The sequence below is a fragment of the Balaenoptera acutorostrata genome, chromosome 3, assembly GCF_949987535.1.
Source record: "Balaenoptera acutorostrata chromosome 3, mBalAcu1.1, whole genome shotgun sequence".
In the NCBI taxonomy this organism is placed as follows: domain Eukaryota; kingdom Metazoa; phylum Chordata; class Mammalia; order Artiodactyla; family Balaenopteridae; genus Balaenoptera; species Balaenoptera acutorostrata.
The window spans coordinates 332,144-476,322 of record NC_080066.1 but is presented as its reverse complement, the minus strand read 5'-3'; the positions used below and the strand labels follow the sequence as shown (position 1 = coordinate 476,322).

The window sequence follows — 144,179 nt, the reverse complement described above, 5'->3', positions numbered from 1 at the left end:
TTAGTACATACGATACTATGTATTTGGAAGAATGAAGTCAATTTTATGTACCAATGAAAAGTAGGGGAGAAAAGCTTGTTAAAGATCCATGTGTGTACAAATGCACCTGTAAAACTATACACCAAAGTGTTAAACAGTTACCAGGGAGATCTGAATATTTCATATGTACCTCTGAGTTATTTGAAATTTTTCAATGAGAAAGATTTGTTTTAAATTAATTTTTGTTGGAGTCTAGTTGCTTTACAATGTTGTATTAGTTTCTACTGTACAGCAAAGTGAAGCAGCTCTACATATAAATATATCCCATCTTTTTTGGATTTCCTTCCTGTTTAGGTCACCACAGAGCACTGAGTAGAGTTCCCTGTGCTATACAGTAGGTTCTCATTAGTTATCTATTTTATACATAGTAGTGTATGTGTGTCAATCCCAATCTCCCAGTTCACCCCCCCTTCCCTCCCTGCTATCCATATGTCTGTGCCTCTGTTTCTGCTTTGCAAATAAGTTCATCTGTATCATTTTTCTAGATTCCACATATAAGTGATATTATATGATTTTGTTTTTTCCTTTGACTTTCTTCACTCTGTATCATGGTCTCTAGGTCCATCCACATCTCTGCAAATGACACAATTTCACTCCTTTTTATGGCTGAGTAATATTCCATTGTATATATGTACCACATCTTCGTTATCCATTCCTCTGTTGATGGACGTTTAGGTGGTTTCCATGTCCTGGCTATTGTAAATAGTGCTGCAAAGAACACTGGGGTGCAGGCATCTTTTTAAATTATGGTTTCCTCCAGTTATATGCCCAGGAGTGGGATTGCTGGGTCATGTGGTAGTTCTATTTTTAGTTTTTTAAGCAAGCTCCATACTGTTCTCCATCATGGCTGCACCAATTTACATTCCCACCAACAGAGCAGGAGGGTTCCCTTTTCTCCACACCCTCTCCAGCATGTATTGTTCGTAGATATTTTGATGATGGCCATTCTGACTAGTGTGAGGTGATACCTCATTGTAGTTTTGATTTGCATTTCTCTAGTAATTAGTGATGTTGAGCAGCTTTTCTTGTGCTTTTTGGCCATCTGTATGTCTTCTTTGGAGAAATGTCTATTTAAGTCTTCTGCCCATTTTCTGATTGCATTGTTTGTTTTTTAGATATTGAGCTGCATGAGCTGTTTGTATATTTTGGAGATTAATCCCCTGTCAGTTGCTTCATTTGCAAACATTTTCTCCCATTCTGACGGTTGCCTTTTCATCTTGTTTATGGTTTCCTTTGCTGTGCAAAAGCTTTTAAGTTTCATTAGGTCCCATTTGTTTATTTGTGTTTTTATTTTCATTACTTTAGAAGGTGGGTCACAAAAGATCTTGCTGCAATTTATGACAAAAATTGTTCTGCCTATGTTTTCCTCTAAGAGTTTTATAGTGTCCAGACTTACATTTATGTCTTTAATCCATTTTGAGTTTATTTTTGTGTATGGTGTTAGGTAGTGTTCTAATTTCATTCTTTTACATGGAGCTGTCCAGTTTTCCCAACACTACTTATTGAAGAGACTGTCTTTTCTCCACTGTATATTCTTGCTTTCTTTGTCATAGATTAGGTGACCATAGGTGTCTGGGTTTATCTCTGGGCTTTCTATCCTGCTCCATTGATCTACATTTCTGTTTTTGTGCCAGTACCATACTGTCTTGATTACTGTACCTTTGCAGTATAGTCTGAAGTTAGGGAGTCTGATTCCCCCAGCTCCATTTTTCTTTCTGAAGATTGCTTTGGCTATTTGGGGTCTTTTGTGTTTCCATACAAATTGTAAAATGTTTTGTTCTAATTCTGTGAAAAATGCCATTGGTAGTTTGATAGGGATTGCATTGAATCTGTAGATTGCTTTGGGTAGTATAGTCATTTTCACAATATTGATTCTTCCAGTCCAAGAACATGGTATATCTCTCCATCTGTTTGTGTAGTAATTGATTTCCTTCATCAGTATCTTATAGTTTTCTGAATACAGGTCGTTTGCCTCCTTAGGTAGGTTTATTCCTAAATATTTTATTCTTTTTGTTGCAATGGTAAATGGGATTGTTTAGTTAATTCTCTTTCTGATTTTTTGTTGTTAGTGTATAGGAATGCAAGAGATTTCTGTGTATTAATTTTGTATCCTGCAACTTTGCCGAATTCACTGATTACCTCTAGTAGTTTTCTGGTGGCAACTTTAGGATTTTCTGTGTATAGTAGCACGTCATCTGCAAACAGTGACAGTTTTACTTTTTCTTTTCCAAGTTGGATTCCTTTTATTTCTTTTTCTTCGCTGACTGTGGTGGCTAGGACTTCCAAAACTATGTTGAATGAAAGTGGTGAGAGTGGACATCCTTGTCTTCTTTCTGATCTTAGAGGAAATCCTTTCAGTTTTTCACCACTGAGAATAATGTTTGTTGTGGGTTTGTCATATATGGCCTTTATCATGTTGAGGTAGCTTCCCTCTATGCCCATTTTCTGGAGAGTTTTTACCACAAATTGGTGTTGAATTTTGTCAAAAGCTTTTTCTGCATCTATGGAGATGATCATATGGTTTTTATTCTTCCATTTGTTAATATGGTGTATCACATTGATTGATTTGCATATATTGAAGAATCCTTGCATCCCTGGCATAAATCCCACTTGATCATGGTGTATGATCCTTTTAATGTGCTGTCAGAGTCAGTTTGCTAGTATTTTGTTGAGGATTTTTGCGTCTGTGTTCATCAGTGATATTGGCCTGTAATTTTCTTTTTTTGTGATATCTTTGTCTGGTTTTGGTATCAGGGTGATGGTGGGCTTGGAGAATGAGCTTGGGAGTGTTCCTCCCTCTGCATTTTTTTGGAAGAGTTTGAGAAGAATAAGTGTTAGCTCTTCTCTAAATGTTTGATAGAATTCACCTGTGAAGCCATCTGGTCCTGGACTTTTGTTTGTTGGAAGATTTTTAATCACAGTTTCAATTTCATTACTTGTGATTGGTCTTCTCGTATTTTCTATTTCTTCCTGGTTCAGTCTTGGAAGGTTGTACCTTTCTAAGAATTTGTCCATTTCTTCCAGGTTGCCAATTTTATTGGGATATAGTTGCTTCTAGTAGTCTCTTACGATCCTTTCCATTTCTGCGGTGTCATTTGTAACTTCTCCTTTTTCATTTCTAATTTTATTGATTTGAACCCTCTCCCTTTTTCTCTTGATAGTCTGGCTAAAGATTTATCAATTTTGTTTATCTTCTCAAAGAACCAGCTTTTAGTTTCATTGATCTTTGCTATTGTTTTCTTCATTTCCATTTCATTTATTTCTGCTCTGATCTTTATGATTTCTTTTCTTCTACTAACTTCGGGTTTTATTTGTTCTTCTTTCTCTAGTTGTTTTAGGTGTAAGGTTAGGTTGTTTATTTAAGATTTTTCTTATTTCTTGAGGTGAGTTTGAATTGCTATAAATTCAAACTCTTAGAACTGCTTTTGCTGAATCCCATAGGTTTTGGGTCTTCGTGTTTTCGTTGTCATTTGTTTCTAGGTATTTTTTGATTTCCTCTTTGATTTCTTCAGTGTTCCATTGGTTATTTGGTAGCATTTTGTTTAGCCTCCATGTGTTTGTGTTTTTTACAGTTTTTTCCCCTGTAATTGATTTCTAATCTTATAGTGTTGTGGTTGGAAAAGATGCTTGATACAATTTCAATTTTCTTAAATTTAGCAAGGCTTGATTTGGGACCCAAGATGGGATGTAGCCTGGGGAATGTTCCATGTACACTTGAGAAGAAAGTGTATTTGCTGCTTTCAGGTGGAATGTCCTATAAATATCAATTAAATCTATGTGGTCTAATGTGTAATCTAAGGTTTCTCTTTCCTTATTTTCTGTTTGGATGATCTGTCCACTGGTGTAAGTGGGGTGTTAAAGTCCCCTACTAATATTGTGTTATTGTCGATTTCCCCTTTTATAGCTGTTAGCATTTGCCTTACGTATTGAGGTACTTGCATGTTGGGTGCATAAATATTTACAATTGTTTTATCTTTTTCTTGGATTGATCCCTTGATCATTATGTAGTGTCCTTCCTTGTCTCTTGTAATAGTCTTTATTTTAAAGTCTACTTTGTCTAATATGAGTATTGTTACTCCAGCTTTCTTTTGATTTCCATTTGTATGGAGTATCTTTTTCCATCCCCTCACTTTCAGTCTGAATGTGTCCCTAGGTCTGAAGTGGGTCTCTTGTAGACAGCATATATATGGGTCTTGTTTTTGTATCCATTCAGTCAGTCTGTGTCTTGGTTGGAGCATTTAACCCATTTACATTTAAGGTAATTATTGATATGTATGTTCCTATTACCATTTTCTTTATTGTTTTGGGTTTGTTTTTTGCAGGTCTTTTTCTTCTCTGTGTTACTGGCCTAGAAAAGTTCCTTTAGCATTTGTTAAAAAGCTGGTTTGGTTGGTGCTGAATCCTCTTAACTTTTGCTTGTCTGTAAAGCTTTTGATTTCTCTGTCGAATCTGAATGATATCCTTGCTGGGTAGAGTAATCTTGTTTGTAGGTTTTTCCCTTTTATCACTTTAAATATATCCTGTTACTCCCTTCTGACCTGCAGTGTTTCTGCTGAAAAATCAGCTGATAACCTTATGGGTATTCCCTTGTATGTTATTTGTTGCTTTTCCCTTGCTGCTTTTTAATATTTTTTCTTTGTATTTAATTTTTGTTATTTTGATTAATGTGTGTCTTGGCGTGTTTCTCCTTGGGTTATCCTGAAGCGCACACTCTCTGCACTTCCTGGACTTGGGTGACTATTTCCTTTCCCATATTAGGGAAATTTTCAACTATAATCTCTTACAATATTCTCTGAGACCCTTTCTTTTTCTCTTGTTATTCTGGGACCCCAAAATTCAAATGTTAGTGCATTTAATGTTGTCCCAGAGGTCTCTGAGACTGTCCTCATTTCTTTTCATTCTTTTCTCTTTATCCTGCTCCTTGGCAGTTATTTCCACCATTCTATCTTCCAGCTCACTTATCTGTTCTTCTGCCTCAGTTATTCTGCTAATGATTCCTTCTAGTGTATTTTTCATTTCAGTTATTGTGTTATTCATCACTGTTTGTTTGTTCTTTAGTTCTTCTAGGTCCCTGTTAAACATTTCTTGTATCTTCTTGATCCGTGCCTCCATTCTATTTCTGAGATCTTGGATCATCTTTACTATCATTACTCTGAATTGTTTTTCAGGTAGGTTGCCTATTTCCTCTTCATTTATTTGGTCTTGTGGGTTTTTACCTTGCTCCTTCGTCAGCAACATATTTCTCTGTCTTCTCATTTTGTTTAACTTACTGTGCTTGTAGTTTTCTTTCAGCAGGCTGCAGGGTCATAGTTCCTCTTGCTTCTGGTGTCTGCCCCCTGGTGGGTGAGGTTGCTCCAGGGGCTTGCGTAGGCTTCCTGGTGGGAGGGACTGGTGCCTATACTCTGGTGGGTGGAGCTGAGTCTTGTCCCTTTGATGGGCAGGGCTGTGTCAGGTGGTGTGTTTTGGGGTATCTTTGAGCTTATTATGACTTTAGGCAGCCTGTCTGCTGATGGGTGGAGCTGTGTGTCTGTCTTGCTGGTTGTTTGGCATGAGGTGTCCAGCACTGGGGCCTGCAGGCAGTTGGGTGGAGCTAGGTCTTGGTGTTGAGATGGATATCTCCAGGAGAGCTCATGCCAATTAATATTCCCTGCACCCAGGAATTCTCTGGTGGTCTAGTGTCTCAGACTTGGTGTTTTTACCCCAGAGGCTCAGGCCCGACCCCTAGCTAGGGAGCCAAGATCCTACAAGCTGTGTGGCCACTAAATAAAAAAGAGAGAGAGAGAGAGGAAAAAAAAAATCAAACCAACAAACAAAACCCAAGGCAAATGATAAAAGCAAAACCAAACAAAAACAACAACAAAAAAGAAATAAAGAAAACAAAAAACAAGAGAACAACCAAACAAAAGAATCCAAAAACAAAAACAAACAATAAAAACAAAAGTAACAAAAACAAAACAATAATAGGCAGCAAACTAAAAAAAGCAAAGAAAGCGTAAAACAAATACACAGAAATGATCAAAAACAAACAAAAAGCAAAACAAAGAACAAAAACAAAAACAAGAAAAAAAACACAAAATCATAAAGTAAAAATAGAAAAATAAAAATATATTATAATTAAAAATAATAATAATAATAATAAAAACCTCCAAAACAACAACAGAACAAAATGAAACAAAAAACAACCAAAAAATTGTAATAATAATATTTTCCTGGTGCCTCCTCTGTCAGTGTTCTTGCTCCCACAGTGAGCCACAGTCAATCCCCACCTGCCCAGGAGGCCCTCCAACACCTCTAGGCTGGTCTCTGGACCCACTGCGGGCACTGTGGCGGCAGCTCCGGCTCTGGCCTGGCCCAACTCCTGCATGTACCTGCCCCCAGCGTCCACTGCTGCTAAAGCTAGGCCGGTTTCAGTTGTGGGAACACTCGTCCGTTCAGATATTCCACAAGCGCAGGATTTACCAAGCCGACCACGGGGATTTAATCCACGGCTTGTGCAGCTGCACAGAGAGATTTCCGTTCCTCTTCCCTAGGCGCACAGCCCCTGGGGCTCAGCTTTAGTTTTGCCCCTCTTCTTCGTGTGGGCCACCCTCAGGAGAGAGGGGGTGAAAGCAGCGGCTGATTGGGGCATGCAGTCGCTCAGGCAGGGGAGGGATAAGGCGGCCACGACTGGGGTGCATGCAAAGTGCCTGCAGCGGCAGAGCCCGGCAGGAAGCTGCCGCAGACTGGGACCTGCTCGCTCTGGTGGGATCCCCTCCAGTGCCCGTGGAGGCAGGGGCCAGCGTGCTGGCAGGGGTTTGCTACAGCCACCCCGCTCCTTGCGCACCTCTCAACAATGGCGCCTTGGTTCTGTGGTCCCGGGCTTCTTCCAAGAACTTTCCCGGTCATGGGGCTCCTTACTCCTCAGGCTGTCTCTTCACACCAGCAGCTGTGCCCTCCCTGGGCTCGCTCTCCAAACCCCACCTTGCAGCACCCGGCCCCCTCTGCACAAGGAGACACACGACTCAGGCCGGGGGGCCCAGGGCTGCGGCAGGGACCTTGCGTGCAGCCCTTACTCTGTCCTGCCTTCCACAGACCGCCTGCTGTGTTCTCCTCTGATTCCCCAAAGGCCCTTTTCTGCCCCAGCTGATCTCCACACCGAGAGGGGCTTCTCTGAGTGCGGAGACCTCTCCTTCCCTTCAGCTCCCCACCTGGGGTGCTGGTCCCTTCCTGTTTCCTCTTTTCTTCTTCTTTCTTTCTTTCATCCTACCTGGTTGTGTGGGGAATTTTCTTGTCCTTTTTTTGAAGAAGTTTTATTTTTAATAAAAATAAATTAGTTAAAATACTTGGTAAAGAATAATTTTGAAAGAATTTTAAAACAAAAAGAACCTAATGTATCTACCCAAAATGAATTACTAAAGACAAAGATTTGTACAGTGTCCTACGTAAGACATAACTATATCCGGTTTCAGTGTTAATTTCAGATTTATGCCTCAGAAACACGCCACATTTTGTCAAGTATCTAACAGTTATTATAATCACTTCACAACTAACTTTAGATCAGAGAAAACAAAGGCTAATTCAATAAAAAATATTAGACATGTATTTTGAAGCTTTTGAGAATATTGTATCTTTTGAGAATATTGAGACGCTTATTGAGAATATTGATATTTCACTCAAATATGTTTTAAAATTGTCAAAATGCGTGTTTGCATCCATTTTGCTCCTATCAGTTTGTTTCAAACATCTTAGAAGCTCAACGTGACGTGGGTTTTAAAGAAAGTCTACTGCAAAAACTACACTGAGAAGACGATTGATACCTCCCTCCTTCCAAAACTCCCAGCGGCCCTCCTTTTCTGTGTCTCTATTCCCATGACGCGAAGAACTGAACTAGCACTCGGAGGAAGGAGTGGGGGAAGGTAGAAGAGGCAGAGATGGACACGCAGTGGCCCCATCTACACTCGTGGAAAGAGCAATCGATCCACTAATCAATAATTAAAGTATCTGTGGGAGTCTCAGTTTTGTCAAAAAAAAAAATCCTTGATTTTTATCGATGCTGGTTGGAGTGACTGAAGTGTTATTTTCCTGAGGATGTTGCAGAACAAAGCCTGCCCTTGCTCTCTGTCCCAGAGGCCATCGGTGACAAAGGGCCGGGACAGGGGACTCGCGGAGAGAAACTCCAAACTTCAGAGGGACCTTCCCAGGACAGTGAGTGAGCTGCAAAGGGCGGCCTTTGTAAGGAGTTTCACCTCCCAAGCCTGAACCACGGTGCTAGTGCTTTTCGTCCTGAAAGAGACCCCCAATCCATGGGGTACCTGTCCTTCTGACTGAAAACTGCTTCCAGAGCCACTGTGTCCCAGGGTGTCCTACGAAAGTGGGGATTCCTTTTTCCAAGAGATGATCAGTAAATTAAGAAGTGGGCATCTTTTGAGATGTTTCAGAAATAAAGAAGGAGTTTTCTAAAGTGAAGGAAATTGGGTATCAGTGGTTGGGGGAGAGATTTAACCTCCCCCTTTTCTTATGAGTTTTCCCGTTTCTTCTTTTCACCGCTGAGCACGCCCCCAGCTTTCCTTGAGGAAGCAATGCTCATCAACAACACATTCTTGTTATCAACTCACCTCCGTGTACTCACCACAGGTCCCCCAAGGCAGACAGGGCGGACCTGGGGCTGCTGACACACCTGTGGCGTTGAGGGTCTCTCCTCACCCAAAGAGGCAATGATTTAAGGAAGCAAAGACTCTCACCACGGCCTGACTGACAACAGGGTTCCAGACAGACAGTGTGTGAAAAACTATCCCAAGGAGCTTATGAGTTTCTTCCACGTTTAAAAGGGCCTGTTAACACCAAGCCACGTGAAAAAATAATACTCTAGAGGGGTTTCCCCCCCTTCCTGATGCGATTCACATCTGAAACTACTCAAATTATGCTCCAATGAGGAAAACTTAAACAAGAAAATCTCTCCTGAACGTTAAAAGGACCTGCTTGTTTTGGAGTCTGCCCTTTGGTTTCCAGGCCTCGCTCCACACTGCCCGCAGCGCGGCCTTTCTCAGGCTGCACACCGGGATATAAGCGTCGAAACTGGTGAGTGGTCACAGGTTTTGAAGTATTTTGAAAGCAGTTCTTAGCTGCTAAGGGTCGAGACACATGAGACACAGTCCTCTGATGGTGAAAAGATCTGACAGGATTTGGATAACTCTAGGTTTTGCTTATAGCTATTCTGCCAGGTCTCATCATTTGAATCTGGCAGTTTATCTTTGTCCTTTCTATCCTTCCTTTTGGAAAACATTTTTTTGTCTTTCCTTTGATCTCTGTATGCTCTTATGTCAAATTTTAATTTAATAATCACCTAAACAAAAGGGAAGTTACCTAATGCTAATAAAAAGCAGCAGTAAGGCGTAAAGTAGAAAAATCTTTGGGACTTCCCTGGTGGTGCAGTGGTTAAGAATCCGCCTGCTAATGCAGGGGACGTGGGTTCGAGCCCTGGTCCGGGAAGATCCCACATGCCAAGGAGCAGCTAAGTTCGTGCACCACAGCTACTGAGCCAGTGCTCTAGAGCCCACGAGCCACAACTACTGAGCCTGTGAGCCACAACTACTGAAGCCCGCGCACCTAGAGCCCGTGCTCTGCAACAAGAGAAGCTACCACAATGAGAAGCCCGCGCACCACAACGAAGAGTAGCCCCTGCTTGCCGCAACTAGACAAAGCCCGCGCACAGCAACAAAGACCCAATGCAGCCAAAAATAAATAAATAAATTTATAAAAGAAAAAAAAAAAGAAAGAAAAATCTTCATGATGAAGTCAGGCAGGCCCTGGTCAGACCCTGTGACCTCTTTGAGTTGCCTCAGTTTCCTCATCCATAAAATGGGGTTAAACAGGACTCTCCAATGCAGGGTTTCTAAGACTTGATTAATATATGGAGACCTTTTAAAACATAGAACCTTAGTGTTGATTCAAAATGTTTTCCAACTTAATGCTACTGAGTTATGCGTAAATATAAAACAAGGTATGAAGTTTTTTATGCTTCTTATGCCGTTTGTGTCGGTCGACTGTAACAATGCAGCAGAGCTGACAACCCCCAAGTCTCAGCAACTGATGAATGAGCTTGTTTTCAATTCACAGTAGGCTTGGGCTCATCTCAGCTGGACTGGAAAAGGATTCTGCTCCCCACACCCGCGTCTTCATTCTGACACCAGAGGCAACACGGGGCATGGGTTTTAGGGTTTGTTTGGTTGGTTTGGCTTTGAGTGTTTCTTTTAATGATGTATCATGGGACTGCAAAGACCAAACCAAATCCTGCATACATATTTAAAGCCTCATCCTGTGTCATGTTCATTAACATTCCCCCCAAGTTCAGCTTCCACGGGGCAGTGGAACACACTCTGTGTACTCTCTCAGAGGCACTGCACGGCCCCACGGTCTCGCTCACGGTAATTATTCACTTTGCATCCGTATGCAGTGTACTCTTCCCCACCCCTCAAAACACGCTGCAAGCCTCATCCAATCATGGCATCAGGCTCAAAGTTCAGAATCTGTGCTCTACACTGGGGCCAGATGTGGCTCTTCTTAATCCAGATATTGATCAAGAGCACTTAGCCACTTTCCTCAAAGTTGTTTTGTCCAGGTAAAAGTATCTACTGTCGGACATTGCCCTGAGGTTTGTCTTAATGGGGTTATACCTGGATTTTGTCATTTCCCTGAGGCTATTTTAGTAGGTCTTTCAAATACAAGGCATTTAAAAATTTTATCTTCTACTGATTGGAAAGAAGGAACAATTTTACTTATTGACCCTACAGCTGCTGGAACTTCTGGCCTCCCTACATTCCCTCTCAATTTTGCTTACAAACTGGCCAGTTCTTTTCTGAGTGCATCACTGTCTTGGTGAACCTTACCAAACGCAGCGAACCGCAGCCGCCCGGACGGTCCACATTCCGATTCAGAACCTCCTTGTCCGGTGCTATAAGTTCATTAGGTACATGGGTTTTTGGCTTTACGTTATTGAAAGTGACAGTTTTGGAACTTCCCTGGTGGCGCAGTGGTTAAGAATCCATCTGCCAATGCAGGGGACACGAGTTCGAGCCCTGGTCCGGGAAGATCCCACATGCCGCGGAGCAACTAAGCCCGTGCGCCACAACTACTGAGCTTGCGCTCTAGAGCCGAGCCACAACTACTGAAGCCCACGTGCCACAACTACTGAACCTGTGCACCTAGAGCCCGTGCTCTGCAACAAGAGAAGCCACTACAATGAGAAGCCTGTGCACTGCAACGAAGAGTAGCCCCCGCTTGCCGCAACTAGAGAAAGCCACGTGCAGCAACAAAGACCCAACACAGCCAAAAAAAAAAAAAAAGATATAACAGTTATAAACTCTTATGCCCTACTATATAGCATTAAACTATATAAATAAAAACTATGAACAAAAGATCTCATTTTAAAAAACATCTAAAAAAAATAAGAAAGTGACAGTTTTGCCAATGTTTCACTGCCACATAATATAGGTTGCTTTTTTCCCAGCTTCCTATAACATTCTGTCCTCTGTGGTGGAAGGCACTGCAAAGGCACAGGACACAAGCTTGGCTGTATAATAATATAATAGAGAAGGACTGAAAAATTGGGAAGAATAATCCAATTTACCACACTGATATAAATCAACACAAAACTGTAAATTTGTTACAATACTCATAAAAACAACAAAACTCAAAGAAACAGCATGAACAGTGCGATGATATTGTCTTGCTCGTACCCAGTTACTAACATGATACTGCCATGATGCGATGCATGTCCTTTAGAATATGACTTTGCTACCACATGCCAGGTGATGACTCAAATCTCTTAGCCCTGTTCTGAATCTAAACTCCTGAAAAGCCATCATTCATTTCATACAATATGAGATCTTTGGGCCTTTACTTGGCATACTTGTGTCATTTATTAAGTCTGCCTTTGTGCCTTTCTCATTAGTCTAACTCAATTAAAGTAGTGCTCTGAGATACTGTGTGACTCTTTGGCTATAAGTATTTGATGATAAAATAAATCCTCCTGATGATCCACAATATGCTCATGGGTTTTGTGTTGGTCTCATCCTATTGACAGTTATGCTATTCCCAGGAATGCCAGAGGGCATTCACCAGGGCCCATGTTACCTATGGCAAGGTCCCCAGACATTTCCCAATGAGAGCCAATGTAGTGACTGGACCAGCCCTTGTCATCCTTATTATGATTACAAGATGCACCTCAGCAACAAGCATCAGGGCACTGGAATAAACAAGGTTTATTACTCACAGGTTCTGGTGGGTACAGAACCACACAGCAAGGTCACGGGTAGAGAGAGACAGAGGAGCATGCACCTGGGGCTCTGCCTTTACTGGGGTCTCAGGGTGGGTGCCTAGGGTGTCTTATGGGTTCACTCTTTATTGGCAAATATAAAATATGAGGTGGGAATTAGGGTGCAGGAGGGAAAAGTGGGATCACTCCAGCAGTCAGTTATCAAGATTACCCAGGACTTTCTAAAAGGGGAACTTCATGGGAAGGGGGTCAGCTTTGTTCCTTATCTAGCTGTTTAGCTACTAACCGTGTCATGCAGCTGGCAGTCTATGTACAGGAGATGATGTCTCTGAAATGGATGCTTCTGTGATCAAAAGCTTAATGTCAGGCACTTACGTTCAAAGAGCTTATGGTCAGGCATTTACACTACATCGTGTTAGACATTTTAATATTATTTTTGACGTGAACACACAAGCATTTTAAAATCTCACCACTCATGGACTAGCAAGAATATGGTCTGTAGATCTCCAAGCTGAGAACATTGATCCGAAGGGTTAACGGGGGTTTTAAATGACATGACATTGTTTAAAGGGTTAACGGGGGTTTTAAAAGACATGACATTGTTTAAAGAGCTTAACACAATACTTGAGTAAGTGCTCAATAATTCTTAGTTCCCTTCCCTTCCCTTTGCACTTTACAGATTAGAGTTTCGCAGTCCACTGTGAGCATTAATTTGTTCAGCTCTGCCTTCAGGTGGGACACCTGTATAAACCCAGCTTTGAGACTATTTTTAAACTGAGAGACTTTCCATCTGTTTTGGAGTTATAGCAGTCCACAGTATCCTCACGAGAGCTCTTAATGACACATGTAGGGTGGAAACAAGGCGTTTTAACGCGTAAGCGTTCACAGCCTGCTTGTTCCGTCTGCGCAGACTTCCCCTCCCCCACCCCATCTCAGGCACCCTTTCTGTGCCAGTCTAGTTCTCGGTATTTTCTGCGATGCAAAATTAGGAGACAGGGAGATGCATGAAGAACAGGGAGGGGGTTTTGCTTCCTGGCTTAGCCCTGGGTTCTTTCTTGAGGACAGTCCAGGTGATGAGCAAAGCAGAAATGAAACTATGAAAATTCTTAACTGATCTAAATAACAAGGAGCCAGATGTGCGGGCAGGAGGTAGAAGACAGAAGCCATAAAAGGTGGACGTCGGGAACATGCGGAGAACGAAAGAAGTGTGGAAGACAGATAATATCTTAAAAATAATTGTGTGGGTTATAACACAGATCTCCTTAACATTTCTTTAGAAATGCACATAAAATATTAAAATTCCTTTTAAGTTACTTTGGGCCACTGCAGTATATATTTCTTCAGATGGAACACTATGTTAAAACTGATTCATCTGAAACCATGCCCCCAACACACACACACACACACACTTTACATTTCGATCACATGCAGTATCTCCTAACTAAACAGCAAGCATCCAGATTACATACTGATTAGTCTTTGAAACTCCACAAAATCACTAAAGTGCATTTTCCAGAGTGTCTTCTGTGTATTTAGTGGAAGATTTTCATTTGAACATACTTTTAAGAAGAGAAAGTTACTAATATTGATATCACCTATAAACACAGGTACTTTTGTTGGACTTCAAAATGCATTTTAAAACTTCTAAGCAAGGCTATGTTCTCCACACGCACAGACTCACGCAGTGTTAGAGAAGATCGCTAATTGGTCCTCAGTCCATCCTCCCGATATCTAGCCACACAGCCAGAGACTACATTTCCCAGCCTCCCTCACAGTTAGTTGGCCACTGGACTAAGTTTGCGCCAGCAGAGGTGAGCAGAGGTGATTGTGCAAGTTCTGCATCACTTACAAGAAGGTTGCCTGTTCTCTAGATTTTCTCTTTCTTGAGGCTGAAGTGTGGACAAGTGAGGCTGAAGTGTGGGCTGAAGTGAGCCCATTTCAAGCACTTGGACAGAACAACACTGCAGCAGCCAAACACAGGAGGAACCCAGGTCTCTGCAGGCTCTTTTGCCATCCGTACTGGTCAAGTGCCTCCTCCCAAACCATTCCCGTGAGAGAGGAGTACACCTCTAATATGTAAGAAGCATTTGTCACTGTAGCTTAGCCATACCATGATCAATACATGTAGAATATGTCGCTTTTAGTTTAGGGAGTTATGGACTAAACTGGGTGATATAACTTACACATGCTGCTTTCTGTATTATGCAAACAATCTGGTGTAGTAAAAGAGTCAATCATAGGGGATCATCATCATGTTTAAGAAGCACCTTTCGCTGGTATCAAAGTGCATCTCTTCCTGTACAATTACGTTGTGATTGATTAAAATACAGTTCAGATTTGCAAAACTAGAGCAAAGTGTAGTGAAGCAACCAATAGTTGTCCATTCCTACAGCATTTATTCAACTCATTTGTAAAAAAATATCGAAGGATTTCCAGTTTCCATCCCAGCATGTAAGGAGCTTGGAAGTCATCTCTCCCATTGACTCAAAAGAGAAAAGCTGAACAAACAGAATCTATCAGAGAACTGAGGTCACGGGGCAAACCTCCAAAATTGCAGACAGATGGGTGGATCCCACCAGGGGAAATGTCCTTGGGAACCAGTGCAATGGCAGGAAACCTAAACTGTAACTGACAAATTGCTGTTGGCTCCATGTGGACAAGACTGAAAATTAAAAACTCTGGGGGTTACGGGGCGAAGGGGGCGGGGTCCTGCGTTGTGGGGTTGGGCCTTGGGTTTTACCTACAGGTTCTCACAATAAATACCAGAGGGAGTTCCCCTCCTGTTTCTGGCAGGGGGAGGAGAGAAGAGCCATTCTAATTATGCCCAGCACATCTGTCCTGCCCTCAAGAGAAACTACTTTGCAAGAGCCTAATCTACGGAGGTTATATCGGAGCCTGACTGACCCGGAGAAAGGGAAACACCCAACTCTCTTCCATTCTAGAACTCCTGTCCCCTAAGGCAGGGAGACGTGGTCTGGGGAGGGCACGGAGCAGCACAAGCGGAGGTCACAGCCCAGGGGCACAGGCTACTGAAGGCTGAGACCTGACCCCAGAAGGTCAAGGATGCTTCCCTCCACACCTCCCCGCCCATCAGTAGGGCCCCTGTGAAATAACTGAGGAATACCACTGAGAGAACTGTGCGTCTCAGATGATATTTGAGAACGAGTCTCCAGGGAAACCTAAACAATACCGAGTGCCTTACTAGGTACCAGGCCATGTATCTGTTGGAAACATACTTATGTTAAGTGAAAGCTCTCCGTCCTGGAGCTCACACGCTCCCAGAAAAGTAGGACAAAGACAACCTAATTTCAGTCAGTGATAAGTGATATGAAGAAAATAAGGTACAGCGGGGCCTGGGAAGTGCGGGGGAGAAGGGCATAGTGTTTCGGCCCAGGTGATCAGGGAGGATCTCCCTGAGGTGGCCTCCGAGCTGAGGCCTGAACGGATCAGAAGCTCGCACTCTTACAGCAGAGAGAGCTGCACTCGGTCCACTCACGCTTTTGCTCCTGACCCTCCGGGCGTGCAAGACCACCACGAGTCCCCAAGAAGCGGACGGAGACATAGTCCGACCTCTGATGTATCAGGAAGATCAACTGCTTGATCTCTGATGCCTAAGATTATTACCGGGTTATGTTTGATGAGGAGAAGAAAGTCATCAGATCCCTGGATGAGTCATGTAGAGGGTCTGTGACCTAAGCTTCCAATCCAAAGGTCTGTCAGTCTCTCAGAGAAGCCCTTCTGACTCTTGCGACCTATTTGCTGAGATTGTTTTTCATGGGCTGATGGGTTAGTTCCAGAATCATGCTCCTTATTAAATAAAATGTGCTGTGATTTGGCTAATACATCTTCCCATTTATTTGAATAATATGACTTTATTTTGATACGCTAATCAATTATACTATTTCTATCTGGTTAAACACTGTATCTGTAGTAATTTTTATTTCAGAAATTAGGCTTTTACTCAGCAACCTTAGTCTCTATATTAACATTGTTTCTATGGAAAAGTCAGATTCAAATGAGAGCAAATTATATCACGTTGACAAACAATGTTCTTCCCAGAAAAAGAAACTAGATTCCATATATAATACATTAAAAATCTGAAAACAATGGTTTTTACACTCTTTCTGAGCAGTGGAAGTTCTATATGTAAAACATAAATTCTCTACAAAGTGCAATAGTGAATCAGAACCTGCCCTCCCCACCCCCCTTCTGTTGTTCCAGGATTTATCTCTACTTGTAATATTCATTTTTTATAGCTTTTAACATCCCAAAACCAGAAGAGAGGGCATGTTGAAAGCCTATGGTTGGGACTTCCCTGGTGGCCCAGTGGTTAAGAATCCACCTGCCGGGCTTCCCTGGTGGCGCAGTGGTTGAGAATCTGCCTGCTAATGCAGGGGACACGGGTTCGAGCCCTGGTCTGGGAAGATCCCACATGCCACGGAGCAGCTGGGCCCGTGAGCCACAGCTACTGAGCCTGCGCGTCTGGAGCCTGTGCCCCGCAACGGGAGGGGCCGCGATAGTGAAAGGCCCGCGCACCGCGATGAAGAGCGGTCCCCGCACCGCGATGAAGAGTGGCCCCCACTTGCCGTAACCAGAGAAAGCCCTCGCACGAACCGAAGACCCAACACAGCCAAAAATAAATAAATAAATAAAAATAAAGTAGCTATAAAAAAAAAAAAAAAAAAAAAAAAAAAAGAATCCACCTGCCAAGGCAGGGGACACGGGTTCGAGCCCTGGTCTGGGAAGATCCCACATGCCGCGGAGCAACTAAGCCCGTGTGCCACAACTACTGAGCCTGCGCTCTACAGCCTGCGCTCCGCAACAAGAGAAGTCACCGCAATGAGAAGCCCATGCACCGCAACGAAGAGTAGCCCCCGTTCGCCACAACTAGAGAAAGCAGCAACAAAGACCCAATGCAGCCAAAAATAAATAAATAAATAATAAAATAATTTTATATAAAAAAAAAAAGCCTATGGTTTACAAACTGTGCTTTCCAGAAACAGCTGTGTGGAGTTGCCTTAGGAGTTGGGTAGGACCAGGCAGAGAAGCAGCAGAGACCGGCGGTGGCTGCAGGACCCCAGGCCCACTGTGTCAAGACAGAGAGGCTCTGCTGTGACAACACAGGGTCTCAGCAGCGTCATACGACAGACATTTACTTCTCATCCCACAAACTACCAGTGCAGTCACATGGTCCCAATCTAACTGCAAGGAGATCTGGGAGACATAAGCAAGCATCTGGAATATACGAGGAACACAAAATACTTCTGCGGCAAGGCCCTGTGGCTGCCTCAATGAGAGTAGCTATTTATCTATTTACTTGTACACAATGTTTCCAAGGGATATTTTATATGAAGAAAGTTCTCTGGCTAAAAAAGAAAATGTTTGAAGGCACCAATTCAATGATAAAAATGACTATGTCAAATCTAAGATCACCTGATTTTGGTATACTTCTGAAAATATAAAACTTTCATGGTTTGATCAAGTTGAGGGAGATTGTTGACAGATTAACATACTGACTTGTCAGAATCAAGAAAAAAGGACACCGTCCCATATAAATGTTGAGTTTCTGTTCTAGTTCCAGAACAAGCATGAAGTATTGGTGCCCAACATCCATTCCACCCTTTCTCTAGTCGGCCTTCACATGCTACAGAAACTGGAAAACTAAGATCTACATTTCCCAGACTGCCTTGCAGCTTGAATTCTCTAAATGCTTCCCTGGTGGCACAGTGGTTAAGAATCCACCTGCCAATGCAGGGGACATGGGTTCGAGCCCTGGTCCGGGAAGATCCCACATGCCGCAGAGCGGCTAAGCCCGTGCGTCACAACTGCTGAGCCTGCGCTCTAGAGCCCGCGAGCCACAACTACTGAGCCCGCGTGCCACAACTGCTGAAGCCCGCGTGCCTAGAGCCTGTGCTCTGCAGGGAGAGAAGCCACTGCAATGAGAAGCCCGCGTACCGCAACAAAGAGTAGCCCCTGCTCACCACAACTAGAGGAAGCCCGCGCGCAGCAACAAAGACCCAACGCAGCCAAAAATAAATAAATAAATAAATTTTAAAAAAATAAATAAATAAATGCAATTTAGATTTGACAAATTAGATGCATCCTGTGTGAGATTTGGCATTCGGAAGTAAGGCAGAGGCCCTGCCTGTGCAGTTTTGCTGTCTCTTCTAGCAGACCTCCTCCCAGAGACATCTGAAGTTTTTTGTGCCAGCGCCAGCAGATGCTCCAGGGCCCACGCACAAGGTCCACGGGTGTCAGAGGCACCGGGAAGGCCACTCATGCTCCCTGTGTGGGTCTTAGCTGTGGAGGCAGCAGAAGTGGTGGCTTGTAGTCACGGCGTTTCCTGACTGTGCCACAGAAGTGCTGGTGGATCAGGGACAGGAGAGAAGCCCTTCTGGGGGTCCTGCTCTGTGGTGTACTAGCGTCATTTCTGAAAAATCTACCTAGAGTTTACTTACTTGGCACCTCCCTTCTCGCCACTCTAAGCTCTTAGTGATTTCGTGTGTCATTTAATGTCCTGTAATAAATCCCTTCCTGGTTATCCTAGCTAAAGTGGATTCTGTTTGCATCAATTTTGGCCAGACTGATACAAGACCCAAATGTCGAACAATTATAAATCTTACCTTGATAAAATAAAGAAAAAGACAGTAATATGGGGGAACATCTTGGTACCTTACTCCTAACATCCGGTACCATGGTAAGTGCAACTCCTGCTCAGACCCTACTTCTTAGCACTTTGTAAAGGCTGCTGGATTTTATAAATGAGCTAAACTTGGCTAAAGATGAGAGAAGAGAGGGCAATCGCCTAAGAAATGTAACAGGGGCTACAACATGTCCCTCCTTTTCTCTCACAGCAGGGATCAGCAAACATTTTATGTAAAGGGCCAGACAGAAAAGATTTAGACTTTGTAGCCCATATGATCTCTTTCTCAACTACTCAGCTCCACCACTGCACAGAGAGATCAACAGGGGACATTATGTAAATGAATGGGCGTGGTAATGTCCTAATCAAACGTTATTCACAAGATTCAGCCTGCGGATCCCTCAATCCCTCGTCCTCCTCGTTTTGTAGATGGACACATGGCCGCCTGGAATAAAGACCACAGTTCCCAGCCTTCCTCACCTAAGTATGGCCATGCAATTATACACCACCTATGGGAGCCAAAGAAAGGTAGTGTGGGAGTGGAAGAAGCAGGCATTTTTATCTCCTGTTCTCCCTGCCCTCTGGATGGGATGTGGTGGTGATGGGTGAGACACCAGCAGCCATTCTGGACCAGATAATAATCTCAGGACCGAAAGCCATGCATTGGGAAGCAACAAGGCAGAAGGTTACTAGACCCTTGACATCTTGGAATGCCGGGTGGACTCCTGGATATAAGAAAGACGTAAACTACTATCTTGTCTAAACTATTTTGATTTGTTTTTTTTCTGTCACTCACAACCAAACAATCCTAACAGATCAGGAAAAAATTCCAAAAGTATAATAAATGAATAAAGAGCTGCTCAGTAAATAAGTTTTGCTGAATTAATAAATGACCATGAATTGAAGTAAGCACTACATGAAATAAGGCTATTGGGGCTTGGCTCAAAAGATCTAAATGCCAACTCTGGGTATAAAATATATAATTTTATGTGGTTTACAGTATTTGCAATACCAAATTTCTGTGTATGAAGTTTCTTTGTAGAAAGTGATTTGGTATTTTCATGATAGAAAATAGAGAAAAATACATTTCCTTAAAGGGGAATAAAACAAGTCTAACTCTACTTATAAAGTGTGGATTAAAAATTCAAACTAAAACACTAAGCAATTATGGGCTAAGCCGCCATTATAGATAGTGTTCAGATTTACATCCACATTCTAGTCACCGTGCTACAGAAAGAGCTTTCTTAATTAGTTTTACAAGTTCTGTTCATTAGTTTACCAGCAGCCTTATTAATTAGGTTTAATTAGAAATTCAAATATTTCACTACACCAACAGTACTATAAAGGTATTTCTTCTCACCCCTACCCATGTCCACACCTCTCTCTATAATGAGAGTATCTCATCGTATGCTATTTGCTTTTCTAGGTTAAGAAAAGAAAGGCTGAATTAGGCTGTAGGTAAATTCTTTACAATCTTGCCATTCAAAGTGTAGTCCTTGGACCATCAGCACCACCTAGGAGTCTGTTAGGAATACAGAACTTGGGCAACCTTGCACCAGAATTGGATTTTAATAAGATCCTCCAGGTGATTTTGCATGCATGTTAAAGTTCGGGAACACTGGTTTTCAATTCTTCTACACTAACATCAAGTGGCAAATACCCTTTAACTTCAGTTAGCGCTTTCAATCTCAAAATTACTAACCACCTAAATAAAATACTTCTAATCCCTAAACTACCCATGAAATGCAATAGCTCAGGTCAAAGATCTGGAAACCAGAAAAGGGACTTAAATTAAAACGTATGTCTCATAGCATCATATTCTTTCCCTTTTATGGGCTCAAAGCACTTTAAAAAAAAATTTTTTTTTACTAGAAAGCATCCAGGATTGGGCTCCTCTCTGGTCCTGAGATGAAGAATGGGATTTTAGCGATAAATCCTAAGAATCAGATGTCCTACCTGTAGAACCATTTGGAGATCCCACAAAATCTATTAAACTCTGATAAATTAAACTAATAGTTTTATTCCTTGAGACATGAATTTATTGAGGGTTTTCAACAATAGGCTATTATATAATACTTTGTTCATTATAAATATGTCAGTTTCATGAGTGCTATAATTCAAATATAAAAACTTGTATTACAAAGTAGAAATTGTTTTCTCCCAAAGAAAAACCTCTGCTTGCAGCCCTGCTTGATTAATACACCCACATCTATGCTTCAGGAATTTACAGGAGAGCCACAAGTGTAACTAAGGGTTTGAAAATACACTTTGAAAAAATATTAAAAACTTCTAGAATTAAAATACTGAAAGAAAATTTAAAAATAATCTCTAAACTTTTGTTAAAGAATGATGCCCTACTGTTCACAATTACTAGCATCAACCAGAGAAAAAGATTAGTCTCCTGTAAAGCATGAGAATTTTAGGTAAGATATAAAATTAAAAAAAGAATATTCTCTTCTTTGAAGGTATTTAAAAAATATATTGGGTAGAATCCCATCATGGTCTAATTGTGGCCTTGACTAGATATGGAAAACAGACTCTATAACTTCTCAAGGTCCCTTTCAATCTAACATTCAATGAATAGTCTCTATAGAAATAGTACTTACAGATTACTCTACCCAGCAAGGATCTCATTCAGATTTGATGGAGAAATTAAAACCTTTACAGACAAGCAAAAGCTGAGAGAGTTCAGCACCACCAAACCAGCTTTACAACAAATGCTAAAGGAAATTCTCTAGGCAAGAAACACAAGAGAAGGAAAACACCTACAATAACAAACCCAATACATTTAAGAAAATGGGAATAGGAACATACATATCGATAATTACCTTGAATGTAAATGGATTAAATGCTCCCACCAAAAGACACAGGCTGGCTGAATGGATACAAAAACAAGACCCATATATATGCTGTCTACAAGAGACCCACTTCAGACCTAGGGACACATACAGACTGAAAGTGAGGGGATGGAAAAAGATATTCCATGCAAATGGAAATCAAAAGAAAGCTGGAGTAGCAATTCTCATATCAGACAAAATAGACTTTAAAATAAAGACTATTACAAGAGACAAAGAAGGACACTATATAATGATCAAGGGATCGATCCAAGAGGAAGGTATAACAATTGTAAATATTTATGCACCCAACATAGGAGCACCTCAATACATAAGGCAAATACTAACAGCCATAAAAGGGGAAATTGACAGCAACACAATCATAGTAGGGGACTTTAACACCCCACTTTCACCAATGGACAGATCATCCAAAATGAAAATAAATAAGGAAACACAAGCTTTAAATGATACATTAAACAATATGGACTTAATTGATATTTATAGGACATTCCACCCAAAAACAACAGAATACACATTTTTCTCAAGCGCTCATGGAACATTCTCCAGGATAGATCATATCTTGGGTCACAAATCAAGCCTTGGTAAATTTAAGAAAATTGAAATCATATCAAGTATCTTTTCCGACCACAACGCTATGAGACTAGATATCAATTACAGGAAAAGATCTGTAAAAAATACAAACACATGGAGGCTACACAATACATTACTTAATAACGAAGTGATTACTGAAGAAATCAAAGGGGAAATCAAAAAATACCTAGAAACAAATGACAACGGAGACACGACGACCCAAAACCTATGGGACACAGCAAAAGCAGTGCTAAGAGGGAAGTTTATAGCAATACAAGCCTACCTCAAGAAACAGGCAACAACATCTCGAATAAACAACCTAACCTTGCACCTAAAGCAATTAGAGAAAGAAGAACAAAAAAACCCCAAAGCCAGCAGAAGGAACGAAATTATAAAGATCAGGTCAGAAATAAATGAAAAAGAAATGAAGGAAACAATAGCAAAAATCAATGAAACTAAAAGCTGGTTCTTTGAGAAGATAAACAAAATTGATAAACCATTAGCCAGACTCATCAAGAGAAAAAGGGAGAAGACTCAGATCAATAGAATTAGAAATGAAAAAGGAGAAGTAACCACTGACACTGCAGAAATACAAAAGATCATGAGAGATTACTACAAGCAACTATATGCCAATAAAATGGACAACCTGGAAGAAATGGACAGATTCTTAGAAATGCACAAACTGCCGAGACTGAACCAGGAAGAAATAGAAAATATGAACAGACCAATCACAAGCACTGAAATTGAAACTGTGATTAAAAACCTTCCAACAAACAAAAGCCCAGGACCAGATGGCTTCACAGGCGAATTCTATCAAACATTTAGAGAAGAGCTAACACCTATCCTTCTCAAACTCTTCCAAAATATTGCAGAGGGAGGAACACTCCCAAACTCATTCTACGAGGCCACCATCACCCTGATACCAAAACCAGACAAAGATGTCACAAAGAAAGAAAACTACAGGCCAATATCACTGATGAACATAGATGCAAAAATCCTCAACAAAATACTAGCAAACAGAATCCAACAGCACATTAAAAGGATCATACACCATGATCAAGTGGGGTTTATCCCAGGAATGCAAGGATTCTTCAATATACGCAAATCAATCAATGTGATACACCATATTAACAAATTGAAGGAGAAAAACCATATGATCATCTCAATAGATGCAGAGAAAGCTTTTGACAAAATTCAACACCCATTTATGATAAAAGCCCTGCAGAAAGTAGGCATAGAGGGAACTTTCCTCAACATAATAAAGGCCATATATGACAAACCCACAGCCAACATTGTCCTCAATGGTGAAAAACTGAAACCATTTCCACTAAGATCAGGAACAAGACAAGGTTGCCCACTCTCACCACTATTATTCAACATAGTTTTGGAAGTGTTAGCCACAGCAATCAGAGAAGACAAAGAAATAAAAGGAATCCAAATCGGAAAAGAAGAAGTAAAGCTGTCACTATTTGCAGATGACATGATAGTATACGTAGAGAATCCTAAAGATGCTACCAGAAAACTCCTAGAGCTAATCAATGAATTTGGTAAAGTAGCAGGATACAAAATTAATGCACAGAAATCTCTTGCATTTCTATACACTAATGACGAAAAATCTGAAAGTGAAATTAAGAAAACACTCCCATTTACCATTGCAACAAAAAGAATAAAATATCTAGGAATAAACCTACCTAAGGAGACAAAAGACCTGTATGCAGAAAATTATAAGACACTGATGAAAGAAATTAAAGATGATACAAATAGATGGAGAGATATACCATGTTCCTGGATTGGAAGAATCAACATTGTGAAAATGTCTCTACTACCCAAAGCAATCTACAGATTCAATGCAATCCCTATCAAACTACCACTGGCATTTTTCACAGAACTAGAACAAAAAATTTCACAATTTGTATGGAAACACAAAAGACCCCGAATAGCCAAAGCAATCTTGAGAACGAAAAATGGAGCTGGGGGAATCAGGCTCCCTGACTTCAGACTATATTACAAAGCTTCAGTAATCAAGACAGTTTGGTATTGGCACAAAAACAGAAATATAGATCAATGGAACAGGATAGAAAGCCCAGAGATAAACCCACACACATATGGTCAACTTATCTTTGATAAAGGAGGCAAGCATATACAGTGGAGAAAAGACAGCCTCTTCAATAAGTGGTGCTGGGAAAATTGGACAGGAACATGTAAAAGTATGAAATTAGAACACTCCCTGACACCATGCACAAAAATAAACTCAAAATGGATTAAAGACCTAAGTGTAAGGGCAGATACTATCAAACTCTTAGAGGAAAACATAGGCAGAACACTCTATGACATACATCACAGCAAGATTCTTTTTGACCCAGCTCCCAGAGAAATGGAAATAAGAACACAAATAAACAAATGGGACCTAATGAAACTTAAAAGCTTTTGCACAGCAAAGGAAACCATAAACAAGACCAAAAGACAACCCTCAGAATGGGAGAAAATATTTGCAAATGAAGCAACTGACAAAGGATTAATCTCCAAGATTTACAAGCAGCTCATGCAGCTCAATAACAAAAAAACGAACAACCCAATCCAAAAATGGGCAGAAGATCTAAATAGACATTTCTCCAAAGAAGATATACAGATGGCCTACAGACACATGAAAGAATGCTCAACATCATTAATCATTAGAGAAATGCAAATCAAAACTACAATGAGATATCATCTCACACCGGTCAGAATGGCCATCATCAAAAAATCTAGAAACAATAAATGCTGGAGAGGGTGTGGAGGAAAGGGAACACTCTTGCACTGTTGGTGGGAATGTAAATTGATACAGCCACTATGGAGAACAGTATGGAGGTTCCTTAAAAAACTACAAATAGAACTACCATACGACCCAGCAATCCCACTACTGGGCATATACCCTGAGAAAACCATAGGTCAAAAAGAGTCATGTACCAAAATGTTCATTGCAGCTCTATTTACAATAGCCAGGACATGGAAGCAACCTATGTGTCCATCGACAGATGAATGGATAAAGAAGATGTGGCACATATATACAATGGAATATTACTCAGCCATAAAAAGAAATGAAATTGAGTTATTTGTAGTGAGGTGGATGGAGTTAGAGTCTGTCATACAGAGTGAAGTAAGTCAGAAAGAGAAAAACAAATACAGTATGCTAACACATATATATGGAATCTAAGGGAAAAAAAAAAAAAAAGGCCATGAAGAACCTAGTGGCAAGACGGGAATAAAGACACAGACCTACCAGAGAATGGACTTGAGGATATGGGGAGGGGGTGGGGTGAGATGTGACAGGGTGAGAGAGTGTCATGGACATATATACACTACCAAATGTAAAATAGATAGCTAGTGGGAAGCAGCCGCATAGCACAGGGAGATCAGCTCGGTGCTTTGTGACCACCTAGAGGGGTGGGATGGGGAGGGTGGGAGGGAGGGAGATGCAAGAGGGAAGAGAAATGGGAACATATTGTATATGTATAACTGATTCACTTTGTTATAAAGCGGATGCTAACGCACTATTGTAAGGCAATTATACTTCAATAAAGATGTTTAAAAAAAAAATTAATAAAAAAAAAAAAAAAAAGAAATAGTACTTACTATAAATAAAATTCCATAGTGAAAATCAACTCAAGCACATTTTTACCTCACACCATTCCATTTTCTAAGCTTTGGCTGAAATATTCAAAATATTGGCAACTATATTACCTCTTCTAAAGTAGTTAGATACTTGGACCCTTTTATACTGGCAGTTTTAGACACTTTTAGTGTATTCCTGATATTTCTAACAATTCATATGTACTTAAAAGGTAATTTTCCTGCCAGTTTGACATATCAATTTGTTTTTGAATTAAAGACTTCATTAAACATTTGAGTCAAGACCAGGAAGATCCATCAGAGATCTGTTGCTTGAATGCCAGGCTGTTTCTCATTCTGACAACTTTAGGGTGACCAACCATCCCATTTTGCCTGGGGCTGGAGGGTTTACTGGGACATGTGACTTTCAGCGCTAAAACCGAGACAACTGGTCACTCTGTAATTTAGTAATACACCCCTCGATGCGCGTGTGTGTCTGTCTGTGTCTGTGTGCATACTCACACATGTTTATCATTATCATTTTCTTCTGGGTTTAACGTCACTTTAGAGAGCAGAATAATAGCCAAATATAAAGCTCTTTTCAACGGATGTGCTAGGTAATGAACTGTGCAATTAAGCCAGCAGTTGGCTATTCAGCAACTCATTTTATAAAAAAGGAAAGAAAAAAGTATAAAGTTCAATAGCCGCCCCGAATAGAAACATCTCGTCTGGACTGTGGTACAGGTGAACAGTTCTTGAAATGGTGCTTCTCTTTTAAGTCTCACTGAACCCATTTTCCAAGAGTAAATTCATTTCAATCACTTGAGGCTGACAGACTGAACATTGGACACCACACCTGGTGGAGGGCATTTTCTGGGCTGAGTGACCCGTCACGTGTAATGAAAGCGGTTTTCACCGTTTGGTCGATCTCATTTTTTCAAAATGTTCATAAAATTGTAGATTAGGCTGTATCTGAATTACACTAAAGAGTAAAACAACTGATACTGAGTTATTCAACTTACAACTTCTTAGACCAAAAATGTTACAGGGATGTAGGGGCATTGATTGAATCACTGAAAATCCATGAATAGATAATGATACTCAAAAAAAAGAAAGCAGCCTCCAACTTATATGTCATCATTTGAAGCAGTTATTAGGTCACCTCCTTCCTTTGATAACATGTATCTGGTGGGAAAAATTAAACATTTATCCTACGTTTCCAGTAAGACTATATTTCATAGTAACCAAAAAAAAAAAGAAAAACTTCACGTGATGAGAGAAAGCTTTATTTTACAGAAGTATGCCCCTTATTAAGAGAAAAGGAAGGATTAAATTAGAGTTTAATCATTGTCAATCCCTAATGAAATTATTGACCCAGGCAAGGGTAGTCAACTAGTGTTAAAAGCATTAAGTGCATGGTTTATGGGGAATCTGACATTCCCAGGGTGCCAAAGTAGCCCCACAAAGATTTCCTTCTAGCCACAGGAGTAAAACCTAAGTGTACATTCATGGAGGGATCAGACTGCCATCATCCTAATGCAGTGGCCAAAGTCAGCCCCGTGAATGGTGGGACCGACAGCTGCTATGCCTACCGATGGCCGCACCTGCTGTGCTACACAATAAAGTACAAACCATCGGCTGTGGCATAGTCTAGTCAAAATGTTTAACATGAGTCCAGCAAGCGTTTAGACTTAATTTTCACCATAAGAAAACAGAGAGAATAGGGAAAGTTCAATGACAGCACCAGAAGGTACCCAAGACAAATGAAGATGGTGAATCATCCTTTGGGATCCTTGGTCTGGTCTATCCACCAAGTCAAGTGTGTAATGGGAAGAAAAATTAGGGATGATTCTACATTAGAAGAAAACCGAGGGACATGACAACTAGGTTCAATATGTGGGCCTGAATTAGACTCAAATTTGGGCAAACTAGCTCTAAAGGGTATTTTGGGGTTAATTGAGGAAATTTAAACATGGATAGACTATTAGACAAACAAAAATTTTGAATTATAGAGGTAAAGATCATTAACCTATAAAATCAGGATATAAAACAACTTGCAAAGTATTATCTCATCTTAAAAAATACATACACACACACATATGTGTGGTACCTGAAAATGTAATCAAAAAGATATTAAAGATAATCTCCAGTAGCAGGAATCCAGTGCTTTTATTTTCTTATTTTTATCTTATTTTCTAGCTTTCTCAAGGCACATATATAGCTTTTGTAACAATAACACATATTTCTTTATTAAAAATAAACAAAGAACAAAAACATTGTGTGCTGAGGGTAGGAGTGCCTTGATTCAATGGCCTTAAAGTTTTAGACCTTTCTGTTACTTGGCACTGATTACTGTAGTAAATTTAGATGAATTTAAACACAGAACTTTTCATCCTAGGTAAGGACTGTTGGTGAAGATTTGCTCCTCCCCATCCTGTTTACTGCTAATAATACATCTTCTGATGATAAGAAAGGAATTCTGTTTTACTGAAAGGAAGAAAAAAAATAAACAGAAGTGTGGATAGGAGGAAATTTGTGAAGAGGAAATGGGGAAGGAAAGTGGGGAGTGAAAGAGAGAGCACTTGATATCCATTTTCAGGTACTGTGATAAACAAATGAAAGAAGGCCACCACTCCACCCAGCTGACTGCAAACCATTCCTTCTGCAAGCCTTCTCTGTCTTCCCAAGTCTGTGCACAGCCATTTGTCCCTATAAACAATCTCAACATGCTATATGAACTACATACCCGCTTACCTGTTTCTCTCTAGACTGTAATTTTCCTGAGAGTAAGGGACAGATCTTTGAAACCGCTATATCTCAAGACTCAACACAACGCCCGGAACAGAACGGATGCTTACACATGGACTCATTTGGAGGAAGCGGTCCAAGAAAATACAAACTAATATTTATAACAATCAAAGAAAATGCTCCCATCACTAATATTACATCTCTATATATGTCACAGAAATTAAAGAAACACATTCTGAAGCAAACGATATCCAAAACAACCAGACAGAGAATTCTTGCCGAGAAGTTTGTAGACCTCAGGAAATCCATGCCCCACAAGCTCAGCTGATGGTTTCAGATACTCCAGCCTCTGCTCTGTTTGCAGACTGAAGACCGCAGAGGGCACCTTCAGCGAGAGCGAGGTCTGCTTCCTGAGTGTGTAGCATTCAGCCCCCAGGTACCCTCAAGTACCCCTTCCCTCTGACTGGGAAGGCAGAGTTGAATCGTAATGAGTAGGTCCAAGGCCAGACAGCACGGTAACTCCTCATACCCACGACTGCCATCCCCAGACTTGCTGGACTCCTGAATCCCTTACTCAGCAGCTGCCTGACCTTGACCTCAGAGTCCTCATCCATAAAAAGGCCGATACATTGGTGTGAGTATTGAATGCAGTGCTGCAACACATGAAAGCCCTAGAACCGTGCCTGCCCCTAAGGGCCCAGTTACGATTAGCTCTGGTCACTGTTACTATTCTCTCTCACAGCGAGGATTCCACCATCTACCCACTTAGGGCTGAGAAACATCCCACAGGCCCTGTTCCCCTCCCACAGTGAATGGGGTGTCCATGATTGGCATTTATGATTGCTCCGTTTTTCTAGGATAGAAATGAAAGTCCTGGGCATAAAATACAGGCCTCACATTATCTAGCCTTTGCCCATTTCTTGGCAGTCTCATGATTTTCACTATTTCCTTAATATCTTCCTCAACTTCAGCCTTAAACCACAGTAATTTGTTCATCTTTTTGAAAATGTGACTTTCTATGAGCATATACTTGATTTAAAAACAAAAACCATAAAACACTCTTTATCTGCCCCCTTCAGGTAAAGATGACATTTAACAACAATGAGAAAGTTACTGCTTTCCAAAACACACATGATTAAAAATATACCCATCACCGTGTGATTTTGTTCCTGAAAATGACTGTATTGCCTATTGAAACTCACCACATTTTAAAAACTTGGAAACAGAATTTTCAAATCTATTTTAAAATCTCTCAAAGAGTTTCAGCAAATTATTAAAGTCAATTTTTGAAAGTAAAAATGTAATACTTTGTGAAAAATTTATAAGAACTGACGGATCTCAAGGAAGACTTATAAAGACAAACCCTTTATATAATTTTGTGGATAAGACTGAAAACAGGTACAAATACAGTCAGAAAACCACCTCTGCTGTGTGAACCTGGCTTGTCCTGAAGCATCTCTTTTAAAGATGACATTAAAAACAAGTCTCTAATTCACCTGAACTTGAATCCCAATCTTTATATCATTACTAAATCAAGATTTTTTAAAGTATAAAGCAATTCAAATTACATTGCTTTCACTAAAAATAGCCTGTTCATCATATTATTAATTATTTATTCATTAACAGTGACATTTTGGTGGGAGCAAAAAATATTTTGTATCATTGAGAGATAAAAACAAAATTAAAAATATTGTTTATTTCATTTTTGCCTTTTAGAAAACTTTGTTTTGTGTGTTTTACTATTTACATGATATGTTAGCATAATAGTACATGTATACTGCTTATACATAAATGACTATATATTAGATCCGCCTGCCCAAAATATTTTAATGATAAGGGAGTATAATAAAAAAAAAAAGCTTAAGGGTCATTGATTTAGACTAATTTTTCTCAAATCCTGGTTTGAGAAGCATCTGTGTCAGTATCGCTATAGGGCCTAAGCTCAGAAAATCTCACTTGGAGCATGTATAGTTAAGAGCTGGAACATGTATTTTTAACAAGCACTCCTACTTAAGGTGGTTCATAGACTACGTGCTGAAAAAAATGGCCCTGAAGGAAATAAAAAGCCTTCTGTGGGGACCACAGTGCCTGTGAGCGCGGTGGTTTAGTAGCCACGTGCCACAGGCAGTGCCCACAACCAGCTGTCTCCTTGTTCGTCCTGCTGAAAGTTGAAGGAAAGACTTTGCAAAACTGACCTCTCCCAAGTGTATAAACCTCTGACCCTCAGTGAAGACATTACTTCCTAAAGGATGATTCTGAAACAACTGCCCCTGTTAAAAATATATGTCGCCCCCAGAAGGGCTTTAAAAATAACTCTGCTTTCTGCAACTTCAGAAAGTTGTGATTTGTACTTACGACTGCAGGATCGTCAGAGTAAAAACTCATGGAAAGGCTCCCATAAGAGTGATTTCATTTTGTTGCATCAGAGGGTCCAAGTTGAACACTTTAAAAAAAAATAAGTAAAAAGTATGTCAATAAATAATACTTATTTTAAAACATTCCCCAAACCAGTACTACTCTTAGACCAAGGCAAAGGGCCACTGCCCTGAGCCCCTCTTTTAAAGGCCCTACATCACACACGCGCGTGCGCGCCCGCGCACACACACGGAACTTAAAGAACGTACGACGTGTCTGTCATTTGGGATTTAGGGCTCAAAAGGATGCAGCACAACTTTAAACTCAAACATCTGCTCTTGTGACCAGCACCGCTGAGGACCCACGGAAATGCTTCCACACATCACTCGCCGTATGTCCTCAAAGTCAAAGGTGATCACACCCAAATGGCATAAAGGCTCGGGCTGTGCTGATGAGAAAACTGCTTCCAAGAGCGGGCAGAAAAGACCATTAATCAACCTGGCAGATCACGCGAATGCAATGTAGCCTTTCCTCATGCACTATCGTTTCCCAGGAGGCCTGGCATTGTTTTCTTGCTTCTCTAGTGCGTGGCTCTGCAGGTATTGAATATGTAGCGACTCTTTGCAACAGCTGCACCTGGCAGCAGAGGGACATTTTGCAATATCCAACAATTCATATCACTCCTAGGTTGGTAAGTCTATGGATCTACACAAATAATTCACGAATCTAACACCAATACTTCACCTTGAAAACCAGCTGCATTAGCAAATACTTTTATTTGCATAAAATATTTCAAATTTATTTTCCAAGAAACTAAATAAAATTTCAGATTTAAAATCTTATATTCGTTACTTATAATTTTTCTTTTCTATTTGTATGTGTAACTTTGAGTATTTTAGAATAAAAATAGCATTTTATAAATAATATGTATTAAATAAATTTAACGTTAAATTTTTCTATATTTATATTAATGTACATTATTGATAAAAATATATTCAAATTTTGGACACTTTTAGTAGAATTACATTTTATTTCTAATCCTTCAGAACACGAATTGTGATGGAATATTGATTATAATGACATATTAGTGATTTCTGCTCAAGTGAAGACAGAAAAATCAATTTAATGGAATATATAGTAAATTATGAATTATGTCTCTTTCATTTTATTACTCTTCTAAACATTTCCAGTCCAACAACAAAACAGCGGGACATGCAATAAAAATTACACTGATTTCTCTTTGATATTTTCCCACCAAAACCCGTAACTACGTAGTTTCCCGTTCTTCCTTCTGATGGTATATTTGTCAAGGTAGAAGGATGGAACATATTTTATTTAACTGTGCTTTAGCTGATTTTATAACTTTTAAATATTTAGACATATGGTATGTGGGCGTTCACTTGCACTCTTGCCTTGGGCTATGCAAATGTAAGAGGCAGGCCTGACAAAGGAAAACAAGAGGAAACAAAACATAACAGAGACAAAGCAGCAAGACAGGATTAGGAAGTCGCTGGGACCACTGCCGTCTTAATCAAAGCTGCTGCTTTTTACTGCACTCGAGATACACGGCTTAAACCATGCTGTGTCCACTCCTGCAACAGAACAACTACTTCAGCCTGCCTTGGCTGTTCTACAGCCTGCTGTTTTCCATTGCTGAACCACTTCATTCCCAGTGGGAAGGACGCTCTCCAGATTTAGAGAACCCACAGAAGATTCAGAAGTCACTGGCTTTTGAGTGTGAGCTCACACAGGAAGGTCCACGTGAAGTCTAGCTTTTTCACCACGATGTCAGAGCCAAGGGACGTCATTTTCCAGGTGACCCTAAGAGTCCACTTTCTCCCCACCCAGGATGAAGGGCACATACGGAAGGGAAATGAACACATTGGCACTGAATGCCCTGCTCTTAAGTGAGAAGCCAAAAGGTGCAGCTACACAGTCAGCTGTGCCCACAATTATGCCGGCACGCGTTTAAAGTTCTCTCTCTCCGTCCTTCCTACGCACCTGCAAAGAGGCAGTTAGTCAGGCAACTTAGCAAACAAGCTCTGGCATCTGCCTGATTCCATTCAGATCCCCGCTCCAGAGTTACCAACCTGTGACTCGGGGCAATTCTATGCCTAGGTGTCCTCTTCTACAAAATGGTTTCTAAGGGGTACTTACCCCAAAGGGTGGCTGCGAGGATTATATGGGCTAAGTTCCTAGAATAGTGTGTGGGCCTGCAGTAACTGCTACGTGTGTATCATGCAGATAAAAGTATCCTTAATTATGCCCCCATTTATAAGAGTCTGCAAGAGTAGTATTAGGACATATGTCTTTTTTTAAATTAAAGTATAGTTGATTTACAATATTATATTAGGTTCAGGTGTACAACACAGTGATTTGATATTTTTATAGACTATACTCCCTCTAAAGTTATTATATAGTTATATTCCCTGTGCTGTACATTACATTCTTGTGTCTTATCTATTTTATACATGGTAGTTTGTCCCTCTTTTAAGGCCCTACCCCTGTCTCGCCCCTCTCCCCATGGTAACCACTCGTTTGTTCTCTATATCTGTGAGTCTGTTTCTGTTTTGTTATTTTCATTCATTCGTTTTATTTTTTAGATTCCACATATACGTGAAAACATACAGTACTGGTCTTTCTCTGTGTGACTTATTTCACTCAGCATAATGCCCTCCAAGTCCATCCATGTTGTTGCAAAATGAGGTCGTTTGTTTTGAGCTGACCACTACTGCAGGTCCAAGGAAAAAGTATTTGTGCTACTTGGCTATTGTATGGCTCCTGTTACCCTAGACTCTGGGCCATTTAAATGGAACAATTAAGCAGCACAGCACCTTTCTCCTTTTCCCGTTCTCATAGTCCAAGCTCCCCTCTAAACAATATTTGTGGTGCCCTACGACACCAAAGCCCACTTCACAAAGTTCAATGCATACCAAAACAAAGAGGCGGTGAATTACTTAGGATCACAATGTAGTCCAAGGTGCAGCTGCCTGCCCGTGGCTCTGTGGCCCAGATACACGGGCCAGAGTTACCCACAACTTCTCCCCTCCACCCCTCTCTCCTTTCAACACTTTTCCAAAAAGTGTAAAAGTGGAGGAAGGTTCGAGGAGGCCTGCACAAGGGAAGAAAGAAAGATGGTGCACTAACCTCAGGATATTTATTTACTCTTACCGTATTTTTTTCCAACAGAAGCTCTAAAAATCTCTCTTGAAACCCAGAGGTTTGGGGCATAAAACTGGAAAAAGTCTGATGTAAGAGGTGAAGATGCTGTTTTTCAATCAGGCTCAAATTTCTGAAATAATGATCTCTTTTTGCATGTTTTGGGGAAGGACTGTCTGTAATACGGTTACAAAATTTTTAGCAGACACACCAAATGGCCCTTCTATCATTTTCAAGGTCCTCGTGTGTTTCTACGGATGATTTGCAGGTTACTGGATTCAAGCAATCTTTATATCAGACACCCTAAAACTTTTTAGGTGAGGTATATTTGTTTCCCTGTGTTTTCTTAACCAGTCTGTAAACTAGACAAGGCTCATGTCTTTTAAATCAAATTTGATGCAGTTCTTGGCAGGATTTTGCATGCAGTTGCCCCATAAATATTTATTGTTGATTATGAAAAAAGAAAACAATGAAAAAACGGTTCAAATTTCGTGGGTTTTTTTTTGGAGGGGGGGGGAGGCTAAGCCAGAAAATAGCAATTCTTATCAAGTAATCACTATTTTCCATGACTACAAAAAAACGCAGGTATCAAAACCCAAATATCAATACTGGGTCTAAAGGTATACCAATACCTTAAAAACATGTGGTTAAAATTTGAAAAGTACCTGGCGTAAACTATTGTGAAAATAGTCAGACCGATTCTCTGAACACACACAGCACGCTCGAAGGAGACGAGAGGGGAAGGCAGTTTGTAGCTCCATCTCCTTCCCGTTCTTGCTTACGGCAGCCTTGAGCCGTGTAAAAAGCACTTATCCAAGTCCACCCACGGTGACTACGACCATCTTTGCACAGGTGTGTATTACATAGGGTACCGGCTAAGTTCCTTTAGCCAGAAACTCCAGAATACACTGACTTAAAGAAAAGGAAGTTTACTTGTCTCCCATTAGAGTATTACAGTCCAGGGCTCAGTAGCCTAGGTCAGTGCAGGGGGTGTGGGTAGGAGACAACAACACAGCCTGGGGTCAAATCTAGCTTGCTGCCTGTTTCTAAGGTAAGAGTAGTTTCTACATCTTTAAATGGCTGAAAAAAGATCGAAGGTAGCATATCCTGTGGCACATGAAAACTTCATAAAATTCAATCTTCAGTGTCCATTAAATAAAATTTTACTGGAACTTACCCACAACTCATAGTCAAGTATTATCTACAGCTACTTTTCACTACAAATGGCAGAGCTGAACAGAGACTTTATGACGTGCAAAGCCTAAAGCATTTACCACCTGGCGCTTTACAGAAATAATCTGCTGAGCCCAGGCCAAGGAGCTCTCACTCAAGTGGTCCATCCAAGGCCCCAGGTTCTTTTCATCCTGTGCTGGCTCTGCTGTTCTCCAGGTTGCTATCTGATTGGCAGATTTGGGCCACTCCCACATCCATGTTCCAGCCCTCTGTCACAGGGTAACAGGGAGCGGCTAAACAGAAGGGCAAGCAATTGCTTTTTAAGTATGGTAAGCAGAAGTTGCACACATCACTTTTGTTCACATGCATTCTTTTGGTGAACTTATTCAAATATCCTACACAGTTTGCTGTACAGCAGAAACTAACACAGCATTGTAAATCAACTATACTCCAATAAACATTTTTTAAAAAATCTTACACAGAGATGAAGGCAATGAGGCTGAAAATGAAAGCAGGGAGGATGGAGAGAGGAGGGGGGTGAGGTCCAACCAAAAGCCTGATACAGCATGGAGTACATACAGTAACTAAATCTCAAAAATCTGTTGAGTACCTTAAGTCCATTAGGTTCCAAATACAGAGTCATGCTAGCGTATGATGAAAAGTCTTCACTATATTTATTAAAATGGCCACTTTTTGATGTGAAGGCAAATTGATTTTCAAGCGCTAGAATAAACTTCTGCAAGAAATTCTTGTATTTCAATGCACATGTTGAGGACAAAATGTTGTCCAGGTTCCCCTCAGGACCCATGTAGTGAAGACTCAGTATTCGTTGGCAGTTACTGAAGATATTTTGGAATCAACAGAAAAGATGGAATCTTAGTTAGGGCTGCAGGGTTACTTCAGGCCCTGTCTCAAGCTCTCTGAAGTAGAAAAAGACATTAACCCACCTGGATCTCAGCTCTGCTGACTGCTTATTACCTGTATTTTCTGCACTTATACGTAGCTAATGTTTTCCAGAAATTTCAGTGATAAAGTTTTTGCATTTTTGTCCAGAGTGAGTTTGCCTAATTTGCAATCATATCGAAGGTTCTCATCTTGACTGGCTGCTTTGTGAAAAAAAATTAATTCACATTCCATAAGGAATTGAGCAGGAAGAAAGATGAATTTCCCTTTTCAAATCACGGATGGCAGGGAATCATCCCTTCTACAAATAACCTTATGTTACTGGTGGTTGGTTGTCACTTGGTTACATGGTGTGTTTGAAGAGCTCTAATCGGCGCACTCTATTCTGGAGAACACGGCTGCCTGAAGCTACTCTCCTGTTTCTGAGCAGGACCACGACAGAAAAAAAGGCACCTTCATCCTGGAACAGACTGAATTAGCCTTCGAAATTGGAAACATAACCAGGCCACGCACATTACTACTCCGATACTTGACATGTTCTGAAATTAGAAACAGAATAATATTGGAAGTCTTTGGAACGCAAGATGGTTTTAAAAATGTGAAGATTAAATTTATTACAGTCTATTGGGTGCAACGTCTCTCAAAGCCTTGTTAGACCAACCGACATATGGAAAGGAATTCACCACATATATGAGGAAAGTTATTTCAAATTGATGGGGGAAGGAAACTCTTTAATAAATTCCATAGGAATAATTGACCATTCAATTGGAGAAGAAAAAAATCAAATTCGACTTCTCCCTTACAACATACACAAATTCATTCCAAAAGGATTAAGGAGCTGAGTGAAAACAATTTTTTAAAGTATTAGAAGAAAATATAGAAAAAAGCCTTTGTGAGGAAGGCACAAAACCCAGACTCCATACAGAAAAAGACAGATCTATTGACCTTTACTCATGTTTAAACCTTCTGTAAGGCAAAAGACAAACTAGGTAAAAGGCAGTCTTCTCAATGCATATTGTCAATACATAAAGTATATATTTCATGGAAAAGTGTTTTTTAAAGAAACTTTTATAAATGAATAAGGCATCTAATAAGGATATAAGCAAAGGATATAAGCCAATTTCTTCAATTAAGAAATGCAAATGCTTATAAATAAATGAAAAGTTTCTCAAACAATGAGACATTACTTTACTCATCATATAGGGAAACATAACGAAGACCAAACACATGAAATGCTACGCAGCATGTGAGGAAACGGGGACTTTGTGGGGCTGGAGGTTGGGGGGAAGTTTGTAAGGACCTATCCAAATTTTAAAATCCTGTTTCCTTCAGTTGAGCAATTCTACTTCTATGTAGTTATGCCTTGAGAAATACTTACACACGTACAGAAAGAATCATATACAAGAGTATTTCATGTTTATAATAGTGAAAACTGAAAAGACAGAAACATTCACAGGAGGATGGATAAACAGATTACGGAGCATTATGTACCAGTTAAAAAGATCGCGTTCCATTTATATGGACCAATATGAAAGTGCTCTATGAAATAACGGAGTGAAAAAGCAAGCTCCAGTTTAATATTGTGTGTGTGTGTACACGTATGTAAAGTACGGTCTCATTGATTTCAAAAACTCATACAACAAAACGATAACGATTTGTTTGTATTCATGTCCGTGACTATGTGGAAAAAAGTTGAAAGGATGCCCACCTCTTGGTCGTTGCCTCTCAGGAATGTGATTGGGTGGAACTGGCTGAAGAGGAACTTTCACTTGTACTCTGTTCTTTGATGTTTGAGAGTGCATTTATGGAGAAGGCCCTCTCTGAGAGAATTTATTCTGTACTATGTACGCAATTAAAGTTAAATTATAAACAAAGCAAAAATGAGATACTTTGGGGCCATCCATCTTCCTAGTTCACTCAGGATGTTTCTGCAGCTGAGTCTCTCACTGCTTCTTCTGTTGGTCTACTTACACACTCCAGTGTGTAGCTTTACAAGGCAAACTGGCCGAGTGTGAGGTGGAACGGCTATTTGTTCATAAATTTACTACTTTATACCATTTGGAGGGGAAGCAACACTCATTCCCTGGCTTTGTAATTCATTTCATTGCTTATAAGTAATAACTGGAAAACAGAGTTTAAAAGCAATCATTATTTTCAAAAACTTTGACCCATATTTGTTCTGAAATGTCAGGTTCCTTGGTAAAATATCAAAAGGCTTAAAATGCAGGCTTCTTATTTTCTTCTTTATTAGAAAGTTAACATTACTTACATTTATAACTACACTCAAAGTCCAATAGACTGGATTAAGATTTCTGCCAAATGCTCTTACTTAACATTTTTCGAGCTTTAGCAATAGCAATTGTTACTTTCACATTAAAAAAAAATATCTTAGTAGCGTAAGGCAAGTTTGTGTAAAACTAAATATCTTCATTTTACACTTCAGTAGATTCAGCCTAAACCAACATCAAATTAATCAGAATTAAGATTAGGGCTCAAGTCTTGTGACTTGTAGGCTAAGTTTTGGGTTTTTTCTCCCATATGTGGCCAATGCCCACAAACTACATACACTTTCTTAAATCTTCTGATAGTGCTTTCTAAAACTGAAAGCTTTACTTCTGAGGCTTATAATACAGTATTCCACATACTGAGATTGGAATATAGCATAAGAAGCTGAGTAAAATCCATTTTAGGAAGAGATGAAATTTAAGATAATGATAAATGGAGCTGTATTGTGCATTAAAAGGAAGAAGGAATTTCTCTCTTGCATAGAGGGTGACACTTGCAAAAATAAAATTCTGGTCTGTCACGCAATAGATGCTCATTTGTATATTAGAGAGGGATTCTCCACACTATTTCATTTTAAAATGGACCCTCCATTGTTCTTTCATTTTTAAAAATGGACTCTAATTATTAAACTATAGTCTAAATGAATTAAAATGTATTAATTTTTCAGTGACTTAATTTGAAACTAAGGTGTATGTTATTCCTATAACAAATTTAAAATATTTTGCAGAAAGACTTTTTGCTGTATATATCAGATTTGTAATGATATTACATGTAAAAATGCCTTAAATCAAAGTCCTCAACATGCATTTTAAAGTTGAGTAAATACAGTTAAGACTAAAACAACAAAATTCACTTGTCCTCTACTGGCCTATATACAACAGCAAACAGCTAGGTAAGCCAGTAGAACGCTGCGAATATTGCTAGCAACGGCATACATGCCTGGTGATTTATCCAGCACAGCTGAGCAAAATAAATGTCAGAGGGGCGTGTTACAGTTGGTTTCATTATAACGTCTGGTGACCACCATCAGTCACAGAGTCTTTAGAACAGAACCAATCTCTTTCCTCCTCTGAATTATAAATTGGATCTGCTTTTGTTGTGAAACTTATTCGCTGCAAGTCGGTGGCTGAAATTTTACGATGTATCCCTGACTTTAAGTCCCCACGGCGAGGTCTGTAGACGCACGTCTGCACTGAACCCACCCTGCAGAAGTCAAGTGCAGCGCCAAGGGCAAGATGCGGCAGCGCCACAACCGCAAACTGTACGATAGAATAGAACCAAGGACATCTGGAAACAGGATCAAACGACAATATTTATCTGCCAGATGCGCAAAAATTTAAACCCACGCCTCTTTCTGCTTTAGACTGTGCCCCTGCCCGGTGTACAGTCACGTTTTTGGGGTATAACATAATGGAAAATTCGGGGGCGATTAGTGTTGGAAATAACAGATTTACTGTACATTTTAACCACTTCCAGGCCAAATAAAAGGAAGCGGCTTAGGTGGGCCACCGCGCCAGGATGGCCAGCCACCCTTAGGGGAGAAAAGAACAAATGATGTCATAACTTTCAGGTTTGGGGGAAATCTACTTTTGCCCTTTAAAAAGAGATGAAAGGTGTCGCTGCCGCAGTGAGGCCCGCGGCGAGAACGCGGGCGGCTTGGTGCGGTCGGCGCCGCGAGGATCACCTAGGCTGCGAGAAGCTCCGAGCCTCCAGTGACACCTAAACCACAGCTTTCGCTACTCTCATATCGGGGTGATAGTGGGAAGGCAAGTATCACCTCTAAGAGAATCTGATAGGATTCTCTCTCCTTGCACTGTATCCAGGCTCAGGATTCTTCCAAGTTCCCTCCCCTTTGCTCCATACAGATCCTGGCCCTGCCTGCACTCCCCGTCTCTCCCACACCTGGGTCGCCGTGGGTTGAGTACCTGGGCCCGCCTCGACCCCGCCTTGCCTCCCTCCTCTCCAGCGCTGGCTCTGGAAGGTGACTGCGTGCCTGGCTTGGAGACACCCAGGACCGCAGAAGCCCAGTGACACGAGAAAAGGGGCGCAAGCACCTTCCGCAACCCGTTCTCACGCGTTACGGGCACAAACCGAACTCTTAACTAACCTCCCTCCAGCTAACCGCGAGGGGGAAAAAGGGCGCGTCGCAGTGCCCCCTCCAGCCTAGCCACGCGTGCTGAAATTTCCGGCGCTCGGGGCGGCCAAGACACGGGATCCGCACCGCAGCCGCTCAGCTCCCAGAGCCCGCACCGGGCGCTGCTGCGGCTTCTCCAGTCGCTCCCCGGAGTGCGAAGGCCATCGCCCCTTTTGCTGCGCGCCTGCGAGGCCGGCGGCTCTGGGAGCCGCGCCCGGCTGCGGAGCACTCGGCGGGCCGGGGACTGCCCGGCGGCGCCGGCGGCGGCGGCTCCTCCGCGAGGGTTAACAGCGGTCCCCGCGGAGGCTTCCTCTCCCCGGCCCGGGAACGTGGATACCGCGACCGCAGGATGTTCGTCGGCTGGGCCGGGCAGTCAGGAAACATGAGAAGGCCTAGCTATTCCTGTTCCCGGGCCGCGCGCGCCCGTCTGGGTAAATAAAGCCGCGACGCCGGCGGTGGCGGCGGTGAGCGCGCTGGAGCCCGCGCGGAGAACATGCGGCGGGGATGGGAGCGCGCCTAGCCTCGACGCGGGAGAGCCAGCCGCCCTGCCGCCGGCCGCGGGCCCCCCCGCCACCGGTACAGCCCGCGGTCGCCGCGTGCCGGCGCGGGGCCGCGGGAAGGGAGGCGCGCTACGGCTCCCGAGCCGCTCCTTCCCCCTGCTCCGCGCGCCTGGGCTCTCCCCGCCCTTCCCCCACCTCCCTCCGAGGCCCTTGGGGACGCGCCCGAGGGGGGGTGGGGGCGGCGGCCGAGGCTGGCCCGAGGGTCTGCGAGGAGCCGGGGAGCCCACCTGGTTCGTGGGCGTGGGGCGGGGCGGTTCCGCAGGGAGGGAGCTCCCCAAGGCACAGTGTGGAGTGAATCCGGGTAAGTGGGGAGCACGGGAGCCGAGAGGCGGCGTTGGGGACCGCGCGGGTACCCAGCTCCCGGCCCTTGGCCGCGCCTGCCGCCTGCAGACGCAGCCGCGCCGGGGTCTGCGGTTGCGACCTCGGCGTGGGCTTGGGACAGCGGGGAGGGTCCGCGTGGCAGCTTCGCGGCGCAATGGCCGGGAAAACACGCCGTCGCCGACAGGAGAACAGGGCTGAGGTGGGGGCAGACAGCGGGGCTGGGAACGGGTTGCTTCACAAACAGAACAGCCTGAGCGCAAATCACCGAGCGCACGGAGTTAATAGGAAAAACAAGGCGCCTCCTGACGCCTCGAACGAGGGCTGCGAGCACGGACCGTTGCTCTCACGCCGCGGAGGCTGCACGGACGGCCCAGACACGTACCTGTCTGCGCGGGGCAGCTGGCAGAGGTCTGACTTCACCTCCCCGTGAGCACTGACGGGGGCCGTCGTTTAATCTCTGCGGTCACAGCTCTACACGTCGCGCGTGGCCGCTGCTGCGATGGCCGGAGGGCGGGGCGGGGGGCCTCGGCGAGCGTGGGCACCCGGCGTGGGTGCGGGGGGGTGGCGGCCCTCGCCGGGGCGGGGCGCGGGGAGGGGGCGCCGGCCGTGAGGCGGGGGCAGCTCGGAAGCAAAGCGAGCTGTCCCCCAGGCGCGAGGCGGGGAGGTAGGGCGGGTTGGGGCTGCTGCGCGCCTCCGGGTGGTCATCGGCTGCTCCGCGGCGGCGCGGACCGGCCCCCGACGCTCACGCGCGGCGGGCAGAGGCTCCGGGCCGTTGCGACCCGGGAGGTGAGCTGGCGGCTTTTCCCGACGGGGGCAGCCGCAGGCCCGGCGGTGCGCGGACCGCGGCGCCTCTTCCCGCTTCTTAACGCCTTTGCAACTTCTGAAATGGTTCTCCGAGACCCCAGAGAGGGGTGGGTGCGGAAGGAGTTCGAGCTCGCGGCTCGCACCCGCGCTGCGGAAGAGGACAGCACTGGCCACCGGCTCCGGGGGCGAGGGGGGGCGGGGGGCCGGACCCAGCGCGTCCGGAGCGGGCTGCGGGGTGGTAGGAGACTCGGAGGGAGGGGAGAGCATGGTGCATTTGTCCCTGAGGCCACTTCACTTTCTAGCTCTGGAATCTGCTAACTTTCCTGCGCTCACCCCCACCCCAGGGGCTGTAGCCGGAAAAGGGACGCAGGGGTTTCAGCCAAACCATCCAGAAAGCATGCAAATCCCCGAAATCCGGGTGCGGCCTGGGACTCATTGACTGGGGCTTGCGAAAGCGGTTGTTCATATTCGCCCCAGTTGTTCCTTTCTTCCAACCCCTCCTTACGACCCCGAGTGGGAGCTCTGAGAGGCTTTAGTCTTCCGTTTTGATTGAAGAACCCCGCGCGGCCCCGCGCCTGCCCTCCGCTTTCCGGAGCGGGCTTCATCCAGATTAAAACCAACTCAGGCAAAGCTCCTTGAGGAGTCACTTTGCTTCGCCCCCGCGGGTTAACTGTTGCCGGCTGAGATTCTTTGGGGGCTGGGTGGCCGGGGCTAAGAGGAGGGTGGGTACCTGCCCCGGGAGCGTGCGGGGGCGGGTGACGGGCGTTGCGGCGGAGCGGTGAAACGAGCCAGCGGGAGGCGGGGGTTCCCGCGTTCAGGTGCGGCGGCGCCGCTCCTCCCCTGGGCTCCGCAGCCCCGCGCCGCGGCCAGGTTCGGGGCTCGGGACGCTCAGGAGGGTGAGCGCTCTCGGCGAGTAATGTGCTGCATCTTTATCTCCTAGAACCCGAGCCCTGCGGAGCTCCCGGCGGCCCGGCCCCAAGGCGCTGCGGCCGCGCCGCGCGGCCCTGCCTGCGCGCGCCATGAACACCATCGTCTTCAACAAGCTCAGCGGCGCCGTGCTTTTTGAGGACCGCGGGGCTCCGGAGCGGGAGCGGGGCGGCAGGCCCTACGGCGGCGTCCTGGACAGTACGCACGCTCGCCCCGAGGTGGGCATTACGGACGGCGCGCCCCTCAAGGACGACCTGGGCCTGAGACACCGGAGGACCGGGTATGCGCACCCTCCCGGGGCCCCCGCCCGCTCCGGGAGAGGTGGGGGCGGTGAGAGGCGCGGGCGTGCTGGTGACAACCGGGGCCTGCGCCTTAGGGCCCCCGACTTTTCCGGGAGGAGCGGTCTCCGCCTCCTGGGTTCGCGCATTCTCATTTTAAGGGAGTAGTTGCTCAAAGCGTGGGGGGTCCATTCGTCAGAAGAGCTCCAAAGAAGCTCGTTGGAAACTGAGGACACCTGAAACCGCCTCTTAATCCTCAGATGCCCGGACCTGGGGGCGGGGGTTTCGTGCCTCTCTCCCGAACGCGGGTGCGGACGCGCGGCCGCTGGGGAGGCAGAAAGGGCTGAGCGGGATGCACGGGCGCAGAGCAGGGCCAAGCAGTCGGGGCTCCCCCGGGGCTCCCCCCCCGCCCCCCAGGTCAGGCCAGCCCCGTGGGCTTCCCCCCTTGTGTCACGACAGGGCCTTGCATCGGCCAAGGTGTTGGGAAGGTCGGCCCTCCGCAGGATGCCCCGGACGCGCGCGCGCGGCTTGGCGGGGCCCGCCGCGAGCCCGGAGGGGGGGCGGGTGCCGCGGGCCTGCCGGGCCGGGTTTCGGTTTAGCGGCCTGAGGGGCTGCGGGGGTGGGGGTGGGGTGGGCGGAGGCGAGAGCTCGCGGGCCACCAGCGGCTCCGGCTGCGGAGGAGGGCCGTCTGTAGCCCGGTCACGTCCCGCGGCTCCGGGAGCGCCCGCGGGGGGAGGGGCGGCCGTCCTGGCCGGTCCACCTGAAAGATTGCATCAGCTGCTTGTTGTGCGGCGTTGCTGGTTAGGGAAATAGAGATTAGGTTTCGTCAAAATGTTACTACCAGTCCTCACGGATGGAATTGCATTTCAAAGTGTTTAAAGAGGCAGAAGCCCCGGAGGCTGCGGCGCAGGCGCGCGAGCCTCGCGGAGTGGCTGGGCGCGCGGGCGGCGGCGCGGCGACACCTCGCGGAGCCGCTGGGGAGCGCAGCGCCGAGGCCCGGCTCCCGGCTGCTTCCCGCTCTTCCTCCTTGGAATATGCTTTTCCCGAGGTCTTTTTACTTTACCCGGTGGGACAGACCTTCCATACTTTGAAGCTCGCCCTTTTGTCCTGAAAAGCCCCCTACAGTGTTTTGGGTTTTGTCTTTTTTCTTTTTCGTGTGTGTTTTTGTTTTCGGTTCTGCATCTTTCCTCCACAAACCCCTTCTTGGGAAGCTTCCCCTTTACCCGAGGATCAAAGGGTACAGGGGAGAGCTTGAAGAGAACCAGGGCAGCGGGGCGGCCATCACCCCTTGCTTTGTTCCCAACGTCCAGTGGGCGACGGGAAGCCCCGAGCGGCGGGCATGAGTCCCTGAAAGAACATTCGAGAGCCGGCCCCAGCCACTACTCATCCCATGAGGCCAGGGCCCCTGGAGGGCGCGGTGCAGGCGGGCGAGGGACGGTGCCGGCCTTGCTGCGCAGGTCTGTGGCTTGAATAACAAAAGAGCTTCCTTCAGATCACCTAAACCTCTAACCTCTGGCTTCAGGATTTCCCCCTTTTCCGTATAAACCTGGCGGCCTTCGCCGCCCCACGCCCCTCCTGTGCCACCCGGGCCGCCCCCGCGCGCCCCGACCCTGTGCGGCTCTCACCCCTGCCTGGCCTCCGCGTCCGGGCGCACGGGGCCGCGGTCGACGCGGGCTGAAGCGCGTGCGGACCCGGGGCCCCGGCGGGCGGCGCTCGGCCGGCGCGGCTCACCGGGAACCCCTCCTCTCCCGGTGTCCCAGGGCCCGGCAGAATGGCGGGAAGGTGAGGCACAAGCGGCAGGCCCTGCAGGACATGGCGCGGCCCCTCAAGCAGTGGCTGTACAAGCACCGCGACAATCCGTACCCCACCAAGACGGAGAAGATTCTCCTGGCGCTCGGCTCGCAGATGACGCTAGTGCAGGTAATCGGGGCCCACGAGCCCCGGCCCTCCCTCGGCGAGGCTGAGCGGGGCGGCTCTGCTCCTCCGGCCGCCGGGCACGGGTGGGCCCGAGACCGGCCGTCCGGACGCTGCCGCCGCTCTGCCTGAGGCTGGTGCGGGGCGGGCCCAGGGCCGGAGCGGTGGTCTGGGGAGTTTCTGCGTCTCCGACCGTCTTCCGGAGGGGGCCGTGTGGCGCTCGCGAAGGAGGGCCGGGCAAAGGCGAGCGCGGAGCTCTGAGAAGCGGTGCGGGCCATGCACGCGGCGGCGGCTCCGGCGGGCGCTGCCCCGCAGTGATTTGCGTCAGGGTCGCCCGAGGGCTCGTTACAACACACGCTGCCGCCGCCCCCCACCCAGCCCGGAGTTCGCAGGAGGTCCTGGCCGGGGACGGTGCTTTGTGTTTCTAACACGTTCTTGGGGTGACGCGTAAGCTGCTGGCCGCGCACCACACTGTGAAAACCAGGCAGAAGGGCGCCCCGCATTGGGGCCCCATGTTAAAGGTCAAGCTACAGGGTCCCTTTCAAGTTGACGGCTCCTGACAGAGCTAGTAGGTGGGCTGGGAGGGCCAGAAGCGGGTTTGGGAGGTTTTTCTCTCTTAATTGGAGGCACCCTGGGCCTTAGCTAGACTCCACGCGGCTTTGCTGGCGGCATCTTTGTCCTTGGGTTAAGGGGCAGATCTCAGGTGGCGGGTACCTGGTCAAGTGCAGAGGGGCGGCCTAAGCGTGCTGCATCTCTAGCGAGCAGGGCTGCTGTGCACAGGTTTCCCTCCGTGGCTGCATCGGATGCTGCAAAACCCGCTGAGGTCGAGCACGTGCTGTCAGCCTTTCGCAGGTGATGTAACCGAGGCAGGAGAAGGCTGTGTTGAGGGGTAGAGGTGGGTCTGGAGACGCCGCGGGTCCATACCACGTGCTCTGGCCGCCACACCAGTTTCCTTTCATAAATGCAGTGATGTGAACTTTCATGCGCGCAGGCAGAGCAGATTCACTCAGAGGAGAGGAGGAGCTACCTGAGCTGAGAAACCTCCTCCGTTGTAGTAGCGCCGCATCACTGCCTTGGTGAAACTTTGGTCATTCCATGAAAGGGGTATAGTAAGTGAGAACCCCGAAGTAACAGGGAACGTTTAACTACTAGATAACATAAAAATTGCTTTCCGGAGTATTTAAGGTTGTCATTTTAGGAATTACTAGAAAGTTGGACGAAGCATGAAAATTGACTTGTACTCAGACTTATTAAAACTATAATATGCATTTTTCTGCTTATTTTCAGAATACAGTTGTAGAGAAAAACAGACATCTCTTCTGCTTTATATTAACAGGCAATAGTATTAATAGTGATTTGCTGCAGCACTGGAGGGGAAAATTAATTTAGTGTTCTTGGCTTAATATCTGTTTAACACAAAACTCTGAACTTCCAGTGATTTTCAAAAGTAGTTTTTAAATAAATAATTCCAGCCAGAAAAACTTAAGAAAATAAATGCATACATTCAAATTTCACTTTAAACTGGTATGCTATTTATTTTCAAAAGACACTGATTTATAGACCTATTTGAATAGTTCACTCTGATGTCAACAGTAAAATATTAACTTATTGATTACGTATTTCCATGTTTAATACTTGCCATTCTTTCAGACAGAAAGCAACAAACGTTTATGACATATTTAGGACATTTTTAGCTATGAAAAGTATTATTTGTCATTAGCAGAGACATTTAAATTTTCACCTGCGGTAGTTTTTCTGAGTTGCAATACAAGTAGCTGTCATTCTAATACAGAATCAAATTATTCTCTGCCTGTAATGACAGTTCAAATACAAATAATTCTTTTTGCTTTAAGATCTTGGTAAGACTATTGCATTTTTCTAATTTACATGAAGTTTTTGTTCATGTAATGAACATCTTTCCCATTATATTTTCTCTCACACTAGTCTTCAGCAAATAAAAATGCACACAAACATGTAAGTTTTAAATGGGACAAAGAAAGGTAATTATTTATAATTATAATTGATACCTATTTAATGATTTCCAAGTTTTATAATAAATGAAGTTGGTTTCTGGAACTTTAAAGTGATAAATGGAAAAAATCAAACGTATAGAATAACCAAGGGACCCTTATATACCATTCAGGTTGGGTCCACCTCTTCTCCATTAGGCACAATGGAATGTCTATGTAAGAAAATATATATATATTTATGAATATAAGGGGTTTGTATAGGTCAGACATTTATTAAACATCCAAAGCAAATTCTGACTCTGTGGAAACCAAATAAATTATGTCAATACATTTCACTTCTGGGGGAAAAATATCAAGCTGTGATCTGAATAAAGCTTTTGAGCCCTGCAAATTAGACCCCTGTTTCATGAATCAGGTTCTCCCAGTGAATAAATTTCTCCTGTGGAGTCAGCCTTCTTGAGAAGAGTGATCATGTCTTATTCATCTTCATCCTTCCATTTCACCCCAGCCCAGTACTTTCCATATAGTAAACTCTTCATACATGTTTGCAGACTGAATAGGTTCTCACTGGGGAATACTACTGTAATCACCATGTGACTTCCCCAAACATATTGTGGAAAACTGGAGAATGTCTTGAAATCAGACTAAGATATTCTAGTTTTAAAATCCATCTCATTGTAGGGAATACACAGAGGGCAGCTCGTTAACTTTAATGGTACATGTTCTACAGAACAAGCATATAACTCGCCACATTATTTTTAGCATATCTGGAAATATGTCATTTTATGTCAATAGACAAATATGGAGTGTTCCCCTTATTTCTAGCTCCAGTCTCTATTTCTTGTTTATTATAATACCTCCTGTCTCTGCTTCTCATAATTTATGTTAATAAGTTGTCAGCATAATTATTTTATTCCTTAACTACAGAAGTGTCTTTTATTTTTGAACATTTCTTTTACCCTTCATATTTCCCTTTTGGTTGTGTGTCAAGCTATCAAACCTTTTATAAGCAGTACTTCTGCCTTATTTTGCTACTCTGAAGGGTGTAAAATTTGGTCAGCAATCTCCATTAAGCCTGGAAACAGAATGCTGAAACTTTAATAAGGGAATTTTTTTAGGACCACAGAAGTTACTTTTTGTGATAAACAGAAGCTCTAAGGACGTTAATCAACACTGCATTTTGTTCATTCCTGAAAGATGAGGCAGAGAGAGGTATTTATGCAGCTTTCATTTTTTTTCTACTCACTAGACTTAGCAACTTGTCTTAATTTACTATAACTGTTTGCATTATTAATCTGCCATCTTCCTACTAAGATATAAGCATTTTTTTTTTTTATTTTTTATTTTTGGCTGTGTTGGGTCTTCGGTTCGTGCGAGGGCTTTCTCCAGTTGCGGCAAGCGGGGGCCACTCTTCATCGCGGTGCGGGGACCGCTCTTCATCGCGGTGCGCGGGCCTTTCTCTATCGCGGCCCCTCCCGTTGCGGGGCACAGGCTCCAGACACGCAGGCTCAGCAGCTGTGGCTCACGGGCCCAGCTGCTCCGCGGCATGTGGGATCTTCCCAGACCAGGGCTCGAACCCGTGTCCCCTGCATTAGCAGGCAGACTCTCAACCACTGCGCCACCAGGGAAGCCCGCATTTTTATAAAATTAACAGGAAGATGATTTGTGTGTGTGTGTTTTCACTTTAACCAACCGAAATACTCCATTGTGCTTGGTTCCTATGACTGACCGTTGTTCAAACATTATAAAAATATACTCTCTACTCTCAAAATATAACCAGCTTCATTGTGGAATAACAGATATGCGATTGGGGTTTTGTATTCCTGTGGAATATGGAGCTTACCCAGGGAATAATTGCCCCTGAAGAAGTTTTTTAAAAGAAGGGTAGATGGGGGCTGTACCTGGTTTCAGTATTTCCCATTGTTTATGCGTATGTATTTAAAATATATTTGTTTTTTTCTGGATTATAATAGTGAAATGATGATTTTTTTTTCATGATCACATTACGGAGTGCAATGCAAGTGGAGTTTGAGACTACATTTTTAGTGATTGGGTGTTAATGCTCCCTTTTCTTACAGTAGAAGTTTCCAATTCCTGTGCTACAGCCATGTACCATTTGGTTAAGTCTGCTGTGTTGCAAGATTTTGCCCCTGTGTTGACATAGCTTTTGCTTGGTATGGAGTGCTTCTACTGAGACGTGTGTGTACTTATCAACTGCAAGGATTACGGCTACTGTTAAATATTCAACAAAATCTCAAGATTGGTCCTTCTACGTTATTCTCAGTGTCAGACTACATGGTGTAGAAGTGAGGTGTTTGATATTTCAGTTGAATGACTGAATCTGCGTTGTTAATTCTGTGTGTTCAAAGGTGGACAGATGCCAGAGTATCCCCTTGGGTTTACTATAAAGATTGCTCTGCCAATGTGATGAATGTAAACACTGCTGCGTAGGATGAAAGCTACTTAGCTTTCTCTTCCAGCTTCTAGATATTTGGTTCTCTAAGCTTTCGCTATAAAATGCAGTGTTTTTAAAGCTCTGAGTTTGACGTTAAAGTGCTGTTGCAGAACCTATCCTTGGTAAGGAGGCCTGTTTCATGTAAAATAGAATTTCAGAAGAATTCGAATGATAACCTGAAGGAATCCACATAGTAAGTTAAAGGTAGAAAATTTGAACTGGTGCTTTTACCTTCAGTGAAACAGATGGCGTTTGCATCAGTTCATCAGGAAAAAACTTGTGAGATGCTAGTCGTGCAGATTTGTTCACCAACTATTGTCTGCTGTTTGCATGACTTAACACAAGAAGATATTCAACACCCCAGACTATATCCAGCCCTTAGGTTGTACTGTAAATTGCGGATAATAAAACACTGGCAGAGTAAATGTATTAGTAGATTGGGTGCCGGTCAAACTTATGAAATCAGTTTAGAAATAGCCTGTTAGACACCACCAACCCTTTATGGAAAATCTTCTGATGTATAATTAATATACTCTGGTAAGAACTATGAGTATACAAAACATAAAAAACGATACGACTCCTATATATGAAAAGCTAGTTAATGCCACCATGACATTTAAAGGTCCCTATTTTTGTATGTTAGAATTATAAGTATATTGATTTTTTTTTTTAAATTTGAAGTCCATCGCGTTTTAATAAAAATATGAAGAGTTTCATAAGAATTGGATTTTACACTATGCGGTACTGTGTGTTGGTTGTATTAAGAGTTAAGGTCAGGGACTTCCCTGGCGGTCCAGTGATTAAGACTTCGCCTTCCAATGCAGGGGGTGCGGGTTCGATACCTGGTGGCGGAGCTAAGATCCCACAGGCCTCACGGCCACAAAACCGAAACATAAAACAGAAGCAGTATTGTAACAAATTCAATAAAGACTTTAAAAAAAAGTGTTAAGGTCAGTTAAGATTTAAGATTAGCCTCTGAATTATATGATGTTTAGTAAAGAAAGTAACCAAAAAAGTTTGGGAGTTGGAGTCTAATAAATATAAGTAACATAGGCATGGGGGAAGTTGTCCTCTGTGTGCAAAAGGAACAGAGAAGGACATAAAACACCTCTCTGATTGCTGAAGAGAGTAGTGGTCAAGAGCAGAAGATAGGTTGGTACCAACTATAAAGGAGATGAATGAACACTTTTATAGGAGAGCGTGGACGACATTCACAGGTCTTTATCTTCAGAGTTGGCAAGGATGTCAGGAACCATGAAGTTCTGAAAAGATGAATGACTTATCTAAACTCACACAGCCTGTTTTTGGCTAAGTCGGAACAGGAAACCAGGTCTCTTTCCGTTATACCACAGTTAGAGGATGACAGGACATGCATGAGGATGTGAAGACATTAAGTAAGTAATTAAATCATAACGGTGCGTCAACACTTGAGTTTGATGGTGGTTGTTAAGATCCAGTCAACTGGATAGAATGGAAGATAGGGAAGTTCGAGAAAACACTGTTCTAAAATTCCCAGTTGGTACTAATGAGGACATGGACGAACATTTTGGCCATGACGTGGAGAATAGAGGGAGGTTTGAGAGGAAATGGACCAGGCATTTCATGCTTCCGTAGTGCAGGTTCACCCGTGTATCATAGTTAATCACGTATAGCTCTTCACTTCTAGTCCTTCGGTGTGTGCAGGGGACAGAGTTTATTCATTCCTAGCACTTAATGCCATGGCCAAAGCACAGGAGCTCCTCAGTATGTGTTTGTTGAATGGATAGTCCCAGAAGTCGTCTGTTTGTAGAGGTTGGAGGAGACTGAGAATTTAAAGTCAGACTAAACCATAGTAAGAATAGCACAGCTTGGCAGGAAGAGGGGTTGGTGGAGTCTCAGGCTTCTGAAATGCCGTGCTAAGATATTACACCACTGCACGTAAATTTGAGGACAGTTATCATTGCTTAAGACACAAAGGGAGGTAACACTGAATGTATATTATATATGATATGGTTTGTGCATATATAACCTGGAGAACACTACCATGTTTTACCCATGGGGAAAAAAAGAAAAAAATTATAGTTTTTTTTTTTTAATGTAGGATTCACCACAGGTTCATTCAATAATTAAGGCTTGAGTAATGTGCAAAAGTTATGTATTCACAGTATAAATTTAAAAGAGAAAAGAAAAAAAGAAATTTCAGTGCAAGCATCACCACACAAACCATTAATATACTGCGGAGTCATGTTATGGAACAAATTGGTAGAGAAACGTAATCCTCTTTCCACTTTTCATCCTTTTAAAGGCAAATATTGGCCTTTCATGTTTTTAATATATATATTCTGATGATAGGTTGATGTTTAAAAAGAAATGTCAAGTGCCATTTTAGCCTCTAGAAATCCAGTAGCACCTTAAACAAAAACAATGGAACTAACCTTGTTTTGCAGTGTTCATTTCTTTGCCATCACCTGTTTGGAAGCACTAGATTTTTAGCTTAAAGCTGGGCATTATTTGGCTTTTTTCTCTCTCTCTGCTTGTCTGATTGCTCTGTCTCTGACTGTTTTGCCAGCTCCTACCTCCTTAATCGCTGGAGGTTTCCAGGGTTTGGTCCTTGACCGTCTTTTCATTCTGTCTGCTCTCACAGCTTCAGCTCTAACCTCTGTGCATTTGACCCAAATCTGATCTTCCTTGCCCTTAGATCTCAGATGCCATTTTTATTTTCTTGCTGCACATTTCACCTGTATGCTTTTCTAGTACCTCAAACTAAACATTCCCAAACCAAACGCATCATTTCACCCTCAAACAATTCTACTTTCTTTCTCAAATTGGCACTATCTTCTCTTCTTACACAAGTTTGATAACTCAAGGGTATCTCTTTCTTCCTTCTTCATTACCTACCACAGTGTCTCTGGAATTTGACTTATATTTGTTCCCTTATCTTCTTTGTTGGAAACACACTTCCCTACCCATTATCCCTGACATATTCCTTCAAAATCTAGCTTAAATTCTTCATGAAGTCTTGAGTCACATCAAAGTAACCCCTCCTTCCGTTGCACTCCTGTAACATTATGTTTTAATGCGTCTTAAGCCATTTATCACATTCTTTCCTATATTAGTTATTTGTTTTTTTATTGAAGTAAGTTGGTTTACAATGTGTTAATTACTGCTGTACAGCAGTGATTCAGTTATACATATGTATATATACAAACATATATTCTTTTTTCTTATATTCTTATATTCTTTCTTATTTCTTATATTCTTTTCCATTACGGTTTATCACAGGATATTGCATATGGTTCCCTGTGCTCTACAGTAGGACCTTGTTGTTTATCCATCCTGTATATAAAAGCTCACATCTGCTAATCCCAAACTCCCACTCTATCCCTCCCCCAAACCCCTCCCCCTTGGCAACCACCAGTCTGTTCCCCATGTCTGTGATTCTGTTTCTGTTTCATAGTTAGGTTCATTTGTGTCATATTTTGGATTCCACATATAAGTGATATCATATGGTATTTGTCTTTCTTTTTCTGACGTACTTCACTTAGTATGATCATCTCTAGGTCCATCATGTTGCTGCAAATGGCATTATTTGGTTCTTTTTTATGGCTGAGTAATATTCCATTGTATATATGTACCACATCTTCTTTATCCATTCATCTGTTGATGGACATTTAGGTTACTATCATGTCTTGGCTGTTGTGAATAGATACTAGAGTTATTTGTGTACTCTCCTACCTTTCTTACTAGACTGAAAATTTTATGGCAGAGCCCTTCAATATTTTTTATATTCCCAGAATACAGTTAGTGCTCATTCTGTGTAGTAAGTGCTCAGCACATTTGTTGAATGAATGAATGAATGAATGGATATAAATGTCCAATACTGTTATGTCATGAGAATATGTAATGATCAGAGATTATGAGAGAGGCTTAGGTCCTTTCTGGGAAAGTAATTGTATGATGGGTAATTTTTTTATGTTGTGTTAATTGAGAAATAAAACTTTTTCAGGTGTCAAATTGGTTTGCTAATGCAAGACGTCGGCTTAAGAATACTGTTCGACAGCCAGATTTAAGCTGGGCCTTAAGAATAAAGTTGTACAATAAGTATGTTCAAGGGAACGCTGAGCGGCTGAGTGTAAGCAGTGACGACTCGTGTTCTGAAGGTTTGTTAGTATTTTTATCTTGCTTTCTTTGCTCTGCCTTTGTAAGGGGACATTCACTTCAGTTGCCGTTTTTGAGGTTGATCCCACAAAACACGATGGTGCTATAATGGTTCTCTTTTATTGCATGTGAGGTACCTTTACTTTTACGATACTGTAAATGACCAGCCAAATTATGGCTGCTTCCTCTTGTTCATAGATTCATCATGTGTCAGAATAACATTTTTTGTGAAGTTCATTAAAATTAACATACCGAAGGGAGAGATTATATAGATTCCTGCTTTCCTTTGCCTAAAAATTAGTCTTAAATATCAAAGATAATTTTACGCACTTTAAATATTCTTCCTGTATATATTTTAAATCATTAAATGTAACAATTGGGTGGCTGGGGAAAAGTATGTGTAAGTACTACCTGCTGATATTTTCCCCCCTTAGATGGAGAAAATCCTCCACGAAACCACATGAATGAAGAAGGCTATAATAATCCAGTTCACCATCCTGTGATTAAAAGTGAGAGCTCAGTCATAAAAGCTGGAGTGAGGCCAGAGTCACGGGCCAATGAGGACTACGTATCACCCCCAAAATACAAGAGCAGCTTGTTGAATCGTTACCTTAACGACTCTTTGAGACACGTCATGGTCACAAATGCTGCCATGATGGGAAAGACAAGGCAGAGAAACCATTCAGGATCTTTTAGTTCCAATGAATTTGAGGAGGAATTGGTATCTCCCTCATCGTCAGAAACCGAAGGCAATTTCGTCTATCGCACAGGTAAGTCTGTGCTTTTTTGTGATACCTTGTTTAAAACAGAATTAAAGCTGCAGCACAGGGCTTTCTTTTGACAGGTGTAAAGGCATAATTTTTATTGCTTGTGCATCAGATTATGTACATATGGCTCATAATTCAGTTTGAAAGCTTTCATTTTGTTCTTAATTAGCAGATACGCTTGTTAGCAGATGATGGTTTACTGGGAAGTTTTCATCCTTAATAAAAATTTTTAATCTTAGTGATAAACATTCTTAGAGGAGATATGTATTGGCTTTATGAATAAATTATAATGGAGGAATATCCCAGATTATAACCAGCCATGCGAATACTCTGTACTCCATCTTTTCTCTTAAGTTCTTTGATTGCTTATAGTGATGGAAAATGAACACAAACTAGCATGGGTGCCAAGACATTCGTGAAGGAAACGTGGCTTAAATTGCTTTGGAAAGTTTACTTTTATTCCTGAAACGCACAAGTAGGGCTATAAATAGCTTTGAAATTTTTGCTTTTAGTCTGGAAATAGTGAATCAATTTCTGCCTGTCCACAACATTCAGATGGAGTGGCAAGTTTGGTAAAATTTTCTGTCTTGACTTCAGTGCTTCATTACAAAGGATTGTGTGCCCTACAGCTGGTGTAGGTAGACTCCAGGTCCTGAAAATGCCAGGCAGTGAGATTTAGAAACGTTACCCCTGGAATTAATAACTCCAGGGAGCATGCAGCCCAGCCACGTTATGTCACAGATAAGAAAGCCCCGACCAAGGACACACAGTGAGCTACTCTTCTTCAGATCAGTGGTGTAGCTGAGCCTGCACAAGAGGCTGGAGGAGTGTAGCTACTGCTAGACGACTGTTACCGCTATTATTACACGTATCGCCACCAGTCATTTGTTGAATAGTTGTGATACGCTAGGTTCTATGCTAAATACTACACAAGTACTACTACATTTAGTCCTTGTAACATCAAGGAGCTTGATATGTGAACAATAGAGCTTTATAAAGAAATTTAAAGTTGGTCTGTTTAATATATCCTTAAGGTTATTTAGCCAGATATCTGATTTTTAAGTGTCTACAAATATGTACAAGATCTATGAGGATTCAGAGGAAATCTCAGTACATTTTTGACTTAATCTCATTTTCTGTTTGTATCTCCAACTCCAACAATGAAAACAACTCCAAACACTCAGAAATACATAGCCTTGTAAATAATAAATTGGGTCTAGGAAGAAGTAAAAGGTGCAATAAAAGATAATTTAGCCAATAATGAAAAATTTAAAACTATCTACTAATACCTAACTGAAAGAACTTGTAATTCAGAATGTTTGAGAAAAAGGAAAATAAACCAAGTCATTCAAGTACAGATAATTGAAAAAGAATAAACAGAAAACAAAAAATGGTAAAATGGAAGGCTGAAAAATAGATAAATAAATCAAGAGCTGGCTCTTTGAAGTCAGTAGTAAAAAAACTCAAGCAAAAAATGGACACAAATTAAAGTTGGAAATAAGAAAGGATATAGCAATCATTATATAGTTATTAAACAAAAAATATTTTTAAAAATTATGATAAAGTACTATGCACAATTGTTTGACAGTATTACTGTATACAAATGTATGGATGAAGTGAATTGCTATTATCCACACAAATTAAATTATTAATTCATAATAAGAAAAGGTTTAAATGACCGCTAATGCAGGAAAAATTAAGGTTTTTAGTAAACTCAGTTCCCAAAACACTTGATAGATAACTTGATAGATCCATTGGATTTTTTTCAAACTTTGAAGAAATAATTAATTCCTATGCTTTATACATTTTTCTGGAACATATAAAAACATGGGAAGTATCTCAGCTTTTAAAAATGTAAATGTTATCCTAATCCCAAACCAGATTAAGATAGCATACAAGTCAAAATTTTTGTTTGTGATACTGATACTGACTATGAAACAACATGGGAAATAGTGTAATGTTAAGTGAAAAAATTTTAATTTTGGATACACTGAGTATAATTATGACAAGTGTGTATGGACAAAAACAAGAAAGATAAAAACAATGAAAATTACAGTTTGATGAGGGGGTGTAATTGAAGGACCGTTGTTTAAAATTTTTTTTCTTGTAAATTTATGTTGCCCAGTAAAAACAAGGTCATGTGCCTATGAAATTTCCCCAGTGTGTTGGGTCTTCTGAAAATCCATGCTCTTTTCGAAGGTGACAAAATGTAAAGTCAGAGAGGGACTAGCATTAGCATGCCCGTATAGCTGATGCTTTTCGAAGTGAAGTAGCTTGGCCATGTATTTTTATATTAAAGCATTCCAAATGCACTTGGCCCGTGTCATGGACTATTCATTTGCCAAATTCTATTTTTAAATCAAACCTATCTTTTAGTTATGCAAGCAATGAGATGGCAGCCTAGACACGTAAACTTCTGGGTTTTCGTGCATATGTATAAGCTTAAAAAGAACAGAACACAATTTTGGGGTTTGTGGATGGAGAATGAGGGAAGACTGGTTGGTCTCAAACTGGTCTACTAAATTTCAGACGAAGACAGTAAACGGCTGTCTTCTGTGCGAATTGAGTGACATTGCTGCTGCAATTGTATCTGGGTTAGCAGTCATGCATAAGCGGTGGAACAGAGAATTTCAGTAAATGCTTTCTGAACAACTGCTTTGGTTTTCTCTGGCATACAGGCTATTCTGAATCCCTTCAGTTCCTTCTGGTTGTATCTTTCCTTCCTCATCCAAACAGCAACCTTCAAAGTCTGCTCTCAAACACCATCCCCTCCACCACCCTAGTTCTACAGTAGTACGAAGATTTCGGCTTTTAAATTTTTTTTTTCAGAAGAGATCACCTTTAAATACGATTTATTGGTTTATCTGTGCTGAGAAATCGTATCCGTTTTTCCACCCATTTTTGTAAGACAGCTGCTATCTCATGATGCATTTCACTAAATATAGGGAGTCAAAAAGCCAAGTGAAAGAAAGAGTTGGTGTTTGGAAGGGTACTGTATCACTGAATTTCATTTCACTTGTTAAACTCTAGCAGGGAGAAGCCTGGTAGATTATAAAGCAGTAATCCTAATTGAAGATATTATTAGACACCATCCAAGTAGATACAAACATGTTTTTATTGATTTTATGTAGACATTAAATATTTCTCTCTAATCTGCAGTCTCCCACAACATGCAGGAAAAAAAGAATAGATGTTCTTTTTTCAGGGGCATGGTAGGCTCTCAATAAGTATTCTGACAGCAGCAATTATAACATTAGAATTGATCAGAATTACTAAGGTTATTGCTTCTAAATACAGTTAAGTAATACACAAGAAAATCTAGTCACTCAGTGTCATCTGTTGAATGAAGTCACCTAAATTAAAATTACAATCCTCTTCGTCAAGTTAGGTTAATGGATGGTAATTTTCAGATATTCGATGGAGTGGGTCTGCTCTCTGAGGTGTCAGGATAAGGACTCTAGCATCATACGTACCTCCACTCCTGTTGACTCAGTGCTCATGTTCGCCAGATGGGACCATCCATGAAGGAGCCAGCCGCCATCTGCAGCGTCTTCCAGAGTGCGTCCTCACTAGAGGCTTTCCTAACTTGGATTTGAGTTTAATTTACCCTAAACCAAGCCTATTAAATTTCCTTCTTCAGTGAGGGAGAAAGGAGACATTTCAAAGAAGTATACTCGGTGAGGGGACTGTCAGGCAAATCTTGAAATAAAACGTGTGAACTTTCCTGCTCTGTTGCTGGCACGAGGACAAGTTCCTATTCTGTTCTTTCTTTTTGCCGCTCACAAATGACCAACTTATAAACGGCTGGTACACTCTAATGGTTACTCTCTGAGCCCCACTGCTTCCCCACTGCTTTATGAATTTATGTAATTCATAAATTTACTCTGCTCCCACAAGGCTGCATGTTTCAACTTCATCTTGTTAAACTGCCTAAAATCCCTCTTAATTATACACATCTGGTATAGCAAAAACATTGGCGGATAGAACTCTTTTCTATGTTAGTGTGAATTAATCAGATTAGCTTCCCCTCCACTTGACTGAGGTGAATATCCCTGAAGAAATGGAGATTTTGATGGACAGAAAAAAGAAGTCATTTATTTGGTGCACAGGACTCTTTGGGAGGTGGAGTCCATTTGAATGGCCTGCAAAATGGGGCAAAATGAGGGAACCTAGGGATTTTGGTTACTGGGGAAAGACAAACAAGGCAGTAGAAAGTAAATCTGGGAGAATGACAAAAAGCTAAATGCCGTTTCCAAATGTTTTTTTCTTGGCTAATGATGACCCCGGTGGGTGGTGGAGATGTTCTTTTTTCGTTCTCTTCCTGCACACTTGTGTACTTGAGAATTTAAGCTGGTACTATCAGTAGTAAAAGCCAGGGATGCTCATGGTCAATAAACCATTGGATTAGCCTGGGATTTAACCCTAATTTATAGCACGGTTTCTTTGGCGAAATGGTGCTCTCCATTCTAAACTGCTGACTTCACAGTAAACTTCTGGGGCACAAGTCCTTCATGGACGAGGTGCCCTTTCATGCCTTCATACCGCAAACGAAAACGTTCTAGGCTCGCTGGATGGAGGCCTGGGCCTTACTCATCAAAGAAATCGTAGTTTAAGTGAAGCAGAGGAAAGATTTAAAGAACTGCCTTGTCAGATCCTTTTGAACAGTGAATAATCATTCCCAATTTGTTTCATCCATTTTAGGTGTTTGGGGGTAGCTTGAAGAAAGCCTCATGGTAGTTGACAGAAGGCTTTGTCAAGAGCCAGCTATTAAGGATAGCATGGGTTTCTGTGTACATGCTAGTTTCTCTTTGGAATTTTGTTGACCAGTAAGTCGACTTTGGATACTTTCATCTTCTTTTATTTCCCTTTTTGTGCTTGTCACTTCCTTGTTTTTAGTGAAAGATTAAGCTTAGCTCTGTTGGATGACTCCAGACATTCTTTTCCTGGCATGCAAATGACTGTTGATGTACTCCAGCAGAGAATAATAAAACCCTCTATCACCAGCCCAGTTTGTGACATTTAAAGAATACTTGAAAGGTTATCCAACTTTTTGTCCTGTGTCTTTACTGCAATAATACCTCACCTATCAGATACCATCTGGAAATGAGGTTTTCCACCTAAGTGAAATTTCCAGATAGAAATTTAAGGACCGATTTTAAAAAGACAGAGTTTTCTGCTCTCCTAGACTGACAGTATGAAACACAGCATGTGAGGTGTGCCTCAGCGTCCTTCCTCTTCTCTAAGCTCCCTCCTCCTGTTGCTTTCTGTATGTTTCCACCCTTCAAATCAGTAATTCTAGGATTAACCACAACTCTAAACTTGCTCCTGATGCCTTTGAATAAAGAACGATGTCTTTCTGATAGCCTTATTAAAAAGGGATCTTTCCTAATTACTTATTCCAAAGCAGTAACCTTCGAAATGAGACTTATAGAAATTCTGAGCTTTGGGGAGGCTTGGGGTAGAATTATAAAAATGTAAGCATGATATTCTGAACACTACAGATTATTAAATGTTTATCAGTGATGATGATGGCAAAACACATTCACATGGATTATTTCTGAAATGCACATTAGCTTGATCTTTGAAAGTGAATTTTCTTTATGGATTCACTTGCAAAATTTAAATGAGACTGTGTAAGTATAAGTGTTCCACCTGCTGTTAAAAACTGAGAGATTCATGGCAGACAGAAATAGAAAAAGAGAACACATGTTGGCATAAGCAGTTTGCTGGCTCCTTCAGGGGTTAGTTTTTCATTCACTTTTCTTTGTTTGTTATTTGGTATCACGTGAGAGCCTGAGAAAGTCTATACATAGAAGCTGAGACTTAGCAGCCCCATTCAACAACCTGGCTTACAAACAAATCAAAAATACACGGCAGCCTAGCTTAGAAAAAGTACGCATTTATAGGGCTGTGTTTGATCCTGAGTTTTTTGTCCCTTTATATTGTGTTCCCTCCCTGTGGTGCCTTAGAATGACAGCAACACGTTTCAAATTTGTGTGAATATAGACAGATTGCGTCTGAAATGCAGCTGCATCTTATCTCTTCTTTCGTGCTGATACTCACTGCCTTGTGTGTATTAAAAGCTCTCCGCGGCCCTGAAATGGTATTTTATTCATTTTTATAGTCCTCCTAGCACCTACTAGTGTCTTTCACATATTTGCTCCGGAACTGTTTCTCAAGTCAACGAGTTAGTGTTTTTGTGATTTAGTCTGCCTCTTAAATCATGAAAGACATTTTAATGTACATATGTGTATGTTGATCTGTGCCTGCGAACATGACAAGGGGAAGAAAATGGTCCTGAATAAGTCTAAATGGGTGAAAAAAACAAAAAAAAAGACAAATGCAAAAAAAGTTAAAACCGGTAGAAAAAAGTAAACAGAATGAAGCTTAAAACTGAGATGTTTAAGAGAGTTGAAATAAAAACTTAGAAAGTATAAAATGAAACTAAACCAATTTTCAAGTTAAAAGAGTGACTTTCAGGAAAATGCAAGGATGATAAATGGAAAAGTTTAGTTGTTTTAAAGAAAATCCACTGAAGAATAAAAAGTATAGCAGACAGGCAAATAAAAAGAAGGGGAACTTTTATGAATTTGACTTCACTAAGTAATGATACCTATTGTCTACTTACCTAGGTCACTGCCTTGTGGGTGAGATTTAAGAAACGAAGCACAGATTTAGATCCAATGATTTAAACTCTTCTGCCCCATTCACTCTCGGGGTTGACGTGACTACTTTGGCTTTTTAAGAATGACTATTTTTAATCCTATGATAGACTTGGAGAACATCGATGCAGAAATTTTACATTTTCTCTCTCCTCCACGTGTAAGAGTAAAGATCCCATACATTTTACCTGTTTTTCTGTTCAAAACAAGTTTATCAACATGACATTTTGATTCTGCAGGGGTATCCCCTATATTTTGGCAGGACCGTCTCCTGGCATTCAGTCTGTTGTAACTGGTTTTCCGACACTGCATTTCGACTGGCTGGGGTGGTCAGTCACACCTGGTGCAGTTTCGTAGAAGTGCTGGTTCATGTCACTGTATTGAAGACTGTGTCAGTATTTCCATTAAGAGACTTTTTTCATTCCCTAGCGCTTCTAAATAAGTCATAAAAACTCAAGCCAAACTCAAAGCTGGCATAAAAGGACCTTTTCCCCCCTTCTCCTGTGTATAAGGAGTATAAGTGCCTAACTCCCACTAACTCTAACTTCAGTCAGGTTTGTAAACTCTTTACACACTGAAAAAACCAAATAAGACCTGTTGACACCTCTCCAGCCTGGGCCTGAAATGGATGTCAAAAAGTTGTTACTGTCTGTGAAAATAACAAGACATTCTATTTAATGTGTGTGGAAGTGGTTTCTTTTCTTTCTTTCTTTTTTGGTGAGTCACAGTTAGTTTTTCCCTTCTGCCTCCCAACTTTGTTTCTAAAATTAAACAGGTATTTTTCTATGTCAAAATTCGTCTTGTTGATGTAAAAGAGTTTTTACTCAGAATAAATATGTGTTTTCTTCCAGTCCTGAATTTTGGTACTTTTAAATTTTGGAAGCTTGTGTTCTTGTTTTCTATTAGAAATTATATCATTTATAATTGTGAGTTTTGAGGAAGCAAAATAATAATAATTTTCACTTTGTTCGGTTTTTTTCACATTTGAATTTTTTCATGGTTTTCAGTTTAAATGCAGGGTGGCATGTTTAAATAGCAGCTGCATAATGAACCTTTCCTCTCTGTGTTACCTAATTTATCTTATTTTCATTGTACTAAAGAGGAAAACAGGCAAGGATTTTGATAAATTCAGCATTAAACATTAAAGGATCTTCCAGTTCAATCCCTTAATTTGCAGATTAGGAAATTGCTTTGGGCTCTACACTAGGCATTGAAATTGTTGGGGTTTTTGTATGCAAGTTGCTGGGTTGCTTGGAAATGCTATCCTGATCATTGGTACAGTAAGTCTACGGCTTTTGGCAATTTCAGGTACTTAATTGACTTTTATTTTAAAAAGCTTGTCATCAGTGTTGAACTTTTCAGAATTTAGGATAGGTGTGTGTGTGCATTTTTTAAAAAAACTAATCTATTTTAATGGCTGCAGTGGGAAAGTCTTCACACATGTTGGTAGATTATAGATTGTAATAGACATCTGGTATTACCTGTGTCACTAAGGGAAAGAGGAATGGTTTGCAGAAGATCGCTAACAGTTACTGCTGCTGGGCAAAAGTCTCTTGGTGTGTGTGTGTGTGTCTGTGTGTAGCAGTAGTAGTAGTAGAATTGAACATAGTTGGGAAAAGAAAGTGGCTTTTGAAAATGACCGGCGGTATCTTCCCCCTGCCGTGGGTCTACCCTGGAGACCTTGAGTCATTACCTGAAAGTGGTCTGAAAAAATGTGAGTGATACAAGTGGTTTGGGGAAGATAGATTGGACTCAGCTTTAAGCACCGACATCACTCATCACCTTCTCACAGTGTTGAGTCTTTTTCTCAGGCCAGTAAGGTGCTGCAGTGCAAGATACCACTGAGGTGCTTCGGGGTCAGATTCACCTGTAGCATTTCCTCAGATCAGACGCTTCACTAAATTTCACGCAGGAAAAGCTACATTGCACTGGAGATGTCACCGTGCCACAGATGGGGCAGCACCTTGCTGTGTGGCCAGATGGCACTGTGGGTCTGTGTGGTGTCTGCCACAGTCACTGGACTGCGGATGGGGTTAGAAACAGCCTCTTGCCCACTGACTCAGTGCTTTGATATAGTGACCAGGATGGACATCTTTGACAGAAAGACTGTCTTCCCTTTTTGGTATCATTATATAAAGCAATTTTGCCTTTGATCAGGCTTCATTTAAATGAAGAACGTTTTTTAGAATAGTGGTTTTGAGATGACCAGTTTGGTGAGATGAAATTAAAATGGAAAAACAACGCAAATGAAAAGGAAACCTTTTAAAGTGCTGAAAAGTAGTCGGAGACAACCATTCACGACGTGGGATTTCCTAGAAACCGTTGCTGTTTAAGCTTTCACATCGTTGCCCCTGTATTTAAAACTTAGAACTGATAGTCCCTTGATCGAGCCAGGCTCAGGTTACGATGGAGAGAGCTCTCAGTATGGCAGAGACATTCGAAGTAAGAATGCCCTGTTCTGCCAGGACTGTCATTATGACACTAAAACGTACCCTTTTGCTGAGGCCAGAATTCAGAGTCGCTGCTTCCAGCTTCTGCACTGATTTAGACAGCAGATGTGTAAAAGGCAGAGCGGTATTCAGGGTCGCTTGTCACATGGCTTCGGGGCAAGAGGATGGGTATCTGGCAAGAACAAGAACCCTTAAATGTGACTGGGTCTTACATTTCTAAACGTAAAATCCCTGACCAGAAGCCGCTTGCTGCCAAGTGCCTTTGCTGTGATGTCTTCGCCCAGCACAGAGCTAAATGGCTGCTTGAGAATCCACCAGCCTTCTCTAGTCTGCAGCCGAGGCTGAGTGTTATCATTGTTTTGCATTTTCTTTTATCGTCTTGGTTGCATTTAGTCTCGCTGTATTTTTTCCTTCTTTACTCCTCTTCTGGGCTGCTAACTCTATCCAGATGGATCAAGGAGTATTTTTACAACTTTGTCAGTAGTGCAGTTGGTCTTTGGTTTTTACTGTGTCTCCTGGGTTCCTTTACTTTAGACCTATTCAGAAATCATGGTACCAATTCAGATTTACTCCCAACCCATGGGGCCTCCAGTTTATCTAACCTGTGTACTTTTTTCTTCCAGAAGATTTTTTTTTTTTTAATTTATATTTTGTTCTTAAAATGTCCTTTAAAAAGTATAAACATAAATCATCTGGAATAGTAATTCTCAACTATCTCGAAAGGTGTTTGAGGACTATTTCACGGTTGCTATGATTGAAGCAGTAAAATTTTAGTTTATAGTTACAATAACTTTCATTAGAAAAAAATATTAAAAAGCTCAACTTTATGATTTCATGACATATTACCAACCCCCAAATACCGTTCCTAATCCCTACCCCATTACACACGCTCGGTGAAATGCTAATAGGAAGCTCAGAGAAGACCCAGAAAAGTGAATGATCTATATTTGACCCCATTCTCTCAGGTGCTTTAATTAAAATGATAGTATAAAGGTCTGGGTGGAGGCCCAGTGAAAGCATGACAAGTTTAATGTATATTTTACTATAGTTAAACATCTGCTGCTTCATCTGTGGTTTGGAAAAGGACTTTCTGTATCCAGATTTTCTCTCCATCCTCCCTCCTTAGCTGACCTGAAATTACCCACTTGTAGATTAAGCCCCAGGAAGTTGTAACGTGGAAAGAGCAGAGAGCATTGCCTTGTAAATCAGGAGCTCTGTATTCAGCCAGAACTGCTAGCAATTGGGTATGTGTTCTAAGGCAAGTGCCTTTATTAACCAGGGCCTTGGCTCTATTAACCATCACATGAGGGCTGTGATAAGATGATCCATGAGTACCTTATTACCTCTGGTAATCTGAGATTCTGTGAAATTTCTAGGGAGAGAAGGAAGCCCACAGTGTACTGAACGTCACAGTTAAATACAGACCGTGTTATCTCCAATAGAAGCAGAACTTGGGGTCTGAGGAACATCTCTCAGGAGTGTTAGGGAGCCCTTGGTGGCAGGTAGGGGACCGGCCTGGGGTGCTGGGCCCTGAGGTGGGGAAGGAGGCCAGGAAGGGAGGGGACCTTGGGTTAAATCTTCATGGGGTCTTTCTGTCCTGTGTCATGCTTCTGCATTTCCTTCTACTGCTCTTATTATTTTAATTGTGCACTTATATGCTCAGAATCTACCTGAAATGTTTTTATAAATGGTATGAGGTAGTGATCTGATTTTTTTTCCAGATTGGTAGCCAGCTGTCCTCACACAACGTCCTGAGTGCTTCCACCTTTCCTTACTGATTTGAAATGCTTCCCTTCGTGTGTGTGTCTATTTCTAGACTGTACTGTATACCATCCAACTTAAAAAACACTCCTCTGTCAGTAGCACGCTGTTTTCAGGACTGTAGCTTTGTTGTGCTGGTTGACATCTGGCAGGCTATGTCTACTTTATTTTCACTTTTTTCAAAATAGTCACATCTAGACTATTGAGTGTACTTCTCTAGTTGGACTTTGGAATAAGTTTGACAAATACTATTTTAAAAATTCCATTGGAAATTAATTTAGGATAGCACTGAATTTAACATCCGTATTATATCAGATCTTCCCACTCAGGAACAACGTTTATTTCTCCATTTATTATGATCACCTCTCATGATATTCAACAAATTTTTGTAGTTTTTCTTTACATAGGGTCTGCGTATTTCTCATAAGTTAATTACATCTTTTATTCTGTTGTTCTTATTGTTTCTATTGTGGATGACTTGTCTATTACATTTTGTAACAGCCATCACTAATATATAGAAATCTGTTGGGTTTTGTGTATTTTCCTTACATCCGGTTGGATTGTCAAAGGACGCACAAGCATGTTAACTTCAAATAGTAACTGTTTTACGCATTTATTCTCCTCTCTCTTTCCCTCCCTCTTTGTTTCCAGCTATTGCACTGCACTGACCGAGTTTTCCAAAACAATGTTGAGCGATAGCAGTGATGGCAGACATTAAAGGGAATTTTCCTCATATTTTACCATCAAGTATAATTTTCACGGAAAGCTTCTGGTATAAACACTTTGTCGAGTTAAGGGATTCTCTTTCCATTCCTAGATCATTTAATAAGGGGTCCCTCCACCCCCAAACACACATAACTAAATAGAGTTATTGCATTTATCAAATGCTGTTTCCACAGTTTTTAAGAGCATCATCTAGTTGTCCTCTTTTAATCTATCTAGAGTAAATTTCTTAGTGTTCAGCTGGCCTTGAATTCTTGGGAAAAGTTCTATTCCATCATGATATGTCATTCTTTTTAAGAAATTTCTGGATTCAGTTTATTGGCATTTTATTTAGTAATTGTATATCAAAATTCTCAAGCGAGATTTTATTTTTTCTCATGCTCTCTCCTTGCACGGTTTTGATGTTAAAGTTATACTGGTCTTGTGGAATGAGCTGGAAAGTATTTCATCTTTTTCTGCTCTAGAAAAGTTTAAATGAAGTATGGATCAGCTCTTCCTGATACCCGAAGGTTTGAAAGAATTCACATGTAAAATGATCTTGGCCTGGGGTTCCCTGGTCCTCTCCTTTTCCTCTCACATTTTTCATCTTTCTTCTTTATTTTATGAACGGTTTCCTCAACTTTTTCTCCCGGGTCACCAACTTAGTCTTCAACTGTGCCACTTCCGTTCTGTTAATCAACCTTTCTGTTGCAGTTTTAATTGTGGTGTCTTGTTTTTTTTCTTACTGCTCCTTTTTCGTAGCAGCCAATGACGCCTGTGGAGATCAGAAGTTACCTGAATCTCTGCTCTGCACGTCTTCGTGGCCTTCATGCTAGGAGCCCTCTTCAGGGAGGTTTCCTAAATTGTTTAAAGAACATTTGCAGAAGCTGTGTCCTGGGGCCAGATGACCCAGAGACACCCTATTGACTCAGGAAGGAAGCGTGGCCTAGCTCTTCCGGTGTCTGTCCCTTGACTGGTAACCTTCAGGAGTCCCCTGCTGGCCCACTTGTTCTCCAACTTGGAATATCTTCTGTGCCTGCTGAGAGCAGCAGCTCGCTCTGTGCCGCGCTCTTGCCCTCCGCCTGTTTTGAGTTGTGGTTCTCTGTTTGGATTTCCCCACCAACTTGATGCTATATGCATTTCATCTTCCATGAATTTCTCAACTCTTCTGATTTGGTGATGGTACCCTTTATTGTTTTCGAGGACTGCTAGGCATTCATTTGTTTTTAAATTTACAGTCTGTGATTTTAATGGTATTTTGAGAGAGAAGTAAATAAAGCTTATTCAGTATACCATCTTAAAGGGTACTCTGTAGTACAGACTTTCGGCAAATGATTTTATCATAAAAGATGTTTCCTTTGTTTCTGGCCGTTTTCACAGGGAATTTGCACACATTCAGAATTAGGCATAGATTCTGAGTATCAAAGGAATAATAAAAATAGAGCTATTGTGTACAGAGTGGGATGTGGGAACTCCTGGAAAATTTCTGATGGGTGTCGTGTACATAAACATGACACGTTATGATGGGTAAGACTTTCCAAACAGTAGTGCTTGAAATAGACAGCTAAATATAATTTAGTTAAATAAAAAATGCCTCTAATTGTACCGCTATGATATAGTGGTACTTGGCAGCCATGCACCTAATAAATACAACACTTTTGAAATGTGATTAGAATCCAAGTGGGTTTTACTCTGCAGTGAGGCATGTGGCAGGACACGCTAGCACTGACTTTTCTTTTTGTCTTTCCAGTGGAAAACTGAACTTCTTTGTTTGAGTGAGTACTGTTGGGAATTTTTAAGTAAAAACAAGAAGTTAAGAATTCCATTCCTTTTTGCCAGTCTTTCCTTCTAGCGTAATTATCAATTAATGGAGCATTCAATAATCATTTGCTTCATATTATTATTCTTACCCTTTCATACCTGGATTATTTTAATAATTTTTAGCTAGTGCTACAAATGTATTTAATTAAAGTTACGCATCAAAATAAAATAATGACATGGGAAGGAAAGGGTTATTATGTTTCAAAAATATATTAATAAAGTACATATTAAAATTTGAACATTCAAGTTATTTTGAAAATGTCAAAATATCTTGTCTTCCCCCTAATATCTTTCTTTCCTTTCTTCCTTCTTTCTCTCTCTTTCTTCTTTCTTCTTTCTTCTTTCCTTCCTTCCATCCTCCCTCTCTCCCTCCTTCCCTTTTTCTGTCTCTTAACAATAAAGTCCCTTGTCTTTGTTCAGGGCTCTGCTGTCCAGATTCTTCCTCGGTTTGTTAGACTGTGGCTCAACTGACTGATATTTCACCATACTTCTGTCTCTGGGCAGTGGTAGACTGACCACAGAATACTTTTCTATGAGTTTTCTTTCTTCCCTCAGGGATATGCTTGATTGTCTAGCTGTCAGCATGTGGACACTGTGCTGATTAAACATTAATGAATTTAAAATGGGCCACTGTTCCCATTATCATTCCTAGAGCAGCACCCTCTCTTGCTGGAGCACCTAACGTTCCCAGAGTCCTCTGCTTACAGCGACGTCATCTGGTATCTATAACAGACATCAGTGTCTGTTAACCTGGGGAGGAGGGGCTCTTTCCCTGGATCACGTAGCTAATGCCCTGGCATATCCTTTGAGGCACTAGAGCCCTTCTGATGAGGATGAGGTCCAGAGCCTCACATGGTATCGCTAGTTGATCTCGCCATCGGGCAGCTGCATAAGCAGGAAATATCCAAACACAGTTCTTAGCTAGGCATGACATCATACCCCTTCACAAGGCTTTTCCTGGAATATAGGGATTTGAAGGGTTTTCTCTCCCAGTGATCCTGCACACCCTCTGTTAGAGATGCTAAATGAGCAGCAACAGATCCAAGCGCTTATTTTAAGAAAATAATAAGCGAAGCCCCTGAAACTAAGACAGAGAGGTGCTAGAAGACTAGCTTGTGATCATGGCATATCCACTGCCAGGAACGGCAGCTTGTACGTCACAGTCAGGAGTGGAGTATGCTGTTTTTTTAATTAATTAACCATGACAGGTTCAAAAGTGATGACTGTGGTTATAAGTCAAAGACTGGTTTTCTGCTTATATTTTGGTTTTCTGTTGCTGCATAACAAATCACCACAAACTTAGCAACTGAAAACAATAGTCAATATTACCAATATTATCTCAGGTCAGCAGTCTGACACAGCATAGCTGGACGCCCTGCTCAGGGTCTCCCCAGGCTGACATCAAGGCGTTGGTCACACTGGGTTCTCACCTGGTGGCACCGGGAAAGAACCCACTCACAAGCATATTTAGGCTGTTGGCAGAAGTCATTTCCTTGTGGTTGTAGGACTGAGGTCCCCCTCCCCTTACGTCTCAGCTTCTAGTAGCTGCCCCATTCCTTCTCTCCGGTCCAGCAACAGCATGTTCAGTCCTCCTAGGCTTGAACTTCTCTGCCTTCTCCCTGTGGCCCCAACCTGGAAAAAGCTCTGTGTTTAAGGGGCTCACGTGATTATATTGAGCCCACCCTTCATTTAAGGTCAACTGATGGGTAATCTTAGTTCCATCTGCAAAGTCATGTAACATAACATGTAACATAACACGTTCACAGATGTGACACTAGGGGGGAAAGTTACGGGGGCAGAATTCTGCTTATCCCAGCAGAGATCACACAGCAGGAGGATTTGGATGAGGTTTTGCCCGTTCAACCTCAAATGTTTAGACGATAAGCGTCGTTGTTAGTGTGATCTGTCAGTTATAAAGTATAAGAAAGATAACTGCTGTAAATGCTTTGGGTATGGATAATCTGTAAACTGAGTAATCAAATCTTCTCTAAGTAAATTAGTTGAAAGTCACATAATTACTTACATGTGAGCACACACAAAAAACCCCACACACATTTATTCTCTTTATACATTTGGTTAGTCCTGCTTCCCTGAAGGGCAAGTACCTTTTATCTGTAACATGCAGGCAGGCATCAGGCAGCTGACAGTGTATTTCTAAGGTAGCTGGCTAGACAGTGGTCTGATGGATGTTTACTGCACTTAATAACAGCAGCTGCTATTTACTGAGCACTCCCTATATGCCTGCATTGTCCTGTACCTACATGTGTTATTTATTTAGTCCCTGCAGTGATTCCGTGGTATGTGTGTTTGAGGATGAGAGAACACACTTAAATAGCAGAATTTGCCCACATGTGTTGCAGAGCCCGGATTCAGACTCAGATCTGTTTGACTCTAAAACTTTGCTCTTGACCACCGTCTTTTACCTTTTCCCAAACCTGGGGAAAGTTACACGGTTGGTGGTTTACCTTTGAGAGGTCTTCCACCTCTGTTTCTCACTCTTCTGCCTCCTGGCTCCTTTTCACCTCTCTCCAAAGGAGCCTGTGTCCTTTTGCTGTTCTCAAGCCCCAGCCCATCGTGTAGGTACTCTGCTGCCCCTTCAGTCCTCCAGAGTTAGTGGGTATCCGTGTCTCCATCAAGCACTGCAGGCCTTCATCTCAGGACAGCTGATACCTGTGACGCTATGAAAAGAGCATGGTCAAAATAGCTTACACCAGGGCACAATAAAGACAGTAATAATAATAATAATGATAACAATAGCTGGTGATTATTGAGCATTTATCAGTAAGGCACTGCCCTGAGCCCTCGGCCTGCATTTTCTTACTTGAGCCTCAGAACCACCTCGTGAGGCAGATACCATTATTATTCCCATTTCCCGCAGGGTATTTTGCCTGCAGAACTTGTAAATCACCAAGTGACTGAATGTGTGAGAGAGTTTCAAGGGAGCCTCCTTGGCTACTCTGGGCCATCCTCATGCTTTCTCCTCTCCAAAGCGTAGGGGCTCCTTCGTCTTCGGTTACAACTCTCAGTCCAGAATTTATCTCACCTCTTCCTTTGTCTTACCGCAGATTGTTTCTTTCCTGGTCCCACTATGGGCCTCTGAGGCTGTGGATGGTACCATTAGGACGGAGCCATCTCTGTAGGGCAGGCGATGCCATTCCGGCCTTAGAATCCCAGGAAGGCGCGTAGACCGTCTCTGTAGAGAGGAGAGGGACTCCAGGGACGTAAAAGTGGCCAGAGGGAGACAAGCGTCTGCCTGAAGCAACCCTCCTGAGAGCTGTGGAGTCCAAAACTGTGGTGAGACGAGACGAAACAATCACACAGAGCAAGGTTGATGGGGTAGGGGGAGCTGTTACTTTGGAAGGGGCAGCAAATCTGTTGAGAAAACAAGCAGACTGCAGTCAGCTTCCTTCCTGCGGCATCCTGAGTGGTCCCGGAGTGCCGAGGGCACGAGCGCAGCCCTTGCCGAGAGCCTGGGGTCTCAGCCTTTGCTGACTGCTCGAGCTGGTGCACTTGACTTAAAGTTTCTATTTTAGGCCACTCTGTATAAATCCACAGAATATCATAAACCTGTGCGTTGAATTTTTAAGTAGATACATTCTAAAAATAGTAGATTTAAATTGAATCAAGTTTTAAGGAGAGCACAGACACTTGGTATTTTACAACAATCCTGCAGTGAATCCTTTTGTTGTATGAACAATAGAACTCAACTTCCGTGTTTCATAAATTTAGATTCCATGAGGCTTTTCTAACATTTAAGGGTAAACAACACTATCAACTGCCTTTTATTAGGTCTGTCATTGTTTCAGCAGTAGTGCCTGTTAAAACATTGCATCCTGGTCATAAAATACAACTGAAATCACTGGAAAATATAATACGGAGTAGATGAACTTTGACTGTCATAGTTTAAAAACCACAAAAACGTTGTCTTTATGGGTGAGAGTACGCTCTCAGTTTTTGATCTTCCTATATTAATAAAGATTGTTACTTTAGGAGAACTAATTTTCTTTATTTCAAATGCTTTCTCCAGAATTGGGACTCAATAGCATTCCTTAAAAAAAAAAAAAAACCTTTCACTTTTAATCTATAATTAAAGCCAAAGTTTTCTTTTAATTTTAAAAGCTTGTCCTTGAACTAAAATAACATGGAACATTTTAAAACATGGCTCCAAGTTACTGTAGATACATTTTATTTAAACCACAGAGACTGCAGTTAAATTTCTCAGTGCCAGACAGACTGCAAATTATAACTGTAGCAGAAGTGACTATGAATTTCTGGATGTTGTAGTACCAGCAAGGCTGGTTGTTATTTTGGAGCTGTTCCTCCCTTTGGGCTCTGCTCATGAATGACTTAATCCCTATGTAAGATCAAATGTCATGCGTGTTGCCATGCACAGAAAAAACCAGGAAAGCTTCCTTTGCGACTGCACAAGTTCAGAGCACCTGCAGAGGGAGCTGGCAGGAGGAAGGAAGAGTCACAAAACAAGTTGGAAAGTGAGGCTAGGACACGGTGAAACTCCCAAAGTTGGGTCAATGATAAAAATATCCTTTAAAGCTGAATGCCATTATTTATCATGGCAAGAAAAGGGGATAATATCCATGATGGAATTGTAAAAATATTTTCACTAAGGTCACTTTTGTACTTGCTATTCTGGTATTTGGTTAGCAAATCTAATGCCAGATTAGATCTAATAATATAGTGTGTTGCTCTGTGTACTGTAGCAAGTGCACGGGCATCTGTCATTTTACTGGGTCCTCACTACAACACTGTGAGGTACAAATAAGGATGATTATCTCGGCTTTCTCGCAGGATGGGAGGGAGGGACCCACTGGTGCACAGCTACCTAATGGCAGAGCCAGAAAGAGAAGCTGAGTCTCTCAGCTTCTCGTTCAGACTCTTTCCACTCGAGTTTACGGTGTTTTCCATCCTCGTTAAGTGTACTCAGATTTTTTAAAAAATAATCATTTATGGAGTTGGCCTCTCCAAAACAGTGACTCTTAACTTATTTGGAGCTGTTCCTCCTTTTGCACATGGACTTCTTTGACAATTGGATAAAAAGCCTTGGATCCTTCTCCAGAGAAACAAACAAGCACTTCCCCACCCCACACTTCTCTGTAACTGGGACGGCAGCAGGGGTAACTCTGATCCTTTGGATCTAAATAGGATTCTCTTGGACACGATTCCTGCTGTGGAAGCTCAGACCCTTCTGAAGATTTCTGATGATGCCTAAGAGTTCTGTCTTTGAAGCATGTCGGGAACATTTACTCTCCAAAGTGCGTTCAGCTTGTGGTCACATTGCCATCCCACACGTGTGGTCCCTGTTCTGTATCACGTTGATTCAGATGTGCAATGTGCTCCCTTCCTCAAATGCCAGAAGATCCCCCCGCTCTCAGAAGGCGTGTGCGTGTACTGGGCTGTATGGAGAATTTGGAGGGAATGAAGGAGGGCTTTACATCCCGGCAGCGCACACCGCTTCCTACAGAGCGCTGCGTGTCCTTGTCCTTAAGCGTCCCTGGGCCATTTCGCGTGGGACTCTTCCCTGCCCGCTCTGTCCCACGTGGTCCCCACAGCAGCACAGAATCTCCCAGCTCCACGCTTCCCCCTACCATCCTTTCCTGCTTACCACCTAATTCCCCAGTTGCTCCAAAATCTCCACGTTCTTCCCATGTAGTGTTGTGTCATCCAGCTGTCTCCTGCTTCAGCTACAAAACTCTGTCCCAGGCCTACTTCGTGCGCTCGACCCACTCCCGAGGTTCTGAGCAAATCAGAAGGGCCTCCTAGTTCATAACCTTCACTTTATAAGACATTTGTGATATTAAAGGGCAACTTACTTTCTTCAGTTATACCTGTTATTTTAGGGGTTCCAAAGATTTCCTGAAACCCCCCTAGGCTTGGAACCCCGTTTGGAGGTAGCTCTGGGTTTCTGGTTTTCTTGGGGCCATGTGAGTTTAGGACCTAATCGGGGCTGCTCTCTGGGCAGAGGGAGTGATTGGGCACAGAGCACTTTCACGACCGCCGCAGGGTCGTATCTAGTTGGGGAGACGGTGTGGAGCCCTCGCAGGAAAAGTGAAGAACATGGTATAGGAATAGAAACTGGCATAAAATTGCATAATAAAGTACAGTGATTTTAGGAAAGGAGTCTTTTAGAGCGTTTCTTTCATTTGATTTAAATTTGAGACTGTGTTATTCTGAGAGATGAATTCTTTTCCCTAGTGACGGAGCTCCCCTCCTTGGTCTGTGATTTCAAAGTACCGCTGCTTGAGGTCTCCCTCTATTTCAGGGTATTCTGGCCTGTATGGTCTTGTTCTTAGTTGTGATTGAGCAGTCCCAAAAGATTTTCATCCGACTTGAAAGCAGTGATATGATTGGGCTAGAATTTATCATGTTTCTGAAGGAAACTCCCTCTTCAGTACCGTGATATGACTTGGAAATATCACTGGTGAACACAAATGTTAAGAAACTGACAAGAGATCTGGAGCTAGGGATAGGCCAGAGATGTTGTTGTACCCACTGCAATTCTGAAGTTGCACTGCAGAGGTGGAAACCCTAAAACCGGACATGGTGCCCCGTCTGTGCTTCCTTCCAGCAGTGGGCGCCGCCTGTGGTCCCTGCTGCCTCAGTCCACTCCCTGATCAATCAGAGGAAGCCTGGGAGGAAGCAGCATGAGCGTTAAACCAAAGCAGCAGCTTCAGACACGTTTTGTCTTGTCTAACCAGCTTATCACGATTCGACTGGCCTCTGCAAGTCCTTCCTGCCTTCATAAAAAGACTCAGCCAGGGTTAAAAGGCACTGGGTCCACCGCTTTGTTTTAACCACTGACCATTTAAATTTGGGTACTTGGGACAATTTATATATAAATTTCTTTCCTGGGAAGGAAGGGCTATCTTAATATTTGACTACGTATCAGATAAATATATTTTGATAAAGAGTTAGAGAATCCGATTTTGAGAAAGAATAATCCAGAACAATGATATTAAGTATAAATATGATTACATGCCAGGTATAAGAAATAATGATGTCAGAGATAGAAAGATAAAAGAAACAATGAACAATAGCAAAGAAAATCGAGAGGAGAAAGATACAAGAGAACGTCATAGTGCTGTGGGGATTAAGAATAGGAAGCAAAATACATGGTCACAAATCAAGCCCTACCTTATCTTCAACTTTTTCATCGTAGGACGATTCTAGGAATCTCTGCTTTCACAGGAGTTCTATAGGAAACTGCGGACATTTCTGTACTTTTGAAGATTCCTCAGAATTCACTCTATCCCTATGAGATTTAGGGACTAGCTCAGGTGTCCATTCTATGTAGAGTCGCTTAGAACTGTGCTGTCCGATAAGACAGCCACTGGCCGCGTGAGGTGACAGAGCCCTTGAAATGTGACTAGTCCAAAGTAAGATGTGTCAACACGTATGGCGGGAAAAGCATGGGAAATATCTCATTGGTAATTTTTATATTGTTTCCATGCTGAAATGATAATATTTTGGCTGAATTGAGTTAAAGAAGATATTTTATTAAATCTGTGTTTTCTTTTTCCTTTCACTTTTTCAAGCATGTCTACTAGACAGTTTAACATTGCTTATGCGGTTTGCATGTGTGGCGTGCAGTATAATCCTGTTGGAAAACAGTGCCTTAGTGGTGGCAGGAGGCAAGTGGTTGAAAGGCCTCCTCGTTACAGCTCGAAGGTGTGGAGTTGACCTTCAGGAAACCCTGCTGTCTTCAGGGTCCTTCATGCATGTGGCCTAGAGCCATATTCATATGCCAGCTCACCTTTGTTTTATTATTGTTACCAGACCTCAGAAATCAGTGTGAAGAACAGAAGTAGTTTGCTACTCTCCTTAGATTCTGACTTCCCTACAATATAGATTCTGTCTCATTCATCTCCAGCTCCCAACATATCTGGTGTAGAGTTGGTTTCATGTGTGTGTTAAAGAAGTACAGAAATGCATAGCTGAAGGGTGCACAAGAAAAATATAGGTTCTATAGGTTCAGGTAGATAATCGAAGACCTTGTGATGGTCAGTGAACTGAGTCAGGGGAGAAAGCATGTGAAGTTGGGAGCAAAGCTTTTCCTACAGCAGGTGTTAAGTATTCGACAGTGCGCACCAGTGTCCCCGTCTTTACAGGCAACATGTCTTCGAATTGGTTGGTGTACCTGCCATACCAGCTGTTAAATTCTTTAATATTCTCTGGTTGGAAGTATTTCTTAAGCTTTAAAAAAATTTTTCTTTAAATCAATGAAGAGAGGTAAAAGTTTCCCTCTTCAGGGAAAGAATGTAGGAAAACATTATTTAAAAATTTCATCATCCACTTTCCCATTTTTTTAAGGGCACAAAGTTGCCATTGGTTTAACCTGCTCATTTCTGATAGAATGATGCAGAGGCCAGTTTAATTTAATCTGTACACATATGACATGAGTCACTGTACTTTCAAACGAATTTTAAAAAAATAGGATATAAGCTTTCATTTAGAAAAACATGGTTTTTAAAAAAATTAATTTCCCTTGAAAAACAAGTGGATTAACTAGAGGAACATTTAGGGTAGGGCGGGAAGAAAGTTCTGTTTTCTTTTTTTTTGAAATTCAAAACCTAAGTTAGTTTTGCAGGTCTAGCCCGTATTTAACGCGGTGGTCGTCAGGTTGCTGCGGCGTAATTGTCAGAGAGGGCAGAGCAACGTGGTGCGGAAGCGGGGAGGTGAGCTCCAGACGGCTGGGTCTCTGTGCTCCTTCTGTGTCTCTTCACGCGTGCTGGGCTCCTGCCTCTTCACGTTGCCTTCTCATCCCCAGGACCACAGCCTTGGGCATCCTAGGCCTGCTTTCTTCGAGGAATCCCTCCCATTCCTCTACTCTTTCCTCATCCAGGAAAGAGTAGCTGCACGCAGTAGCGCAGCCCACTTTAATTTAATGCTTCCATTTTCATTTCTTTTAAAATCAAAAGAAAAATGAGTATAATAACGGTGAACGTATGATAGGTTTTTTAGGGAGGAAGGAGTCCACAAAGGCAGAAGTCGCTAGAGCCCACAAGTCATAACGCAGCCCTGAGCCCACCCCTTAACTCACCAGGATCTTTCTTCCTGCTTTCCAGTGGGACTGCTATTATGTTCTGACAGTTTAGCATCCTAATAACCTGATGTATTCTGATGTGATACATTCCTCTCTCTCCATCAGTTAGTCAGTCTGTTTGCAAAAAATCATTGAGAACCCTTTCTGCTACATATTGGACGTAAAACAGTGAACATCACAGACAGCATATTGTGGAAGGCAAGTATTGAACAAAGAAGTGTGGCAGATGCTACGAAGAAATACAGGATACCATATAGTATATAACAGAGGGATTTTGTCCAAGTACATTGTTAAAGTATTTTTTCAATGTATCCTTACAGAGAATCTTTATATATTTAAGAGCAAATATGAAAGTAAATTCTTTCTTTCCCCCATTTTTATATAAAATATAGACTATTCAACTCAACAAGAAAAAACAAACTCAATTAAAAAATGGAAAAAGGTATCTTTAGGATTTTTTTTTTTAAAGAATTCCAAGATACTCTTTTTTTTTTTTTTAAAGACACCAACTGTACTTGAACATTTGTTACTTTTTTAAAAAAATTAATTAATTAATTTATTTATTTTTGGCTGTGTTGGGTCTTCGTTTCTGTGCGAGGGCTTTCTCTAGTTGTGGCAAGCGGGGGCCACTCTTCATCGCGGTGCGCGGGCCTCTCATTATCGCGGCCTCTCTTGTTGCAGAGCACAGGCTCCAGACGCGCAGGCTCAGTAGTTGTGGCTCACGGGCCTCGTTGCTCCGCGGCATGTGGGATCTTCCCAGACCAGGGCTCGAACCCGTGTCACCTGCATTAGCAGGCAGATTCTCAACCACTGCGCCACCAGGGAAGCCCCCCTTTAGAATTTTTTATGTATAGTATTATGCTGTCTGCAAACAGTGACAGCTTTACTTCTTCTTTTCCGATTTGGATTCCTTTTATTTCTTTTTCTTCTCTGATTGCGGTGGCTAAAACTTCCAAAACTATGTTGAATAATAGTGGTGAGAGTGGGCATCCTTGTCTTGTTCCTGATCTTAGAGGAAATGCTTTCAGCTTTTCACCGTTGAGTATGATGTGAGCTGTGGGTTTGTCATATATGGCCTTTATTATGTTGAGGTAGTTCCTTCTGTGCCCACTTTCTGGAGAGTTTTTATCATAAATGGATGTTGAATTTTATCAAAAGCTTTTTCTGCATCTACTGAGATGATCATATGGCTTTTATTCTTCATCAAAAAGAACACAAATAACAAATGTCGGTGAGGATGTGGAGAAAGGGGAATCCTTTGACAGTGTTGGTGGGAATGTAAATTGGTGCAGCCACTGTGGAAAACAGTATGGAGGTTTCTCAAAAAAACTAAAACTAGAACTACCATATAAGCCAACAATTCCATCCCTGGGTATATACCCCAAAAAACCAAAAACACTAATTGGAAAAGATACATGCACCCCAATGTTCATAGCAGCATTATTTACAATTGCCAAGATATGGAAGCAAGTGTCCATCAACAGATGAGTGGATAAAGAAGATGTACATGTATACAATGGAATATTACTCAGCCATAAAAAAGAATGGAATTTGGCACTTGTAGCACGTGGATGGACTTGGGGGGTATTATGCGATGTAAATAAGCTAGACAGAGAAACACAGATACTGTATGATATCACTTATATGTGGAATCTAAAAAATACAACACACTGATGAATATAACAGAAAAGAAGCAGAGTCACATATATAGAGAACAAACTAGTGGTTACCAGTGGGGAGAAGGGAGGGGGGAGGGGCAGTAGAGGGGGGGCGGGCAAACTATTAAGTGTAAGGCTCAAGTGTATATTATACAACACAGGGAATAGAGCCAATATTTTGTAATAACTATTAATAAGTAACCTTTGAAAATTGTTTAAAAATTTAAAAAATAAAAAATAAAAATAAAATGTTTTTAAAAATGGAAAAAAGACTTACTAATTAGACATTTCTCCAAAGAAGATATACAAATGGCCAATAAGAACATGAAAAGATGCTCAACATCACTAATTATTAGAGAAATGCAAATCAAAACTAGGTTGAGGTACCACCTCAAACCAGTCAGAATGCTATTATTAAAAAGTCTACAAATAACAAATGCTGGAAAGGGTGTGGAGAAAAGGGAACCTTCCTACACTGTTGGTGGGAATGTAAGTTGTTGCAACCACTATGGAGAATGGTATGGAGGTTCCTTAAAAATCTAAAAATAGTGTTGCCATACGATCCTGGCAATCCCACTCCTGGGATTATATCTGGAGAAAACTCTAATTTGAAAAGATACATGCACCCCTATGTTCATAGCAGCACTATTCACAATAGCCAAGACATGGAAGTAACCTAAATGTCCATCGACAGATGAATAGATAAAGAAGATGTGGTATGTATATATACACAATATATAATTTTACTCAGCCATAAAAAAGAAGGCAATCATGCCATTTGCAGCAACATGGATGGACCTAGAGATTATGATACTAAGTGAAGTAAATCAGAAAGAGAAAGACAAATATCATATATCACTTATATGTGGAATCTAAAATATGACACAGATGAACTTATTTATGAAACAAAAGCAGACTCACAGACACAGAAAACAAACTTATGGCTACCAGTGGGAAAGGGGGTGGGGGAGGGATAAATGAGGAGTTTGGGATTAGCAGACACAAACTACTGTATATAAAATAGATAAACAACAGGGTCCTACTGTATAGCCCAGGGAACTATATTCAATATCCTGTAATACACCATAATGGAAAATAATATGAAAAAAAAATCTATATATGTGTATAACAGAATCACTTTGCTGTACATCAGAAACTAACACAACATTATAAATCAACTATACTTCAATTAAAAAAAAAAAACCCAAGAAGAGATGCCACTTCCCACCAATTAAGATGCCTGTTGTCAACAAACAGAAATTAATATGTTGGTGAGGATGTGGAAAAACTGATTCTCCTTCTGATTTTTCCCCATGTAGCCTTTGATAAAAATGTAATTACATTTATTGATATTTCTTTGGCTGCTAGATTTTAAGTGATAGAACTTCCTCACTTCAGAACCCTAAAGGGAGTATCCCAGGTTTTCTTCTGGTATTTCTGTGAGTCTCAATTTGTACCTTAAATATTTTATTTCTTTGGAATGTATCTTAGCTTGAGAAATGGTATAATATAGTGTGAAGAAAATGTCCAATTTTATTTTTTTCCGTAGAGCTACCCAGTTATTCTAATACTGTTTATTGATCTGTCTTTCTCCTCCTTCCCTGGTTGGAAATACTACATTTTAAGTTGAGTCTCTCTTATCTTTCTGGTCTCGATTTTTGTTTCTCCTCATGCTCCAATCCCACACTGTTTTAACTATTGAGGCTTTAGAATATGTTTAAAATCTGGCTATGCTTATTCTCCCTCCGTCTTCTTTTTTCATAGTTTTTCTAGCTATTGTTGCTTGTTTGTTTTCCACTATTAACTTTAGGATCAACTTGTCTCGTCAAAAAAAAGTTTTGTTATTTTTATTGGGATTGTGTTATATTTATGAATTAATTATAGAAAATTTGATTTTTTTAAGATATAGACTCATCTTATCCAGAAGCTTAGTATGTCTGTCCGTGTCTCCTTTCGTGGCCATTAGTCGTGTTTAAAATGTTCCAAATAGGTCTTGAACATTTCTTGTTAAATTTAGTCCTAGACCCTAATTAGGGTCCTTTTTCTTCCATCACTTTTTTTAACTGTTGTTTTTACATGAGAAAGCCATTCCTTTCTGTATGTTAATATTGTACTCTGCTACCACCATGAATTTGCTTATCATTTTTGGTAGCTTTTTCAGTTGACTTTCTTGTGTTTTCCAGTAATACAATTATATTATTTTCAAAGAGTAATGATTCTACCTGCTTTCTGAAATTTTTGCCATGAATTTTTTCTCTGGCTTATTGCTTGAATTGTGTATCACAAGTAATGGTGGTGGACATTCTTGTCTTGTTTCTGACCTTCCTGGCAATACTTCTAGTGTTTTCCCATTACTTGTGATGCTGGCTTTTGGGCTTCAATTATAGTACCTTCAGATTATGGTTTGAGACTTTAAAGATCTGGGTTCAGATTTTCTTCTCTACCAGTAACTAAGAAACACCAGGTAAATCATCTAACTTATCTGATTTATATCAGTATCTATAAAATGAGGGAAAGAAGAAATCCCTACCTCACAAAGCTGTTGATAATAATTGTGAAAGCACTTGATAAATTGTGGGGATAAATGTCCCTTGTTATTCCTGTTTTCTCCTGTACAGAATGCTTCCCTACAGAACACTTGAGAATTGTAGAACTGGATTTCCCATTGTGGCTCTGAGCTGTTTTGTAATTCCATTCACAACACAGTTCCTACATATACTCCAAGGTTGGAAAGAAATAGTGCTGTTTGAGTGATGAGCAAATTCCTTTGCTGACATTTAACCAAAATGTATTCCAAACCTGAAGCTTTTTGGAAGGCTAAGAAAATGTTGGTCACCGTCTTGTAAAAAAGTGAAATAAAAAATGTTTATGTACCTCAGCACTTCCTGACTGAGCTGGAAGTGAGTGCACTGAGGTGGTGTTATTTTGTGGTGTTTCAGTTCTGGGAAAAATGAAACCAAAAAATATAGGAAATTTTTCAAGATTTTTGGTTGTGAAAGCTTTCCTTTTTTTTCTACTTTGGTTAACATTGAGAGGGCCGTATAAATTTGATTCAACTGCAGCTCTTCTGCAAACTGATTGCGGCCAGTGATCCGTAACTATAAATGTTGCTTCTGTGTGGAAGTCTGCGTTTTAGAGCATGAACTGAGTGTCCAGAGATACTGATGGCTGCGCTCCTTTGTCAGACGTAACGCCGTCTCCCCATAGCCTTGCGCACATGTACAGTAACTGGCTGTGAAGGAGTTTTGTATCCTTTTAAAATGAGCTTCCGGATTAGTTTCTGTGCGGAGTTGTGTCTTGGTCCAATCTGATAAGATTTGCAAATGTACTTTTCCTTTGTAGGAAGCCACCCACAAGTAGCTCCCTTCCTCAAAGGGTTTTTGTTACTTGAAGTGTATCAACTTGCTCCTTCCCTTCATGCTTGCAAAGTAAAATGTGTGCTCATTTGAATGTCCCTTTTGTTCTCTAACACCACTTACCTTCCTCTTTTAGACAGCTCTCAGAGGACCTAGGTATTAAGGTGGTAAAGTTACTTTTTCAAGCTGCAGCAGCCTTCTTCACCTGGTTTGCTGGTACATCTGTGGCTTTGGAGATGCCTCTGGCTTTGTCACGTGGCTGGGCTTCGGAAGAGAGCTCCGTACTCCCTCATTTTCCTGGATTCCCTTCTCTGACTATATGTCGAATTTGAGGAACCTGCCCTTTCTAGAATGATTGTGGATGCAGTTTTGCATTAAAAGCTAATGAGGCCTTAATGTATTCTCTCACAAATACTAGTCTGAAGACACTCCCGTCTCCAGCACGTGTTCTGGATTTGTTAGATGATCTTTAAAGGCATGCACATTTGAAAACATATTCCTTCTTTATTTATACATGCAAAATCATCCTTTGTGACCCGACAGAGCTGACGCATCATGAGAGAAAACCATGGGCGAATGTGCCGTAAGGTCCATCAGTGGATTCTGTCCTTTCAGGGGAGTTTGGAAACCCTTGCTTATTAGGCGTGAGTGGCAGCTGCTCCAAGAGCAGCAGTACCGTCGTTTACATTATTTCACCTCACAAAGTGCTTATCAAAGCAAATTTAGTACATTAGAATAAAAGCCAAAATAGAGAGCATTAAATGAATCACTCAGAAACTAGCCCCATTACAGACAGAGCCAGAACTGCTAGAAGGGAGCTGGCAGAGCAGAGTATCTGAGGCTCCCTTAACACACCCACCAATTCCACATGAAGGACCCCATCCCTAGGTTGATTCAATAGTAAGACAGGAGTCGGGAAAAATGTGTTAGTTTCCGTGCGGGAGCATGCTTCCTAATTGTATAAAGTAAAATGAACAACCTAGAAAATGACAGGTATGTGTTCAACGTATCATTTTTCTCATTAGACAAACTTCAGAGGACAGAAAGCATCTCCTTCTTGCTCACTACTGTATTACCGGCTGTTAGCAAAATGCAGTAAAGATCTGTTGATTGATTGGTTCATTGATTGATCGCTGGGGGATATAATGAGTACTTCCACCTTTGAAACAATCCTGGTTTGGAGAGGAAAGTATGTCTATCTTTTGTTATGTAAATATAACAGCAAGCAAAGTAAATAAGATGGGCCAGAATCAATTCTTAGGTAATCGGGAACAGACTTTCTGCCATGGAAATGGTTTACATTACTCCAAAAGCAAAATTTTGCATTTAGTGTAAGAAATAGTGGTAAAACACTGAGCTTTTGCTTTCTACCAATAGTGTAAACATTACTCTAACATGCAGTCTCTGGAAATAATTTAGTTAACTCTTATTTTTATACGCATGTTCTGTTCTGGAGACTTGATGCAGAAATACTGATGGAAAGTTTTTTCTTTAAGTGACAGTTTGTTTACAGAAGTCCCTTGAAATCTTGATGTTACTGAAAAGTCTGAAATAAATGTTGCCTCGAAATCGCCTGTTACAGAGCAGCTCCACACCTCCCAGAGCAGTTCCCCACTTCGTTAGTAAATCACCTAAAATCCATGAAGGTCACGGAGACCGCTCCCTCTGTGAAATGAAATATTTATGTTCCGATCCCCCAAACATATTGCGGATCGTTTTGGTGTTTTAAGTTGAGGGTACGTAGTAAATTATTCCAAAATTATGGAGGCCAAATGTCATTCCCTCCAGAAGTTTGTGTAATATCTATTTATCTGTGGGCAGATGACTGCTCAGGATAATCAGACGCAGACTTTGTCAAGTTTAGTCTAAGTAAACACAGCTGAACATAAGCAAGTTGGACTATAAGGGTTTTTTGAGCTTTGCCAACAGCATATGACCTTGGAGAATGCTGCTTTTTTTTTTTTTTTTTTTTTTTTTTAGTACAGTCTGCTTTCAATGGAAAAGAAGAATTCTTTTTGTTTCAAATTAACAAGTGATGATTAGAAGCTTGTTATGTTCTAATTTTTAGAGGCAAGACACATGAACATCATGCACATACCCAACAAAAAGCTGCCTTCCTGAGGGAGTTATTCCCCCCTCAAGGAGCTGAATTTAAACCAGGAGAGTGGAAGCCAATTAAATGGAGTTTCTTTCTAAAAGAAAACGTTTCTTTGTTGTTGTTTATTTGTATTTTGGTTTTTGTCTCTGTGCCATTTCAACAGATTAAAGTCGTGGCTCCAAATAACGCCACTAGAAAGTGGACTTTACTGAGTTTTCCATTCTTTAAGGAGCGCGTGTCCTCAACAGGAAAGGAACTTTGCATTGTCATTAACGTTCGGTCTTCAGTGGAAATCCTCATTAACTGCTTCATGCTTTTCACAAGTCTTTTATTTCTTCTTTTTTTTTTTTAAATACATGTTTCTTTTCACTTACCTAATAACGTTCTTCTTTTAGCCTAGTGTGGAATCCGATGTTACTTTTTTTTAAGGGCACTTCGTGGTTAAAATAAAGTTCCTATTAAATATTTCATGTCAAAAGGTGGACTTTAAGTGAGAACTTCGGTAAAAGGTGGATTAGTAGAGATTTGCCGTGAAACTCCTAGCTTTTCCGTGCTCTCTGACTGGCAGAGAGCCAGCTACATGCTCTGCTCTTTTCCATTCCTTCACTTAAGGAAACTCTTTCCTTGTCACCCTTCGGGTGTACATTTCCTTCTGAGAGCAAATGCAGTATGGATAAAGGGTGTGACTAATAAAGTTTTAAAAATAATTCATCTTTCAAGACTTTGGTATTTGACACTCTTTTTAATCACGTGCTGGATAATATTAGCCAGCATATGGGAAAATATTTAGGTCTGTGTGCTGAAACATCATTCGTGTAAGACCCATCCGTATTTATTTATTTGTATACCTCTTTCACCTATGTGCTGGTCGATTTCCACGTTACCATGAGTACTCTGACGAGGTAGGACCACCGTGTTTCTAAATCTGTTGCTACGTAATGCGGCCACGCTGAGGCCCCTTCTTGTGCAGGGCGGCGGCCTGCGACCCTGAGCTCGTCGGCATCCACGTTCGAAGGCCCTCAAAGCGCTTCCTGCTCTCAGCAGGTCACAGCCAGACTCGGCCGTGCCCTCCAAGCTGAGACGTGCTCTCCCTCCTCCCTTCCGGACTCAGAGCATCACCACCCACCCAGTCACGGGAGGCAGAGCCGGAGGCGGCAGAGGCTCCTGCCTCGTGCTCCCAGGCCCCATCTCCCCTTCAGCAGGGCTGCCCCCGAGCGAGCGTCCCCGCTGCTGCGCCCTCCATCCCCACCCCTCTCCTGTCCTGAGTTCCTGCCGCGATCTCACCTTCCACGAAGGCAAGGGGGATCGTTCTGAAATCCAGGTCCAATCATGTCACATCGTTTCGGGATGGAGTTCACCTTCCTTCTCCTGGCACCCAAACCCAGGGACCCCTCAGCACCCGGCCTTGGCTCATCTCTCACCTGCCCCTTCGCACGCCTCATTCGTTTCAGCTGCACAGAAAGATCTGACACGGGGGTCAAGGTGCCGGCATCGCCCTGCCCTTTCACACAGCTGCCCCTTCACCTGGAACACTGCTCCCCATCTTCGCCTCAGTGGCCCCCGCTCATCTTTACCTTGGCCGGTGCTTTCCCGTCTTGACTGCGTCCTGGTGCTCAGGCGGTGATGACGCCGGCCGGGCGCCGGCGTGAGTGGAGGAGGGTGCTTGCTGGACGCCCTGGCCCACGGCCTCTTCTCTGCCGCCCCAGAGGGTGCTATCTCACTCAGAGCCCCACTCGGGGCCCCCGGAGCGCGAGTCACACCGAGCTCTTGTCGTTTACTCAGAGAGTTGCTTGGGGTGAGACCCATCTGTAATTCGTACAGTACGTCCCCTGCATACGAACCTTCAAGTCACGAGCTTTCAAAGATGCGAACATGTGTTCGCGTGTCCGGTCACGTGAGTGAGTTGTCACATGCGTGCATCCTCTGCAAGTGGTTGTGCTTTTGTGTACTTCACTGTACAGGACTGTGTAGACCACAGTAGTGCAGTATCTTTATTTCAAGCCCAGGTTGGCTGGAAGCAAGTGTAAAAGCAGTGGTGATGTAGCTGGTACTGCTAAGATGTAGCAGCGGTGACGTAGCTGGTGTCTCCTGTTGCTGACGATCTGCTTCAGCTCCACCATCTCCCACCTGCTCTCCCTCCTCCAGTCAGTAACTCTTCTGGCCTGTTCACTCGATGCCAGCCCCTGCATGCCAGCTGTTGTACTGGACTACTGTCCTTTTCAAGGGGCTGTACTGTAAGATTTAAAATGTTTTCTTTCTTTGTTTGGTTTTTATGTGTTATTTGTGTGAAAAGTATTATAAACCTATCACAGCACAGTACTGTAGAGCCGACTGTTAGTTGGGTACCTAGGCTAACTTCGTTGGACTTAACAAACGTGCTCTCGGAACAGAACTTTTTCGTGTGTAGGGGACTTGCTGTATTTCTAGGGCCTATCACAGTGCCTGACATTTAGGGTGCGTTCAGTAAATGTTTGCTGAACCAACCAATGAACCTGTAAAGCAGTAAATGAAGACACCATGGAGAAGAGCCCATTCTATTGCACTTAAAATTAAAAGATTGGGCTTCTAGTACTAGCCCTATTGTTTACTGAGTTTAGCCTCGGACCTGTCAGTCAGCTTTTCTGAGTCTCAGTTGTAAAATGGGGAAAATGATATAAGTGTGCACAAACAGGAAATGAGATTAATTGCACATTTATGACTTGCAAAATGCTTGATAAATATTGTTGTCACCACTGTGAATTGTGTTAAGTTGACCCGGACCTTAATTATGCCCCCAAAAGGGGGGGGGGAGGGTAAAATGCTGTGTACAAAGTGTAATTTTCCATTTGATACTCAAAAAAATTTGGTGTTTACTTGGATAAGTTCAGCTTTACTGTAGTGGTGTTACCCGTTCTCCACGAAAGCAGCAGGCATCCAAAGGTGGCACAAAAATTCCAAGGGAAATTGCGTATCTCTCCCATTCTGCTGTGCAGTGGGAAGAACTTTTTAATAAATGTTGGTCTCTTTGTAAGATATCAGGAGTACTGAAATAACCTATATATTCTTACTCCAATTTAAGGATACCAAGTACAGCTGTTTAGGATAAAGCAGTGATACAATTAAGGTCTTTTAGGTAACATATGTTTTAAGTAGTTATTTTTTTCCTTGTGGAATTGTATCAGTCAGTGAACTCTTCATAGAGATTTTTTAATAACAAAGATTAGAGACCTGTCTTTTAAGAACTGGGCATTTCCAAAGCTGTTCCCCCAGATCCAAATGCCATATTCTATCTTGAGTAAAGATCTTCACAATTTAAAACTTTTTCCGAGCAATTAAGAGTAAACACGCTAGCATACCTATATGATTGCGTGGATAACACATGCAAGCTGCCAGCCTAATAACAGCTACGTGCGCCAACCCCAGAAATGAACAGCAAAAGACCAGTTGCTGACATAATCCTGGAATTTGCCTTGGTATGCGCATTCTCACTCTCCTCGAAGACACCATTCTAATGTTTTGCATATTATGGCTACTAAGCAACTTAAGTGACCTTCTCCAAGCCGTTGCAAAACTGAAGTCTCCATAATATGCAGTCTTGCCCTTTGGGGAATTTTCCACACTAGAGTGTCAGAGACATAACATGCCTGCCCGTGACCCAGGGGAGACAATTCAAATGAAAAAACTATTTTGAATTGTTGTGTTATTCATCATCTGTTCCATTTCAGGGTAAATCTTCAACATTGCGTCCTAGTTTGCTGCCACTACAAAAAGAGTATTTGCCATTGTGGAATAATTATAGCGGCTCTTTATTGAGAATTCCTGGCTGCCTGGTGTTTTGCAGTGATTATTACTAACTTCTGCAACAGTTTTCATTGTTCCGTATTTTGTATCTATTTTACAGATGAGAAAAAAAATGAGATGCAGAGATATTAACTGACTTTCCCCAAACCACATGCTAACAAGCAGCAGCACGAGGACTCAGGCCCCGAGCTCTGGCTCCAGGTCTGCTCTCTCCCCGTTGCACGTCGCCGCTGGAGGGGTACAGTGTGATTAAGTGAATCCCACCCTTCGCAGTTCACACTGATTAGCGGTGAACAGGTGCACTCAATTTCTCAATTCAAGATAAACCAAAAACGGCACTAATCCCATTAAAAGCAGCTGTAGGAATTTGAGTAACTAATTGGGTTATTCTCTTTCTCTGTCTTAAAGACTGCTAACGTTAGCATGGAATTTCCATTTGAATAATTTTTCAATTAATCGTAAACTGGGACTCCCATTTCTCAAGCAGCCTTTTGACAGATGCTTTCAGCACTTGCCCCACACAACTCCCATTACCTCCTTTTTTTCCTCCGGTATAAAAATAATCATCTTTTTTTCATTTCTGGACCCACTTTCTGCTTTTCCTAGCCCTGCTAATTATTTTTATGATGATAATTACTCGTGAATAATTAATTCAGTGCATTTTCATCATTACACATCCTTCATTTCTTTATGCTTCTCCAGGGGGTCCTATAAATTAGCACAGATACAGATTCATTTGCCTTTCACTTTGAAAGAAAGGATTTTTGTGCATCCTTTTGTCCAAATAAGAATCTATTATGTGTTATCCGATAAGCTATCTAATAAAATAACTTTTATTTTTGATTTTTTTTCAATTAATCTCATGATTTTATTATTTTTTTCTAAGAAGATCATTCAATTTTAAAAATTGAAGTATAGTTGATTTACAATATTTATGTTAGTTTCAGGTGCACAGCATAGTGAGTCAGTATTTGTACAGATTGCACTCCGTTAAAAGTTATTACAAGATAATGGCCACATTCCCTGAGCTGTACAATAGACCCTTGCTGCTTATCTATTTTATACACAGCAGTTTCCCCTGCCCCTCCCTCTCCCCACTGGTAACCACTAGTTTGTTCTCTCTGTCTGTGAGTCTGCTTCTGTCTTGCTGTACCCATTTGTTTGTTTTATTTTTTAGATTCCACATATAAGTGATATCATTCAGTATTTGTCTCCTAAAGTAGGCTGAAAATCAGTTGGATAATATATCCAGTTACTTAGAGTTTGGAAAATAAGAGAAATATATTTTCTAAAAAGCCCGACCGACTAACTCCTCTTCCCATCTTGTGCTGAGGGCTGTGTGATTAAATGCTGCCCGAGGCCTGAATGGAACAACGGCTCACTTCTTCCTGCGTGTTTGTAACGTCCTGTGTTCAGCTCCCATCGTGGTGGCCTGGGAAGGATGGTTTCTCCTCCCTTGTTCAATAGATGCTTTTGGCTCCCCTGGCTTTGGACCCGTGTGCAAACCGTATGCGTAACGAGGGGCTCACTCCTGCTGGCTTTAACCGGGTGTGCGTCCAGCAGGACAGGCCTCTAAAACAGCAGAGGATACAGGGAGCAGCGCTGTAGCACGTCTGTAGCTCCAGGAGCCTTCCCAGCGCTTTAGTTTTTGTGAGTGACTGTTCTGCCCCTTCTGCGTCCCCCTTCTGAGTATGGAGAGTCACCACTAGGGAGGGGAGAGGCCACATGCCTGCGAGAGCTTGGGAATCTTGCAAGGAATTATGATTTTCCTGGCTGTCATTACCCAAAGAAGGGGGCAATTTTTGGTGCTTTCATGATGAAAGTATGTAGTTTGTTTACCCTCGAGTATGAGAGCCAGGCTCTTTTGTGTAGTCCTTTGATTCAAAGCACTGACTATGACCTTCTTCACAGTGCTCATTCATCACCTATTTCTGGTTGTCTAGAGAGAATGTAATATTTACATCACTTTTGACTATGTATAGTATATCCCATCACCAAACCCAAAAGTGTGACTAAGTGGATCTGGTTGGTCCTAGAAATGTACGTTTTGATTCTTTTCTCTTTTTTTTGCACAGCTTTCTGCTTTTCCCTGTCTCTCTTTTGTTTATTTTAAAATTAGTGTACACAACTGGTTGTTAAAATATATTTCTCTGTAAGGTCATCAGAAAGTATGTGAAAGGGTAGAAAATAGCAGGAATTACAGAGGATTGCTTTTAGTCCAAAAATAATATTGGATTCATCGTCCATTTCTCTAAATCAGTCATTTTTAATGATTAAAACAACTATGTTTTCTCTTTTATTTTTGAGGTGTCTTATTTACTTTTAAAACAGGCTATGACATTTACAGGACATTATGTATGGCAGCTGCTTGGCATTTAAATATATTTAAGTCATGCGAACATGCCATTCTTCTGCATTTAAATTTCCCTGAAATGGCTTTACGAGAACTTTTCTGTATGCTATACTCATTCTTCTTTCTGATAGTCATCAAGCTCTGGTATTTTTTCTTTTTATCGAAGACCCTAAGAGTGTTTGCTCTCTCTTTCTTTATGGTTTCTTTGCTTCATGTTTATGTACTGTATTTTTACTATCTTGTGATAGAAACACCCCTCCTGAAGATTGCATTGCTTAAGGCTGTAGTGTGGAGCCTATGTGTCTAATTTGGGTCGTCGGTGGCAGGTGCTGGTCCCAGCACAGGAGGGACCCACGTGCTCTGCAGAAAGAAGGGGCTCAGCTCACCCTCCAGCAGACACCCGGCCGAGGGTCGTTCCTAGTTCTCAGCCTGTCCCTGGACCTCTGGGTGGCTTCGAGGTGATGACCATTAGCACTTTGATCCTCTTCAGCCCTTTGGTCCCAGATGCTCTGCCATTTCTGCTCTTGTTCAAAAGCAAAGCCACCAGCAGGCCTAGACAGGACCCGTCACTGCTCAGTTCAGCATCCTGACCACTGAGCTCTACTGTAGTGATTCTGGTCCCGGGGGTGACCACGTTGTTTGCATGGTGGTTCTGTTCCCCTGTCCCTGTTCCTCTTTAGATATCATACAGCTCCCGTTACCTCTCAGGCTGCTTTAAAAATAACAGATTAAAAATAACCAAAAACTGTTTGTAACCCTCATCCCAATGTGTAATAACGCCATGCTCTGTTCTTTTTGAGGCAGGCCTGAACAAAATACTCTTCTAAGGGCAGCAGAAACTAAGTTTACTTGAGTTTATAAAAGCTTTTTATCCTACCCTAGAAAGAAAAAAAAAATCTACATTAGGTTGAATAATTACTTTTTGATGACCCCCATCTGGATTACTATTTCCCAAAGGGAAATTTAAAAAAATATAAGACTCCCAAAAGTAAAAGTCCCCACCATCACAGCAGTATAGAGCTGGGCCTACGTGTTTATTTTCAAAACAGAAAACACAGATCTTGTAACAGTCTGTTATTACCATAGCTGTTCCAGTTAGAAGAATGAGGGTGATTTGATTATTCTGAACTATTGTGTAATATATTACAAGGAAAATCTTGGGTCCCTTTGTCCTCAATTTTGTGTTTGTAATGACTCTCCCTGAACTATACATTCCAGCAAAGCAAAAACTGTAATACCTGGGGAAAGTAATGCAAGTAAACATTTATTACACCATCCCCCCCCCCAAAAAAAGGCATTTTTAAGTGGTATTATATTCACGTTTAAGCAAAAATAGACAAAAGCATTTTGAACCTAGAGTCACCCATTTCTGAACGGCATTTTCCTAATACAAATGTTATATCTGCTACTGATAACGAAGGTAGAATCAGGAACTTGGTTCATTAAACGCAGCCCCGACGGATCCTACTGAGCCATCGGACCCTCGGCACCCCCAAGGGACGTGGGCTGGCCCCCTCAGCTGGTAACGGTCGGCTGACAGCTTCACTTCGCTCAGGGAGTTGTGACGCCGAAGCCCTTCCTGTGCACCAGGCTCTGTTCCGCGAGCTTCACGCTGGGCACCTCTTTTAATCCTCACCGCAAGCCCGGGAAGGAGGGGTTATTTTTTTTTTTTAATTAATTAATTAATTTATTTTTGGCTGTGTTGGGTCTTCGTTTCTGTGCGAGGGCTTTCTCTAGTTGTGGCGAGTGGGGGCCACTCTTCATCGCGGTGCGCTGGCCTCTCACTATTGCGGCCTCTCTTGTTGCGGAGCACAGGTTCCAGACGCGCAGGCTCAGTAGTTGTGGCTCACGGGCCTAGTTGCTCCGCGGCATGTGGGATCTTCCCAGACCAGGGCTCGAACCCGTGTCCCCTGCATTGGCAGGCAGATTCTCAACCACTGCGCCACCAGGGAAGCCCCAAGGAGGGGTTATTTTATCCCCACTTTATAGGCGAACCTGAGATGCAGTGCACGTAAATGACTCACCCAACGTCCTGTTCCTAGTGAACCCGCCAACTGTTTTCTCATGGTCCTAAGATACATCCTGCGCCTCAGAGAAATTATTGTACAAAAAGGTGGGTTTGATCTATGAAATGTTTTTGTTTTCTCCCCAAATAGATCAACTTGTTAGGTGAAAGCAACTTATCCCCGACTCTCTTCTAGAAATTTCTTGCATCCTACATTTAGGTGATAGCAGGGAAATAGGATCTATATGCCACTGGAATTTAATGAATGGTTTGGGGTGTAGATTCCTAGTGATTATCTGGTCTTCTCTTGGTCAGATCGGGTCATCAGAAGACTTCTAGACTAGGGACACTGGGACCCATAGCCATAGCCCAGGCCTGCAAGGCCTTCTTCCTCATCTTTACGCCTTTCCCTGCCTTTCAGCTTCTCCCACCTTCAACACCATCAACAAAAATCTTCCCAATTTTCATTTGAAAGTCCTTCCCCACCCTAGTTTAGACTTTAAATGACTGTTTCTGAAATTAAAAGCAGAAAATCACAGAACCTTTAAATGTAGAAATGTGTGAACATAGAACACTGACATGCCAAGTGTAATTTTAACATTTTAAGTGTATTAGGAGCATCAAAATGTATTTGAAATGTAGGAGAAGGACTGGTAATACTGTTCATCTTATGTCAAAAATATGCTTCTTTTCTATTAATAAGCACAGCAGACGAACTGTGAGTAGAGAACTGTCACTTGCACCTCTTCTGAAAGATCCAAGGGGTTGGCGAACGTCACCTCTCTTGTTGTGTCATTTCTGGTGTTAATGCATTCAGACAGGTTTAACAGCAAGATCTCCTAGTCTGAAGTGTCATTTCTGGTAATTTAAGGAATTTGAAAAGCGTGGCCATAATGTGAGCCAACTCAAAGATACACTTCAGTTCATATATCAAAGCAAAAGTGCTTTTTGATGATTTTTCAGAGATACTGAAGAGCCTGAAAATACGTGGATGGGGCCAGACTTTCCAGCCAGTTTCTAGATTACAGCAAATGCACATTTTTCCATTTAAAAGGCCTTTTTTTTTTGCTGAAGAAAGTCGTATTAGTACGTTGTAACCTAACACTACTCAGCTACATATTTATTAAACATCAGCCTCCTAGAACTGTGGTGTGGCAGCTATCACGTAGCCCTTGTGCTGTCGCAGAACTCAGAGGATGAACGTCATTGTTGGGACATTGAGACAAAATTACAGTGTAGCTACGAATCGGAGTAAGACCACCCTGTTCTCAGAACTAGTAGCCCAACTTGCATGTAGAAGGGAGCACTTTTATAAACAATTAATGCTCTTTGCAACATACAGACACACACAGAAGTTATTCATGTATAGTTAGGAAGTCATTTTCTGAGACTTTGGCTAGAAACCTAGCTTTCATGGATGAAACATTCGGGGTAACATCTCCAGTATTCCCCTTGAGAAAATGAAGTAACAAAACCCATTAGACACTTAAAGTTAGTGGATATTCTTTAATGTGGGCTCCAGTGTTCTTCGTCTTGGCATGTTATAGCACTCTGGCACAAAACAGCATCAGAAAAGCCATTTTGTCTTTGAAGATGATAGATTCTGCACAATTAATGCATTAATCTGAGCTCATGGGCTTTGGCCAGAGTTAAAATATTTTATCCTTACATAATGGTTTTCATATTAAATCTCTGAACAATACTACTTTTTCTGATGACTACATTCAGCCCCAGATTCTAGACGTAAAAAATACAGTGAGAGGAGAGGTTAATTTTTAGAAATTTTTACAAGGATTTATGTAGTTCTTGGTATACATGCTTAAGCTTTCTTCTAAGTGTTTTAGAAAATATGGACTCCTCATAACCTGCGTCTAGTGCGATTAGCCCTGCTTTCTCGGTGAGAAAGTCAGAGCACAGAGAGGTCATGCAGATGGCCGGCTGTCACACAGTCAGGGGTGGAGCAGGGGTCCAACTCCTGCTGTCTGGCTCCAGGGTCTGGGCTCCACCCACTGTCCCACGCTGCCTCTGTACCTCACACCAGGCCACCCTCGTAGTTAGTCATGACGTGCTAAGAACAGAAATGAGAATATTTAACATTTCCAGACCCCCTTTCTGGTTCCGCACTAACAGTTCCCTCCTCGTAGGCTGCATTCTAATCTTCAAAGTGAAGTTTCAGATGGAAAGTTTTCAACGTTGGGAAGGTGGAGCCTTTGAGATCACAGAGGAGTGACCTTGGTAGTGGGACTGCACAGAGTCACTTAGCATTGAGGCCCTTTAATGTCTTTAGAGGAGAAGATGGAAGGTGGAGTGGAGACGTTCTCACTGGGTGGTTCTCTGCTTATTTGAAAAGTTACTTTCAAGTTACAGGTCCCACGCCCTGTGCCTTTCGTCCTCCGGTCCAGACTGATGAGGCCAGAATAACTGCGCGTTTTACCAGAACAAAGGTTCAGCTGGGAATTAATAAGGAACCACCAGCCTCAAGTTGCTTTCCTCGGCATAATCAGAAAAGCCGAAGGAAGGCTCTGTAGCTCCCGAACTGATAGGGAGCCCATCGACGCTTAGAGGTGTAGCCGTGGTCATGGGTGCTCCCGGAACAATAAAGATGTCCTGCTGTTGCTAACGGAACTATAACCTATCCTGAAGGCTTTGAGATGTCAGCTACCCCAGCCTTCACTATTGGTCCAGAACAGAGGGGTGTGGTTTCTGATTTCTTTCTTTTCTGGGAGGAGACAGAGAGGAGGATGCGTTGACAGAAAGGCAGCTGAAGGTGGGGACCCTGCGGATCCAGGACATCTGGGCACTATTAGCTATAGAGAGAGGCCAGCCCACGTGAGAGGTAGCAGGAAGGAAAAGAATCTTTCTCCAGATGGTGGAAGTCATGGCTGGAGGAAACACTGGCTTAATTTTTGGAAAAGATTTTCTGTAAACTCTGAAATAATTTTGGAAGCCACTCATTCTTTAAGGCCTCAGGATAAATAATTTAACTAGTATATTGCAAAGGGAAAAGAAATACCAGCTCCATCCATGCAGATGAGGCGGGTTTCATTTTATAATTTTCACTATTCCGAAAGGCTCCACTAATCCTTCCATGAGCTATAGCCTTGATATTCACCAAGTTTTGGTGCAGTCTCTTCCTGTCATGCTGAAGCTTTAAAGCGTAATTCACTTTTGGTCCATGGCACTGGAAAAAGCAGTTTAATCATCAACAGATAAATGTTACAGGTTGTTGGGTAGGTTTTTTTCCTTCCTTTTTGAGCAAAATCACTTGGGATGATTTATCTTTACTCATTCAAAAGCTCTAACTACCCCGGAGAGGATAACACAAACATTTCCCCTGAAGTGATGCAGCAACAGCTGTCTAAGAGCAGTCACTTAGCGGTAATTCAGTCCTGGCGATGCAAGAGTGATTTCAGGGATATCACATCTATTAAAATGTCTCTCTAATTTAAAGTCTGAGGATGAGCTCAACGGAGCTTTAGATTTCCTATTCTGTGATTTGGACTGATTTTTTGATGTTACAGATTAAATAATAAGGAGGAAAAAAAGTCATTTTTTTGTATCTCTATGGTCTAAAATACTAGCAAAAGGTATAGAAAAGGTGTTTAATAGGTTTTTAATAGGCTTTCTATGTAAATAATGCATTAGACCTTGCCATGGTCTTTGAAGGTGGCTTTATCAACTGAGATTGCTTAAATGATGAAATCCTAGTAATTGTTGTTTTAAAGATAACCCCTTCTTGTAACATTCGAGACTCTCAAAATTCAAGTTTAAACTGGGCGAAGCTGGATTTTGAATTCTTTCAAGTCGTTTCTTTTTCACAGGCGAAAAAACAAGAAACAAACAAAACAAAACAAAAAAAAACCATTGCCACATCAGGGGAAGCCAAATGATAGATTATTATCTTATTTGTTAACAAAAGGGTAAGGAAGAAGTAGAAGTTCAGTGAAAAAACAAGTTCTAAAACGCATACAGGGACTTCCCCGGCGGTCCAGTGGTTAAGACTTCGCCTTGCAATGCAGGGGGTGCGGGTTCGATCCCTGGTGGCGGAGCTAAGATCCCACAGGCCTCGCGGCCAAAAAACCAAAACATAAAACAGAAGCAGTATTGTAACAAATTCAATAAAGACTTTAAAAAATGGTCCGCATCAAAAAAATCTTAAAGCACGTACAAAATGACTCCTTTTTAAAAAATGTATATAAACTTGCTTTGGGAGTCGATACATCCAAATATTAATCTGAGTTATCCATCAATGCCCTCTATTTTCTCTTTTACACTTTTTCCTGGATTTTCTGCAGTGAACCTGCATGCCTTTCTTATTAGAGAACAACAACAGATGCTATTTTTAAAAGTAAAGAAATGTCGAGCTGCGGTGGAACCAGACTGTAAGGGTGTGTGAGCCCAGCCCAGCCCAGCGTGTGGGGAAGTAGAGAGGGACGGGGTAGATGCTATGCTGTCTGGTGTGAGGGCCTGCAAAGCTGGAGCGATCGGTATTTCAGAATCTTCAGTGAGGCTTTGTATCTACCCGACTCACCACAGTCTCGTGCTTTATCTCAGTTGTTCCAAGTATGTAAATAGCTCCAGAAACTGGTCTTGTGTGCCAGGGTCTCTCGGGACCCCTGAGACCAGAAACACTAAAGCCTGGCTGTCCACATCTGCTCTCTCCAGCAGTGGCTCCAAAACCGACCAAGTGTGAGAAGGCACATTTGTCAAGCGTCTGGAGCTCTCTTTCCATTTTAATTTAGGGAAACAGATAATATATGATTTTTAGATTATTTAATTAAAAATACTTGTTTTCTTAATCTTAATTTTATTTACCTTTCAGTGGTGTGAGTAGTATTTTGTGGAACATTTTAAAACAGGACTTACTGATTAAATTTGAAAAAAAATCTCAGTGCAAAAGATTTGGCCATATTTTTGTCTCTTTTTATGACTAGAATTATTACCTCAGGAATATATATCAGAATGAATATTTCTAAACTGCATTTCTCAAACTTGAATGGACACTTTGCCCACAGGGCTTTGTGCTTGCACATCTCGAGTTGCAGTAGAACTGAATTTTCTTTATAATGTTCTTTATAATGTTTCTCTACTTAACTTTATAAGGAAACACATGTCCAAACTGAGGATAGCCCCATTTTAAGTTTCAACATGGTTTGGGTTTTACAGCATCCAAGATTTTCCTAACGACGCATCTCTTTTTTTCATTCCTTTTCTTTTTTGGTCTTAAAACACGCTCTTTTGGCTGGTTCAGTAAGTTGTTCCTGCCAACCAGTTGCTTTTATGATAATTGACAGCGTAGCTGATTTTTGGAACCTTAGGATCTAAAAAGGCATTTTAGCTCAGACGTGGGACCGGCAGAGCCAAGCTACTTGCAGAGTGAGAGACGCAGCTGAGCTGGCCTCGGACCCGGGTCTGTGCATGGGCAGTGACGGCGGGCGGGCGTCCGCTCTGGCTCAGCAGCGTTCAGAACCCTCTCCTGCTCCTGTCACATCCTCTCTTGAGCTACTGGGTGCCGCTTCTGGAGGGGGTCTGGTGAGAGAACTCCTGTCTGCTGAAGTGGCGTTGAGTGGTGGTCCAGAAACCCACCACTGCTTAAATGCTGAAGACGGGCTGAAGAGACACAAAGTACTTGAACCAGATAAGTGCCGGTGAGTTTATACTTCAAAGGAAAAGAGCACATGAAAAAGAACATTTCACATTTAGCACATTTAATAGAATGAGCGGACTGCGAATTGTCCGAGTCCCCCTCGAACGACCTCTGTTCTCTAAAGCCGCTGGGGCGTCTCCCCAGATTTCACCTCAGCATAAGGAAGAGAAAACCGTCTCCCCAGATTGCCAGATGCTTATCGTCCTTCGCTGTCCTACGAAAGTACAGATGTTTCAGAGTAAAAGGGCCCCTGTTTGCTGTCTTCTGCCGGTGCTTCTGGGAACCGCTGCTCGGCGGGAGGTGGCTCTCGGATGCACAGAAGAACCCCAGTGATGCGGGCAGCTCGCCAGCAGCAGCAGCAGGAGAAGCACGCCCTTCCAGCACCAATTTACGCTGTGCACCAAAACCACCCTCGGCACAGAGATGCCCCCAAAGCAGCTTTTGACCCCCCAGTAGTCAGCTTTTGCTTGTTGGTTCGAAGTCTTTGACATCGAACTTTGTTACATGCTGTTTTAACATGGACTACTGATAGAGAAGCAAAGTGTGTCTTCTCTTCATTCCTTTTTATGAAGCCTTTTCTTCTGTTGCTGGGAAAGGAACCTGAATCCATACCAAGGGACATTGAACTAAGTGCCCTCTGCCTTAGAAATAAATTAGAGGATTCATCTTTGCTGCGAGGACATTGTTGAAATTCGTGAAACTAATTAAGAATGCCCAAACGGGGATCGGGGTCTCTGTGTTTACACTTCAGAGGTATTTTCGTAGGCACCCAACTGTAAAACACATACACCCCAAGAGTAAGCAGAGTTTTATAATTTCACGGTTGGCCGTAGTAAACTTGTTTCCTGGTGGCAGCACTCTGGCCGGCAGCCACGGGGGGCTGGTGCTCGCAGCGTCTGGCTGGCCGCAGGGCTGCGGGACATCCTGGTTCACACTTCACCTTGCACAAGCTCTCGTGGACCTTCCCAGGGACCTGCGTGTCCTCCTTCCACCTACAGAGTCGGCAGCCACGGGCTTCCTTCCTGTTGCCCGCACCCTGTTGACCATCCAGGTGGGGAATCGGATGCTGGTCCCCTGTGTACATGCGAGACAGCTTCGTTCGTAAGCCAGAGCATCAGTTACATGGTCTTTTCTAAATTATGTTTTGTTATTTCCCTAATGTTATTTAACCTTCATGGAACTTATTCTGCTTTTGCCAAGTCTTTCCATTGGATAAATATCTCCATAACCTATTGCTTCACTTTGGCAACAGAATTGTTGCAATTTGTGGGCAAAATTGAGCAAAGGCCTAACTTGTTTTTTTTTTCTCTCTGTAAAATGTCCAATGTTGTTAGCTTTTCTTGTCCTAAACAAAGGCACTGACTTATTCTCTGTTCTGGTAGTGCCTTGTATCTGTCATTATTGAGCAAAGATTTGCAGTTAATAGCACCAAACGGAGAAAGACTTGACAGACAGCAGAGACACGAATGCTGAATAAGCTAAGACACAAAGTGCTTGGAATCGTGCCCACATGGAGGACGTGATGTGTAAACTAGGGTTATGAGGGTTCTGTGAATTCAAAGTTGTCATTCTTTTTCTTCTGTTTACATAAGCAGTATTATAATTCCAAAATTATCAAGCAGCAGAGGTGTAGCTAGCCATCCAGGCCTACCTCGTAGGGGCCAAAAGATCCAGGGCTAACAGGGCTCCAGAGGGTGACCAACTTCTCAGGAATCCAGTTATTTTTCCAAAGATCCCTAAAGTGAAAGGAGACCAAAGGGACTAACGTTTATTGTTCCATTTGGGGCCAGACACACTTAATCTCATTTACTTTTCGTAACAACCTTGCCATTTATTCAGGACACGCTTTTGTTGTGTTTGCTTGTCTTCCTTTTCGGCGGGGTAGGTAGGGTGGCCCTGAGTGAAAGGCTGTGCAAAGAGCTCACAGTGACCGTTACTATCTCCCGGTCTACACTGCGTGGCCTGACTCAGGATGTGTTAACAGCTTTCCCCGATTCTTTCGTCCATCGAGGGCATCAAGGTTTAGCTGCCTTGTCGACACGGTCACGTCCCTGGGAAATGTCGCCCTGGTTGGACTATATTATGATCATGTTCCTGATCTGCCCCCCTCCCCAGGTCTCTCCGAGTTCCACGACTCTCTGGGAGCCCAGGGCTGGAGATGAGGTTGCACCGCGGCAAACTAGCTCTGAGCACTGCCGGGGAGTTAGGGGAGGAGGGCAAAGGGAGAGAACTGAGGGCAGGAAAAGCCAGCTTTCCAGAGGCCGTGGAGCTCAAAGACGCTGTGAGCAGACTCGCTGTTCCTCGTGCTTCTTGCGTGGGGTGCAGGGCTTCGTTCTGGAGGTTCCTGATGGTGCTTGTCGCTGTTGGTGGTGGTGCTGGTGGCGGAGGTTTAACCGCTGTGTTTCTGGCGTCTCTAAGGCTGCTGGGAGCTCCAGCCCCACTCTTTGTTCTAACCTCCCGTGCCATGCTGCTGCCCCTCTTTACCCTCTGGAATCTTTCCCTCCAGCATGTCTACTTTTGTGTTCCTGATACCTTGTTCTTTTGGCCAGAGGAGCTCCCCCAGAGAGGTTTAATCCGGATCAAGAACCCATTTCGTCCTCCTTTATAAGGTGTGGTTTTGATAGACATTAGTGCTCTGAGTGAAGCAGCAAGCCTGACTTTCACGTCCTGCAGGATGAGGGGTCCGTGTGGAGCTCACAGACCAGTGCCTGCTTATTCCAACCTGCCAGGAATCCTGCGTTGCTGTCAGCACTGGGTCTGTTATTCATCGGCTAACTCGCCAGAGGGGCCTATCTGCCAGTCCTTTTTCTGAGATGAAGGTTTGATTTCCGTGAAATCATACACTGCCGAGCCACAGGCACCCTGAAGATCATCTAGGAACCCCTTTATTTTATAGTTCAGGAAGCTGTACCCCAGACATCACGCGGCATCACGATCTGCCCAAAGGCACACGGCCGGCGAGTAGTGGGGTGAGACCAGGATCTGCCCCGGAACAGTCAGCACTCTTTCCCTGTGCCATCGCCCTTCTCACCAAAATGCCCAATCAGTGTCTCAGAACAAATTGACCTCAGATGTTTGTATGTTTATGAGAGCCACTTTTTATTCTTTATTACCTCTTCTCATCTTATTCCTGCTTCTTTGCAAAGAGATTTTTTTTTCACATCTTCTTTGTAAAAAAAAAAAAAAAAAGTGTAATCAATTTTCAACATGTTTCCTGACGAACTTTCATTCCTCGTAATTAATGATGAAAGGCCTGAGATTTAAAAAGATAGCAAAAAAGAAAAGTAATCAAATTTTTGCTTTTCTTTACAGACACTCTGGAAAACAGATCCAATAAGGGTGACAGGTGAGCGGTATCTTTTTATTTGCCATCTGTGCTTTTCAGTGATGGTCTTCTCTACGTACCCTGCCGTGAGTTTGATCATTTTCTTTCTGTTCTGCTTAAATGTAGTGCAGCTAATAGAAAGGGACCGAGCAAGGACGACACGTACTGGAAGGAGATCAATGCAGCCATGGCCTTAACAAATCTCGCACAGGGAAAAGACAAGCTGCAGGGGACCACCAGCTGCATTATCCAGAAGTCGTCCCACATTGCAGAAGTGAAGACAGTCAAAGTGCCCCTGGTTCAGCAGTTTTAAGAGTTTGTCACTTTTCAGATCGATGGCTGTTCTTCGCATCAGTGTTTTTTCATAAACCCTCATCCTAGGAGCTGGAGCAGGAGTGAAAATGACTCCTTTTCAAACCTCTTCTTATTTTTAATCGCCCTAAATATATCATTTAGTTGCTTCTATAAAAGACGTATAAATTATAAGACCTCACTTTAATCAAAAATATTAACTTATTTTATGTTACTCCAAGTATGCATAAAATGTCTGCATTGCTAGTACAGTAAGTGCCTTGCTTTCCCGAAAATAAGCTGCAACGTGGGCATAGTAGAGCAGCTGTGCCTCAAAATGACAACACCACAATGCTCATTAGACTGTGAGTGCCATTCCAGATGGACCTACCCACGCCAGGACTGAAACCGTAATTGCTGAAAGCCCTTGAAATGTATCCACTAATTCACATGTTAAAACCTGGAAATCTGTTCAGCCCAAATGAAATGTTCCTTTAAAAAAAAAAATTCTGAAGTATTTAAAATTGTTCAGTGTGCTTTGCAGAGGGACAGTGAGAATTTTATGCATGTATCTTGCCTGCATATCTGGTTGGTTACAAAGTTCCAAAATAAAAGGTTCGGGGATCACATAATGTGTACGTTCAAGAAAAATGGCAATGAATGTGATCAGAAAAAAAGTTTGTAAGCACTGCTGGAAAACACCACAATGCTCTTCAGAATTGATTTGGATTTTCTTTTTCTCAAGTTTTGCCGAAGTTTTCAAAAAGTTTATTATCTAAATAACTTGAAATGTTCCCGTATAAAACTAAAACTATAGTTTAGGTTTAAAACATAATCCTGTTTGCATTAGAGTTCAGTGTTTTTTGTAATGGAAACTGTTTTTCATATGGAATAGCTAAAAACCTCTTATTTGGTCCATTTCAAATTACAGTTGCTGATGGACAACTTGTATTGCATTGAGAACAAGGTAATAAAAGAAATGTATCTCGATGTGAATATACATATACACACAAAATTGATTTTTAAATTTAAAACATATGGGAAACAAAACATTGAACAGTCTCTGAATTTTGCCAAATAGGACATTAAGGTGAAATCACGTATTAAAAGAAAGAACATTTTGTTTCTAAATTAGACTATCACGGAGTGAGAATAATCAATATCAAGAAAGAAGATCTTTTTCAATCAAACGTTAATATTCTAATCAGCTTGGGGTGGCTTGAAATTTGAATAAACAGTAGGGATGCCAAATATAACAGAATATTTGTGCTCAGAGAAGTAAAAAGGATTTGTCTCTTTTACAGTGGGGTTTTTTTTCTGAGTATGTAACCTATTTTATAAATTTTTTTAAAACTGGAAAGCGTTTTTGTGAGTGTGAATGACAGCCAACAGTGCAGCCACGTGGTGACATTTTTCTTTATTTTGCAAAATGCTTTTAAGACCAGAGGCTGCTCTAGTTGATAAATGGACAGTATCAGTCTTGATATACATCGTAGGACACTTTTTCATGTAACATAACATTTGGGGATTGGGTTTATTTAGTGTAATGAAAATAATTTGATATTAAAATATTTTGTACATATATATATTTTTACTTTGTTTTCTAAATTGCTGTTTGCAGTAAGAGTAAGTGCAAAGCAAGATATGTAAGTTATGACTGTATGATCAGATGAAGTATGAGTTCTTCTGGTTTACAAGATCCTTAAATAGTTACAGATCCATGATAAAACTCTGGAATCTTTATAAAACAATTTTTCGAAAATGTGATCATGTCAGTGAAAACTAAGGACAAGTACTTCACTCTTTTTCATACTATTATAAGTTATTCTGGTATTAAATATTTTAATAAAATTGTTTTTGTTTTTACATATTTCAGTTAGATGAATGGATGCTGGTTTTTTTTTATTTGAATTAGTCATAATTCATTTTTACCATCTTTTCAAAAAGAAACAACAAATTTGTTCTACGTTATAAACCATGGATGACAAGCCAGTATAGGTCAGCTCTTCACATGACTTTTTTTAAATACCAAAGCTTGGAGTCTGGCCTATAAATACACCAAGGCGATTTGATAATTAGCACATCCTGGCAAAATAGCTCCAATTGCAATTACTTTTACTTTATTTTTTCTTTTGCTGCTTTCACATTTTCTGGAAATCAAAGTCCCCCCAATCCTTTAAAAGCATCTTCAACAATGCTGAGTCAGCTGCTGAGACTCTAACTCATAATTTATGTTGTAGAGAAATAGAATTACCTCTATTCTTTGTTTTACCGTATGTAATCATTTTAATAAATTTAGTAACTGCTAGGAGTTCTTGACAGATTTAAAATAAAAGTTAATTTCTAGACCTCAATGATCATACGAATTTTGTTTTCCTTTGAGAGTTGACCAGGTGGAGAGAGCAGTAGAACAGAAGGGTCCATTATATGCCATAATTCTCCTTAGGTTGGTCAGGGATATGATATCGGGGCACTGCATTTGTATTAGGGTTGAATTTCATCACCTTGGACCAACAACCCACCCTTTAAGAGCCGAGGAAAAGTATGATGCTAACTGATAAAATACATAACTTTAAAATGAACATTTTCATTAAAAACCTTCTTCCGGTAGCTAATACAATACGCATTATTACCAGGTGCTGTGCACTGGAGAGAACCTTGGCTTTGAGGCTAAACAGATGTATGTTTGCATCCCAGCTCTGCCACTCACTACTGTAGGGTCCAGACTCGGTCACTCTCAGCTTCAGTTTCTTCATCTGCAAAGTGAGAGCAATGAGTTACACCCTGTAGACTTTGCTGCAGGGTTCAGAGATAATATACAATATGTAAAGTGCCTACCACAGTGCTTGGCATCTAATAGGTGCTCAATAAATGGAAGGTATTATCACATAATTTTAATTCCCTTATATAGGGTTTATGTGCAAGAAAGTAGAAATATAAATGGAATATGAGATGTGGGTAGTTTAATAAAGAGCCTTGAGAAAGGAAAGCTGTCTGACGTGAAAGACTGCAGTGAAATGGTAAAAGTTGGTATCAATTAGAACTTCAAGAAAGATCATTTTATTGTCATTAGTTTGAAATTCCTGGAGAAACGCTTAAAGTAGAACAAAGGTAGGGAAGAACAGATATGCCCATAGAAAACACAGCATGTGCAATGCCTTCATTCCAAACAGCAAGAATTGCTTTCCCCTCTATTTGTCCTGCTTGATCCTGTTCAAGATGACTAAGAACTCAAGCTGCTGTCTGTACTCTCTGCCTGCTCCAAGTAGCAATGTTTAGCAAACAGTGGCAACAGCCATGGTCTGCTTTTAAACTCATCCAGCTCAAAGGCATAACATCATGCAAATAAACACAGAAAATAAGAGCAAGCTGCACAGACTCTCCCGTCTGGGGCCGCTTAGGTCGACCATGCCTTGGAAGGCAGTGTGGGGTGGTGGTAGAACTTGGGCCCGCGCAACCTGGCTTTGCCTCTTCACTTCTGAGTGACTTTGGGGAATAAGCATAAGCCTTCTGTACCCAGTGTTTGCATCTGTAAAACTTGATCTATGAAATTTACCTACTCCAAAGGTCTGTTATGAGGATTAAGTAAGACAGTGGATAGAAAAGTGCTTTGCAAACTTCATGGTACTGTACAAATGTTAACGATTATTAATGAGTTCCAGATGACTGTGAAAGGCCTAATATCCCATAATTTTTGGCAGAATAAATTGTGGTTTCCGTGAAGCATATAGGACCCCTAGATTTTGAAAAGACTTGTTATGTTCCACCATCTTTGGGACTTCTTGAGTACAAAGAGTCTTTTGGTCCTGTGCTGCTTTATAACAGTTATGATCAGAATTAGGTCATTGATTGTCACACTGCAGGGATAGAGTCCTGACTTCACCGCTTCCCAGCTTTGAGACCCATCCTAGAGATGAACTAAAAATTTGGTTTGGGAGGTGTGTGCGTTGGCCATAACAAACTTTTTTTTAAGGTGAGAAAAACAGATTTCTGAGTTCGGAAAAACAAGCTGATGTGTTGTTACATCTTTACACAAATGACTCCATGGGAATTCATCCCATGTAAAGATTGTCTCAATAAGTCTTCTGAAACAAATCTCAGCCCAAATTTCCAGTTTCTGGAAACTTGATCTTCAGTGAGCCTGATTCATGACTTCTAAACAAAAATTTTTAATTCATGTTTTAAAACATTATAAATGTAGCCTGTGCTAGTTGTAGAGACATTGAAGCAGTATAGAGGGACACAAGATAAAAAGCCCCATGCCCTATCTCTCCATGATCCCAATCCCACATCCCAAAGATAACCATGGTTCACAACGTCTTGTGTATGCTTCCAGAAACTCTATGTACATACAACCTTGTGCTTTTTCATCTTGTACTTGGTACTATATTCCTACTGCTTTGCAACATTTTTTACACTCCATCCTGTGTGTGTATACATACACAGTATATAGACATATATACTATATGTAGCTTTCCTTATTTTAAATGAATGCATAGGATTTTGGTTTCAGATTATTAAATTTATCCAACAAATACCCCTATGGACTTAAGAGTTATTTCCAATTTTTAGTTATTATAAACTAGTGCTATTCAAAGTGCTGTTTCACATCAAGATAAGGAGCTTTCATCAAAATACAAATCAATATACTGTTTTCTTAATCAAGAAATTCTATGAAAAAAGATTGTCACCTGAACTCACAGTGCTCTTAGAAGTATAGTTGACTTACATTCTGGCCCCTGATCTCCCAGCAGACTAATAACAAGCCATCTGTAGATTATCATTGCTGTGCAGACAGTGTTTCAGTAGCACTGTTATAAATACTGATGCAGTGAACCTTCTTGTGTGTATATGTCTTCAGCCACTTATATGTCTGTGGAAGTAATGTGTCGAATGATAGGTACGTTAAACATTTTGATGGATGTTGACAAATTACCAAAGTTTTACCATTTTACACTTCTAACAGTAGGGTGTGTCTGTTTTCTTCCAATTGGTCAAAACACTGAATATTACTAAACTTTTCAATACTTGACAATGTGGTAAGTAAAAAATGATATCTCAGTGTTGTTTTAAATTATGCTTTTTAAAGATGAGTGACATTGTGCATAAGCTTATGGGCCTTTGGTATTTCTATTCAGTGAACTGCCTGTTTATATCTGTCTGTCTGGCTTCCCTCCCTCCCTCCCTCCCTCCCTTCCTTCCTTTCTTCATTTGTTAGTGATTTGTATGAGCTCTTTGCAAATTTAAAACTTCAGTACCTTGTCTATAATACAGGTTGCAAATATTTTCCCAGTTTTTAGTATATTTTTTACTTCCCTTATAATATTTTTAAAATTCAGAACTTAAACATCACATGTGCATATACACAGGGTGTATAAGAGGTACTACATATATTTGGTCATCATAGAAGCAGTGTAGCTCTAGAGCCAGAATGCCGAGGTTCAAATTCTATCTCTTCTGCTTACTAGCCCTACAATCTTAGACAAGACACTTAACCTCAGTTTCCTCATCTTTAATATGAATCATAATAATACTTACTTCCTAGTGCTGTGAGATTAAATTAGTTGTTATATACAAGAGCACTTACAACAATAGTACCTGGTACATAATTAGTGCCTAGATTGTAAAAAGATTCACCCAATTTTCTGCTATTAATTTTTTGGTTCACTCTTTTCTTTTTTTTATTAGTTATCTAGCTTATACATATTAGTGTATATGTGTCAATCCCAATCTCCCAATTCATCCCACCACCACCACCACCCGCCCTGCTTCCCCCCCCCCCCCCCCCCCGGTGTCCATACGTTTGTTCTCTACATCTGTGTCTCTATTTCTGCCCTGCAAACCGGTTCACCTGTACCATTTTTCTAGATTCCACATATATGCGTTAATATACGATATTTGCTTTTCTCTTTCTGACTTAATTCACTCTGTATGACAGTCTCTAGGTCCACCCACGTCTCTACAAATGACCCAATTTCATTCCTTTCTATGGCTGAGTGATATTGCATTGTAGATAGGTGCCACATCTTCTTTATCCATTTGTCTGTTGATGGGCATTTAGGATGCTTCCATGACCTGGCTATTGTAAATAGAGCTGCAATGAACATTGTGGTACATAAGTCTTTTTGAATTATGGTTTTCTCAGGGTATATGCCCAGTAGTGGGATTGCTGGGTCGTATGGTAGTTCTATTTGTAGTTTTTTAAGGAACCTCCATACTGTTCTCCATAGTGGCGGCATCAGTTTACATTCCCACCAATGGTGCAGGAGAGTTCCCTTTTCTCCACACCTTCTCCAGCATTTATTGTTCGTAGATTTTTTTGATGATGGCCATTCTGACCGGTGTGAGGTGATACCTCATTGTACTTTTGATTTGCATTTCTCTAATGATTAGTGGTGTGGAGCATCCTTTCATGTGTCTGTTGGCAATCTGTATATCTTGTTTGGAGAAATGTCTATTTAGGTCTTCTGCCCATTTGTGGAGTGGGTTGTTTGTTTTTTTGATATTGAGCTGCATGAGCTGCTTGTAAATTTTGGAGATTAATCCTTTGTCAGTTGCTTCATTTGCAAATATTTTTTCCCATTCTGAGGGTTGTCTTTTCATCTTGTTTATGGTTTCCTTTGCTGTGCAGAAGCTTGAAGATTCATTAGGTCTCATTTGTTTATTTTTGTTTTTATTTCCATTTCTCTAGGAGGCAGGTCAAAAAGGATCTTGCTGTGATTTATGTCATAGAGTGTTCTGCCTATGTTTTCCTCTAAGAGTTTGATAGTGTCTGGCCTTACATTTAGGTCTTTAATCCATCTTGAGTTTATTTTTGTGTATGGTGTTAGGGAGTGTTCTTTTTTTTTTTTTTTTTCCACACACACACACTGTATTTTATTTTTACAAGAGATAAATAGACTGACACCAAGCATTGTACATGGATGACCACAACAAAAACAACAATGATTGCAATTACCAAACATGAAACACACTTATACTATGTCATAATATTGACATTCAGTCCAGTAATCCTCCACTGTAACAGCTCCTTTACTTTGCAGTGAAAATTGATTTGTATATTCTTTGCCTCTGAGTCCTTGTGGGATTTTTTTTTTTTTAATTCAGACAGAAAGTCACAAAAATTATACTCATCCTCATCAGTTCACTCAGTCCCATGTAATTAATTTCTTTTTTTTCATCTTGATCTTTTGTTAGCACTTTTATGAGTTCATCAGTTTTTCATTAGAGTTCTGAAAATGCTTATTCATTCAGTTCAGCAGTACAGTCAGTTACCAGAAACCTGTACTTGTCAGAGTCTTTTCCATGAATTTCTTGAAGATGAAACCCTTTTATAGGAACATATTTGCAAAATCATCAGAGTACACCCAGAACTGTCTGTAAATGACAAAAGACTTAAAAATGACCATGGTTAAAGATTTGATGAAAGTTCATAATAATGCAGTTGACAAGAAAATTAGTTATTTCTGAGATATACATTTTAAAGTAATAACTAGGATTATTACTTATAACATTATACCAGAACATATAAGATTTTTAGACGTTTCCTGTAATGTCTGAAACATTTATATTAACATATTTCCATACATAATTCCATACAAATACAAATATAAGATTTTTAGAAATTTCATGTAATGTCTGAAACATTTATATTAACATATTTCCATACATATTTCCATACAAATACAAATATAAGATTTTTAGAAATTTCATGTAATGTCTGAAACATTTATATTAACATATTTCCATACATATTTCCATACAAATACAAATATAAGATTTTTAGAAATTTCATGTAATGTCTGAAACATTTATATTAACATATTTCCATACAAATACAAATATAAGATTTTTAGAAATTTCATGTAATGTCTGAAACATTTATATTAACATATTTCCATACATATTTCCATACAAATACAAATATAAGATTTTTAGAAATTTCATGTAATGTCTGAAACATTTATATTAATATATTTCCATACAAATAACCCAATGAAAGTTTAGTATTAGTTGTTTTGTTTGTTTTTTTATACTGCAGGTTCTTATTAGGCATCAGTTTTATACACATCAGTGTATACATGTCAATCCCAATCGCCCAATTCAGCACACCACCATCCCCACCTCATCGCAGTTTTCCCCCCTTGGTGTCCATATGTCCATTCTCTACATCTGTGTCTCAACTTCTGCCCTGCAAACTGGCTCATCTGTACCATTTTTCTAGGTTCCACATACATGCATTAATATACGATATTTGTTTTTCTCTTTCTGACTTACTTCACTCTGTATGACAGTCTCTAGATCCATCCACTTCTCAACAAATGACTCAATTTCGTTCCTTTTTATGGCTGAGTAATATTCCATTGTATATATGTACCACAACTTCTTTATCCATTCATCTGTTGATGGGCATTTAGGTTGCTTCCATGACCTGGCTATTGTAAATAGTGCTGCAATGAACATTCGGGTGCACATGTCTTTTTGAATTACGGTTTTCTCTGGGTATATGCCCAGTAGTGGGATTGCTGGGTCATATGGTAATTCTATTTTTAGTTTTTTAAGGAACCTCCATATTGTTCTCCATAGTGGCTGTATCAATTTACATTCCCACCAACAGTGCAAGAGGGTTCCCTTTTCTCCACACCCTCTCCAGCATTTGTTGTTTGTAGATTTTCTGATGATGCCCATTCTAACAGGAGTGAGGTGATACCTCATTGTAGTTTTGATTTGCATTTCTCTAATAATTAGTGATGTTGAGCATCTTTTCATGTGCTTCGTGGCCGTCTGTATGTCTTCTTTGGAGAAATTTCTATTTAGGTCTTCTGCCCATTTTTGGATTGGGGTGTTTGTTTCTTTGATATTGAGCTGAATGAGCTGTTTATATATTTTGGAGATTAATCCTTTGTCTGTTGATTCATTTGCAAATATTTTCTCCCATTCTGAGGGTTGTCTTTTCGTCTTGTTTATGGTTTCCTTTGCTGTGCAAAAGCTTTGAAGTTTCATTAGGTCCCACTTGTTTATTTTTGTTTTTATTTCCATTACTCTAGGAGGTGGATCGAAAAAGATCTTGCTGTGATTTATGTCAAAGAGTGTTCTTCCTATGTTTTCCTCTAAGAGTTTTATAGTGGCCAGTCTTATATTTAGGTCTCTAATCCATTTTGAGTTTATTTTTGTGTATGGTGTTAGGGAGTATTCTAATTTCATTCTTTTACATGTGGCTGTCCAGTTTTCCCAGCACCACTTATTGAAGAGACTGTCTTTTCTCCATTGTATATCTTTGCCTCCTTTGTCATAGATTAGTTGACCATAGGTGCGTGGGTTAATCTCTGGGCTTTCTATCTTGTTCCATTGATCTATGTTTCTGTTTTTGTGCCAGTACCATATTGTCTTGATTACTGTAGCTTTGTAGTATAGTCTGAAGTCAGGGAGTCTGATTCCTCCAGCTCCATTTTTTTGCCTCAAGACTGCTTTGGCTATTCGGGGTCTTTTGTGTCTCCATACAAATTTTAAGATGATTTGTTCTAGCTCCGTAAAAAATGCCATTGGTAATTTGATAGGGATTGCATTGAATCTGTAGATTGCTTTGGGTAGTATACTCATTTTCACAATGTTGATTCTTCCAATCCAAGAACATGGTATATCTCTCCATCTGTTGGTATCATCTTTAATTTCTTTCATCAGTGTCTTATAGTTTTCTGCATACATGTCTTTTGTCTCCCTAGGTAGGTTTATTCCTAGGTATTTTATTCTTTTTGTTGCAATGGTAAATGGGAGTGTTTCCTTAATTTCTCTTTCAGATTTTTCATCATTAGTGTATAGGAATGCAAGAGATTTCTGTGCATTCATTTTGTAACCTGCAACTTTACCATATTCATTAATTAGCTCTAGCAGTTTTCTGGTGGCAGTTTTAGGATTCTCTATGTATAGTATCATGTCATCCGCAAACAGTGACAGTTTTACTTCTTCTTTTCCAATTTGTATTCCTTTTATTTCTTTTTCTTCTCTGATTGCCGTGGCTAGGACTTCCAGAACTATGTTGAATAATAGTGGTGAGAGTGGACATCCTTGTCTCGTTCCTGATCTTAGAGGAAATGCTTTCAGTTTTTCACCATTGAGAATGATGTTTGCTGTGGGTTTGTCATATATGGCCTTTATTATGTTGAGGTAGGTTCCCTCTATGCCCACTTTCTGGAGAGTTTTTATCAGAAATGGGTGTTGAATTTTGTCAAAAGCTTTTTCTGCATCTATTGAGATGATCATATGGTTTTTATTCTTCAATTTGTTAATATGGTGTATCACATTGATTGATTTGCGTATATTGAAGAATCCTTGCATCCCTGGGATAAATCCCACTTGATCGTGGTGTATGATCCTTTTAATGTGTTGTTGGATTCTGTTTGCTAGTATTGTGTTGAAGATTTTTGCATCTATATTCATCAGTGATATTGGTCTGTAATTTTCTTTTTTTGTAGTGTCTTTGTCTGGTTTTGGTATCAGGATGATGGTGGCCTCATAGAATGAGTTTGGGAGTGTTCCTTCCTCTGCAATTTTTTGGAAGAGTTTGAGAAGGATGGGTGTTAGCTCTTCTCTAAATGTTTGATAGAATTCACCTGTGAAGCCATCTGGTCCTGGACTTTTGTTTGTTGGAAGATTTTTAATCACAGTTTCAATTTCATTACTTGTGATTGGTCTGTTGATATTTTCTGTTTCTTCCTGATTCAGTCTTGGAAGGTTATACCTTTCTAAGAATTTGTCCATTTCTTCCAGGTTGTCCATTTTATTGGCATAAAGTTGCTTGTAGTAGTCTCTTAGGATGTTTTGTATTTCTGCGGTGTCTGTTGTAACTTCTCCTTTTTCATTTCTGATTTTATTGATTTGAGTCCTCTCCCTCTTTTTCTTGATGAGTCTGGCTAATGGCTTATCAATTTTGTTTATCTTCTCAAAGAACCAACTTTTAGTTTTATTGATCTTTGCTATTGTTTTCTTTGTTTCTATTTCATTTATTTCTGCTCTGATCTTTATGATTTCTTTCCTTCTGCTAACTTTGGGTTTTGTTTGTTCTTCTTTCTCTAGTTTCTTTAGGTGTAAGGTTAGATTGTTTACTTGAGATTTTTCTTGTTTCTTTAGGTAGGCTTGTATAGCTATAAACTTCCCTCTTAGAACCGCTTTTGCTGCATCCCATAGGTTTTGGGTCGTCGTGTTTTCATTGTCATTTGTCTCTAGGTATTTTTTTATTTCCTGTTTGATTTCTTCAGTGATCTCTTGGTTATTTAGTAACGTATTGTTTAGCCTCCATGTGTTTGTCTTTTTTACGTTTTTTTCCCTGTAATTCATTTCTAACCTCATAGCGTTGTGGTCAGAAAAGATGCTTGATATGATTTCAATTTTCTTAAATTTACTGAGGCTTGATTTGTGACCCAAGATGTGATCTATCCTGGAGAATGTTCCGTGTGCACTTGAGAAGAACGTGTAATCTGCCGTTCTTGGATGGAATGTCCTATATATATCAATTAAATCTATCTGGTCTATTGTGTCATTTAAAGCTTCTGTTTCCTTATTTATTTTCATTTTGGATGATCTGTCCATTGGTGTAAGTGAGGTGTTAAAGTCCCCCACTATTATTGTGTTACTGTCGATTTCCTCTTTTATAGCTGTTAGCAGTTGCCTTATGTATTGAGGTGCTCCTATGTTGGGTGCATATATATTTATAATTGTTATATCTTCTTCTTGGATTGATCCCTGGATCATTATGTAGTGTCCTTCCTTGTCTCTTGTAACATTCTTTATTTTAAAGTCTATTTTATCTGATATGAGTATAGCTACTCCAGCTTTCTTTTGATTTCCATTTGCATGGAATATCTTTTTCCATCCCCTCACTTTCAGTCTGTATGTGTCCCTAGGTCTGAAGTGGGTCTCTTGTAGACAGCATATATATGGGTCTTGTTTTTGTATCCATTCAGCCAGTCTATGTCTTTTGGTTGGGGCATTTAATCCATTCACGTTTAAGGTAATTATCGATATGAATGTTCCTATGACCATTTTCTTAATTGTTTTGGGTTTGTTTTTGTAGGTCCTTTTCTTCTCTTGTGTTTCCCACTTAGAGAAGTTCCTTTAGCATTTGTTGTAGAGCTGGTTTGGTGGTGCTGAATTCTCTTAGCTTTTGCTTGTCTGTAAAGCTTTTGATTTCTCCATCAAATCTAAATGAGATCCTTGCTGGGTAGAGTAATCTTGGTTGTAGGTTCTTCCCTTTCATCACTTTAAGTATATCATGCCACTCCCTTCTGGCTTGCAGAGTTTCTGCTGAGAAATCAGCTGTTAACCTTATGGGAGTTCCCTTGTATGTTATTTGTCGTTTTTCCCTTGCTGCTTTCAGTAATTTTTCTTTGTCTTTAATTTTTGCCACTTTGATTACTATGTGTCTCGGCGTGTTTCTCCTTGGGTTTATTCTGTATGGGACTCTCTGCGCTTCCTGGACTTGGGTGGCTATTTCCTTTCCCATGTTAGGGAAGTTTTCGACTATAATCTCTTCAAATATTTTCTCTGGTCCTTTCTCTCTCTCTTCTCCTTCTGGGACCCCTATAATGCGAATGTTGTTGCGTTTAATGTTGTCCCAGAGGTCTCTTAGGCTGTCTTCATTTCTTTTTATTCTTGTTTCTTTAGTCTGTTCCGCAGCAGTGAATTCCACCATTCTGTCTTCCAGGTCACTTATCCGTTCTTCTGCCTCAGTTATTCTGCTATTGATTCCTTCTAGTGTAGTTTTCATTTCAGTTATTGTATTGGTCATCTCTGTTTGTTTGTTCTTTAATTCTTCTAGGTCTTTGTTAATCATTTCTTGCATCTTCTCAATCTTTGCCTCCATTCTTATTCCGAGGTCCTGGATCATCTTCACTATCATTATTCTGAATTCTTTTTCTGGAAGGTTGCCTATCTCCACTTCATTTAGTTGTTTTTCTGGGGTTTTTTCTTGTTCCTTCATCTGGTACATAGCCCTCTGCCTTTTCATCTTCTCTGTCTTTCTGTAACTGTGGTTTTTGGTCCACAGGCTGCAGGATTGTAGTTTTTCTTGCTTCTGTTGTCTGCCCTCTGGTGGTTGAGGCTATCTAAGAGGCTTGATGGGAGGCTCTGGTGGTGGGTAGAGCTGACTGTTGCTGTGGCGGTCAGAGCTCAGTAAAACCTTAATCCACTTGACTGTTGATGGGTGGGGCTGGGTTCCCTCCCTGTTGCTGTGGCGATCAGAGCTCAGTAAAACCTTAATCCACTTGACTGTTGATGGGTGGGGCTGGGTTCCCTCCCTGTTGGTTGTTTTGCCTGAGGCAACCCAACACTGGAGCCTACCCGTGCTCTTTGGTGGGGTTAATGGCAGACTCTGGGAGGGCTCACGCCAAGGAGAACTTCCCAGGACCTCTGCTGCCAGTGTCCTTATCCCCACGTTGAAACAGAGCCACCACTTGCCTCGGCAGGAGACCCCCCAACACCAGCAGGTACGTCTGGTTCAGTCTCCCCCAGGGTCACTGCTCCTTCCCCTGGGTCCCGATGCACACATTACTTTGTGTGTGCCCTCCAAGAGTGGGGTCTCTGTTTCCCCCAGTCCTGTCACAGTCCTGCAATCAATTCCCACTAGACTTCAAAGTCTGATTCTCTAGGAATTCCTCCTCCCGTTGCCAGACCCCCAGGTTGGGAAGCCTGACGTGGGGCTCAGAACCTTCACTCCAGTGGGTGGACTTCTGTGGTACAAGTGTTCGCCAGTCTGTGAGTCACCCACCCAGCAGTTTTGGGATTTGATTTTACTCTGATTGCGCCCCTCCTACCGTCTCACTGTGGCTTCTCCTCTGTCCTTGGACGTGGGGTATCCTCCTTGGTGAAGTCCAGGGTCTTCCTGTCAATGACTGTCCAGCAGCCAGCTGTGATTCTGGTGCTCTCGCAAGAGGGAGTGAGAGCACGTCCTTCTACTCCGCCATCTTCAGGGAGTGTTCTAATTTCATTTTTACACGTAGCTGTCCTGTTTTCCCAGCACCACTTATTGAAGAAGCTGTCTTTTCTCCATTGTATATTCTTGCCTCCTTTATCAAAAATAAGGGGACCATATGTGCATGGGTTTATCTCTGGGCTTTCTATCCTGTTCCATTGATCTATATTTCCGTTTTTGTGCCCATACCATATTGTCTTGATTACTGTAGCTTCATAGTATAGTCTGAAGTCCGGGAGCCTGATTCCTCCAGCTCCGTTTTTCTGTCTCAAGATTGCTTTGGCTATTCGGTGTTTTTTGTTTCTCCATACAAATTGTGAAATTTTTTATTCTAGTTCTGTGAAAAATGCCATTGGTAGTTTGATAGGGATTGCATTGAATCTGTAGATTGCTTTGGGTAGTAGAGTCATTTTCACAATGTTTATTCTTCCAATCCAAGAACAAGGTATATCTCTCCATCTGTTTGTATCATCTTTAATTTCTTTCATCACTGTCTTATAGTTATCTGCATACAGGTCTTTTGTCTCCTTAGGGAAGTTTATTCCTAGGTATTTTATTCTTTTTGTTGCAATGGTAAATGAGAGTGTTTCCTTAATTTCTCTTTCAGATTTTTCATTATTAGTGTATAGGAATGCAAAAGATTTCTGTGCATTAATTTTGTATCTTGCTACTTTACCAAATTCATTGAATAGCTCTAGTAGTTTTCTGGTAGCATCTTTGGAATTCTCTATGTATAGTATCATCTGCAAACAGTGACAGCTTTACTTCTTTTCTGATTTGGATTCCTTTTATTTCTTTTTCTTCTGTGATTGCTGTGGCTAAAACTTACAAAACTATGTTGAATAACAGTGGTGCGAGTGGACAACCTTGTCTTGTTCTGATCTTAGTGGAAATGGTTTCAGTTTTTCACAACTGAGAATGATGTTGGTGGTGGGTTTGTCATATATGGCCTTTATTATGTTCAGGTAAGTTCCCTCTATGCCCACTTTCTGGAGAGTTTTTATCATAAATTGGTGTTGAATTTTGTCAAAAGCTTTTTCTGCATCTATTGAGATGATCATATGGTTTTTATTCTTTAATTTGTTAATATGGTGTATCACATTGATTGATTTGCGTATATTGAAGAATCCTTGCATCCCTAGGATAAATCCCACTTGATCATGGTGTATGATCCTTTTAATGTGTTGTTGGATTCTGTTTGCTAGTATTCTTTTGAGGATTTTTGCATCTATATTCATCAGTGATATTTGTCTTTAATTTTTTTTTTTTGTAGTATCTTTGTCTGATTTTGGTATCAGGGTGATTGTGGCCTCATAGAATGAGCTTGGGATTGTTCCTCCCTCTGCATATTTTTGGAAGAGTTTGAGAAGAATAGGTGTTAGCTCTTCTCTAAATGTTTGATATAATTCACCTGTGAAGCCATCTGGTCCTGGACTTTTGTTTGTTGGAAGATTTTTCATCACAGTTTCAATTTCATTACTTGTGATTGGTCTGTTTATAGTTTCTATTTCTTCCTGGTTCAGTCTTGGAAGGTTATGCCTTTCTAAGAATTTGTCCATTTCTTCCAGGTTGTCCATTTTATTGGCATAGAGTTGCTTGTAGTAGTCTCTTAGGATGCTTTGTACTTCTGCGGTGTCCATTGTAACTTCTCCTTTTTCATTTCTAATTTTATTGATTTCATTACTCTCCCTCTTTCTTGATGAGTCTGGCTAAAGGTTTATCAATTTTGTTTATCTTCTCAAAGAACCAGTTTTAAATTTATTGATCTTTGGTATTGTTTTCTTTGTTTCTATTTCATTTATTTCTTCTCTGATCTTTATGACTTTTTTCCTTCTACTAACTTTGGGTTTTGTTTGTTCTTCTTTCTCTAGTTCCTTTAGGTGTAAGTTTTGATTGTTTATTTGAGATTTTTCTTGTTTCTTGAGGTAGGGTTGCATTGCTATAAACTTCCCTCATGGAACTGCTTTGGCTGCATCCCATAGGTTTTGGATCATCGTGTTTTTGTTGTCATTTGTCTTTAGGTATTTTTTGATTTCTTCTTTGATTTCATCAATGATCTCTTGGTTATTTAGTACCGTATTGTTTAGCCTCCATGTGTTTGTGTTTTTTACATTTTTTCCCCTGTAATTGATTTCTAATCTCATAGCATGGTGGTCAAGATGCTTGATATGATTTCAATTTTCTTAAATTTACTGAGGCTTGATTTGTGACCCATGATGTGATCTATCCTGGAGAATGTTCCATGTGCACTTGAGAAGAAAGTGTAATCTGCTGTTTTTGGATGGAGTGTCCTATAAATATCAATTAAATCTATCTGGTCTATTGTGTCATTTAAAGCTTGTGTTTCCCTATTAATTTTCTGTTATAGCTGTTAGCATTTGCCTTATGTACTGAGGTCCTCCTATGTTGAGTGCATATATATTTATAATTGTTATATCTTCTTCTTGGATTGATCCTTTGATCATTATGTAGTGTCCTTCCTTGTCTCTTGTAACATTATTTTAAAGTCTATTTTATCTGATATGAGTATTGCTACTCCAGCTTTCTTTTGATTTCCATTTGCATGGAATATCTTTTTCCATCTCCTCTTTCAGTCTGTATGTGTCCCTAGGTCTGAAGTGGCTCTCTTGTAGACAGCATGTATATGGGTCTTGTTTTTGTATCCATTCAGCGAGACTTCGTCTTTTGGTTGGAGTGTTTAATCCATTCACATTTAAGGTAATTATCGATGTGTATGTTCCTATTACCTTTTTCTTAATTGTTTTGGGGTTTTTTTTGTAGGTCTTTTTCTTCTCTTGTGTTTCCCACTTAGAGAATTTCCTTTAGCATTTGTTGTAGAACTGGTTTGGTGGTGCTGAATTCTCTTAGCTTTTGCTTGTCTGTAAAGCTTTTGATTTCTCTGTCGAATCTGAATGAGATCCTTGACGGGTAGAGTAATCTTGGTTTTAGGTTCTTCCCTTTCATCACTTTATATATATGGTACCACTCCCTTCTGGCTTGTAGAGTTTCTGCTGAGAAATCAGCTATTAACCGTATGGGAGTTCCTTTATATGTTATTTGTTGTTTTTCCCTTGTTGCTTTCAATAATTTTTCTATGTCTTTAATTCTTGTCAATTTGATTACTATGTGTCTCGGTGTGTTTCTCCTTGGCGTTATCCTGCCTGGCACTCTGCGCTTCCTGGTCTTGGGCGGCTATTTCCTTTCCCATGTTAGGGAAGTTTTCGACTATAATGTCTTCAATTTTTTTTTTTCAGGTCCTTTCTCTCTCTCTTCTCCTTCCGGGCCCCCTATAATGCGAATGTTGGTGTGTTTAATGTTGTCCAGAGGTGCCCTAGCTGTCTTCATTTCTTTTCATTCCTTTTTCTTTATTCTGTTCCGTGGCCGTGATTTCCACCATTCTATCTTCCCAGTCATTTATCCATTGTTCTGTCTCAGTTATTCTGCTATTGATTCCTTCTAGTGTATTTTTCATTTCATTTATTGTATTGTTCATCTCTGTTTGTTTGTTCTGTAATTTTTCTAGGTCTTTGTTAAACATTTTTTTTTGACATTTTTAAGTGTAGTTTTTTTAAACATCTTTATTGGAGTCTAATTGCTTTATAATGTTGTGTTAGTTTATGCTGTATAACAAAGTGAATCTGTTATATGTATACATATATCCCCATATCCCCTCCCTCTTGCGCCTCCCTCCCACCCTCCGTATCCCACCCCTCTAGGTGGTCACAAAGTACCTTGTGCTATGCAGCTGCTTCCCACTAGCTATTTTACATTTGCTAGTGTATATATGTCAACGCCACTCTCTCACTTCGCCGCAGCCTACCCTTCCCCCTCCCTGTGTCCTCAAGTTCATTCTCTGTGTCTGCGTCTTTATTCCTCTCCTGCCCCTAGGTTCATCAGAACCATTTTTTTTTTTAGATTCCATATATATATGTTTGCATATGGTATTTGTTTTCCTGTTAAACATTTCTTGTTATCTTCTTAATCTTTGCCTCCATTTTTTAACTGAGGTCCTGGACCATCTTCAGTATCATTATTCTGAATTCTTTTTTTGGAAGGTTGCCTATCTCTACTTCATTTAGTTGTTTTTCTGGTGTTTTATCTTGTTCATTTATCTGGTACATAGTCCTCTGAATTTTCATTTTGTCTATCTTTCTCTGAATGTGGTTTCCATTCCACAGGCTGCAGGATTGTAGTTCTTTTTGCTTCTGCTGTCTTCCCTCTGGTGGATGAGGCTATTTAAGAGGCTTGTGCAAGTTTCCTGATGGGAGGGACTGGTGGTGGGTAGAGCTGTGTGTTGCTCTGCTGGGCAGAGCTCAGTAAAACTTTAATTCGCTTGTCTACTGATGGGTGGGGCTGAGTTCCCTCCCTGTTGGTTGTTTGGCCTGAGGTGACCCAGCACTGGAGGCTACAGGCTCTTTGGTGGGGCCAATGGCAGACTCCGGGAGGGTTCATGCCAAGGAGTACTTCCCAGAACTTCTGCTGCCAGTGTCCTTGTCCCCATGGTGAGCACAGCCACTCTCTACCTCTGCAGGAGACCCTGCAACACTAGGCAGCAGGTCTGGTTCAGTCTCCTATGAGGTCACTGCTCCTTCTCCCTGGGTCCTGGTGTGCAGACTACTTTGTGTGTGCCCTCCAAGAGTGGAGTCTCTGTTTACCCCAGTCCTGTTGAAGTCCTGCAATCAAATCCCACTAGACTTCAAGGTCTGATTCTCTGGGAATTTCTCCTCTCGTTGCCAGACCCCCAGGTTGGGAAGCCTGACGTGGGGCTCAGAACCTTCACTCCAGTGGGTGGACTTCTGTGGTACAAGTGTTCGCCAGTCTGTGAGTCACCCACCCAGCACTTACGGGATTTGATTTTATTGTGATTGTGCCCCTCCTACCGTCTCATTGTGGCTTCTCCTTTGTCTTTGGATGTGGGGTATCTTTTTGGTGAGTTCCAGTGTCTTCCTCCAAACTCTGGAACTCCACACTCCCATACTCTGGAAGCTTCCCTTTGGATGTGCTGCATCTCCCCTTCCATGCAGGTCCTTTTGGTTCATTTTTGTATGTTTAAATCTTGGCAATTTTTAAATTTTGTATGTTTAAATTTTGGCATTAAACCTGAGCTGGGCACTCCTAAAAGTTAAATACTTATGTATAAATCTAACAAAATATGTATAAGATCTCTATGAGGAAAACCACAAAACTCTGATGAACAAAATCAAAGATCAAAGAAGAACTAAAAAAATTGTTCCATGTTAATGGTTGGAAAGACTCAATATTGTCAAGATGTCAGTTCTTCCCATTTTGATCTATAGATTCAATGCAATCCCCAGCAAAATCCCACCAAGTTGTCGATATCGACAAACTGATTCTAAAGTTTATTTGTAGAGGCAAAAGTGCCAGAATAGCCAACAATACTGAAGAAGAACACAGTGGGAAGATTGATACTACCTGACTCCAAGGCTTGCTATAAAGCTCCATCAGGGCAGTGTGGTGCTGATGAAAGAATAGACAAATTCAACAGTGTAACAGAATAGAGAAACCAGAAATAGACTCACACAAATACAATTAACTGATATTTGACAAAGTAGCAAAGGCAATATAATGGAGAAACAATAGTCTTTTCAACAAATTGTGCTAGAACAACTGGACATCCACATGTGAAAGAAAAAAAAAAGAATCTAGACACAGTTCTTTCACTCATTCACAAAAATTAATTCAAAATGGATCACAGATCCATTTACATAAAACATAAAACTATAGAACTCCTAGAAGATAACACAGGAGAAAACCTTGATGACCTTGGGTATGGTGATGACTTTTTAGATACATCAACAAAGGCATAATACGTGAAAGAAACAGTTGATAAACTGTGCTTCATTAAAATGAAAAACTTCTGAAACACAATGCCAAGAGAATGAGAAGACAAGCCACAGACTGGGAGAAAGTATTTGCAAACAACACATGTGATAAAGGTCTCTTATCCAAAGTATACAGAGAACTCTTAAATTCAATAAGAAAACAACCTGATTTTAAAATGGGCCAAAGATCTTAACAGACACCTCACTAAAGAAGATATACAGATGGCAAATGAGCATATGAAAAGATGCTTCACATTATATGTTATCAGAGAAATGCAAATTAAAACCACAATGAGACGCCACTACACACCTATCAGAATGGCCAAAACCAGAACACTGACACCACCAAATGCTGGTGCGGATGGGGAGCAACAGGAAGTCTCATCCATTGCTGGCGGGAATGCAAAATGGTGCAGCCACTCTGGAAGACAGTTTGGCGGTTCCTTGCAAAAAACATACTCTTACCACATGAACCAGTAATCGTGCTCCTTGGTATTTATCCAAAGGAGTTGAAACCTTATCCACACAAAAGCCTGCACATGGATGTTTATAGCAGCTTTATTCACAACTGCCCAAACTTGGAAGCAACCAAGACATCTTTTAGCAATTTAATAGATAAATAACCTGTGGCATAACCGGACAATGGAATATGATTCAGCACTAAAAGCAAATGAACCATCAAGCCACGAAAAGACCTGGAGGAACCTTAGATGCATGTGACTAAGTGAGAGAAGCCAACCTGAAAAGGCTGCACACTGTGTGATTCCTACTGTATGACACACAGGGAAAAGCAAGACTATGGAGACAGAATAAAGATCAGAGGTTGCCAGGGGTTCAGGGATAGGGCAGGATGAACAGGCAGGGCACAGATGACTTTTTAGGGCATGATACCATAATGATGGATACATATCACTATACATTTGTCCAAACCTATAGAATGTACAACACCAAGAGTGAACCCTAATGTAATCTATGGGCCTTGGGTGATAATGATGTAGGTTCATTGTAGGTTCATCAATTGTAGGTTCATCAGTTGTAACCAATGTACCACTCTGGTGGAGGATGTTAAAAATAGGGGAGGTTATGCATGTGTGGGGGGCAGGGAGAATATTGGCAATCTCTGTACCTTCCCCTCAGTTTTGCTGTGAACTTAAAAGTGCTCTAAAAAGATAAAGTCTTAATTTAAATAAATAAATAAATAAGTGAACTAGCTATCTAGCTCTCCCCCAAAACACCCCCACTCCTGCAAAAGAAAATCTAGCTGGTGTCTCAAAACTATTTACTAGATAATCTACTAATCTAAATATTTGCTTCTCAACTCTTTATTCAGTCTTTTACTACAGTAGTGAGTATAGAATCCTTCATTACTATTCTTTTTTCTCAGAATTTTCCTGGCTCTTACCTCATCTTAACTTTTAAAGATATACATGGTGAATTTTATCAGATCCCCACTCTCCCCAAAATTGTGTTGGTATTTGTTGATCACATGAAAATATAGATGAATTTACACTTTGCAATATTGAATTTTATTGTCCAATTTTCTTCTTTCATTTGTTTTTTTTAAAATCTCTTCTTCCTGTTTTTTAAAAATTAATTAATTAAATTTTTGGCTGCGTTGGGTCTTCGTTGCTGTGTGCAGGCTTTCTCTAGTTGCAGCGAGAGGGGGCTAACCTTCATTGCAGTGCAAGGGCTTCTCATCCAGGTGGCTTCTCTTGTTGTGGAGCATGGGCTCTAGGTATGCGGGCTCAGTAGTTGTGGCTTGCGGGCTCTAGAGTGCAGGTTCAGTATTTGTGGCACACGGGCTTAGCTGTTCCACAGCATGTGGGATCTTCCCGGACTGGGGCTTGAACCTGTGTCCCCTACATTGGCAGGTGGATTCTTAACCATTCTTAACCAGAAGGAAGTCCCTCTTCTTTCATTTGATTCTCAACAACTGTATTTTTCTTCATATGTCTTATTAATTTATTCACTGGTGTTTATTTTTGTGTTGCATTGTAAATGGGATTTTTCCATTTTTATGTAATCTTTTTTTTTTTTAATTTATTTATTTTTGGCTGTGTTGGGTCTTCGTTTCTGTGCGAGGGCTTTCTCTACTTGCGGCGAGCAGGGGCCACTCTTCATCGCTGTGCGTGGGCCTCTCACTGTCGTGGCCTCTCTTGTTGTGGAGCACAGGCTCCAGACGCGCAGGCTCAGTAGCTGTGGCTCACGGGCCTAGTTGCTCCGCGGCATGTGGGATCTTCCCAGACCAGGGCTCGAACCCGTGTCCCCTGCATTAGCAGGCGGACTCTCAACCACTGCGCCACCAGGGAAGCCCCTATGTAATCTTAATTATCATTTGTTTGTAGGCAAACTATTGATTTTTAAATATTATTTCTGTTAGCTAGCCACCTTAATTAGAAAATTTCAAATTAGCTTTCCAGGTGTTTCACTTTGACTTCCAGGTATACAATCATATTTTTCCAAACAATGAAAATTTACTGACCCTGATATTTGTACTCTATTTTTCTTAATCTTCTGGCATTGACTAACATTTCCAGAATAATTTTTAATGATGGGGTGACAGCCCCCTGGTGTATTTTTTCTTACATTAATGGGATCATTTCTAGTGTTTAAATATTGTATATAATAATATACACTGGGTTGAGATAGTTATTCTTTTTAATATTTTAAGACAATATTCTCTCATTCTTGATTTACTAAACGATTTTATTATAAATGGATGTTGAATTTTTTCTAAACATTTAAATTAAATTGTAGCATAGAAAACTTTACAAACCATAGATGTACAATTCAATAAACTTTTACAAAGGGAATATAATTGCATGACCAACACCCAGATCAAGATAAAGAACAGTAGGCTTCCCTGGTGGCGCAGTGGTTGAGAATCTGCCTGCCAATGCAGGGGACACGGGTTCGAGCCCTGGTCTGGGAAGATCCCACATGCCGCGGAGCAACTAGGCCCGTGAGCCACAATTACTGAGCCTGTGCATCTGGAGCCTGTGCTCCGCAACAAGAGAGGCCGCGATAACGAGAGGCCCGTGCACCGCGATGAAGAGTGGCCCCCACTTGCCACAACTAGAGAAAGCCCTCGCACAGAAACGAAGACCCAACACAGCCATAAATAAATAAATAAATAAAATAAATAAACCCAAAGTTTAAAAAAAAAGTGAAATATTAAAAAAAAAAAAGATAAAGAACAGACAGTATTCCAGAAGCCCCCTAAAGGTAAATATTTTTCTGACTTTTGTCCATTTCTGAAATTTAAACAAATGGATTCACAGAGTTACACTGTTGTTTCTGTCTTCTTTTACTCAATATTGTGTTTGTGAGATTCATCCATCTTGTTGCATATAGCAGCAGCTCATTCTTTTTATTGCTATATACTATTGCATCAATATGTGAATATACCACAAATTATTAATATATCCTACTGATAATAGACATTTGTATTGTTTTCCATTTTGAGGGCCATGACAAATAACGCTACTATAAGCATTCTTGTACATTTCTTTTGGTAACTTTATATATTTTTTGCTAGGTAGGAGTAAACTTGTTGAGTTATGTTCAGTTTTAGTGGATATTATCAAACAGTTTTCTATAGTAGCAACACCAGTCTGCATCTCTACAAGCAGGACATCAGAGATCTAGTTGCTCTACAAAGTTTTTGAAGCAAATTGTTTTAAATGTTTTAGCCATTAGGGTAGAGTTGCAGAGGCATCTCATTGTGGTTTGAAGTTGTGTTTTTAATATGAAAATAAAATAATATTAAATATATCAATATTGTATAACACTAATATTTAATTTGTGTTTCAATATGTATTGACTATTTGGATGTTGTGGAGTGCCTGTTCAAGTTTTTTGCCCATTTTTAAATTGGAATGTCTGTTTTTTCTTAGCAATTTTCAAGTGTTCTTTAACACATTCCGGATGTGAATACTTTATCAGATATATAAGTGTGTGTAGCAAATATCTTTCAGGAAAAAAAATGTCGTATAATGCTACAACTGAATCTCCTTGAGCATATTTGTTTGTTTATCTTTAATCTGTAGTAGTTCTCATCCAACAGTTGCTTCAGTAGAAACTGCCTGCTCTGGATATTATTTTTATTATTCCTCAATCTGGCTGCTCAATCACCGATTTTTCATTGCATGCTCAAGACTTTCTTCAATTGGAAGCCCAGGTCTATCTTAAGCAGTGGAAAGCTTGTGATAGGGGGTGGGGCAGACATTTTCAGCCCTTGGGATCAGGAGGTCGCCCGGTGGCAAACTGTCACCCCCTGCTAAGGCACCCAGAGGCATCCTTCGGCTCACCAGGCTGCATAATTCTGTAAAAAGTAGGAAGAACTCAGCCAATTGCTCAGGAATCTCACAGCACTTCGAGAGTCAGGACCTCACCCCGTCTAGTTGCCTCCTTCTCGGAGATCTCTGTATGTTCACCAGCCAGACTTTCTCCATGAGCTAGAGCTTGCCGCTCACCTTGGGGTTCTCCTCTCCAACACTTCAGGTTCTAGTCTGGACAGAGGAAACAAGGAAACGACCCCCCCCCCACGACCTTCCTCCCCTCCTCTCCCTCCCTCTTTCCTTTCTTTCCCTCTCCCCTTGTCCTCCTCCTCCCTCTCCCCATCTCTCCTCCAAGGGCCAAGTCCTTGCTCAACCCCAAGGCCTCTGACTGAGAACTCAAGCTTAGCCTCCGTGAGGAGCTCATCTGAAGCTGGCAGCAAGATGCACACTTGGGCTGCCATTTTCCCAATCCCTATTCCTTGAGCTGCACGCGTTAAGTACTCTCTGTTGGATCCTCAGTATGAAAAATAAAGTAACTTCCTCTCATTCGCACATGCCATTTAAACAATTTTCTTAAGTTTACATTGTCAGTATCTATGCTACTTAAATTATTCTCTGAAACCATAACTCCCACAGTTACCGAAATGGCTTTAATGCTGACTGTGAGTCCTTTCATATACTACTTCCTCTTCCTGAGTTCTCTGCTTTGATTTATCTTTTGGTTGGATGGATTTGGTCATTTTTTTTCATTCAAAAATGAGCTCATGAATGCTGTATTCCCTCAGGTTGAAGCTGTCTTCTGTTCCCTTACACATTCATGATGACCTAGATAAGAATACAAGTCTGGGGTCTTACTCTTGCCCTTGAAAATCTTGTTATTTCTCCACTACTAAGTGACAAATTGGATATTATCATGGGGAACTCTGATCCCAGCCTCATTTCCCCTGATACATTACTTGTAGTTTTTTTTTTTTTTTTTTTTGGCCTGAATGCCCGTACAAGTCTTTGTTCACACCTAAAGTTGAGTGACTTAATGAGAATGTATTCAATATCTGAAGTATTCTAGAGCATTCTCTGTCTTTTAAATCTCCAAACTGAAATCAAAATTATTTCAGAAAAAAAATTCTTATATCTGAATTATTTCTTTTTTAACTTTTTTTAAAATATGGAAAGATTCCGTATACTCCCCATAGTTGTCTTTATTTTTATTAATTAATTAATTAATTAGTTAATTTATGGCAACACAACTTGGCTTGTGGGATCTTAGTTCTCCAACCAGGGAGCGAACCCGGGCCGTCAGCTGTGAAAGCGCAGAATCCTAACCACTGGACAGCCAGGGAATTCCCCTGAATTATTTCTTAAGTTAACTTTTTCTGTTACCTTCTTCAAAATTACTATTTTGCCTCATACATTTATTCAAATATATGTACTATGCCATTCCAGGTGCTTTCCTAGGTGTTGATTATCAGTAATGTATACTAACAAGAGTATAGTAGAATTATAGTTAAATCCCTTGTGTCCATCTTTCATACCTATTTTTAGCAGTGTCAAATTATCCTTTGGTTGTCTTCACATCTCTGTATTGTTGTTTTTTTAAAAATTATCTTCTATTTTCTTTCCTGCTCTCAGAGGCTCACTTTTCATGTCCTTATGATTCTCTCCTCTGTGACAGTTATATCATTTATATCTTTTTTTCAATGGTATGGATCTCATTTATGTAAAACAGTATTTCTCACCTTTCTCGAATGAAGACTGCAGAAACTAAAAGCAGTGCTTTACTGAGCTGTCGTTAACCTGGGAGCAGTGCTGCTGCGTGTCCGTTTATATCTTTCGGAACTCACTTTTCAGGACGTATTTCCTTTTTAGCCTCTTTGAGTATGTAAAGTAACATTTGTCACACGTGTTCTACTTTTCCTGGAACTTACTTTTCAGGACGTATTTCCTTTTTAGCCTCTTTGAGTATGTAAAGTAACATTAGTCACACGTGTTCTACTTTTCCTGGAACTTACTTTTCAGGACGTATTTCCTTTTTAGCCTCTTTGAGTATGTAAAGTAGCATTTGTCACACGTGTTCTACTTTTCCTGGAACTTACTTTTCAGGACGTATTTCCTTTTTAGCCTCTTTGAGTATGTAAAGTAACATTTGCCACACGTGTTCTACTTTTCCTGGAACTTACTTTTCAGGACGTATTTCCTTTTTAGCCTCTTTGAGTATGTAAAGTAACATTTGTCACACGTGTTCTACTTTTCCTGGAACTTACTTTTCAGGACGTATTTCCTTTTTCGCCTCTTTGAGTATGTAAAGTAGCATTTGTCACACGTGTTCTACTTTTCCTGGAACTTACTTTTCAGGACGTATTTCCTTTTTAGCCGCTTTGAGTATGTAAAGTAACATTTGTCACACGTGTTCTTCTTTTCCTGGAAAATCTATTTTCATGCGGGTTCTTCATTTGCTTTTTGCTCGTTATGTTTGCTTTTTTCCTTTTGGGGAATAACATTCAGGCCCCCTTTTTTGTCTCTTATACGTATTACTACTCTTTGCCGGTTACCGAAATGGGTCTGGTGCTATGAGCCCTTTCGTTCACTACTTCCCCCTTCCTGAGTTCTCTGTTTTGATTTAGCCGTTGTTCAGGAAGGGCTGTTGGGACGGGGCGGACGCGGGGCCCCTGGCAGCTGCAGTCCACGTATGTGTTCAGAGCAATCCCCTCCCCGTTTTTACCAAATCTGCTCCACGTCTGTGGAGAGGGCTAACTCCTCTCCCCGGGAGGGGCAGGAATTGAAGACGCTCATAGTGAAATATTACTCACAGATTACTTCCTTGTTCAAGTGACCCAGGTCAGCAATTGCAAACTGGCTCATTGTTTTCTCTCTTTTTACAGGCCTGTCTCACTTCTAGTCCATTTCTTGAGAGGAGAAAATAAGTCTTGCAGTTAGGAAACTAAATGCCCCTTGGGATTTACCCCTTTTCCTGTGGCCTGCTTAAGACTCAAGCCCTTGTCTTCCTAAGTAAGGAATTATTCATTGGCCATTTTAGCATTTTGTTTCACTTACTTTTAGAGCAATCTACAGCCCGCTTGAGACGTAGAGAGGCATGCATCAACTCTTACATTGCCCCTCAACGTGGTCCAAGTGTCACTGCACACAACACGTAGTCTTCATCTTCCGTGGCTGGGTCCAAGCCACGTGTCATCAAAGGTGAAACTTTGCCCCCTGCTCTTCTTCTTGTGGGTACTTGTGGGAGCCCTGGCAGAGGAGTCAAATAAACATAACTTTGCACTGTTGTCTTCTACCAGAAGTCTCAGGGGAAATTGCATTCTCATTATTTTTCTTTATTGTAGTCTTAAAAATTCCTGTTCTGATATTTCAGTTTTACTTTTTTGGTAAAGTTTTTTGTACCTTTGCTAGATTTGTAGCACTCTCCAACACTACCCACACCCCACTCTCGCTTTCTGCCTGACAGTATCATGCTACCTGCAAATGATTTCTTCCTTTAAATAGCTTCAGTCTTGCCTTGCCTAGTATGTCACAAGACCCCCTGAGGTCAATATGAATGGAGTGGCTATGAAGAAGTGATAACCTCTATTTCCTGTTCACTTTCTCACAGGCAGTTAAGCTTAAATGTGTGCTATAAAATCTCTTTAACCAACAAGCCCAACCATTTATCACTATAGTCTTAACTACCTCTGCTTTTGGATATCTTAACTCCCCAAAGGACTGTCAATTTAACCATAACTACCTAACAACTGCCAAGCGTCACTTTATGAGCTGCTGTTGAGAGTTTAGCTATTTAAGGCTGATTTTTAAAAATTTTTATTGGCACCTCATGGCATTTGCTTGATTTACTGTGCTGCAAATAACCACAAATTAGGAACATTTCTTTACTTTAAGGTGTAGGCAAAGATTAAAATGGATACTGAATCATCTTTTCTCCATATTATTAACTCCTTACTGGGTCACTCTTCCAAGTTTGCCCAACTGGAAAAGGTCAAATGTGGTCAGTTCTTGACGGAGACCTCTGTGGGTTCCCTAAGCCAGCAACTCTTTTCTCCCCTAGCCTGAGCTCCAAGCAGCTGCTTCTCCACTAGCCCCGGTGTCTTTTCTTAAGGCAAAGGCTTTGATGACATGCGTGGCTTCACACGTCTCATCGAGGACCCTGTGTTTTTTGCAAAGGTATCCAAAGTGGGAAAAATTCAATGGTTAAAAAAGAGACATTGAACATTATTTAGCCATAAAAAGGAGTGAAATTCTGACACATGCTACAACATGGATGAACTCTGAAGCCATTGAGTAACATAAGCCAAACACTAATGGACAAATATTGTATGCTTGCCCTTAAGGTACCTAGAATAAGTGAGTTCACAGGGACAGAAAGTACATTATAGGTTAACCAGGGGCTGGGGGAGGGGCAATGGGGATTTACTGCTTAATGGCTACGGAGTTTCTTTTTGGGGTGGTGAAGTTTTGGAAATAGACAGTGGTGATGGTTGTACAACACTGTGAACGCAATTAACATCAATTGTGCATTTTAAAATGGTTTCCATGACATTTTAAAAAGACACGTATTTCTTTAAAACGAGATGTGAGGCCGTCATCTCAGGACTTCCGCCTCCTCCACACTCACCCCTTCTGCGGGGACCGTGAGGGTTCTGCCCTTCTCTTCGCTCAGAGCTGAAGCCCCTGGACTCTGTCGTGGCGGCCCTCTCTCCATCGCCCTCCCCACTTTCTCCAGTCCTGGTTCTCCCTCCCGGAGAGGCCCCACTTGACTCCTCTCTCCCACCCTCCCGCTCTCTGAAGACTCTCTGCTCACTTCTGAGGCTGAGTGACCCTCCCTGCAGGAGTCCTCCCGGCCGAGGGAAGGCGGGCGTGACAATTCCAGCCAACGCCAGCTGAGATCTGGCAAAACGCACTCACCCAGTTCCGTACCGGAGCGAGGGCCTTTGGGCAAAGACCAGCACGGCTTCTGTCCCTCTGGAGCCGCTCGTGAGAGCTGCGAGAGACGGAAGGGCACTCAGAGCGGCTGCTTCCTGAGTGTGGCCACGAAGAGCCACAGCCTCGGCCCTGCCGGCCCCTTGGGAACCAGGCCAAATCACTGGACCCGGAGTTCCAGATCACCGAGTGGGCTGGTGACCAGTTTGACTTCTGCCCCAGCCCTAAATCCTTCAAGCCAGGGGCGCTAGTTTGCTGCGGTTTCACTGCCAGAAGCAGCGGCAGGTCCAGGCGCGTGGAAGGGCAGGGCCTCAGGAGCAGCTGCGGGGCACGGATCAGCCAAGACGGAGAAAGCCCTAAACAGCGCTTAGAGAAGAAGGACCTCTCCTCTTCCTAAACCACGATCGAGGCAGCGGCAGATGCTGCTGCAGAAGCCCAGGCCGGGGGTCAGCTCTGCCAGAGTAGGAAAGACAGGAAGCCATCTCAAAGCGGCAGTGACAAGGACAGAGGTAGGTAGGGTGGGAGACCTGTGCAGAAGCCCAGGCACAACCAAAATCAGGGGGAAATCCTCATTAATTCAGGACATTAGTCATGGAGTGAACTGATGCTTAGTGAATTTGCTTTTGGGTAACTGGAGCATCTAGCCCAGCAGTTCTCAGTGAGAACCAACGCTGGTTCTTATAAAGTTGATTTTCAGATTTCTCAAAAAACATTATTTGTCACATAACCGCAGCAGGAGAGAAATAATATGCCAAAATATTTATTAAATATTAAAGTTCTTTTAGTTAGTGATGACAAATAGGTTCCAAGGAACACGGGAAGTAGAGTTTTATTGCATATATCTGCTTAAATTTGTTAAGAATCATCAGAGGAACTTTCACATGAGCAGGTGAAGATGGCAAGAAGTGGCCGAGCTTCTGAGGCAGTGTGGCCGCCAGAGCCGCAAATGTGCAGGAGCACCAAGGGGGCTGTGTATTAGCCTAAGAAAAACATCGTTAGAAAGGAGACCTGCTACTGAAAGCTCCACCGTCATATATCACGCACCCCAAAGCCAAATACACTGGAAGGGTGTGTTTATCCAGTGTCTGGAATTTTCCAGACTTTTGCCATTGGCCAATGGAGAAACAGCCTCAGCTTCGAGCTGGCTCATTAAGACCTTTCAGAAAGGAGCCAGTGGATTTTAGCATCTCACCCCAGAGGGAAGGCTCCTGATCACATTAAACCAGAGCGGAGCTGACGGCTTCCTGCACTGCCCTCTCAGTTCAAAGCACAACAGCACTAAAGAACCTGGGATTACATTTCACTTTCTTTTCTGCCATTGTTGTCCCCCAAAATAGCCTACACAGCAGGCTGTTTCTCTAACTGGACGCCACTCTTCTATTTCACGTTCTCACTTTTCTTTAATTGTTTGCCCATCCTCCTCCTCCTTTTCCTCCTTTTTCCTTGGCATTTTTGTCTCGGAGTTGAAGTCAGTGCTCTGGTGGTAAAAGCAAACATAACACACACACTACGCAAAACCCCAGCAGCTCAAGTGTGAAAACTTCTTTCTGGAAACTCTGCCTTACTGTATCTGGATATCGTGTAGAATGAAAATGACAGGATCGTGTTGTGTTTTAATATGGCTTTACTGTTGAATCTACAGGAGTTAGATTGCACCCCCGTTGCTAGGCGGAGTCTCACTGGAAAGATGGAGTGATTCCTGGGCCAACTTCTTTGGGAAAGAAGCTTGAGCCTCAGAAAGGAAACTGGAACTAAGAGCACGGACCCAGTTAGGTGTAAAAGAGGGTTCAGCTTTTCTTGGTCTGGTATCACAGGGTCTAATATCTAGGGGACCGCTCCTAAATGGTAGTTGCTAAACACAGCATTTTCAGACTGACACCTAGAAAAGAAAGTCTCAAAACAAGGCTGGACTGATGCTCTGGCATCCCACATGTGGCTGTGACCTTTGGGTCACAAGCTCTACTTTGCAAAGCGAACAAACTGCCACTGCTTTCAGTATTTTCTACATTTATTTCCCTTTGGTTATCCCCAACCATGATTAGAGAATTTTTCTCAGGGAGTCAAGGAAAAATCTCTTTGCCAACGTTTAGGTCTGAGTATCTTAAGGATTCAGTGAGTCCCTGAGGCTGCATCACCCTACAGAGGAAGGTCTATGGCAGGGGCAGACTTGGGGTTTCTCCCCAGAATAAGAGTCCCCTTCTGACAGTAACTTGATTCATTATGGAAGTTAGTGTTTCTTTTGCCTTCTCCTGTCCAGTTCACTTAATGATCTCCTTCTTCCTTCTCCAACTATTTCCAGCCAGTTACTAATTTTTGCTCAATAGAGTAAACTCTGCCCCACAGAATCTGCAGTTAGGGTATGTTGCCACTAGGTGGTGCAGTACTGCAACTTTTCCTGGAAACCAGTAGTTTTAAAACCCTGGTCCTGACTGGCTATGTCAAAAATGAACTGGGATCTTTTTTTTTTTTTTTTTTAAATACAGATTCTCAGGCCCTGTCCCGGACCTACTCAATAAAATCTCTGAGAACAGGATTCATGAATTTGTGTTTGTTTAACTGTTCTCAGGTGAATCTGATTCACAATTGGTTTTTAGAATTCCTGGCACAAACTATGACACACCTTCACATTTTGCTTAGAATCCAGCTTCAAAAAAAAAAAAAAAATAACCAAGGTCCCTCTGCTTTATAATAAATTTTCCATCTTGCATTTACCAACATATAGAACTTTTTACTACGTTTACAAAGATGGCCTCTAAAACTACTTTCTCGGAATATTTTTTCCTTCTTTTCGTTTTGAGAACTATTTTAAGCTTGTTTTCCATATTACCAACTTGATATCATTCCGGGAGAGGAATTCAGATCTTTCATTTCACCTTGTATTTCATAGCATTCTTCCTTACCCCGTTTAGCTTTTTCAGGAAATCTTAGCTTGAGGACCGATTTCAGTCCTATTTCATAGGGTCCACATTTTCTTAAATTTTATTGAGAGTCTTGACTTCTTTTTTCTGCAATAAAGCTTTCATAAAGTTAAGTTCCCTCTGCCTTTGGACTACTGTGTTTTTCTTATCAGAGAGTTTCTTCCTAGGCCCGTATGAATCTAAGTTCAATCAGGAGAACATAAGCATTCTGGATGTCTCGGACAGGGGAGTCACCGACGGATCCTCGGCCCGGAGGTGACGGAGGAGGTGAGCGGTCAGACGGGGATGCTGCGAGGGCACCGGGACGGAGGGGCGGGAGAGGCGGGAGCGGCGGGGCGGGTGGAGGCCGGAGCCCGGCCGCCCGGGGAAGCTGGGGCCTCGGCCGCCGGACTCTGGGGGGCGGGGCGGTGCTGGGGGACGTGGGGTGAGGGCGGGAGCGGCGTCCTGAGTGCCGGGGGCCCTCGGGGCCTGCGGCGCTTCACCCCCTCCCACTCTCCGGCCTCTCCGCGGCACCTGCCGAGACCCAGCAGCGCCGGAGGCGGAGCTCGCGGCGGCGCGGGTCTGCGAGCGCCGCCTGCCGGTTCTTGGCCGCCCTGGTTTCCGTTCTCCTCTTTGGTGGACGGCGAGGGGCTGGCAGCTGCGCCATTCTGCCCAGGGCCGAGGCCAGAGGACTCCGGACGGGGCGCCCCTTCTGCGTGCGGCCAGCGCCCCTTGCCCGGGGGCCCAGAGGACAGTCGTGGACTTTGAGAGCCTCTCCGCTGGCTTTCTGCGAAGCCGCCACCACCGGGGACGCCGGGCGGCTCGGAGGACACGGTTCCCGCCCCGCTAGGAAGACGGGCGCGTAAGGAGGACAGAGGCGGGCGGTGTGGCCAGGCTACTGCTGGACACGGAGGCCCAGGGGACGGCCGGCCTCTACGATGGAGGCCTGAGATCCGGAGAGAGCCAGGGGCAGCCTCGGGTCTGCATGGCGGGGGAGGAGCGGGAGGGCTGGGGAGCGGCCACGCGGGTGTTCCGGGAGGCCTGAGAGCTGTGCCACCAGGTCGTTCAGAAGGTGCGCGACGGACACGGGCCTCCAGCGGGCGCAGGCCAGCATCACAGGAGTGGTTTAGCACCACACCCTTGGGCTACAGTAAATACAGTAGTTTAGAGACCGGGAGACCAGTTGGAAGGTCAGGGCATCCTGTGCTGGGCCGTGGCAGAGGGGATGGAGAGAAATGGATGGTTCAGGAGAAACTGCAGCACCCTCTGGTTGACTGGGTGTGGTGTCAGGGAGAGAAGCCGTGAGGGCGATCCTGAGGGCTTTCTGGCTTGGGTGACAGGAAGAATTAAAGAAGGACTGAGCTAGCGAAACAGTGAATGAAAACCAGGTCAGTGGGATTAGGAGGGAAGGTCTGATTACTTCCCCCCCTTCCCCACCTTTTTTTTTTTTTTTAAACTTGATGAGTTTGAGACGCTTGTGGAAAATCTGCTTAAACTATATGTTTCTGGAGTGCAGACATTACATACAAATTGTAAGAATGCTTGTGGATCTAGATAATTTTGAGTTCCAACTAACAATATTTCATTACTCTATAAACCGCAATGTGTGATGCAAGGGGCAAATAATACTGAAGATGCTCTTTCTCTGCTTGGAAATGATTCCAGATCATGACAGTGACCATTTTTATGAGAGCTTTAAAAAGGACAATTTTTGTTAGAGCATGCCTTGTGGTGACCTATTCAAAGTTCTACAGGTCAGCAGATCCACCTAGACTCAGATCGATTTGAAACGCATTGAAAGGGCAGCCGAAGCATCAGCCTGCATGCACAGAAGTCCCTCGTGGAACTGGCTGGTTCTCAGGAAGCTCTGGCTCACAATGATCAAGTACGACACACAAGTCTGTCTCTCTGAGCAAACATGGCTGAGTCAGGAACTGCAAAATTTGGTCTCTATCAAAAAAGTCCCCAGACAGCCTGAAACTCGTTTCGAACTGTTTTAGGGAGAACCCTTTTGAGGTACATGACTGGCCTCGTATAGCACATTTAAAATAACAACCTTCCATTAAGCTGTGAACACTAGGGAAAACATTTCTCCCAAATGTTTTTAACCAACTTCCAACAGAGCACTGCCTTATGCAGCTGCCCTGGCTGAAACACTGCTTTCGTTCCATGAGGAGCTATAGGACCTCCTGCAGACAGAGGCAGGCTCCCAGGGCACGGCCCTTTGCAGCTTTTTTAGGAGCAAGATAGAGTGAGAATTCTCCACATCATTTGTAATATTCTTTGGCTCTGTTTCATTAAAACATGTACTAGAATGAAAATAATGGCAACATGAATATGGGTTTACTATTGAAATTCCATTCTTCCTTTAAAAAATTAATTATGAGCACTTACTAGATGCCAGGCACTGTTATGGGTGCTGGTGATAAGAAGTTAACTGTAAGGTGTGTCTGTTCTCATGAAGCTCACATTCTGATATGGAGAGAAAGAGAGTTAACAAGAAACTACACATGAACAAGAGAATGTCAGCTTGTGCTGGGTTGTATGAAGACCTGCGTCGAGGGGTACGGAAGAACGTGAGGGGCTGGGGCGTGTGTGCAATTGAAAGAGCAGTCAGCATTTCACTGAGGGGAGTATTTCATGATGTGAAAATTATATAAAGTTCAAAATTTAGCATCCATAAAGTTTCTGTGGAACTTGGCCATGTTTATGTGTTGTCTATTGCTAATTTGTGCTTATAACAGCAAAGTTGAGTCACTGCAATAAAGATAGTATGGCCTGTAGAGCCATTTTCACTTTACCTTTCTTTTTTATATTTTTACCTTTACTGTGTGGTTCTTTACAGAAATAGTTTTCTGATCTGGTCTAGATTTAAGAAAAGGAGAAGGAAATGTTAAGAATGCAGATACTTAAATGTTAAAATCAAGAGTGTTGTGTCTTTTAGTGTTATGAATAGCACAAAAATTGGGAAAAATATTCTCCCAGTATTCAAAAATTATTGTCCAATTCAACAAATAAATCTCTCACATCTTTACCAAACAAGTAAAGATCTGGCATACTTCTATGTTGCTTCACTTTTTTCTTAATCAAGATAAACAAAATTATCAACTGACATTCACGATGTGAGTGATTTCTTTGCTGAATCAGACAGTAATCATTATTCCTAGCCTGATTTTATTGACACTATTGCTGGAAATAGTATAAAAACAGAGAGTGGAGGACTGACGTCAGGGAGGATGGTAGAGTAGGAATCTCCAGAAATCCACTTCTCCACCCTCACGACAATTGTCCTGTCTGAATCTGTCTGATGTAACTATTTTGGAACTCTTGAGTCCATTCAAAAGCTTTCAGCTTCCAGGGGAGGCTTGGCCTGTAAACTGTGGTTAATTTCAGTCAATGTCAGCTCTCAGTAGGGTGATGGCTACCAAGGTCCCAGCCCCCAGACCCATAGCAGGCAGCAATGCCAACATTCCGGAAGTAGCTCCTGGGAACCAGAGTAGCCAAGAAGGACCTTGTCCCTCAGTTATTGGGGGCCTGTGTTCTGATCTCTGATTGCTGTTTCTGATCATAAAGTTGCAGACCCAGAAGTGGGCCACCATCGTTGCAAGACACATCCAATGACAGCAGTGTCTTCCAATGGATTTAAAGAAACAGAGCCTATTTCTCTCCCCTTCATTTTCTCCTTTTTCTCTTTTGGGAGCCTGACATTTAAGGATTAGGACATTTAAAAGCAACCACATGTGTGGGGCAATTTATAAAGTCACTACACATGCCCAAGGGAAAGCCACAGGCTCAGAAAAAAATCTGAGGAGGTCTTAAGTTTATGCCTTAGGCTATTTGCAGGCAGAGATACCCTATGAGAATGTTTTTAAGCAAACCCTGGGGAAGGAGGAGAATCTTATTTCCAGAGTTATCACATTATAAAATTCAAATGTTCAGTTTTAATAAAAAATTACAAGACACTCAAGGAAACAGGAAAATATGGCCCATTCAAGGGAAAAATAAATCAAAAGAAAATACCTATGAGGAAGATCAGATGGCTGACTTACCAGAAGAAGACTTTAAAACACTGTCTTAAAGATTCTCAAAGAGCTATAAACTAAGATGTAGACAAATTCAAGAAAGTGATGTATGAACAAAATGTAAATATCAAAGACATAGAAAACAAAAAACAAAACAAGAAGGAATTTGGAGCTGAAAATTGCAATAATTGAAATGAAAAATTCACTAGAGATTCAAAAGCAGATTTGAACAGGCAGTAGAAAGATAAGCGAATTTAAAGAAAAAACCCCAAAATATCAAGTATGAGAAACACAAAGAAAAGAGACTGAAGAAAAGTGAACAGAGCCCAAGGGACCTGCAGGATGTATCAAGCAGACTGACACATGCACTGTGGGAGTCTCATAAGGAGAAGAGAGAGAGAGGGGCAGAGAGATTATTTGAAGAAGTAATGGCCAAAAACTTCCTGAATGTGATGCAAGATATGAATCTACAAACTCAAGAAGCTTGAAGCTGGATAAACTGCAGGTATGATAAACTTAAAGAGACCCCCAGAGACACATTATAATCAAACTGTGAAAAGATGAAGAGATAATCGTGAAGATTCAAGAGAGAAGTGACTTGTCACATGCAAGGCATCCTCATTAAGATTATCAGCAGATATCTCATCAGAAACCTTGGAGGAGAGAAGGCAGTGGGATGATACATTCAAAGTGCTGAAAGAACTTTCAACTGAGAACTTCACATCCAGCAAAACTGTCCTTCAAAATATGAGGGAGAAATTAAGATATTCCTAGATAAATGAAAGCTGAAGGAATTTGTTACCACTAGACCTTCCTTACAAGAAATGCTAAAGGGAGTCCTTCAAGTTGAAATGAAGAGGTGCTAGATAATATCTAGGAGTCACATGGAGAAATAAAGATCTCCAGTAAAGAAAAATATATGGGCAATTATAAAAGCTAGTTTTATTGTAATTTTTATTTATAACACCACTTTTTAATTTCTACATAATTCATTTAAAAATTATTAGGCTGTGTTTTTGGACTCACAATGTATAAAGATGTAATTTATGACATAAATAACTGAAAGGGGGTAGGGACAGAATTATATTGGAACAGAGTTTTTGTATGCTTATTGAAGTTAACATCAAATTAGAGTGTGATAACTTTAGGGTGTTAAATGCAATGCTCATAGTGACCACGAAGAAAATATCTACAGAATATGTACTAAAGCAAGTGAGAAAGGAATTTGAACATTTTACTGCAAAAAAATTTAACTAAGCACAAAAGAAGACAGAAATGAAGGACATGAGAGACAAAAAGTTATAAGGCATATAGAAAACAAATGACAAAATGGCAGAAGTCTTTCCTATCAGTAATTACTTTATGTGTAAATGGATTAATCTGTCTAATCAAAGGCAGAGAGTCACAGAATGGTTTTTAAAAAATGATCCAGCTATATCCTATATCCTACGAAAGACTCACTTTAGATCCAAAGACACAAATAGGTTAAAAAGTGAAAGGATGAAAAAAGGTATTCCATGAAAATAATAACTAAAAGAGAGCTGGGATGGCTATACCAAATCAGAAAAAAATAGAATTTAAATCAAAAAAAAGTTGCAAAAGATAAAGAAGGAAACTATATATTACAAGAGACGAAAAAGGAAATTATATATTAACAAGAAAAAGACATAAAAATTATAAACAAACATGCATAATAATTCATCCAACAACAACAGAATTAACATTCTTCTCAAGTGCCCATGGGATATTCTTCAAAATAGGCCATATGTTAGTCTACAAAACAAGTCTCAATAGATTTAAAAAGATAAATATTATACAAAGTTTCTTCTCCAACCATAATTAGATGGAATTAGAAATCACTAACAAAAGGAAAACTGGAAAATTCACAAATATGTGGAAATTAAATAACACACTCTTAAACAACTAATGAGCCAAAGATGAAATCATCAGGGAAATCAGAAAATATTTAGAGATGAATGAAAACAAAATCACAACATATCAAAACTTATTGGATATAGCAAAAGCAGGGCTAAGAGGGAAATATATAGCTGTAAAAACTAACATTTAAAAAGAAGATTCCAAATCAACAACCTGATTTTATACCTTAAGCAACTAGAAAAGAACAAACTAAACCCAAAGCCAATGGAAAGAAGGAAATAATCAAGGTTAGAACAGAGATAAAATAGAGACTAGAAAAAAATAGAAAAAATTAACAAAGCCAAATGTGTTTTTCATTGAAAAGATCAACAAAATTGATATAACTTTAACTAGAGGACTAATTACACAAAGAGATTAGGCTAAAAATACTAAAATCAGAACTTAAAGTGAGGATAATACTACTGATTCTACAGAAATAAAAAGAATTATAAGAAAGTACTATGAACAATTGTATGCCAACAAATTGGACAACCTAGATGAAATGGACAAATTCTTAAAAACACAGACCCTAACAAGACTAATTCAGGACAAATAGAGTATCTGCATAGACCTATAACATATAAGTATGGAAATAGAATCAGTAATCAAAACTTCCCAACATAGAAAAGCCCTGAACCAGATGCTTCACTAATGAATTATACCAAACATTAAAAAAAAAAAGAACAACAATCCTTCTCAAATGCTTCCCAAACACTGAAGAGGCAGAAACACTTCCTAACTCATTCTATGAGGCCAGCATTACTCTGATACCAAACACAGACAAAGACACTACAGACAAAACAAAACAAAACAAAAAAACTGCAAACCTATATCCCTGATGAGTACTAATGCAATAATCTTCAAAAATATACTAGCAAACCAAATCCAACAACATATTTAAAAAATTATACACCATGACTAAGTGGGATTTATTCCTGAGACATAGGGTACTTAAACATACAAAAATATCACACTGGTCAGAATGGCCATCATCAAAAAATCTACAAACAGTAAATGCTGGAGAGGGTTTGGAGAAAAGGGAACCCTCCTACATGGTTGGTGGGAATCTAACTTGGTGCAGCCGCTATGGAAGACAGTATGGAGGTTCCTTAAAAAACTAAAAACAGAGCTACCATATGACCCAGCAATCCCACTCTGGGGCATATATCTGGAGAAAACCATAATTCGAAAGGATGCATGCACCCCAGTGTTCACAGCAGCACTATTTACAATAGCCAAGACATGGAAGCAACCTAAATGTCCATCAACAGAGGAATGGATAAAGAAGATGTGGTACATATATACAAATGGAATATTACTCAGCCATAAAAAGGAATGAAATAATGTCATTTGCAGTGACATGGGTGGGCCTAGAGATTATCACACAGAGTGAAGTAAGTCAGAAAGAGAAAGACAAATATCATATAATATCGCTTATATGTGGAATCTAGAAAAAATGGTACAGATGAACTTATTTGCAAAGCAGAAATAGAGTCACAGATGTATTAATAGAAAACAAACTTATGGTTACCAAGGTAAGGAGGCATGGGATGAATTGGGAGATTGGGATTGACATATATACACTACTATGTATGAAGTAGAGAGCTAGTGGGAACCTACTGTATAGCACAGGGAACTCTACTCAGTGCTCTGTGGGGGCATAAATGGGATGGAAACCTAAAAAAGAGGGGATATATGTATACCTAGAGCTGATTCACTTTGCTGTACAGCAGACACTAACACAACATTGTAAAGCAACTATACTCTAATAAAAAATTTTTTTAAAACATACAGAAATTAATCAGTGTGATACAACACGTTAACAGAATGGAGGAAAAAAATCCACATGATTATCTCCATTCATGCAGAAAAAAATTGGAAAAGTGCAACCCTTTAATGACAAAAACACTCAGCATACTAGGAATGGAAGGAAGTTACCTCAACACATCAGCTTTTCCTTGAAAGTAAATCAGAATCAAGTTTCTCTCACCTCCACTGCTACCAGGGTTTGCACCCTGGGTTTGCACCCTGGTGCAAACCTCCACCCTGTCTCATCTACAGAAGCTTCATAGCTGGTCTCCTTGCTTCTTCCCTTGTCTGTTCTCAAAATGGAACCAAAATGATCCTGTTAAAGTTTAAGTCACGTCGTGTCCCCTCTCTTCACAGATTCCTCCCGTGGCTTCCCATCTCACATGAGGAAAATGCTCGAGTCTTCATCATAAGCTACATGAGCCCCACAGCCTCTCCGAGGCACCTCGTGCTGCCCTCCCCTCACTCAGCACCCCCAGCCACTCTGGCAGTCACCTTCTTGCCTCACGGCCGCCCCTCGTGGTCCCCTCTACTGAAATTCTTCCTTCTTATGTCCTCCAGGTCTTTACTCAAGTATCTCCTCAGTGAGAGCTCCCTGGCCGCCCCGTCTAAAATGTCAGCCACCTCCATCCATCCTGACGTTTCCGACCCTTATCCCTGCTTCAGTTCCAAGCCTTAGCATTCCCCACTGCCTCACTATCTAGTATGCATCCACTAGATTGTAAGCAACACGAAAGCAGGATTTGGGGCTCTGTTTTGCTTTATCTCTCTGTAGCGCTATATCCTCAGCACTTGAACAGTGCCTGGCACCTGGTGCTCAGTAACTATCTGTTGCATATGTAATACGTGGCAACTGCCCTTAAGTGGGTGCTTGTGTGTTTGGACCCAGCATGGAACATTTCCACTGTAGCCCGGGTTTTGTGATTCAAAGTAATATCATGCCGGCCAGGTGGTAGGGACAATTCAGCAGTCATTTTTTTTTTTTTTTTTTTTTTAAAGGATTTTCTTATTTATTTATTTATTTATTTATTTATTTATTTATTTATTTTTGGCTGTGTTGGGTCTTCGGTTCGTGCGAGGGCTTTCTCCAGTTGCGGCAAGCGGGGGCCACTCTTCATCGCGGTGCGGGGACCGCTCTTCATCGCGGTGCGCGGGCCTTTCTCTATCGCGGCCCCTCCCGTCGCGGGGCACAGGCTCCAGACGCGCAGGCTCAGCAATTGTGGCTCACGGGCCCAGCTGCTCCGTGGCATGTGGGATCTTCCCAGACCAGGGCTCGAACCCGTGTCCCCTGCATTAGCAGGCATATTCTCAACCACTGCGCCACCAGGGAAGCCCTCAGCAGTCATTTTGAAAGGAATAATCATTTCCAAACTCAAACTTCCTTCAGAGGCTGCAAGTGAGGGCAAAGATGAGGTGATATTGGTAGTATTCAAGATTCCTATTTTTGAATATATTTTTACCTGTATTGGGATTAGAGGAATCAGCGATGGGCAGCCTGCAGCAGAGAGAAGGCCCGTGAGCAAGAAACAGGAGAGCCCTTATGTGAGGCAAAAAGATGGGGCAAGGCCCAGAGAGAAGTGAGAGCAAAGGGCCAGGAGTGATCCAACCTTTGGCTTTTGTGGTGTAACCCAAATAGAACTGAAACCCACTTGGCTTGGCTTCAGCACATACATTTTGATTCAAAGAACCACACTCTGCTGAAAAATATAAATGAAATCAGTTCCAAATTTTACTTAGGGAAGAATTGCCAAGACGTAGAGAGAACTGCACTTCTAATGCACAGCCAGTCGTGTGGCGTCTGCCCTGTCCCCCCTACTCTCAGTACTCAGTCGCCCAGAAGCCTCTGGTGGCCTCGCCTCGGCCCCCAGTCCTGCTCCTCTCCCTCCTCTCTCTGTCCACCCTCCCTTCCAGCTCCAGTTTTCTTTCTCATGAATAATCTTGTCCTTTCCAACGTACACCCCACGTCCTGGCTCGTCCAGTTGTGTGTCTGTCTCACCCATCGCCTCAATTCCACATTGTGCACTCTGAGCTGACAAAGCTAGATTCTCAAGACAGGCAGGAGGGGTTCTGGAAAGGCTGTGACCACAAAACATTAATAATTTTCTTCCCCGTCACAGTAGAACAAAGTCTCTTTTCCCTCCCTGGATTTCAAGTATCTTAAAATATCTGATTTCAAAAGAAGGGGGAGGAAGAGTCCTTGGAAAGACAGAAATACTAGTGAAAAGAGAAATCCCCCTTGTTGGGGGTTTCAGCCAAGTGAGCTAAAAAGCCAGGTTCTTCTTAACTGTCCATGCCACAAGATGTAAACGAATCTATTTACTCAGCAAAATATTTCCTTATTACATTTTGAGTAATTTCCCATTGAAAACAAACAGTGCATGTCAAGAAGCTCCAAAGTCCCTCAGGCCCTCGAGGCTGGAAGGGCCTCATCCCCGTCTCTTTCCTCTTCCTTCAAGGGAGAAAGGCAAGTTTATTTTTACTTTTGTCTTTCTACTTTGACTTACCAAACGCCACTACTCAATTGAGCTTTGAGAAAGACAGGCAAAAGCAGCGACCATCTTAGTTTAGAGCGACTACAGAACATTTGAGCTGAGAGGGGCTTCACTGGCAACTCATTTGATCATGTTTTCTTTGCTCAGGTAGCTGGGAGCAGTCACGGTTACCAACTTTGACACAGCGTGCCCAGCTTTCCCCAACTCTTCATTAATAAACC

General features: G+C 41.6%; 1 protein-coding gene across 8 annotated transcripts; it reads left to right on the top strand.

Annotated features, from left to right (window-relative positions):
• The first annotated feature begins 41,153 nt into the window (after positions 1-41,153).
• Positions 41,154-134,037, top strand: MKX (mohawk homeobox). Of its 8 annotated transcripts, none has more exons than XM_057544613.1 (7): positions 41,154-41,282; positions 43,332-43,598; positions 45,357-45,516; positions 53,921-54,074; positions 54,507-54,842; positions 101,503-101,536; positions 101,642-104,154. In XM_057544613.1, exons 2-7 carry the CDS (start codon positions 43,411-43,413, stop codon positions 101,826-101,828), a joined length of 1,059 nt encoding a protein of 352 aa, XP_057400596.1. In that variant the 5' UTR covers positions 41,154-41,282; positions 43,332-43,410; the 3' UTR covers positions 101,829-104,154. The 8 variants fall into 8 exon arrangements, with proteins under 8 accessions (XP_057400596.1, XP_057400597.1, XP_057400599.1 ...); XM_057544614.1 differs by lacking the exon at positions 41,154-41,282 and adding an exon at positions 41,316-41,567; XM_057544616.1 differs by lacking the exon at positions 41,154-41,282 and adding an exon at positions 41,623-41,786.
• Positions 134,038-144,179: the final 10,142 nt, after the last annotated feature.

What these genes read in the sequence shown, in the direction of transcription:
- MKX (XM_057544612.1), top strand. Translation starts at nt 42,473, where the DNA reads ATGGTTCTCCGAGACCCCAGAGAGGG. An exon ending in CTCCGAGACCCCAGAGAGGG is followed by an intron (nt 42,499 to 43,331) that starts GTGGGTGCGGAA and finishes TTTATCTCCTAG; the next exon opens with AACCCGAGCCCTGCGGAGCT. An exon ending in CTGAGACACCGGAGGACCGG is followed by an intron (nt 43,599 to 45,356) that starts GTATGCGCACCC and finishes CCGGTGTCCCAG; the next exon opens with GGCCCGGCAGAATGGCGGGA.